Source organism: Pavona decussata, unplaced genomic scaffold (genome assembly GCF_977016875.1).
Source record: "Pavona decussata unplaced genomic scaffold, jaPavDecu1.1 SCAFFOLD_69, whole genome shotgun sequence".
Lineage (NCBI taxonomy): Eukaryota > Metazoa > Cnidaria > Anthozoa > Scleractinia > Agariciidae > Pavona > Pavona decussata.
Window position 1 is genome coordinate 286207 of NW_028145488.1, and position 142413 is coordinate 428619.

The 142413-nt window shown below is 39.6% G+C and overlaps 14 protein-coding genes and 1 non-coding gene across 20 annotated transcripts in view; 8 read left to right on the forward strand and 7 right to left on the reverse strand.

Moving 5' to 3' along the window:
• LOC146477630 (uncharacterized) overlaps window positions 1-2286 on the reverse strand; it is a 45254-nt gene extending 42968 nt beyond the window's left edge. The window contains exon 1 of the mRNA XM_085113104.1: window positions 2085-2286. The gene's annotated coding sequence lies outside the window, so the exon portion shown is untranslated. The remainder of the gene's footprint in view (window positions 1-2084) is intronic.
• Window positions 2287-5750: 3464 nt separating this feature from the next.
• Window positions 5751-7323, forward strand: LOC146477632 (uncharacterized protein KIAA1958 homolog). Its single transcript, XM_085113107.1, has one exon. It carries the CDS (start codon window positions 5867-5869, stop codon window positions 7130-7132), a length of 1266 nt encoding a protein of 421 aa, XP_084969233.1. The 5' UTR covers window positions 5751-5866; the 3' UTR covers window positions 7133-7323.
• Window positions 7324-9459: 2136 nt separating this feature from the next.
• LOC146477633 (dynein light chain 2A-like) lies at window positions 9460-11390 on the forward strand. The gene has a single exon (XM_085113111.1). The coding sequence runs from the start codon at window positions 9776-9778 to the stop codon at window positions 10361-10363; it is 588 nt and encodes a 195-aa protein (XP_084969237.1). The 5' UTR covers window positions 9460-9775; the 3' UTR covers window positions 10364-11390.
• Window positions 11391-15733: 4343 nt separating this feature from the next.
• On the reverse strand, window positions 15734-16287 carry LOC146477634 (protein CFDP2-like). Its single transcript, XM_085113086.1, has 2 exons — window positions 16094-16287; window positions 15734-16049 (listed from the first exon to the last, which is right to left on the reverse strand). Exons 1-2 carry the CDS (start codon window positions 16285-16287, stop codon window positions 15734-15736), a joined length of 510 nt encoding a protein of 169 aa, XP_084969212.1.
• A 4194-nt stretch (window positions 16288-20481) lies between these two features.
• LOC146477635 (uncharacterized) lies at window positions 20482-22260 on the reverse strand. Its single transcript, XM_085113110.1, has 2 exons — window positions 20705-22260; window positions 20482-20552 (listed from the first exon to the last, which is right to left on the reverse strand). Exon 1 carries the CDS (start codon window positions 22078-22080, stop codon window positions 21244-21246), a length of 837 nt encoding a protein of 278 aa, XP_084969236.1. The 5' UTR covers window positions 22081-22260; the 3' UTR covers window positions 20482-20552; window positions 20705-21243.
• Window positions 22261-23534: 1274 nt separating this feature from the next.
• On the forward strand, window positions 23535-25800 carry LOC146477636 (uncharacterized). The gene has a single exon (XM_085113015.1). The coding sequence runs from the start codon at window positions 23589-23591 to the stop codon at window positions 24885-24887; it is 1299 nt and encodes a 432-aa protein (XP_084969141.1). The 5' UTR covers window positions 23535-23588; the 3' UTR covers window positions 24888-25800.
• Window positions 25801-26720: 920 nt separating this feature from the next.
• On the reverse strand, window positions 26721-61969 carry LOC146477637 (microtubule-associated serine/threonine-protein kinase 3-like). 3 transcript variants are annotated; one of them, XM_085113102.1, is made up of 29 exons: window positions 61403-61969; window positions 57966-58199; window positions 56892-56914; window positions 54126-54238; window positions 52841-52931; window positions 52137-52227; window positions 51504-51536; window positions 49701-49747; window positions 49392-49466; window positions 48968-49043; window positions 47851-47880; window positions 46984-47064; window positions 46276-46380; window positions 45644-45742; window positions 44952-45098; window positions 43701-43789; window positions 43084-43171; window positions 41960-42138; window positions 39139-39219; window positions 38170-38240; window positions 37100-37327; window positions 35843-35947; window positions 35633-35752; window positions 34572-34989; window positions 33774-34051; window positions 32675-32910; window positions 31204-31278; window positions 30253-30745; window positions 26721-28848 (listed from the first exon to the last, which is right to left on the reverse strand). In XM_085113102.1, exons 1-29 carry the CDS (start codon window positions 61673-61675, stop codon window positions 28250-28252), a joined length of 4578 nt encoding a protein of 1525 aa, XP_084969228.1. In that variant the 5' UTR covers window positions 61676-61969; the 3' UTR covers window positions 26721-28249. The 3 variants fall into 3 exon arrangements, with proteins under 3 accessions (XP_084969228.1, XP_084969229.1, XP_084969226.1); XM_085113103.1 differs by having other exon boundaries at window positions 35843-35938; window positions 49701-49753; XM_085113100.1 differs by having other exon boundaries at window positions 49701-49753; window positions 61403-61968.
• Window positions 61970-62040: 71 nt separating this feature from the next.
• LOC146477638 (peptidylprolyl isomerase domain and WD repeat-containing protein 1-like) lies at window positions 62041-87067 on the forward strand. Its single transcript, XM_085113105.1, has 19 exons — window positions 62041-62198; window positions 64079-64181; window positions 65424-65524; window positions 65972-66067; window positions 66294-66381; window positions 68937-69039; window positions 69244-69387; window positions 69963-70037; window positions 70745-70825; window positions 71676-71769; window positions 73008-73061; window positions 74508-74551; window positions 74995-75069; window positions 77155-77273; window positions 78138-78204; window positions 81743-81828; window positions 83044-83156; window positions 83608-83759; window positions 84770-87067. The coding sequence occupies exons 1-19, from the start codon at window positions 62078-62080 to the stop codon at window positions 84914-84916; spliced, it is 1863 nt and encodes a 620-aa protein (XP_084969231.1). The 5' UTR covers window positions 62041-62077; the 3' UTR covers window positions 84917-87067.
• Trnaa-ggc (transfer RNA alanine (anticodon GGC)) lies at window positions 73967-74039 on the reverse strand. The gene has a single exon. It is a non-coding gene; the product is annotated as a tRNA-Ala (tRNA).
• A 6152-nt stretch (window positions 87068-93219) lies between the features above and the next one.
• Window positions 93220-114251, reverse strand: LOC146477640 (histone deacetylase 3-like). Its single transcript, XM_085113106.1, has 17 exons — window positions 114078-114251; window positions 112380-112462; window positions 111256-111332; window positions 107958-108026; window positions 107380-107461; window positions 106221-106277; window positions 105352-105407; window positions 104009-104066; window positions 102826-102901; window positions 101842-101922; window positions 101670-101743; window positions 100562-100626; window positions 98760-98849; window positions 97733-97791; window positions 96752-96831; window positions 95462-95616; window positions 93220-93658 (listed from the first exon to the last, which is right to left on the reverse strand). The coding sequence occupies exons 1-17, from the start codon at window positions 114133-114135 to the stop codon at window positions 93592-93594; spliced, it is 1287 nt and encodes a 428-aa protein (XP_084969232.1). The 5' UTR covers window positions 114136-114251; the 3' UTR covers window positions 93220-93591.
• A 26-nt stretch (window positions 114252-114277) lies between these two features.
• Window positions 114278-116460, forward strand: LOC146477641 (recQ-mediated genome instability protein 2-like). Its single transcript, XM_085113112.1, has 3 exons — window positions 114278-114330; window positions 115221-115493; window positions 116123-116460. Exons 2-3 carry the CDS (start codon window positions 115232-115234, stop codon window positions 116299-116301), a joined length of 441 nt encoding a protein of 146 aa, XP_084969238.1. The 5' UTR covers window positions 114278-114330; window positions 115221-115231; the 3' UTR covers window positions 116302-116460.
• Window positions 116461-117932: 1472 nt separating this feature from the next.
• On the forward strand, window positions 117933-119374 carry LOC146477642 (cyclic GMP-AMP synthase-like receptor). Its single transcript, XM_085113016.1, has one exon. It carries the CDS (start codon window positions 118036-118038, stop codon window positions 119191-119193), a length of 1158 nt encoding a protein of 385 aa, XP_084969142.1. The 5' UTR covers window positions 117933-118035; the 3' UTR covers window positions 119194-119374.
• A 3403-nt stretch (window positions 119375-122777) lies between these two features.
• On the forward strand, window positions 122778-125087 carry LOC146477643 (dynein light chain Tctex-type 5-B-like). The gene has a single exon (XM_085113136.1). The coding sequence runs from the start codon at window positions 123505-123507 to the stop codon at window positions 124033-124035; it is 531 nt and encodes a 176-aa protein (XP_084969262.1). The 5' UTR covers window positions 122778-123504; the 3' UTR covers window positions 124036-125087.
• Window positions 125088-126248: 1161 nt separating this feature from the next.
• LOC146477644 (uncharacterized) overlaps window positions 126249-142413 on the reverse strand; it is a 36094-nt gene continuing 19929 nt past the window's right edge. For all 4 annotated transcript variants that reach the window (XM_085113127.1, XM_085113126.1, XM_085113125.1 and 1 more), the window contains 7 exons: window positions 142005-142413; window positions 141121-141215; window positions 140440-140599; window positions 139174-139240; window positions 138327-138601; window positions 127878-128052; window positions 126249-127656 (listed from right to left, as the gene is read on the reverse strand). The exon at window positions 142005-142413 is cut by the window's right edge and continues 37 nt beyond it. In XM_085113127.1, the coding sequence (XP_084969253.1) occupies window positions 127436-127656; window positions 127878-128052; window positions 138327-138601; window positions 139174-139240; window positions 140440-140599; window positions 141121-141215; window positions 142005-142413 (1402 nt within the window). In that variant the 3' untranslated portion in view covers window positions 126249-127435. The remainder of the gene's footprint in view (window positions 127657-127877; window positions 128053-138326; window positions 138602-139173; window positions 139241-140439; window positions 140600-141120; window positions 141216-142004) is intronic.
• On the forward strand, window positions 130452-135356 carry LOC146477645 (uncharacterized). The gene has a single exon (XM_085113113.1). The coding sequence runs from the start codon at window positions 131402-131404 to the stop codon at window positions 133457-133459; it is 2058 nt and encodes a 685-aa protein (XP_084969239.1). The 5' UTR covers window positions 130452-131401; the 3' UTR covers window positions 133460-135356.

Consider the following 142413-nt stretch of genomic DNA (forward strand, 5'->3'; position numbering starts at 1 on the left):
GGAATTTTGTTCTGAAAACGTCATGACAGGGTGACTCACGCGCTATTTATATTTCCTATGATGCTCTGCATGATTTATTTCTGTTGTACGCTTTGCAGATTTTTAAAGCTATCCTCACTTCGCAATTGAAATATTGCGTTACGGTACTCGAGAAAATACCAGGAATTTTGTTCTGAAAACGTCATGACAGGGTGACTCATGTGCTATTTATATTTCCTATTTATCTATTCGCACACTGGAAATAGCTTTCGATAAACGTCATGACCCAGGACATATTACACACTGTATCTGACTCACCTAACCCTTTTGCTGCGGGCCATACTCGTCGCGATAATCTTCATCACTTTCTCCGTCAAATTCATTGCCAAAAATGTCTTACGGATCAGCAGAATCGTTCCAAAGCCTCTCTAGAACATCGTCAGCTGTGTATCCACTCATTGTTTGTAAGTTTCAAGCGAAAAAAGGATGAAGTAATCACAAAATTCACCCAAAAACCACACGTGGAAATCCAAGATGGCCGATAATTTGCAGTTGACAAGAAAAACAAATCTTGTAGGTTTTTTGGTCATGTTTCTGTTACCAAATGTACGAGTCTTTACCAGGCCCTCATAAGTTTATTTATATGCAGTTTGATTGTTTTTACTATGTGCCGTATTATTCATACAAGCACTGTAACTTAGGACGTACTGAGTACGTCCTCATAGCATATGAGTAATCTGATACAGGACGTACTCAGTACGTTCCTTGTGGCAGTGAAAGGGTTAAGCTGGACAGAAGACAGTATTATTGTGGAAGACAAAAATTAAAGACTGTAGACAAAAAGCCTTGAATTCCTAAATGAACACGAAAACTTTAAGTGGAAATTGACAAACAAACCTTTATTTTTTTTTATGGAGTAGATTTCTGTTTAGGCATCAGTTCGACAAAGCCTGCAGCAGAGGTCATGTTTTAAGCCTACGCCTGTCCATATTGCAGAACACGATCTGGCCTGAGTCAATGCCAATTTCTTCGCTGCGAGCTGTCCATTTTCCACCGTTTTAACTGACGAGTGCTTCTTAGAAGTTATTCTTTCAATTTACTGCTTCAAAAGGGTTAATTTTCTTTTTGAAAACCACACATTTGAATCTAAGACATTACAACAATATGGCCACGTCAATAAAGAAGCCTTTTCAGTTCCACCGAGAGATCACTGGGACGTGACGAGCACTATAGTAATTAACTCCAGTAAATACACTAAGATATTGTATTCTGATTGGACCGTTTTTGTTTAAGACAATAAGGACAATAGCAGACAAAAATATCCCCTCCAGGAGAAAACTGAATTTGATAAATGCAAAACGAGTTAATAATTGAAAGATGCAGATTTCAGGCTACCATGAAAAAAAAAAATATGACGACGAAGATGTCGAGCCCATTTTAAGACACGCGCTGCCCTCAGGGCATCACGCGTAATAATTCTAACAAGGATTGTGATTGGCTTATTTTAGCGTGCCTTATCAGAGTACAGATGCACGCTGACGCCACATCTGTTCGTTCCGAAAATTAAGTTCGTTTTGAAAATGAGGGTGAATGCAGGGGGAAATAGAAGAATTTTTCATAAAACAAATTCACAAAACATCATAAAACAAATAGAGAAGCCTCGACTGTGCTCTGTTCTGTTGTAAAGCACTTAGGAAGTGGCTAAAGCACTCAAGAAGTAGGGAGAAACACTCGACTACGTCTCGTGTTTCCCCCTACACTTCTTTCGTACTCTAGCCGCTTCCTGCGCGTGTTTTACAACAGAATTAACAGAGCACAGTCGAGGCTTCTTTATTTGTTAATTCAACGCTAACCTCATTTAAGTATCAGAGCCACGCAGACACGTCGATCAAGTTAAACTTAACCCAGAGAAGCAAATAATAGCAACATAAAACGTGTTCGTTATCAAGTCAATAGTAAGTTTAGATCATCAATTTCAAGCAACAATCAGACCCATCTTCATTCATAGATTAAAGTGGATATTGAATCGACGGTTGTTTGAAAGTTAAAAACGAGGCTAAAGAAAGCAAACTATACACGCTATATCCATTTTGTCGTACGCCTACCTTCGACAAATGCACCAAACGATCAGCTTCACGATCCACGGAGAAAGTTTGCCCACAGTTAAGCTCCATGAAGTTGATGCGCTCGCTACATGTTAACAATCTCGGTAAAAAAAAAAAAGGTTTTCTCACCCCATGATTGCAATATTAATAGCAAAAGTACGAGTAAATTATGTTTTAACACGAGAAGGTAGAGGAAAACCTTCTTCGCTTCCTCCTTCTCGGAATGCACGCTTTGAAGGAAGGTTTTTTTCCCAGATTGAGCTTCGTTTTCCAAATATGGAAGTGATCTGATTTGCAGGATTGGAAAGTCACGACAATGGACTTACGAAAAAAGGAAAGTGGAATTCTCGTGCCTTTCGTACTTGTTGTCATAAATTCGGTTTGTAATAGTTACTTCGTGAAAGAGATTTCCTTTCAATTCTTTTGTTTATTGGACATAATTCTTAAGATTCACATGTATCCTTAAAATATGTATTCTGTCCCATCGCTGAAAACGCAGAAAATCCGAAGCCCCGGCAAATTGATAACAATAAAAGAAAAACAAAAGGTACGGGCAAATCCTGACTCATTGAGTGCTTTCCTTTCTTGGGTATTTCAACTTCTTGATACATTTTCAGCTTGTAAAGTAACTCTGATATGTAAAGTGAAACAAATCTTCCGTCTTGTTCTGATAACGTCACTTGCACCCAAGCCTCTGATCTCGTGCGCCAGTAAATACCACTTATTAACCTCGTCCGTTCGGTCATTACAGGGAAATCTCAGACCGAGGCCTTGATGTATTGACCGAGCGATAGCAAGGTCAATACATCAAGGCCGAGGTCTGAGATTTCCCTGTGATGACCGAACGGACGAGGTTGATAAGTTATTTATTATGTGGCCTTTTTAGCGCTATTCTTAAAAACACCGGAAGTAATTTTTCACATCCGCTTGCGCGCGCAAGAGGTCGTTCACTGAACCGAAACGAACCTGGCGATGCGATCGAAACCACAAGACACAGTTTCTTTGACAATGAGACAATTTTTGTCTCTACTAGTATATTTGGTTTATTTGTTTACATTGGCGCTTTTCGCTTCTGTCAAACGTATTTTTCGTAAGAACCTGTTTCCGTTGGCGTTTTCCTACGTCGGTGCAACGTATATTTAGCTCTATTCGTTTACGTTGGCGCATTGTCGTCTGTGCAACGTATATTTGGTTATTAGTTTACGTTGGCGTTTTTCGCGTCTGTGCAACGCATATTTCCTAAAAACTTGCTTTACGTTGGCGTTTACAACGTCTGTGCAACGTATATTTGGTTATTAGTTTACGTTGGCGCTTTTCGCGTCTGTGCAAGGAATATTTCGTAAGAATTTGTTTACGTTGGCGTTTTTTCGTTACAACGTCTGTGCAACGTATATTTGGTCTTTCGATTTGCGTTGGCGCTTTTTTTACGTCTTTGCAACGTCTGCTACATATATCCAGTAAATCCGTTCTTGTTTACTATTTTGCGGTTGTGCAACGTATATTTGGCTAGTTTATTTTCGTTAGCGTTTTTTAGCCCTGTGCAATGTGTGATTTAATTAGTTCCTAGTCATTTACGTTGGCGCTTCCTGCGTCTGTGCAACGTATATTCCATTTAAATTTATTTCCGTGAGCTTTTCATATCCCCTTTCTATGTGCAATTCAATTAGTAGTTGTTGTGTGCTATACGTATATTTGGTTTTAATTAGTTTTCTTGGGCTTTTTGTTGCGTTATTTTTTGGTTTAAACTTGTTTACGTTGGCACTTTTAGCGTCGGTCCAACGCTCTTTTCGCTGGTATTTTCATTGCGCACATTTTAGTAGGCTTTTGTTTTTCCCCCGGGGGCGTTTGATGCGCACACCACCATGGCCGCCCTTGAACATTTAGTAGACACTGCCAGAGAGAATGCTGATGCCGACATCTTGCGCTACAACGCTATCCTTAGGGACTGGGCAATAATTATCAGGAGGGGGGGGGGCTGAAAAACCAGAGTTATCTAGCAAAAACATAGACAGTACCCCCCCTCCAAAACTAAAAAATTAGTTCTAAGCCCCCCTCTGTTATGTTAAAAATAACGTCGCACCCCCCCCCCCCTCCCCCACCAACACACACACACACACTCACTCCTCGCCGCCACCATTACCATAGATGCCTTTAAGTACATACCTTTTATATTGTCATGCTACTGTAAGCGTACGCTTACTTGTTGGATGTCGTCGTCTGGAACAAATAATACCTCATATGAGTGTTGAACAAAGCCATCCGTTTCGGAGTCATCTGAATCCAACTCAGAGTTGTTTTCGGAAGTGCTTGTGTGAGAATCAGAGTCGCATTCGGAATCACTGGATAGGAGTTCTGTGTCACTGTCATTGGCACTAATTCTTTCGTTGTTTCGTGTTCCAGTTTGCGAGAATTCAAGAGCACGTGCTATCAGCACGGCTTGGTTTCCAGATACAGGAAGATTGTTCTGCTCAAGGTAGATCTTAATTTGTCTTGCTGTGAGGGATTTGACTTCATTTTCTTCTTTCCAGTTAATGTCTGGAAGGGTATTGCGCTCAGCTTCCCTTTTTTGAGCTTTCAATGCAATAAACTCACGGTGTTGAACAAAACGTTTGAGAGTGATTTCATCAACCATCAACTTCTCACACACCTCCTGCAGTTCGTTGGCGCTGGAAGAGGTTAACATACCAGAATCGACTAACTTCTTGACTTGCACACTTGGAAGTTGTCGATCGATTTCTTCACTCAGACTGGTCACATTGGATGGAATATACCCGCGTGGTAAGGCTGCTGTGTCACTAAGATCAGGAACGGGAAACCAATTTGCAGGGACACCAGCTGTCCACCCTTCCTTTTCACACGAATTACATGTGGGCTCACAAGCAAACTTCAGGTATTCTAAGAAGTATTGCCCTTGTCGTACATGACCGTCCTTAAGCTTCTGAAGCTTCAAGCACATAGCATTTCCGCACATCTTTTTACGTTTATCAGCAGATGCCTTTCTCCACTGAACGAGATATTTGGCAAGAAACTGTATGATCTTCTCTTCTCTGTTTAACTTTATTTACATTTCGAATAAAACTTAAGGCCCCCACTCTGTCAAAATGAGTGATTTTACTTTGAGCCCCCCTATCTTGGCAGCAATTTTAGGTAATGCCCCCCCCCCCTCTCGTTTTTCAGCCCCCCCTCCTGATAATTATTGCACAGTCCCTTAGACAAACCAGAGGTCTTGCTGAGAATCCAGTGCTTCAACGAGTCCTTCTTAAACTCCTGGGTTCAAAGGAAGAAATCGCCATCGCTAAGGAGATTGACAAAGCTACAAAAAGTTACCCTCCCACCCCCCTGCTGCGCGGTTTTCAATCAAGAGCCCAACACAGCTTTTTTTTTTTCATTTTTTTTATTAAATTAATCAAAAACACATAGTTACTTACATTGTTCCTACCCTATTTACAATACGACGTTTACTCTACTTACAATAAAATACAATGCAATACAATACTTACACGTTACCATGCAAAACTAACATACGGTCTACAAAGGATGCGCTTACGCTACAATACAATGCAATAACTTACACTATTATCAGTTCTTACTTACTTCTTTGTTTTATTCCTATTACTTATAATTACAGCGTTACAAATTAGTATATCGCAATAACCAACAACACTACACATAACCTATTATTATACAATGCTGATGCTATCTCAATTTTGATTGGCTAAAAGCACCCCGCTAATTCTAGATGGCGCTGTGTCATCGCGTCACATCTACAGACACTGGCGTTTATGCATGTAGGTATGACGCGTTTTTGCAGACAATGGTTTTCGTCACCTGACAAGCTAGCCGGCGGTTTGAGCAAGATTGTCATGGCGGAGTCCGCTCCAAGATTCGCGTCAGTCTCAGAAGCGGATTTAGGACGCCTTGTTGACGACAAGGACGCAAAGAACACCAAACGAGCTACCAAGACAGCTCTTAGAGTTTTACAGCAGTATTTGAAGGAGAAGAAAGTTCCCGAACCGCAAACCAAAGATGGCATCAGTAACGTTCTCAAACTATTTTATGCTGAAGCTAGAAAAGTCGATGGAACTTCTTATTCCAAAAGCACTCTCAACAGCCTGAGATTTGGACTGGGCAGACACTTCAAGGCGACTCTTGGCTTCGATATAATAAACGATCCAGCATTTGCCGAGGCAAACAAAGTTTTTGGCGCCAAGTGCGTTGAACTAAAACGACAAGGGCTCGCCAAAGTCGAACACACGCCACCGATCTGCGAAGAAGATCTTAAAAAGCTGTACGAAAGCGATGTTTTTAACCAAAACAGCCCGGAAACGCTTCAAAACAAAGTTTTTTTCGAGGTTATGTTGTACTTTTGTCGCCGAGGAAGGCAAAATCTTCGTGAACTCAAAAAAGCTGATTTTTCATTCAGCACGGATGGCAAAGGTGCAAAATATGTGTGCAAAACAACAGATGAACTCACAAAGAACCGACGAGAAAATGATGAAGGATTTGAAGGAGGCGTGATGTTCGAGAAACCAGGACCACACTGTCCTGTGGCTTCATTTGAACGGTACATACAGCACCTGAATCCCTCAAACGAATTTTTGTTTCAGCGGCCGAAGAAAAACGCCGGCATATCTGATCAAGTGTGGTACGATAACATGGTTGTCGGAGAGCGTTTGCTCGGTGAAAAAATGAAAAGGATCTCTCGAGAAGCCAAACTTTCAAAGTGTTACACCAATCACTCGATCAGGGCAACGGCGGTTACAATCCTGGACAAGTCCGGGTTCGAAGCAAGGCATATCATGGCGGTGAGCGGGCACAGAAATGAATCCAGCATTCGGAGCTATAGCAGGTTTGACATTTCAACCAAGAGAAAAATGTCGGAAACCCTGACGACAGAGTGCGAGGTGAGAGGTGAGGAAGTGGCTATTAATCCGCACCAGTTATCTCCTGTTATTAGCCTTTCTCAAGAGGAATTTATTGTACAGAACTCTCATTCAGAGATAACGAAAAATTTTAATTTCTTCAACTGTAATGTCAACATTCATTAAACGCAAATCGGGAACATTTTTCATAAGACCGTACAACTTAACTTTAGAATTTTGTTCAAAAGTTTCAGTTCGATTCAGTTTTTCCTGAAACGTTTTCAGATGTTTTAAGCTTAAATCCTTTCTGTAAACCTTTTGAATTCCGCTTTACACGTTATTCACGGCTGTCATTAATAAAGATGTTTACACTGAAACGTGTCATTGCGTGGCTTACTTTGTTGTTGTTCTGTGAAATGTCTCAACGCTTGTACATTTATAATTGTATAATAAAACAATTATTGGATTCGGTTTTCGCATGATAGCGAAATTATCAAGGCCTCGGTTTGTGTTATCCGCCTCAGCCTTCGGCTTCGGCAGATAACACAAACCTCGGCCTTGATAATTCTCGCTATCATGCTCAACCTCATCCAATAATTGCTTATTATTAATTACTTACAATTGCAATACACATTTTGAAACGATCAATAAGTAAAGTAATCAAAAGCAATTCTAAAAAAAAAATACATTACTGACAATTACAATTAAGAAAACGCTGCAGCCATATTTTATATAGAGATTACTTCATGGAAAGCGCGTACGTACGGGATTTTCACACGAGTTGGTGAAGTATCTGAAATCGAACGAGTGAGCGCAGCGAACGAGTGGGATTTCTGATACAAAACCAACGAGTGTGAAAATCCCGTACAAAACGCTTTCCATGATGTAATTTGTTTATTTAATACATACTGAGATTTTTTTTATTTATCCAGCTTTAATTGGAGTAAAATATGTACAAAACTCCTGTATTAAATTCTCTTCGAAACGCTTTTTCACACAGCAAAATTTGATGTGAAAATCTCAGTATATATGAAATAATATTTTATAATACAGTACTTATATATACAAAGCAGTTTGTGTTTTTTTTTTCTTGAATTAAGGGCAGTGAAAGCGGAGCAAATGTACCCAAAGTCAAAAAACAGGCAAAATGTACAGTGGATCGAGACACACTGATAACTAAAAAAAACAAGGCTTTCTAACAAAAAGTGTTCAAAAATCCCCACACAGCTTTACAAGAGCCCAGCCATGCAGCTTTCCCAGTGGCCGCGCTAATGGCATTATTTGTTTTGCATGCGGCCGTCCTGGGCACATCGCCAAAAATTGTAGAACTAAAAAGGGATGTTAATGTTCAGCTGTTTCGTTTGTTCTAGCATGTGACTCTTGGAAAGATAAGCCAAGAAACGTTGTTTGTTTCGTTGGGAGCCCAAAGCTTTATTTTTCTTTGTTTTGTTTTGTTTTCCTCCCCATTTTGTAGTTCCTTTTTTCCCTCCTCACATCAGAGTCGCAGCCAGGCGGGTTTCTCTTATTTTAATCCGTTTCCTGGTCTTCGAACCGGATTCCTGGCTCGGCTCGGCTGTGGGTACCCCCTCCATTGCGTTCCCTCCTCGCCTGCATCTATCTCCTTGTTCCCCCTAGGTTTCCGAGCCCTCGGTTTTTTCTGCCAGGATCATTAAAGCCGCTAGCCATCCTTCCTCAGAGTTTTGGTGTAATTGGGAGGGAAAGACTCACAGCTGGGCCGGGCCACTATGCTCACTCACGGAAAAGCCGCGACGTGCTTTTTGTCACTTCTTTAAACCACGTGTTTTTGGTTTGTTCATTTCCTATTGGCCCTTCAAGTCCCTGGGGTCCTCATAAGGCTTTTTATACGCCTTGTTTGGCATATTTCGCCCTCTTTTCGCAAGTCCACTCTTAGTTTTGGGTTTGTCCAGTTTTTCCCCTCCCACCTCCCCTTCAGCGACGCTGGAAAACCCTCAGCTTACTCTGCGCGTTAAGCAAAATTTTTCGCCCATAACTTATGTTCATTAAGGCACAGAGTGGCGCCTTCCATATACGGCTATGGCACTAAGATTGCTTAACTGAAACTCGTTCCGTCCGGAGCATAACCATTCCAAAATAGGCCATTTTCATGAAGGCGTCATTTTAATACAACTACCAGAATTCATTTCGTTTTCTTTTCCAAATTCAAGTTTTGTAATCCCAGTGGAGGGCAAAGAACAGTAGCCCTAATTAGCATGAGAAAACAAAAACCAGAAGGATTCTGGTAGTTGTAGTAAAAAGACGCCAAAGTGAAATTGTCCTATTGAAATCCTGCCTCCTTGGCGTCAACTTCACTTCAAACGTTTTGTTTATTTCTTGGTTTATTTATTTATTTATTTATTTATTTATTTATTTATTTCATCATTTGTTTTTATGACTGATTTGGCGAATTTCTCGCGCGCTTATTGACTAATTTTTCAGATTGTCAAAGTAGGACTTTGAAAGCGTCCTCGGAACTGACGCTATCGGCGAAACCTGCAAGATCTTGGAGGGTAAAGTATTAAATAGCGTAGAGTAGAGTGTAGCGTGATTTGGCCTTTTCATCCACTCTACCTGCATCGTAGGTCACGCAAATGAGCTTTGGGAATGCGCACCATGGAAACAATTATTGTTTGTGGAAAGATTTGTATCATTGCTGCTAATTTGCTTCTTAAGCACTGAATCGCTCAAGTGAACACTAACATCGTGTGAGAAAACACGGAACACCCCAATCGCATCAGTGTGGCCAAGAACCAGTTGCCCTTGCCAAAACATTGCTTTGGTCTTGGGTAAACATTTGAAGAGGTTCTCAGAATGACCGAGATTGGTTCCCGAAGTAGAAGCCAAAGCTTGAGAAGTTCAGAAGGAACAACCGAGAATCAGGGAAGAATTTCGCAAGATAGTCAACAACAACGCCGTGTGTCAATAGACAGTGGTAAGAGCAGTACATCCAAGCGAATGTCACTTTCAAGACGCATCTCAGCCGCTACGTTTTTCTCCAATTTAAAGAAGCCCACAGACGCCAAAGATCAGGCTCATGATAGGAAGAATCGCTTTGAAAACACATACCGCTTGGAGCCCAAGAATCGCTTCCCAGAAGGGAAAGTGCGAACTGTGATCAAAGACGCACTGGAGACATTAAAATCTCACCAATACAGCGCAACTCATTCACCTTTTTTGGCAAAGTTGTTGAGCTCTCGACTGCTGGAAAACGTGAAACAGTTGAATATTGAGCGCTACAAAGTAGTCTGTGTGGTTACTATTGGCTCTAAGGAGTCACAAGGCTTGAGAATCGCCAGCCGGTGCTTATGGAACGACAAGTTTGATACTTCAGTTAGTGCTTGCTTGGAGGGCGAGCGTTTCTTTGCCGTAGGCACCGTGTATGGCGTCTATTTTGAATAATATTGAGTTGCGTTTACAGGAAAATTAAAACCACTTGGTGTTTTTACAGACAATACCGCTATGTATGTGAACGAAAATTCAAAAAAGGACAAGTGTAGGCGAGTGCTTCAAGAATATACTTTAACCCCCAGCAGTTATAAACTGGAAAATGTTGCGTGTTTTTACATATTTTAACAAGTTTAATCAGGCAAGTTAGGAGCAGTGAATGATGACCTTATCAACTGGTTCTGCTCGACAGGGTTCACGAGTTAAAACCCGAGTCAACACAATTTGAAACCTCATTGAAGTTATTTAACTATGTTTGAAAGCCAGGACTGATATATTCTCGGCTGGAGTGCAGCATTGTGCGATTAAAAACGCAAATTGGCCCATATGATTTTCACCAAGGCTATTACAAAGATGTTTAACAAAATTTAACACCTTTTGACTGTGAACTATAATAGTCCTATTTTAAGCCTGTAAATGCGTTTGAAAATCGCTACAAATTCATTTTACTATCGAAGCCGCATCATATAGGAAGTGAATAGTGTTTATTGTGTAGTGTTAATGAAAGAGCTAATTAATTTACTATTCGTGTAATCTGCTCTTTTGATATCAGTTCACTTTTAAAAACATCCTTGAAAGGGTGAACCAGAGAAATAGCCAGTTATAATTTTTTAGACAACACACTGACAATGTGGGATTGGATTTCAATAAAAGACCATTAGAGCCTACTAAGTATCATTACACTAAGATGTCGGAGAAGACAATTTAATGTGACTAATAATTAACATGAAGATGCATTGACGACAAAAATCGTTATCTTTAATAATCTGTAAGTAAACATATTAAGATGCTGTCAAAGTTAACTCTTCGGTTGAGTTATTAAAAACAATTATTCTTACTTATCAATGTTGTTTTTAACAAACTCTGACGCACTTAATTATTATCTTATTTTTTATACTTGCTAGCCAGCAATGAAATAGATCTTAAGACTAGCGAGCGACTTAAAAATAGACTATAGATATAATGAAGATTTTTTTCGTTAGTTTTCGAGGAGTTTATAATATTGAGTTGCCTCAACATTGGGCTTACTTAATTAAATTTCACACACGAATCGTCATAAATCACTCTGTGATAAAGATGTAAATACTTTTAAAAGAGCAATGGAGTCAACGGACTATGTAATTTTAAATGCAGTATCAGGATCTTGTTGAAACATATAAACGACACAACAACCGCCAGCTGGTTGAATGACTCCAGTCTAAATATTGTAAGTATATAATGCAAATAGATCATTCATGGTGGAAGAGTGATCCATTATACCACAAAACGCAACTCAAAGATATTGCAAAAAAATTTTCAGCCGTCATTCGCTTAAATTTTGCACGTCACTTTACAAGGCGGTGTGTTAGAAGGTCTGATTTGCATTCAGTGATCGAACGGTTTGACCTGTTTGAGCTAAACCAATAAATCTAGAATGAAAAATAATGGAATTTTCAGACAAACAGGGATTATATCAATTTGAACAGAGTCGGTCTGATCATGCGACCCTCTTCAGTTGCAAGGACAATGTATATAAGGCAACGACTCAATTATACGTTCCAGGTCAGATATTTTCTAAGAGCTTCTTGTGGACCTATTTTAATTGGTACAGAGAGACAAAAATTGTTCTTCCCAGTTTTGGAAAAAATAATTCGGAAATACGGTAAACAATATACAAACGGGACAAGATTAATCATCGTTATTAACCGGAAAGCAAGATAAGCTTCTAAGAAAATCGTGGATCGGTGGCTCTATAAATAGGTGAAGTTTATGTTTCAAGTAGCTTGTGTGGTAGGCGTAAGCGGGGGAGCGGGAGGGGAGGGTGTAGTGTTCAAGCATATTTTCGTAACTTATTGTTCAATCAGGATAAAGCTATTATTGTAATTGTTCATTTATACGTAAGCGAGGTGCGAGTTAACGGACGAGTAGTTCACTGGTTGTCATGTCACGTTCCGCGTGAGCGTACTGATTTAAGATGCTGGCCGGACGGTTTTAAAATTTTGAGAACTTATACCGGGGTTCTACAGTTGGCGAAGAGGATGAGAGATGTAGATTTCACCTAGGATTTCGTTGAGGAGACGCCGGCGAGCGGAGAGACAAGTGGAGCGAGCGAATCAAGCGGTTTTGTAAGCGTTACTGTATCTTCAGATGTTAGATGTTTAGAAGCATGTAACCCAAAGGTAGTCTCCCTTGCAGCCGTTCTGTCTCGTTACGCAACGCTGTGGGGAGAAGCGCTGCATGACGAAACAGAACGGCTGAGGCTACCCCAAAGGCGACCCAAACGGTCTAAGTCAACGATGGAAACGGTGGAGACGGGTGTTCAATTTGTACGTAACGGGAAAAGGAGTTACGAAAGGCACACAGAAGCGGGCTCTCTTATTACACGTAGCGGGAATGGATGCACAAGAAATTTATTTCACATTGCCTGGCGAAGACGCAAGCGCTTGTTTTGAGGATACACTTAAAGTACTTTATGACTACTTTATCCCAAAAGCAAACGTTCTTTTCCAGACACATTTGTTAAGACAGATTGCACAGGAAATGGATGAAATCATTGATCAGTTCGTTCGCAGGCTTCGACAACGGAGCGGCTACCTGATATTCGGGGATAACAAGGACGACCCGGAGCGTAACCATTCATGTAGCAAGAGCTTCAATTAGAAAATTAATTCTAAACAAAAGCACTCGTTTCGAAAATTAAACTTAAAAGTGTTTGTACACTAATTAATTGTACATTCGTTAAGCATTGTCTGGACATTCTTAGAGACAATTGTCCCATTCCCATTTTTTTCCCAGTGACTCAAATCCCATTTGCCCACGGCAAAAGTTTGTCAATTCCCAATTCCCATTTTACCCTTTCAGGACCCTCTCAATAATATCAATATTTAGAGCTAACTCATGGTTTATCAAGGTGGCCCTAGGGAGTCGAATTGAAATTGAGATTAATAAAACACGCAACACTCGGTTCCAACTTGACTTGACATATTCCCTGCTACTCCCAGTGGAGCATGGGTCCATGGAAACTGCAGCCCGCCATCTCGATCTGTTATGGGCTAGCTTTTCAAGCTCCCTCCAGGTGTAGCCTGCCTTGCCCACCTCATCATCTACTGTTCTCCTCCAACTGTTCCTGGGGCGACCTCGACTTCTCTTACCCTGTGGGTTACATCTCAGTGCATGCCTGGTTATATTGCTTGTTGGTTTTCTGAGGGTGTGCCCGATCCAACCCCACCTGCGCCTACTTATCTGGGTGTCGATTCTCTCCTGATCAGCTCGTTCCCACAGTTCTTCTTTCCTTATGACCTCTGGCCAGTGGATGCCCATGATGGACCTCAGGCATCTGTTGACAAAGGACTGCAGTTTTCTGGAGGTTTCTTTTGTTGCCCTCCATGTCTCTGAACCATACAGCAGGGCAGGCTTCACGTTGGTGTTGAATATCCTTAACTTGGTCTTTCTGGATATCACCTTTGATCTCCATACAGGTCCCAGTATTGCAAAAGCAGTTCCTGCCTTCCCAATCCTTGCCACTATGTCCCGATCAGACCCACCATCCTTGCTGATGTTGCTGCCAAGGTATGTGAAGTCCTCCACTTCATCGATTGCTTCCCCATCCAGCTTGATCTTATCTACATTCCTGGTCTTAACCCTCATCACCTTTGTCTTGGATTTGCTGATCCTAAGGCCCGTCTTCGCTGAGATCTTTGCAAGCCGCGTTGGCTTGCATGCCCTGATAATTATGGGAGAGGAGGGCAATGTCATCGGCGAAGTCCAGATCTTCCAGACGGGTTGTGAGGGTTTACTGTATGCCATCACGATTTGCCTCTGTCATGCACCGCATTATCCAGTCGATGGATAGCAGAAACAAAAAGGGCGACAACAGGCATCCCTGGCGCACTCCTGGTAGCATTTCAAACAGCTCAGAAAGTACTCCATTGTGGATAACTCTACAGGTGCATTTCTCATAGCTCTTCTGTATGAGAAGGATATATTTCTCAGGGATGCCATAGTGACGTAACAGTTTCCACAACACAACCCCATCAATGCCGTCAAAGGCCTTCTCATAATCCACAAATGTCACAAACACGGGAGAGTTCCACTCAAGAGACTGCTCCACAATGATCCTTAAGGTGGCTATGTGATCCGTACATGACCTGTCCTTCCGGAACCCAGCCTTTTCATCTCGCAGACGGTCATCCACCTCTGCTTTCAGTCTCTCCAGGATTATCCTGTTCAACACTTTTCCAACAGTTGATAACAGCATGATGCCTCTCCAGTTCTGGCACTCCTTCAGATCTCCCTTCTTCGGGAGCTTGATCAAATAGCCTTCTTTCCAGTCATCTGGTATTTCATTTGTTTCCGAGATCTTACCAAAGAGGTTTTAAAACATCTCAGCCGAGGTTTCCATGTCTGCCTTGATGGCTTCTGGTGGTATGCCATCTGGACCAGCTGCCGTTCCATTCTTCAGATGTCTGATGGCTCTCTTGACCTCCTCTTTACTTGGTCTGCTCTCATCAACCTCCAAAAGTGTGTTGGCAGGTGTTATGTCTGGAATCTCGCTCGGCGGTGGTCTCTTCAGGAGTTCCCTGAAGTGGTCTGCCCACCTTTTACGCTGCTCCTCCTGGTCTGTGAGCAATTCTCCACTCTTGGCTCTGACAGGTCTGTCCGGGATCTTTTTAGCACCTGCCAGTGTTCTTGTGATGGAATAGAGCTCTTTCATGTCACCCTTGCTTGCTGCTTCGTCCGCCTGTTTTGCGAGACTGTCTACAAAGTTCCGTCTGTCTTTTCTAATGCTTCGTTTGACCTCGTTGTTGGCTTCGGAGTACTTGACCTGAGCGTCTGCTTTCCTGACTCTCGTCTTGTTATGATTCAACACCTCCTTCGCCTTTTTCCTGACTTCATTCTTGTTCAGTGTATCCACACTTGCATAAGCCCTGTGCTGTTTGGACTTCCTTCCCAGAGTCTCCTCACGCGTCTCCCTTCATGCGTCTTTTATGCCCCGCCACAATTTGTTAACTACTGGTTGGTCCTTCCCATCGCTCAGGTGTTCCTCGTTTTCCTGCAGACTTGCTAGCACCTCGTACTTGTTGGAGACGGTGAGCTGGAACCTCTTCTTTGTCTCCTCCACCTTCAGCATCTCGATGTTGTATTTGTAACTGGTCTTCTTTCGGCCGGTGTTGAAGTTCTTCTGTTTCAACCGGCATCTGCCCATGAGAATGTGATGATCTGAAGCTACGTCTGCCCCCTCTTTACTCTGACATCCAACAGCGACCTTCTGAACCTCGAACAGATGTGGTCAATCTGGTTCTCAGACCAGTTATCTGGAGAAACCCAAGTCGCCTTGTGGACCTTTCAGTGTGGGAAAACACTTCCTCCGATAACAAGCATGTTAAAGGAACAAAAGTCAGCAAACAGCTCTCCGTTGTCACTCATTTCACCAAGACCATGCTTCCCCATGACTGCCTCAAAGCCTGTATTGTTGCTCCCCACCTTAGCAATGAAATCTCCAAGGAGCAGTATCAGGTCCTTCCTGGCTACTCCATCTATAACCCCCTGTAGCCTCGCATAGAACTCCGACTTTACTTCGTCATCCACATCGTTGGTTGTGGCATAGCAGTGGATAAAGGGAGCTTTGCCAACCTTAGTGTAGAACCTAGCTGTGATAATCCTGGATGATATTGGGTTCCAGCCTATGAGAGACTTGGCACTTACGGCGTCAGCATAAATCCAACTCCCTCTGTATGGGAAGCATTTGCACTGTCATGGCCAGAGTAGAGGACGGTCTGTCCAGTCGACAGTTGTATGCACCCAGACTCGAGCCACTTTGTCTCGCAGAGGCCCAAGATTGACAGGTTGTATGCGGTCATCTCCGCAGCAATATGTGTGCTCTTGCCTGCTTCGTACATAGTCCCGACGTTCCATGTACCGAACAGTGTGGTTGCCTTGGGAGTAAGTAGGGGGGTCGGCATCACGGCTTCCTTTCAGCTATCCTTGTGATGCGTCATACGGGTCCCCGAGGAGACCCCTTCTCCTCCCAAGACAGATTTGACTTTGCGCGTGTTTCCTATGGTTTCTGTAATCACTTTGTATCCACTTAGTGGGTGATTGGCCCACCAAGCTTCACCAGAGCCCCATTGGCCAGGCTTTTTAGGGTTCTTAGCAGGCCTTCATGACTACCGTAGCGGCCCGGAGGAACCAGTCCCCCGCCATACGTCACCCTGCACAGCAATCCCCTACTTACCTGAAAGGTTGTCTCAGAAAGTTTACGGGAAATTGAACGGAATCTTTTTTCCCATACGTTTCCTCTATAAATTCAAAATACAAACGGTCAAACGAAAGGCTGGTATAAATTCAACAAGAAACAGTGAAATTTTACCAAAAACAATTAAAAAATACGAAGAATAGCTATTTCCAGGCAAATGCCAACGAAAGATTAACTGAAGGTCAAATACAGTAAAATAAGGCATGATTCAATGTAAAATATCTATTGTTATCTGGAGAAAACCAATTTTCAAGTAATATATCAAACACGAGACGCATAGTTGACGGACAGACTAGTTTCCTGAGAAACAGTCCGAAGCAGAACCGGCCTGCTCTTACCAATTTTAAAACGAGAAAAAAAAACAGCGTTTGATCTGCACTAGATCATTTCTATATTAAAGCATAAATAGAAAGGAAAACGATTGAACTTTTATCCCATCGATTAGAGTATTCACCGTTAATAAAACACTTATTGCATCGCTTCCCAACACCAACGACAAATAAACTCGAAAAAACCAAAGGCAAAATAACACAAGTGTGATTTTGAACAATGTTCGTATTTTTATTTTTTAACATTATCACAAAACACAAAAAGTTTTTAAGTTCTATTCGGTCTATTGTTGTCAATATGTTAAAATCTTTTAATTTGCTAATTATCTGTATCAGTCAGTCAAAGCTTAAAAAAATGTCTAACTAACTAAATAGAAGTCATACAACGCTAATGAAACTTTCGCGACAAGCAGATAAAAATATAATTAGTATATATCACACAAGTGAATAGTACTTTTCGCGCGCGCTGATTGGCTAGCTCGGAGGTGCTAAGTCAAGTACTATTCACCTCCGAGCAGCCGAAGAGAAACAAGATGGCTTCCCGTTTCGCCACGGTTACTTAAGAGGAAATTATTTTGACAAACGAGGCGACTTTAAAAAAACATAATTGGCAGCAAAGTTTGGTTTGACGGCATTAAATGGTAACTTATTTAATCTTTTCAACCTCATATTCTAAGGCGAAAAGTGAAAATACAATCCCTTGTTTACGAAAACTGCCGAGCACTAAAATTACAATGAAACATCCAATATTTTTCAGCATGGTTTCAACAACAAGACGAATTCCACAGAAAAATTGAGGAAATGACACCGTTGGAACGAAACAACTGTCTCCAAAAGTTTTTTGTCTGAAAGAAAGCGAGACAGAACTTTCTACAATAAGAAATCGCTTACCCCGAGGCGTGCGAGATATTAAAATTTCATACCATTTGTAGGTATATTGTCAGAAGTAAAATATTTTTTGGTCCACTAGCTATTCAGCTTGTGTGGTATTCGCAGCTCGGTAAATATTTATCACTATTCACCTCCACTTCGATGAAAAACTGTTAATTATTCTCAGGCCTGAAAGGTACACGTCAACTGGCATAAATTATTGTATTGGCAAACCTGTGCTTTATAAAGAACTGACGATTTCATCATGGGTCCTGCTTTTCTACTTTTAATAGCAGTGTTGGATTTAGTAGGAATCTTCTTTGGTACACAAATGATGTTGAGCTGCTTTCAAGACAAGGCAAAGTGTCCTCTGTTTCAAGAATACAGGCGTATAGTCGCTTGCCAATTTGTTTATCAAGCCACAATTCTTGCAGCGAACACCGTAGATGCGTGGAACGGCCTCGAAAATTTTGCACACGAAAAATCACCTTGTGGTGTAATCAACCTTGCAAGAATCTCGGCAACTTTCTTCATGATCTGCAATTGCGTGGCGATGTATGTGATTCACTACCATCGTGCTGTTCTGAATGTGAAACGAGCGCTTTCTCCTAATCAAGTCATGGCCGCAGCTTTAACGGCGGGGTTTGCTATATCTGCAGCCTGGTTATGCTTCAAGTGTTTATTGCAAGACTGTGCATGTTACGCAGTTATCAAACACTGTGTTTGGTGGCTGTTGTTTGCTGCTGTGGTGTCTGTGGCTTGGTGGAAGCTCAGGTATTACAGCTATGAAGAAGAACGTGTCAGTGTCACCTCAAACGCGGCTCCTTCGGCTGGGAAAGCATGGCGGCGTTGGGTTTGTTGTGACAAGAAAGCTGTGTTCGTTGCGGCGAGTCATTTAGTCATGCTGGTTTTATTATGCCTTTTTTGTTATCAAAAACACGAAGAAACTTTAAAGCTACATGAGGGAGCTCTTTATTTGCTTGCATTAAACTTTGTCGTAGGAATAGTATTTCCTGTATGCTTCAGGGAATTGATAAAGTCGAACTACGAGGAACAAGACTGTCAGGAAACATTGGTGCATCCAGAATGCTGAACATTTGTACGTCACATCCTGCGCGTCCACACGAGAAGCGAAAGTCTTCGTACACAATGTTAACGCTTATCGGTAGCGGGTTTACCGCGCGATGTGACTTCCTGTTAGCATACATATAAATGTGGCCGCGTTTACATGGCAACGGAACTATATGACAATTATTTTTAGTTTGTATTGAGTGGTGTCATCACGACTTCCTGAAACTCATAAAAGGATACAGCTAAATGAAACAAATAGCAAAGAATATTCGTGAGTAGTGAATCAGTGATGTTGTCGGCGCTGCAAAATACCCAGTCCAATAGAGATCAAAATGACACATATTTAAACAGCTCGAATATTGCTTTGCGGCGCATTGGTTTACAATGTTGTCTATATTTAAAACTGAAATTAAAACTAAAAAAAATACTATGAGTTGAAAGGGTCTGGATCGCTTTAGGCAGGTTAAAAGTAAAACTGGGAAAAACGACAACAGTTTTGTCTTTTGAAAACATGTCTCGATACCTCTTATCTTTAAGAGCATTATATTAAGTACATACAAATGTTAATGAGAACCTAAAAACCTGTATGTAACGGAATAAATAAAGAACGTGTGAGAATGTTTGACTATCAGTAGAGTTTTAAATTAACATGGTGTACGAATTGTTGGTTAATTTAACGTAGGTTGTTGATAATGAATAGCTTCTTTTATCTTGAGCTGAAAATTTGGTGGAAGTATGATCTAGAATATTAAAACAATTTTATGAACACAAACCAGCTATGGCATTGCTTAGAATCATGTAATTGTTTCAATACGTGAGTGGCCCCATCTGTGGCTAAGATTAAGAGCTCACGAACGCGTGTGGAAAAGTGCTCTGAGGTGGTTTCGCCGACATAACAGGCAGCAGTCCACAGACAAAAATTTGTATACAACACATGAACGGATCCCGCCTAAGATAAGGTCTTTTACGCCAAACATATTGCTGATCTCAGTAAAGAGGACGAAAAAACTAATAATAAGGAAGCTTTAACCACACCTTCACTAACTGTTAATTTACACAGTCCTTCAGGGAAAGTGTATTCAGGTGGTTTAACTCTATGAATAACTCCAACTGTCTCCCTTCATTGAAAGAATCTTTATTTGGTTTATCTGAAAATTCACGTTACAATATCCACCTTGCAGCAAAATTAAACTACACTGTTATTTATGAGATTCTACATCTATTCTTGTAAACTTCACAACAAAGCGTTTACTCTCTCGGACTTTGCCAACCAAATAGAAATTAAATACTAACTAGAAAAATTCCGAAATTGTTAAACATTATTTAGAAGCTTTTATAATGATTAAGATACTGTTAATTAAATTTAGTCAGTAATATAATCAGGCCGTTTCTTGTACATGTTGTAAGATGCAATTCGTCTGATTCCCTTTCTCCTAATTATGCACTTTCTGTAACTTATATTAGTGTGATTGAATAAATAAAATTACAAAAACAAAGAAGTTCTGGGTATGCTAATTCATCGCGTATAACTACATGTTTGTATGTAATTATATACACTTAATGTATGGTCCCGAGGGAAACAGTTAGTTTTGTTTTCCCGAGAGTCCTGATGAACATCAGGACTCGAATGAAAACAAAACTAACTAGTTTCCCGAGGGACCATACATTAAGTGCTTTGTTATATATTTAGACTTTCCCTTCAACAATCACAGCAAAACAAACAAACAACTGAGAGAGCAGCAACTGCGGAATTGTATCCTGGTCGGGATACATTTGTATTTGATCAGGGACACGTGACCAAGAATCGACCCATCACAGTGCTCGTTTCGTTGAGTGAAAGTCTTGGTATGTGACAACAGAGCATATACCGTATAGCATAAATTCAAAGATTTACATGCATTGCACAACGAAAAAGAGTTTACACGAAATAGCCCCAAAACTCCTTTGATCTTACTCGTGCCGTCGAACATGGCCCGCATTGTGTTGTGGGACTGTTTCATTATGTTTCAGGTACCTCCCATCAAGCCTAGCGCTCCTGTTTTCCCGCTCTTTTAGGAAATACGTTGGCGCATGGAGACGAGGCTGGTCCTTATGATTACGCTATTGAAATAAGTAAAGAAGAGTCCTTGAGAATGATGTATTATTCAAAGTGGCACAGGCGTACTCGGAAAAAAGAAATCCGAGTGCTCCTATCAGAAGTCAAACTTAAGACCTATCGATTGCTAGTTCGGATGCTTTACCACTCCTACAAGAGTCCTTTAAATAAGAGTTTTCCGAGTATTGTAGTGTTTGTACGCGAAGCGGTACGCATCTGATATGGCTAGGTTACATTATTCGCAATATATACCATACACTACACCGAACGCATATATGTCCGCTCTTTCAAACACATACTGAGCATAGCAATCAAACCTAGAATCCCAAGCGAAAGTGCTCGCCATTCGAACACTCTGCCCTGTCTTCTGACCAATAGAGACAACACTAATAATTTTATACCTTGAAAACTGCAACGATTTTACCTGCTCCTTGATCGAGTCCGCGATCATTTTGCTCATGTATTGACAAAACTCTCGATCGTAACTGCTCGCGATCAAGCGTTCTTCGAACGCTTTCTTAATGATCTCAGTAACCTTCCAGTGCTCGAACTTCTTTTGCGGCTCCATGTGGTAGGTATTATATGTTTCTGGTTCTATAAACAGACGTTGAACTCCACTTGAAATGGTTTTCGATGGCTTAGTCGCCGTGGTAAGCCGTCTTCGTCGAGGTGATGCGTTTTCCAGTTCGGAATCTGAGATGTTGTCCCCGAACGCACTTGAAGCGGTTGTCGTTGACCGTCTCCCTCGTTGGCTTCCTCCGGGGTCTGAACGATTAGCGTTCTGCATTTCCAATTGTGCTGGATGAAGTTCATGCTCACTTGACATAGTTGTTGTCGTGTTTGAACGTCTTCTTCTATCCCTTCCTCCCAGTCTTGACTGTAATGAGTTTTCCAGCGGGCTTGCCGCTGGGTCGTCAATAAATGTTATCGCAAAGCCACCTTGGTCAAGTCTTTTTTGTCGATCCGCAAAGTGACTGGTAGAGAGTTCTTTGATCTTCTGGGCCGCGCCCCGTGCAATCACCACTGTATGAATACCTGGTGGCCCCAACTTAGGTATTGCATGAGAAGACATGCTGATTATACGGTATCGCCTGATCTAGATAAGTGTATTGTATTTGGAGATGGCACTGAGTCGCGATCAGCTGAAGCAATCGTACAGCATCACACCTGTAAGTTAACGTTTTGTTGACGGTTTGTCGAGTAATAAGAAGCCCATTGTCGACTTAGAGTGTAAGTTGCAAAACACTTTTCTTCTGTTTGAGTTGTTATTTCGTCAAGACCAGGGATGAATCGACGCCGAAATTTGCATTTGTTTAAGGGTCATTCTCTCGGGTCAAATTCAAAACTACCGACGACTCGCTGATTTGTTGCAAGAAGACAGCTTTTTAAGATAAAGTAAATAAGGCTAGACGGATACCTAAAATTGGGGCATCAAGATTTCTACATATCTGAACACGCGGCGAATAATTCTGTAGCAAACCAAGGCTTTACAGGTATCAGATTAGCCAGAATGGCTTTTGACGCTAGGTATCAGCTACTTTTAAGGCGGACAGAATTTCGAGAGAGTTTCCAAGTCTGTTCTTTAATTTTACTTTCTCTTAACTACACAATAAACCATTGCTTAACCTAAAGTAAGTCAAACCATTTAAGGAAAATGGGTCAGTCCTTTTCCTCTAAGCATAAAAGAGAAAACAGAGTTTGATTACCTTTACAGCACCGTCTGAAAACGTTTATTAAATTAGCTCATTGCGTGAAGTAAGATAAAAATAACGTCAACAAGGTTTTAACAAAGTCAACAACTTTTATTAAAATCTTGACTGGATGGTGTGTTTCACGCATCAGATGGAAACAGACTGGACAGCAAGCTCGGCATCGAAAGATCTTGAGCCCTATAAGAGCTTTACAAAGATGATCTCCAGTACTTTTGTTTGCTTTCTGCTTTTTTTTTTTTTCAAGAGAGATTAATAACATTACTCATGGTAATTATACAATAGTTACTTAAATACAGATTTCTATTGACTAAAAATATTGACTGTCGTCAAGAAACATCTCTCCCGATAACTTAATTTGCCATTCAGAACTCCCTTAGCGCTATCAGCTGTCCCGCGATATCAATTATTATAGACTGCTTGGGATATACGACAGATGAATACGATTTTCATGGAAAGTCGAATTGGGTTGAAACATAGTTCATGACCCGTAACATGTAGTTAGTACTTAGAAGAAAATGGCTTACGATCACACTGCGTGTAAAATTGAAGTTCACTAAATATTGAGGATCAAGAACAACAAAACTCTCATTCAGGTTTATTGTCATTCGGTTATTGCTCAAAATATTACTTTTGTAACGCTGTCATGTATGTATAGCACAATTGAACTTCTACTACTTGCGTTATGTTGCAAATTACTTGAAACTGAGAGCACTGCTAAAGTCGCTGATCAAACTTACGTTTCTCCTTAATGACAACTGCTATGGTTACCGAGGAAGCCGACATTTATCTTTCAAAGATGGGTATCACTGCGGAGTTCAGTATTGCTTTGTTACAAAGTTGTCAAACGCGTGTGTTGTAACAAAAAATCATGAGCAGAGATCAACGAAAAATCTCAAGATCCTTTGAGGAACGTAACATTCTTGCGTCTACAACGCGCGTGTCGCAAATTTCACAAACAGACAACGAACTCAAGCAGAAATTAGAGGCAATCGACACCTCTTACAAATTGTCAAACAAAAGGATTAGTAACGAAACACGCGAACTGAGAGGGATTCTGCACAGCCTGCAGAAAGAGCTAAAAGTCTCTAAGGGAGCTCGCGGGGAGTACATTCCATCCATATTTGAACAGCGTCAAGCTCGCTCTCGACGTATCACTGTTAGTTCTGTCCCCTCTGAAGACAGAAAGGAGGTTGGTGTTGAGAAAAGTCAACAAGGATACAGCAAGGAGAGAGAACACGATGGAAACCCAAGGCGAAGAAGCGGCAGTTTCCCTCCTTCTACTCATGCGCATGATGCAAAGACGATCAAAAATGCTGGTTCAGATGATGTTGATGTACGCAACGAGATCATACAAGAGGAAGAAAACGATGTTTTTGAAGAGCATGAGGGCCATGAAAGGGATGTCGTTTTACACGAGAAAACAAAAAGTCAGAAAACGCAGGAAATACTGTCTGATTTTAATGCTGATCGGACTAATCCCCAAACGCAAAGTAGAAAGCAATTTTTGGGGAATGAACGCAGTGAGCACGGGACAAATCGCCGCGTAAGTCAAGCGGGCAGTCAAATAATATTTGGACGTCATTCTGCTGAACAAAAACAACAACAGTGTGATGGAAGAAAATATTCATCAACCGAAAGTGCACAGTCTTTTTCTAAGGCATTTCGTGGTAGGTTTGTAGCCAGCCAAGACACAACTTTATCAAGTTCATTTCGTAAAACTTCTCGAACGCAGCGAAGCTCAGAAAGCGCAAGAGAAGTCGGATTAAATCGGCAGCGACCGAGCATTGTCGAAGAATATTGTTCAGTCCCGAACCAACGAAAGGTTAGCCTTAATGTCTCTCAGTATCCGTGGCAGAGAAAACGGAGTATCGGCAATCGAGGAGACAGTCCGTCAAGTGGACTGCAAGGGCGCCTTGACGCACATGAACCCGAAAAGTCTTTCGACGGACTGTCGGAGAACTTCGGAGGGCGAAAAGTGAGCGTTGCTAACGGAAGGGTTCGACGAATCTCGAGAGCGACAGGGCTCCCACCTTTGAAAGAGGAACAAAAAACCTCTCAGATGGTACAAGAAACGCCGACGGAAAATTGGCGGGATTTAGCGAAGTGTAGATATTTGAGGAAAGAAGAGAATGAACTTAGCATAGATGATGTATTTGACAAGAAGTAGTCGAGATAAGGTGAACTAAACAATAAGTGGACCCTACTCTACGTTATCGTTACATCTTTAGCGTTTAACCTGTGAATATGACACTCTCCTTAAGCTAATCGCTTGTAGTTTGTGGTCTTTTAATCATTATCTCTTTGACCACGGCGAATGCGGGGAAAAGCAACTGCGCGATAGATTAAACTCAACTTAACGTAGAGTCAGGCGTATGCATTCACGTGCATTGTACCTTAATAGTGCCAATGATAAGTTGAACTCGGATGTTCAAGTTTTTATATTGAAATAAAATTTTCACAGTCCATCAAGAGCGCCAGCGCGTTCCTTGTCTCGCTTCTCCATTAATTAAAGACAATAATGGCTTTGGACAATGGAAATTAAGAGGTATTAACTCCAGAATATGAAGGTTTAAGTTTGAACTAACATCTATAAATATCTTTCTGTTAACTTATTAGCATGATTATGTCAAACGTTCACATTCACTATGTACAGTGATGTCAAAACGGAGTTTTTTTGAACAAATAATCTTGACACCTGATAAAGAATTAGTTTCACAAAGAACAACAAAACCGCAATTGAATCTACAAACGCCCCCACTCTGGCTGCGCATGCGTCGGTCATAATCAGACATATCATAAAAGCTCAATCTCGTCCCCAGAGCCCGCTTTTCTTTTGGTCAGCACCCGTTCCGCTGAACAAGGGACACAAAGCCCCCGGGGGGGAGGGGAGTCCCATATATAAAAGTGACGGGGCTGATCGTTGTACCTTTTAGGGGTTAATTCCTGGTTTGGTACCCCCCTTAGGGCGCTAAAATCTAAGATTACTTCCGTTAAAGGTATGGTGGTACCTTTTAGGGTACTGAGCTGTAAAATATGAGAGAAAGCAAATGTCAGTCAACTGATTTTAAAACTCTTAGCGGCAAAAATTGTTCAGACCACGCAGTAAAACAGAATTCTGGTACGTTATAGCGGTTCTTTTAAAAATTTCCGACGATCGCCCCCGTGACTTTTATAGGAGAGTCCCCCCTCCCCCCCAGGCTTTTAAGGTGCTGCCCGGGCAAGGTGCAAAGCTTTTTGCTGACATCTTTTGTTACGGAGACGAGACAATTTTGTATACCGTACGTCATCAAATTAGCACTTGAGCGCTTATGTTACTAATATTGCAAAAAATAAAAGTCCATCTGGTCACAATTTGAGAAAAATCAAATACACGAATATCCTGAATTTGAAATAATTCATCTACTCTGACAGGTATGTTTTGAAGTCAGCTGGTAATACAGCACGATGATTGGTTCAAATTCCGTTAACCCGGATTGAAATCAACAAACCAGGTCCCGCTGAAAAAGATTCGAGGGTTAAGCCTGGTTTACACGTACGACGCAAGCATAAGCACAAGGATGTTTACACGTGCGATAAGCATAAGCCTAAGGTGACATACGCAAGCGCAGAAGCATAAAAATTTGGCGCAATCGCGCGGCCGGGCCCGCCTTCTGGTTTGATTCAAACATGGTGGCCTGACTAACTAGAATGTACGCTGACAACTTGTCACTGTTTTTCATTTTCCTTTCCTTGCGCTTGTCCTTATGCTTGCGTCGTCTCGGTTTACACGTACGACGCAACGACGCAAGCACAAGCACAAGCCAAGAGAATGGAAATCGTTCCATTCTCTTGCGCTTGCGTCGTACGTGTAAAACGGGACGACGCAAGCATAAGCACAAGGCGCTTATGCTTGCGTCGCACCGGTTTGCACGTAGGTTTCTTATGCTTATGCTTATGCTTGCGTCGTACGTGTAAACCAGGCTTTAGTACTACTAAAATATTAAAAAAAAAATTAAGAGAATTACGACAGACATACTTTTATTTGTTGTTGGTTTTTAGGTTACTTAGGTGGAGCAAGAACTGCTCACACACTTTGGAATCGATCCAGTTGTTTGAATTCTGCACTGAAACGTTACTACAAAACATGAGAGAAATCCAGCATCTCTCGCTTACAAATTTACGTGTTTCAGTTTCCCTCACTTCACAATCACACACACACAAACGGCACACTTTATGCATAACTGTGGAGTTGTACTATTGAGTTACCAAAGAATACTTGACTATTTTTTATGCCCTTTCCAAGATGGCAGACGATCAACGTTTTTACTAAAAAGAAAGAAACTGTTCAAAACACTTCACAAAATAAGAACATTCAAACCCATTCCCTTATGGATTTCTTAAATTTACACTATCGAGATGTTAGCCTTTTCAGGAAGCCCTTTTTTTACGTGAACATCGTGGCATTTCTTCATTATAAGAAAGAAGGTCGTCCCGATAAATTTCGAAAAATATTCGCCCGGACAAGAATTGTGGTCTGTTGCTGAGGCCATACAGCGAACAATGCTTAACCCTTTAAGCCCTAACGGTGATCAGCATCAAATTTCTCCTTGTAATGACAATGCTTTTTCAACCCCTGAAGTTATGAAATTTAAGGATATGATCACCCAAGACGAATTTCCTTCATATTTAAATAACTTCTCCCCAGTACTTTTATAAGAAAAGTATGGGAATAAGATAGGAGAATTTGTTCTTCGATGTTAGGGGCTAAAGGGTTAATCTTAAATGCAAGAAGTTTTATTTCAGGTATCCGTTGTTGAAGGTTATAAAAACGTTAAACGTCCGCTATCTTTTAGTGGGCAAAGACTTGTAGCCGCGCTTCCCTAGCCTGCGAGAGCCTGGAACAGGCTAACACTTTCCACTCCGCCAGGCCTATGTGCCGAAACCTTGGCTAACCCCGTCAGAAATAGTGCTGCTTGCTCGGCAACAAAATACATAACAACCATTTGTCAAAGGTTATACGTTTCTGGTTCGAAGTCCGATCACTTCGTTAGAGATAAATTGGCCATGATCACTGTTTGATGAACGAAGGTTGTTTAAAATCCCCCAAACCAGATTGGAGAGCGTTACAGACCATCACTGTTAACGGGAAAAGAAATTGCTTATCTATGATCAACCGTCATCATTCTACTATTTACAAATGGTCATTGATTTACAGATATTTACAACAGTTCTTTCTAGCCTGGCGAAGTACATGCAACGGTGACTGCCACAACAACGTTGGGAGACCTGTTCATTTCAAGGTTTGTTACATAAGGGCCGGTAAATCGGAGCGCGTTAATATAAGCATTACGGATTCGGTGTTTTTACATGCCTTTACAGAATAGAGTTAGGCTTGGGGTTCAAGATGCACCAGCTGACAATTTTAACCAACATGTCTCTGCGCTGGTTAAGTACCTTCAGGCAACTCAAAATAGTTGTCACCACACGTCTCTCTCTCCTTTGGAGATAGCAAAGTCTACGACACTTCTTACTGTAAACGGGGAACCCCAGTCACAATTTTGTATCATGGTCCGTTTTCTCTAATTTCTCCTCTGTGCCTTCCCTTTGTTCACTTTTGAGGGCCAAGAAAGACTTGGGCGCCTCTTCCGAATGCCTCCGGAGTTCACACTTAAGCTCCAGTTTATTCTGACTCTTTGTTTCATTCAAGCTAGTGCTCCGCGCACGGGTTTCTTGTTCAAGAACGCAACGCACTCCCTGATACAAATCATGTTTACGATGTCGGCCCTTAATTTCAAAACTGTCCTGCCTAGCCAAAGGATTCCTTTCCTCTCTTGAAGTCTTTCTGGCGATCTTTTTATCTTGTTTACCGAGGTGAAAATGTTCCGGCGACAACGCACGTCTTAACAGCGGTGATCCAGGTCTGGGAGAGGTCTGAGGAGTAATACTTGCTAAGTGTGGCGACGCAGGGGACCCCCGTAAGGTCAGAGGAGAAGTGCTGCGGGGTTGATGCGAGTGGCCGTGAGGATGAGAGGGGGATACTGAGGTAGGCGAAGGTGTCCTGGCTAGGGGGGACACGGGCACATGCGTCGAGGACTTTCGCCTTGGTGAGCGAACCGCTCTTAACTTTGGTATAAGACCTTGTAGAGATCCTGAAAGAAATTACATCCAAATTGAGCTACATGTAACCTGGTAAAAGTCCAAGAGCCTCCACAGACGAAGAAAATTATTTTTAATTGAATCAACGACTACTGGTGTTCGGAAATACGTTTCCACATACGAAAGGTTTAGTTGTCGATAACCTGTATGTTTTGAGGGAGCCTGGAACTTGTCTGCAATGCGCATGTGTACATCGTGCAAAAAATGGCTAAATAGACTGTAGTAATCGATGACTTACTCACAGACAAGAGAAAGTTGTCGATAACAAAACTCCCGCGTTGTTCTCGGCAACAAAGTAGTTTTCCTTTTGAAAAGGAAAACTTTTCTCTGTTGTCGACGACTTTATTTTACTTGTGAAGGAAAGTTTTGCTTTTCTCATTTAATAAAGGCTTGCTGCGACAGCGACATGATATTTCAGTTCTTTCGTTCATTGTTCGTAGTCACGCGCTATGACGTGGACAGATGTCTAAATTTGGGCCCATCCGAAATCGGCTACCACGTGCATTTGGTAGGCCACTCGGCTCGCGCTGGTTGTTCTACTTTTTGCTGTGCTACACCATGCTGACGAGAGCCAACCAGCTCGAAACAGCTGTCCACGGTTGCCGCATTCTGTTGATTCTCGGTTTGGTCTCTATCATGTCGCTGTCGTGTTAAGTTTTCTACGCAGTCCGATCAGCCTTGCAGAAATTTGTGTCATGTATTTTACACCATTTGTAGTCGATATCTTGATTCACACGCGAGATGTTGTCATCGATAAGTTTTCGTTATCGACAACTAAAAAGTTTTCGATAATACCTTGCCTCTGTCTGTGGAGGCCCTAAGAGGTTCTTCTTCAGACCCAAAACTTCAAGGTTAGAGTATCAAATCCCAGTTGCAGCTTTGTATTAATTAACAGGAACCTATGGGCGTTTGTTATAAGACCATTCCAAACGCAATACTCACTCCTTTACTTCCTACACATGACCGAAAGAGTGAGAACTGACCCAATATCCAGCTAATCTGTGTTTCCTACAAACAACACGACCACAATCTTACCAGAAATTTGAATGCGGTTGTTTTCCTGGGAGGGAGGGAAGGGTGTGTGATTACACTAGGAATACACCTCCCCCTCCCCTCCCCACCCACCACCACAACAACAATCACCCAAACTCAAGCACCTGCTATCTCAACAATAAACCTTTCATTTGGATAGTGTTGTATTAGTAAAGAGATCACCTCTATGATTGAGAAATCGCGTTTGGTTTATAAATTCGACAGACTAGTGATTATTCACTAGGCACGTTTGTTGTAGGGTTCGACTACTTCGCCCAAATTTCTTTCATTTTTTAAATTGATACACCTTTCCATTTGAAAGCTGGCTCACAGGAGCCCCTATTTGTTTCCAAAATGAGGCTCACCTGGTCGACCTAAGCCGTGCGCACTCGGCGAACTCGGCGACGAAGCCGGACTGCTACTGACGGACGACGAAGACTGATCCGAAAGCGCCCGAAAATCAAATGAAGGTGATACGAGTTTTGGCGAAGCAGGCCGCACTGCCCTCCCTTCCGGTGACGATACCATTCGTTTTAACGAGCTAGTCCGCCGAAGATTCGTCCCTGGAGAGAGTGAGTGACTTGTTCTCCGCCCGATTCGTTTCCAGAAAGGTTTCTGTTTTGCCTGTTTGTCGCCTGTTTCCGGCCCTGGAGATGGTGGCACATTAGGAGACGCAGCCGCTCTCCTTCCTCGTCTCGTGGGAATCTTTTTTCGAATTTGTTTACTCGCGGAAAGAACACGCTTTCGTCCTCCTCTTTTGATGGATGTTTTGGCGAGTTCTGTGGCGCTAAGTTTGACCTTTGCTCCGCCGCTCAGGATGAGTTCAATGACTTGCCGGTGACTGAGTCCCATAACAGACTGAAAAGAACCACACAAAACACAAGAGTTAAGAATGCTAGAAGCAACTGCAAAATAGTGGAGACACCCTCGACAAAATGAGCAGTTTCATCATAAAACGCGATACAGTTAAAAATATCCCAAAAATTTCCAAAGATAAGCCCCCGCGCCAAGTTTGAATCCAAGAAACCTCTGATGTTAAAATCCTTTCGATAACTACTCCCTCCCCCCGTCCCCCCCCCCCCCACGAATATAGGCCTCGTTAAGTCGTGAACCCAAGTATTTTGAAACACTAAATTCCCCCTCAACAAGCTCAAAGGGAGTTTTGTAGGAATAATATAACAGTTTTGCAGCATCTTTTTAATTCCTATTTTTATTTATTTATTATAATTTTTTTTCCGACCGGGATGGACAAGGTTTAGAAGGAATCTTGGCCAGCAATAAGGAGCAAGTATAACAAATTATTCCGTTATTCATACCTCATCATTGACGTGTGTGAGCAAGTCTCCTGGTCTGAGGCCAGACTCAAACGCCGCGCTGCCGTGATCCACATTCTACAGAAAAAATAGTCAAACATTACAAATCACAAAACAAAAGTATCTACGTGTGGCAAAATTTTGAAACGTGCGATGCTTTTCGAGCTTAAATACACTTAACAGAGTCGAATGAACATCAATGGCCCGTTATCTAAGTCTAACTTTGACCGTGGTTTAAGCGCTTTTCAATTGAGTGTCGCAAGTAATGTTGCATCTGCTTTGGTTTTACCTTACTGCGCTTTGTGATTGGTTGTCAATCTTCGCGCCACTTCCTCAACCAATGAAAAACAAAACCAAACCCAACGGTGACTCGCTCGTGCGCGTTTTCCCGCGCTTGGCATCGGTGACATGCATTTTGCTTCGAACTCTGATTGGTCCATTGCGTTGTAAAGGTTTGTTGTGATTGGCCAGGGTAACTGCTTTTGCTTTTTGAGATTTTGCTGCATGTTGGTCAAAACTGCTCAAACATTTGACTAAGAACCTCTACTATTCCGGCTCGGTTTTCACTGTCACGCCATTGAAAAAAAAAATCGAAACCATTCCATGAATGAAGTCAAGAAATTGACATAGTATAGAGGATAAATAAATAAGGCATCTGTCCAAGTGTCAGGTCTCTGCGGCATTCCGTACTCGAGTTATTTGACAAAATATTCCACATAAATTTATAGACCTTAGTATGGAGACGCCATGTTTGTGTCCCTCTGAGGGTCACAAACATGGCGGCCGGAAAAAGGAAAAAACATCTGGAGTTCACTTTTGCCAGAAAAGAGGTTTGTTTGCCATTGTGAAATTTCGAATGTTTAGATTAATATTTCTCCTCAAACTTGAATTGTTTAGAATGCTGAAAATCACTTGAAGAGTCATTTTTAAGATACGAAAAGGCTCTGTCACGGCCGTCCTCCTGATGTCACGCACGGTGAAAACTCGGAAATTGAAACTGTTCTATTTTCAAAAAGAAGCGCGACATCGAGCTAAGAAATTGTGAACAGGCATATTTTTAGGTAATCTTTCCTTGAATGAAGGTAAAAATTTTGTAGGCCTCCCAGTTTTGAATTCTAGAATTTGGTGACGTCACGTGAAAACCAAGAATAACATGAAATGGCTCTTAGAGTATCGGGAGGAAGATATGACACGATTTCTCAGAGCAAGAATAAAAGATACATAGGAGGAACTTGAAAAAGATGGTTGCAACCCATTTCCATCCTAGCTAATCGCAGACTAAGATGAATGATACAAGTTTCTGTGCACTAGTACGGTTGTTGTTAACAAAACTGAACCATTATTTTGACGTTTACATTCATGCAAATATGTTTTTTGGCTATTAAAAGTGACCCTAAAAATAGGTGACACTGCCCCTTTAATAACGAGGTGATATTTTGCATAAAGGAATATAACAAATAAAGCTGAAACTAACCAATACTAGGTGATGCACTCTGTAATAGTTTGTATCACCGAAGTACACTCGAATGGCCTGCAAAGTGAAGCCATACCCACGAGGACCTTTTTCGATGATGATTGGTGGACGAAGGCTGAGTGACAGCGTCTTGGCTCTTCTACGGCTGCTGGGGGACCGGGGCGGAGTCAGAGAACGCGGAGAACCGGGAGGGCTTCTGATATGGTGTCGCAATGCACGGAATTCATCGTCAGACACTGGGGACAGATAGAGATTGTAATAGAAGTGAGGCCAAAATACTGAAGAAGGATAATAGGACATTTGCGAGTCGTTGTGAACCTCATTATGAAAGCGAAGCTAACTGCATTGCTTTCATACGAAAATGAGTTTTGTTCACACATGAACGAAAACTTATTTTTGCACTTAGCCTCGTTTTCATAATGAAGTTCTAAGCAACTAGGACGTGGCCTATTAAAGGGATTATGCCGTGGTGGTTTTCCCAACAAAACTGCACTAAAACTATATACATACAAACCTAATTTATTATCAAACCCCTCCAGGGGATTTTCAGAGATAATAAGCTAACTACAAATAACAATAAACAGACAACAATAAAACTACGGGCAGAGCAAAAACTATTTACATGGACTACAGTTAACAACTGTCTTGAAATGAAACGCCTTATAAATTATCCTATAAAATCATGGATCAGCTGATGTCTCTTTTAAACGGTGGCAGAATTTAAGAGAATTATCTAACGAGTTCCAGATTTTAATAGTTCTGTATGAAAAAAAGGTTCTCTGTCAACTGGATGTTTGGAGAACATCTTGCTCACACATGAAATGACAATAACTGAATTTTTAAAGAAATTCCACTCGTTGAAAAATGTTACCAGCATCCCCGCAATCCCGAGGCCTACGATCCTACAATACTGGCCTATGCCCCTATATCCCAAAAGTTTGAACCCCTACCCTACCCCTATAACAAATAATCCTGTATATCTCGTTCTTTCACGACTAGCCTGAGTATCAGGCTTTTAGGGGGGGGGGGAGGGGGGAGGGAGAGGGTAGAGAGGAAGGGGAAAGGGAAGGCCTGATACTCAGGCTATATCACGACTTACGAGACAATTCCAGCTTGGGCACATCAGCCAACAATTTTTCAGCCATCTCGCCCGGGAAGGAACGAGTGCGTTGGACGCGTTGCCTGTCCTCAGTCTCCACAGTGAGGCTGGCCGGGCTGGACGCGGAGGGTTTGGACGGACTTTCCTCGTCAGCTGACAGCGCCAGCATCGGGATAGGGACTGGGGACAAGTCTGAGTAGGCTTTCTTTCGTAATCGTACCGTGGGGGGTGTGATAGGGGACTCCGGGCTTAGACCAAGCTCCACAGGAGTCAAAGACCTGAAGAAAAGAGACACAAGATGAGCATTAAAACCTGTTCATAAATACACCAATGAATGTTGTACCGTTAGTACTAATGACACAAATGATGGATCAGAGAATTGAAGAGAAAAAAGCAACTGAAGAGGAAGAGCTCGATCTCGGCGGGAATCGAGCCCCCGACCTCCGGAATTGATCACCGTTTCTCTACCGTTGCCTCATGTGGTCCACACGTACAAATAAAACCTTTCCAAATAACAAAACCGGCAAAGCTGGGGTTGCGTTGTATAGAGCGTATGCTGTTAATAAACCGAACAGCCACAAGATTTCTCAGTCATTTTAGCTACATTTGAAAAAAGATATTCTGCAAACGTGGAGTGGGGAGTTCAAAACTTAAATTTTTAGATCACAGAAGTGTAGTGTTGTTAATTATTAAGGTCGAAAATGACCAATTTCAAACAAAAAAGATACAGCTCTTCAAACACGGACAAACCCTTGTTCAAATTAAACATGACAAATTGACAGGCTGTGTTATACTCACTCGCTTGTTGAGTTGCCTCTGCTGCGCAATTGATCTGCACCGATACCGCTGTCACTCCGTTGCCTTCGGAAATCCTCGTCGCTCTCTCGGCTCTCCGACCGACGACATGGATTTCGTTCCTTCAACCCCCTTCTTCGGACAGTTGGAGGGGAGTTTTCCGAGCTCTGATCACTGCGCGGAGTGGACACCTCCTCACTCGAGTCTTTGCCGTCAGAAGCTTTCTTTCCTTCCTTTGGGGACACAGGGGAGGAGGGACCCGGGGAAGGTACCGGGGAGGGAATGGGCGATGCACAGATACGGGAATATCGGGGGGAACACGTGGAGAAATTACTGAACTCGCTGGAGAAGTTGCTGAATTCTTCATCGTCCTCTTCATCGTCGTCTGTTTCAAGCTCGTGGTTGTAGCGGTCTTGGCGGCCTGTTAAACAGCGGCACATCGTCGTGAACATAACGTTATGATGTCTGAACACAAACACAGCTAATAAAATATTATTGGAGGATAGCGTGCCCCTTTCAAAATTGGTTGGCTTTGAGCAGCTTCAAGCCAATTGTTAATGTGTTTGCCTTCACAGTTTCAAGTTAACGGAATAAACCCTTTGCAGCCAACGGCCAAATGGTACAAAATCCACCATGCTGCAAAGCAAGCTACTCACTGGGACATCCAGAACAAAGTGACTTCATCAAGTCAAACTTGAATGTCCTTTGTTTTGGATGTCCCAGTGCGTCGCTTACTCTCCAGCATGAAGGATTCTGTACCATGTGGCCGTGGGCTGCAAAGGGCCCGTCTGTCCTATACCTCATATAAACATTGAACGTTTTATCTCCGAGAAGATTTTTGTGAAAAACACACAAAGAAAGAAAAAAAAAAAAGAAAGAAAGAAACTGAAGTCTAATATTCTTCACCTGGTCTAAGTCTGTTATGCAAGTTACGCCTATGACGGCAAGTAATTCATGGTAAGGTACCATATAGTCACCCACATAACCGTAACCCTAACCCTCCATATAGTCACCCTTACCTTACCATGACTTCTATGCCCTTATGACCTTCTGTAGTCACTTACTGTCAAAATAACTTGTGTCATCCTCCCCATCCAACCGAGGAATAAACTCTGCTTTCTGTCTCAGTAGCGCCGTCCAGTCCAACCCAGCAAAGAATTGATGTTCCTTTACCTCGTGTGCACCTGAGGAGAGAACGAAACAATAACATCAAAAACGCCTGATCCTTGCCCAAATGAGGAGAAAACACATTAAGGTCCTTTAGGTGCACTTACCAGCGGTCCCCAGACGTACAATAGGATCCTGCTCCAGCAATCTGGTGACCAGGTCCCGCGCGTCATCTGGTGGAGCCTCGTCTTCACTGGGCCATTCTATGATACCTGCGATGAGAGAAACAAGCCACATTAGGTATACACATAGAAAGAGGAAAATCGTATTAAAGTACATGAACACACAATTGACCCACAGGAAGAGCTAATTATTGAAACAAACAGTTTTTTCAAGGTGTTTTTCAAGGCAACGCAAATTTTCATTTCAGATTACCATCCTGTTGTTCAACAAACACTCGTCTTTTAACTTTCAATTATTTTGTTGCATTTCAGTGTTTATTGTTTGTCACGGGGTTAAATGCAATAAAAGACAAAAATTAAGCAATACAAAAATGCGTTCTATGTTTACATAGAGGTGAAAGTTCAGGAGAACCGAAAATGATACGGAAACGTGCACCAAGTGTTTCTGCAAGGTCTGGAGATCATTAAAAATTTTCACCAGTGTTACAATTATTTTGAGGAAACCAAAAGGGAAAATGTTCGATTTGTATTACAAAAGTCCGTTTACGACGCTGTAAAGCGCATTTGATCACTCTGTCATAGAAATAGAAATTACTCTATATTAATGCATAATTATTATCATCACTGTCATCATCATCATTATCGTATCGTCGTCGTCGCCGTCGGCATCATCGTCATTAGGGAGTTTAATAAACGAGGACAGCAACGGTAACGAGAACGTCATTTAAAAATATAACTTCTCGTTTTTGTAACTCTTTCGCAATTATTTAAATTTGTTTAACTTGGAAAATGCTGGCGAACTCTCCAGGAACTAAATTTGTATGAACGACGTCAAAGTAAGGAAAACTAAAGAAGATTTTGCGTCATACGCCCCCGTTCTCGAGAAAACCTAAAATTTGGTCATTTCACGTTGTTGTTTTGCAGAGGACGGCAAAGAAATGTACCAAAATGTAAAACCCACGTGCAAAGCGATTGTTTTTGCTCTTTAAGCCCGCTGTTTTGTGGCGTTCTCGTTACCGTTGCCGTCCTCGTTTCTTAAACTCCCTATTGTCGTCGTCGTCGACGCCGTCGTAATCGTCATCGTCGTCGTCGTCATCGTCAACGTCGTCATGGTCATCATGGTCAACATCATCATCACCATCACCATCGTCATCGTAATCATCAAAAGGACAGCCAATTCCCAATGATCACAAAGAGTTATGAACTTTAATACACTATAAGACATCTAAATCGTTTACTTACCACTCAACGTATCGGCAAAAAGTTCTTCAGGCGTATCACCATAGAAAGGAGGTACACCAATGAGGAACTCATACAGAATAATTCCCAACGACCACCAGTCGACAGGCTTCCCATAGCCTTGCCTAAGGATCACCTCAGGCGCCAGGTAATCTGGGGTACCAAACACCTGCTGGTCTGTGAACTGCTTTGTTTCCTGCGCCAAAGAATGCTCATACATATGGGTGGTACCTTGGGGCAAGCAAAAATTAATAAATGAATAACAATGAGAATGATGTATTATTCAAAATGACACAGGTATACTCGAAAAAAAGAAATCCGAGTGCTCCTATCAGGAGTAGGACCTTCTGATTACTAGTTCGGATGCTCTACCACTGAGCTACATGTGACTCGTTGGAACTAAGGCCATTGAACAAGGTTCAAGTGACCAACATCCTGCCTACTGCTAGGATTTGAATGTCAATGTACGGCGTATGTGCAATGGGATAAATGTGATGGCATATTTTAAGCTTGGTGAATGAATGAAAATTATGTATTATTCAAAGTGACACAAGCAACAGAAGCAACATTGTACCAAAGAAAGCGCAAGGCATCAGTGGCCAATCAAAACACTCCGGATGCCACCATTCTCATTGTCACTTCGTCTTGGTCTCATTAGGGAACTTAAGCAACCACGATGGCGACGGCAACGACAACGCCACAAAACAATCGCTCTGCACGTGCGTTATATGTTTTTGTACAATGCTTTGCTGCCATCCAGCAAAACAACAACGTGAAATGACCAAATTGGAGGTTTTGTGGAGAACGGGAGCACACAAAGGTGAATTTTTCATCCTCCTTCCTTACTTGAACGCCGTTCCTATCAATATAATTCCCGGATACCCACATAGTACAAATTGAACAAATTGAAATACACGCGAAGTTGTAGAAGTAACGCAAAGTTTTATTTTCATGTGACGTTTTTGTTGCCGTTGCCGTCGTCGTTACTTAAGTTCCCTATTAAGGATATAATAAGCTTAGGATAAAGTAAGCCTTTACTATTAATATTCCTTGAAAAGAAGAGAAACACTTACTGTTGATGAGTCCAACTTTTGACAAACCAAAATCAGTCAGTTTAATGTGCCCCATAGATGTAATCAACAGACTGCAAGCCAAAGAAAGTATCAGAAACTGTACATTTACTGTAAGTTTGGACATGCTCTGGGATTATGAGCCCTCCTTCACCAACTTTCATCGTCATTCCTAGTCATTCTTCTAATAGACACTTCTCCAAAATGGCGGCCGAAAATTCAAATAAGTTAAAATTAAAAACGTATACCAGCACTAGAAAGAGCACTTTTACTTTAGTAACCCTGCAAAGTTTCAGCATATCAGGTGTAATATCAGCTGTGAAAATGTAAGTTGAAAAATGAAAAATTTACAGACGTTTGTATGACTGGGGATATGATGCATACCACCAGTCACAAACGTCTGTAAATTTGTCAACTTTTCTTACTGTACCTTTTATGTTTTTAGCTCATATCAATTTTTTTCCCTTTTTGGTTTTGATCACTTTTGGTTCAATTTCGGCGCTTTCCTGAAGTTTTGGGGAAATTCTGAAATCCAAGATGGTAGATCCAAGATGGCTGCCATTTTGCAATCCTGACGTAATTACGACGTCATAGCCGTCATCATTCCCCGTTGCGGACCTTAAAGGACACACCTTTGGACGTACCATCTATCCTCCAAGTCTCGTGTTATAGCTTTTACACTTGCGAAATTATGGAGAGGAAACGGAATCCCCCCCCCCCTCCCCCCATACATACCAGAAGACAAAAAAAGCCCCGTCTAGATAGGGTGAAGTACGATCCCAAACCACTTGACAATGAGGATGACTTGTATGTCATCAACGGCAATTAATTTCTGGCCATGAACGCTTATCTAGACTATCACAATCAGCATATTTATTTTATGACAGCCACAATGTGCTCTGAACGTCTGTAACTGAAATATTAACTCCCAGTAATACCTCTTAAAAATGAGACAATGATTCTGAAACTCACTTGTCAGGCTTGACATCACGGTGTATGATTCCATAGCTGTGTAAATACTCAACAGCAAGCAGTGTCTCCGCTATGTATGACCTGATGAAAAACATTGATTAACACTTAACTGCTTAATGAATGGGAGCTAGTACTGTTGTTGTGCCATTCTCCGTTGAGTGATCCAGATTATCCTTAGCTGCACAGACAATTAGTTTGCTGTGTTAAAACTTTCGCTGTAACTCCCTGAACATTAGCCTCCCACGCAGTCGTTTTTAGGGGACTCGTATTACCTCCTCCCCACAAACGCCTGCTTACCCAAGCGCCACATTCCTTTCCGCCGCTAAGCCAATCACAGTGAACCTTCTAAAATCTGGAAGGTTGACCTTGACCTCAGAACGCCTCTCGCAGGAACAGTGAAAAATATCACAACGGAGACAGAACTTGACCGAGCTTACGTGAACTTTTAGCACCGTGTGCCCTACGTTCAAAATTTCTCGTGTAAATGCCTATTAACTGACTGCAATAAAAATTTTCGTGACGGGAAATAGCGATATTTTCGTCAATTTGCCGACTGGTTACGCAAAGTCGCTTTAATATTTATCAAGCTTTGCCTTCAATCTTGTCGACCTTGTCGGTGTGGCGGAAACCGAAATATTACCCGATATGTCGGTAAACTTTAAAGATTTTGCAAATGAAACTCGCTTTGCTGTTGCAATTTGTTCGGGGGCATGTGCGACATTTTCCACAAGGACCACAAGTTGATCGGCTCTTTGTCGTTTAACTTTCCGTTAAATAGTCTTTAATGGACCGATAAATACTGCAGATCTCCCCTTGATACCTTCTACATTCTTCTTTGCTTTCTCGAATCGAGTTCGTCTGTCGTAGCACTTCGTACAAACAAACAAATCTGCTCCAGAGTTTCCTCACCCGTAAGAGGCGATATCTTCACCGATTGTCAACTCGATCAGGCGGGGAAGATCGATTACACTTTCCCGAAGATTTTGACACTCCAAGCAGTGTCAAAACGTCGCACAAGAAGCGCTTGTATTCACATTCGATATTTGTTTTGGTGTTTCAGCCATGACCAGCCATTCCAGAAGTGAAAAAATATATATATTCCAACTTAACTCCCGCATCTCTCAAGACTGTAACAGAGACTGTAAACACTGTACAAAGCTCGCGGGAAACGGAAGCGACCATTGCAACCAGCAATTTGATTTGATGTCATTAAACAATGCCTCGATGGTAATTGGCTAGGGTGCTTGGGGAGTAAACAATGGGAAAGGAATGTGGCGCTTGGGTAAGCAGGCGTTTGTGGGGAAGAGGTAATACGATTCCCCTAAAAACGACTGCGTGGGAGGCTACCTGAACATAAGCAAAGCTGCAAGTACAGCTAACACATAGCCATCTCACAATGCCTGCAAAAAGTTGGTCAAAATCCCATCTTTGGCAAGACAGTAAACACTTTTAGATTCTGATGATTATTGCTTCGAAAGCGAACAAAACTTTGAAATTCTCACCGTTCATTCTTTGAAACAAGAATAGGCCATTGCTGTGAACCTCATTATGAAAGCGAGGCAAACGCTTTTCATATGCAAATTAGTTCTGTCCGCATATTAATTAAAACTAATTTTCATAATAAAAACTTTGCAATTAGCATCGCTTTCATAATGAGATTCACAGCAACTCGGAAATGGCCTGTTCAACTTCAGGAAATTTCACCTACATTTAACATTTAAAGCGAGTTGGAATAATTACGACGCTTGAAATTATATCTTCGCGTTACTTGCACTTCTTCGCGATTATTCCAATTCATTCAACTTGTACAATGTGGCCGACCTAATATGGAACAGAATTGGTAGGAACGGCATCCAAGTTGAGACAGAGAATGAACAATTTACCGTCATGTGCTCACGTTCTCCACAAAACCTTAAATTTAGTAACTTCACGTTGTTGTTTTGCAAAGGAAGGCGAAGAAATGTACCAAAATTTATAACGGACGTGAAGTGCATTGCTTTCCTCGTTAAATGTTATTGTTTTATGACGTTCTCGTTGCCATCTTCGTCGTATCTGCTTCAACTCCCTTATGCGTCAAACACAGCAGCCAATGGGCCTTTAACTTATACAGTGATAACAAAAGGCAATGTAATGCCAAACTTGGCTATTTCCTTTGCCACTAACTATACCTGGCCTTACAAAATATTTAGTTCTTTAGCGTAATCAAAATGTTTTTCGACTTTTACTGTAACTCATAAGTTTTGTATTATTTTGTTTACGTTTGCAAGTGGTATTGTAAATAAAGTTAGTAGTGAAGGTAACCCGTATTGTAAGTAATCTAAGCAATTGTATGTTTGAAGCGATACGTATTGAATTATAGGTAGACTATTGTATTGTCAGTACTGTATACCTGTATTGAAAGTAATGTACGTATTGTATCGTAAGTAGAAGATTGTATTGTTAGTAGTGTAAGTAGCCCGTATTTTCAAAAACTCATTAACAATTCATAAGCCCATTGACCTATCAAATGGTTGATAAAACCCGATCAAACCTCCTCCTTATTAGTATGCGATGTTTAATGGTTTTTTCCTATGCTAATTTCCAACGTTGACAAAAGCATCATTTTTATGAACTCTCTTAACACACGCCTTTCCAGGAATGATTTTGAAGCCGTTCAAAAAACTCACAGAACGTATTTTATCGGGTCTAAAACCACTCGGCTGCGCCTCGTGGTTTTAAATCCCGATAAAACACTGCTGCTCGTGTTTTAAACACTACATAACTTGAGTAATGTAAGCATTGTGGTTTGCAAATTAAAAAACAAAAACAACAACAACTATACCTGGCCAAATCCATGGGAAGAGGACCCATATTCTTGAGCAGCGAGGCACAGTCCCCTCCCTCAACATACTCCATCACCATACATAAATGCTTCTTTGTCTCAAAACTGCACCACATTCCAACCACAAACGGATTCTCAGCAAATGTCAAGATGTCCCTTTCGGCGAACACTTGCTGCACCTTAGGGAAAGGTCAACCAAATATCAGACCGTTAGACCAGTTAAGTGAGTTCTTTGTTGAGATCAATCTTTATGTCCATAATAATAATAATAATAATAATAATAATAATAATAATGGTTTATTAACAGATCCACTGGGTGGCTCTTCCCTGTTAAATTACAATAATTACAATTACAAAATAAATCAAATTAAATTAAATTAAGTTATTTACAAATTATACAGCAGAAACAGGATTAACGGAAACCAATTACAGTAAAACTAACTAATGGCTTTGTACTCTGTTTCTTAAAAAATTCCTTGAGAGTCTTAAAAAGGTTCTGTTCCATTACTTCTAATCTCTTCAGGGAGACCTACAGACAGACAGGCAGACAGACAGACCTGTCCTGTCCTGTCCAGAGTACAAATCCTTTATCTTGATGCCCAGGTTGTTATTGGGCTTGACATGTTGCTCTGTGTGTTTTGGAGGGTCTCTGATTGTTGACCTCATCAAAAACTAACTTTTCACAAAAACTGCCATGATGCAGCTTTCCTCTCCAAATATAATTGGTTAATTGGCTGATAGCAGGCCTACCCCTACATACATGTACACATACAATGTGTGTAGTTGTAATATCTGCTTAAAATGATCGTTTTCCAGCCCAGCTTGTTCAAGGCTGCTGCCTAAAAGGAACCCGGTAGCCTGGGACGCCCACGAAAATACTTTGGGTGCCTAGGTTTTTTGCAGCAGCAACTAACACTTCACATGTTGAGCTCCTAACTTCTCCGCTTTTGCCCTTGTGGGCTCCTTGACATTTTCTCGTGTAAATGTCGACTTTAATTAATTTGCTTACGCAGCACCAGCAGTCTTCTTGTATGTGTTGTGGTTTAACCTTTTTTTATTTAAAAATTTTCAAACTAGTTTAATTGTTATTTTCCTTTCCTTTCCCTGTTGTCAGCAGACTCTACCTGATTTCTGTGAAGCATCAGTTGTTTATTCATCTTCTTCATAGCGAACCGCATCTGTGTTTGCTTGTGTCTCACCAAATAAACAGCACTGAAATGAGATCATAAAGGACAATCAATCAACTTTATCACAAACCACAAACACAAGTATTCAGAACATGTCAGTTGCAAAACTTTATACTTTAGTGTAAATGTTTCTAGTCCGTGGCACCAAATGTGTACAAGAGTATTCCATGCAATAAGACTAATACTTCAAATGTTGTTTTCTGTTTTTTGATCTGTTATCATTCTTAGATGTTTAACTAAATGTACTCTTATTCGAATTTGTTTAAGTCGCAGAAAAGTTTAGGACACAGAACCTTATCTCTAGAATTTGAGGTGCTGTTGGCTTTCTGAAAATCTTAACTTTTTTACCCCCTACGTTAACAATATTTTTCATCCCCTTAAATAGAAAAGGTTTTATAATTTTTTTCAAAGTCACTAAGATTCACGGAGACAAAACACCAGATAAAAGGTCAGCTTTTGTTCACGATTCAATACAAATTTCTGATTTTCTGATATTCACCAAAAAAAATTAATGTACTTTGAGATACGAAAAAAACTATCTTCTGCCTTCTCACCCATAAGCTCCATTGCTAATAAGCTTTATGTATTCAAAATCATCTTCAGTTGGTTTTTCAAACACCGCAGGCGTGGTACTGTCATCTCTCTGAGGAAAAGAAATAACGAGTTACATCAATAAATTATAGTCAGCAGATGAGCTGCTCTTGACCAAGGTAAATTTGAGGAAAATGTTTAAGTATTACGTAACCCTAAACTATTACTTTGATGTTGCTGATCGTTGTTTAATAATTAATGTTGTTGTCTTGCAATGAAGTCATAAGTCTTTATGTCAGAGTATTTTCAATATCATACATGTAATTATCTTCTTCAAGGTGAATAATAATTAAGGGATGATCTTTAAAACGTCTACAACAACAGCCTTCACATGTGAATGTCCAAAGCTTGGTGACTGCTTGATAAAGGAAAAATCTATCTACAGTGCATCCCTGCCAGACTAGTCAAGGGAACTAATTGTTTATTTTTTTTTTTGTTTTTTTTTTTTGTTTTTTTTCACCAAAATTCACAAATCATTTCCTAATCAATATTGCAAGCAGACAAGACACACCCCAGATTTGGAATACATGTACATATATAACAAATCGACGGCAGTTTTCTCTGGTCTATACTCTTATAGACCATAAAATGACGTCAAAAAATGTTCAAAACTCAAGTGGAAAAGTTTTGGACATTTTATGGCGTCATTTTATGGTCTATAAGAGTATAGACCATAGAAAATTGCCGTCAATTTGTTTTTTACAATAACATGGAAAACGGACGAGTGGAATTGGCTATTTTTTTTCGTTGAGAAAGCCCGCTCTACATCTGATGTCATTTTTATTGTCTGTACTCTTATAGACAATAGCTACGAGCCAATCAGCGTATGGGAATTTGGACAGTTATTGTTACATATACCAGGTAAAAAAAAGTATGATGCATACCCAGTTTTTTACAGTTATGCTGCATTTTACATGTAGTAGGGATAGAAAAAGAAGCCAAAATTTCCATGTCAGTTACCCTCCTGAGTCTCGTCTCGAGAGACAAGACTCGCGTCTCTCAATAGGAGACACTCATCTCTCGAAACGAAACTCTCGTCTCTCGAGAAACAAGACGTGACTGCTTACTTACTCTTGAGCGGTACTGTAACATGAAAATAACTAATCAACAACATACACTGTTCATGTATTGTGTTGAGGCTGTTGGGATCTCTCGATCTGGTGCTTGCTTACAATGCAATGGAAATAAACAAATAAATAACATGCACATTTCACCTCTGGTGACTTTGGTCCAGGCTCCTCTGCTTGTACAAGTCCAAGTTTGACTTTAACATAACTGGTGATGTCGGTTTTATCGGGAACCTTCTCAAGAACTCTACCTTCTTCCTCTAGCTGATTATAAAAATCCTCAGGGCTAAATTCCTGTAAATAAATTTATATTTAAAATTGAGTAACTGGTTCCTAATATTAATTTCTAGACTTCCTGTCAGGTACTCTTGTCAGTCAGTAAGTAGTCAATCAGACAGCTAACCAACAAGCAAGTCAGTCACTTAGTTGGCCAGCCAGTCAGTCACCAATCGGCCAGTCAGTCAGTTATCCATTAAGTCTGCCAGCCAGTCAGTCCATCAGTCAGTCAGTCTGCCCATCTGTCCATCCCCCGGCCACCTGGCTGGCCAGTCAGTCAGTCAGTCAGTAACAAATGTGCCATCCAGTCAGCCAGCTTGTCAAACTGTTTGTCTATGAAAAGTCTGTCAGCCAGAGTCAGTAACATTTATTGCTAGCCAGCCAGTCAGTCTGACTAACAATTTTATTTCCAAAGTCTCTCTTTTTGCCATTCCTGGAGCACCCTAGAGGAAAGGAAATAAGGGACCCTGGGATTTAGGTTGAATTACTAAGCCAGTAATTGTCCTTATTCCCTTATGATATATAGGAACTCAACTGACGATTATTAGTTTTGTTCAACTTACAAGACATTCCAAGAGCCGTGCAGGCCTGGACATGATCATCAGCAGCTTCCTAACAATCTTCTTAACAGGTGAAATATCCAAATCTGTTTTCTGGTGAGCCTACAGTTGAACAAACGTATGAATCAACGAAATGAAGGTAGTGAAATGCAACTAACATCCGCACAATTTATTCCTGACTTCACACTCAACACCAAAACCAGCAAAACAAGAACACTTATAAATTACAACCTTAGAAGGCAGTGCTTAGAAATTAAATGATGATTAAAGCAACAAGTTAGAAATAGGGAATGATGTATTGTTCAGTAAGTGACACAGGTATACTCGGAAAAAAATCCGAGTGCTCCTATCAGGAGTCGAACCTAAGACCCTCCAATAACTAGTCCGGATGCTCTACCACTGAGCTACAGGAGACTCATGGGAGCTAAGGCCATTAAACTAGGTTCATGGGACAAACATCCTGGATACTGGTAGGATTGGAATGTCATGTGTGGCATATGCACGATGGAATAAATGTGATGGAATATTCCATCACATTTATTCCAAGTTAGAAATATTTTCCACTTTAAGAAGGCTTTTATTTGAGCATTCCCCTTTTACTAACCAACCAGCTCTTGGCTGCATTTGATTCTCACCTCAAACAGCAGTCTATCAAGCCTTTCGGACAGGTCATAGAAATACAGACTGGTCAAAGCACCATCCTGGGACTGTTTCAGAAGATCACGAGCTGCTTCGATAATCTGTACATCAACAAACAAATAAAAATGGCTGTTAATATTAATGTACAAAGTACAATGAATTATTTGACATTAAACTATTTGACAGTATTAAAAAATTGGTCCTTAGCTAGCATCTTCTAAAAACTCTCTTTGAAATAACATGTTAGACTTGCTTTACAAGGTTCATGTGTACATTGCATGCGAATTTGAACCACGATATTTACAGTTTTTAGGGCTTTGCGCGTGACGTGAACAGTAGTAACTTACATGTACTTTTGAGCAGTACTATAGGGCAATGAATTTCAAGATTCTTAAGACTAATGAATTCCTTGAAACTTATTTCAAATTTGGTATTTTTTCCATTTGAATGTCAAAAAGTGGCAGTAATTGTGGAGAAGATTCAACCTTCTATATTTCTTTTTTAATAAAATGGGGCGAATATTTGAGCAGGGGTGAAGATTAAGAAAATATAACTAGAAGCATATGATTTTGATCTTTGAAATGACTAACCATAAAACATTTCTTTCTTAGTCACAAAGTGTACAGAAACATACAGGTAACAAGGTGCTGGTCTCAAGTCAGCTAGCAATTTTTAGAACACAACAAAATTATATGGGAGCAAACCTGATTCCAAACAAAGTTCAAAACTCCATCACAGTAGCTATGATTGAGAGTTTTTTCTTCTGAGAATTCTTGTACTAACTCCTAAAAATACACAGACAATGCTGACATTTAACAATGGTCTTGTTAGAACTATTGTTTATTATACAGTGTGTACTTTTGATTAAGCTGTATCCTTTGGAAAAGCACTCAGGTTTTTAATTTTCTCTGTGTAAGAAAAAAGTTCACTTTCTATACACTCTATATAACTGACTTCTTAGTGCATAACTACATTTACAAATTTCCCAACTGTTCTTCTCTTTTACAACCTGTTCTTAGTTTTAGACTTGCTATTGGCCCCGGGGAAGGGGGGGGGGGGGTGGACTCCCATATGAAACAGATGGGGATGCTCGTCATCTCGCTTAGGGGTGTAAATTTTGGATTTTGATCTTGCTTAGGGTGTTCCGGGCAAAGCGCCAATATTTTAAGCCGCCAAGGTCTCGTTTAGGGTTCCGTGAAGAAACACAGAATTACGCGAAGAGAAACAGAAGTCAAATTTTCTTTTTAACTTGTTTTGTTTACCGCATTAGGGGTCAAAATTTCCTTAAGCCATGCCCAGATTGGTCTCCTTTAGGGGTCACAAAAAGCTTGAGCCACGCCCAGATGGTCTCCTTTAGGGGTTAAATTCAAAATTTCCGACGAGCATCCCCGTCTGTTCCATATGGGAGTCCCCCCCCCCCCCCCCCCCGGGCTATTTGCCATGTACTGTTCTGAATTTTTTTTCTGGCTACAAGATACATGTAGCTACATGTATTCACATTCGTGCAGACATTCATGTAAACAAAGCAATACCACTTTAATTTACTATTAACAACAGTTATAAGTTCTTACATTCAAGTTCTCCTCCATCTGGGTGATAGCCTGCCAATAACCAAAACAAAATCATCAAGAGAGCAGTTTTCAATAGACCATTTCTGAGTTGCTTTGAACCTCATTATGAAAGCGAGGCTAAGTGCACAGTTTTTGTTATAAAAATTAGTTTTCATTCATATGCAAACAAAACTAATTTTCATACAAAAAGTTTTGCACTTAGCCTCGCTTTCATAGCGAGGTTCACAGCAACTTGGAAATGGCTTATTGAGTGTCGTAAAACCAAAACCAAATGAAAGTAATTATTTGGCCAATCAGCACATAACAATGAACCAACAAGAATTCAAAGCAAATACATGTATGTGGCATAAAGCACAGGAAAACTGACTTGCGTTCAAGGTAAGATTGGTTTTTGATTTGTCCCTCATTGGTTCAGAATGTAGCACGAGTTTTGTCAACCAATCACAGAGCACAGTAAAGCAAAACCAAAGCAAAGGCAAGATTACTTTTGACACTCAATTGAAAACTGCTCTAAATTGCAGTTATGTGCAAAATGCATTTGGTAATACATGATCCCATGTTATAATAAAATAATCATCAAAAGTATGCTACCTTTCAGTTACTAGTCACTATAAAAATACCAGACTGATACACAATGATCATTGTAAAGAATCCTACAGAAAGTACTGTAATAAGGCTGCCCAGAAAATGTTTTCAATCAAACCACAGGTTTAACTAGTAGTATAAAGCACTTAATAATATGCATTAGGTACATAACAGTGGGAACAGTTTTTATCATGGCTCTAGAGCTTGAAGACCATTATTTTTAATGAATCTGAAACCATGTTTAAATAGTAAGAGTTCATAATCGTCATCATTGTCATCATTTCAAAGTCATATCAATTATATTGAAAACTGTGATTACTTCCTTTCCATAAATTAATAAACAATCAGATGTTCTGAAAACAGACCTCCAAACCTTTCACAAGTGTCGATCTTTCATGACTCAGTTATTGGTTCTAGCCTTTGTTTTTCCTTTTCTTTTCTTTTTTCCTCAAAGAATTGTCCTCATGAATTCAGGCTTTAGTTTAAAGCTGTTGATGTAACTTGCAATGCACTAATAATAAAAATTTCTTACCCTTGGAAATCTTTCTCTGTAAAGGTTATTTAACAACTGAAGTTCATCCTCTGGGATAACCACTGATCTTCCAGGACTGTAGGGAGAAAAATAATAATTTAATTACCGAAACTCACAATCATTAAATGGATGTAGACAAGTACTGGGGTCAAAGTCAGGCAATGAATTTTATGTCTTGGCTGTGTAAGTATTATGGCCTTGATCAATCTCGTCAGTCATTACACAGGGTGACTTTTTAATACCAGCCAAATTGAAATACTTTGTCGCAAAACCTGGCCTCAAAACCACCAACTCTCCAATCTTCCGACTGTTCAATCAAAAGTTCAATGTACTTCTCAAGCCTCCATGGATATTAACGTAGACATAGCCTTTACTTGAGTTTGGCTCAACTGCAGTGTGAGTTTGTGTAGCAAGCTTTTCTTACCTTAGGCTTCTTGACCTCTGTCTTGGCTTGGGTGACTTACGACCTCCACTGTCATCATCTTGATCACTTTCAGCGCTGAAGAGAGAGCAAAAATAACAGTTCAAGAACCAGGTTTTCTTACTTAAGTGCCCATCCTCAAATATGCGCTCCCATGGTGCCATAAAGGTGAAACAGTAGGCTAGTAAACAAACTATCTGCTAGTAAACGAACAAGCCTTGGCATAATGACCAGTGGAACTAATTGTCATACTTCTTTTTAAGAGCTACATGTACATGTACTGAAGTCTGTGATACAAATTTATGCTGTTACCTGAAATGTTGCCCATAGTTATACTCATCATTGTAAGGCAACCCAATCTGCAACTGTAATCACAACAAGATGATTATTACATAAATAATTAAAAGCACACTGAATGTTACTTTTTAAACCATGCTTAACATAATTATATATATAAAAGAAACATTTTTCTCTGTACCACTATACGTGTATTACTTCATGTCTGCACTACTATACATTACTGAACCTAGACTGGGTGTAGATGGAAAATGTGGGTTAATTTAAAGAGGATGAGTTGACCAGGTCTACACGGTTTTTCAGCAGGAAAAATCAAGAAAAGTCAAGTCTTCTGGTTTCTGGAAGTTGCTTTCTTTGGCTTCCACCTTTTAACATGTATTTCTATCCTTGCTAGCAAGTGTTGGGTCCATTTTGTAAGCCTAATGGAAGCTAGGGACAGAATGACCATCAATTTTAAAATCTGCCAGCTGGGCCCTAATCCACACCTCTCTCTCTTACAGTTGTATCTCTTGTCCAACCCAGCTCCACTCCCCTTAACCCAAGTTCTCACTTGGCCCTGCTAGCAGTACATTGAACATCATTATTTGTCAATTAACAGTCTATTCAATGGAAAATGATCATCCTTTCACAAGGTTCGCACACTTTTTCAGGAACAATTTTCCAGTTTTTCTAATTTTTCCAGGGATCACAAAGTTTTTTCCAGGACCCATAATGCACATAAATTAAGAATTTTTAAGTTGTTAGATGTTTCCATCTGGCTGGTCCTCAATGTCTTTCAAGAAAACTTAATTACTTGAGTTCAGAGATTTCCAGGATTTTTTCAGACCCTCATAACATTTTTGAAGGACTCTCTAGTCGTGGAAAATACTTCTGTCAAGTACTTTCCTGGAACCTAACGAACCCTGTTTCACCTTGGGCAATGTTTTATTTGTTTAATATTAACTTTATTTTATTAATTTTTGTTTTTGTAATAGCAAAAGAAAGAGAGAAAAAAACATAGAATTGAGAACTGCTTTTACACTGTACATACAGTGTTTTCAGCAAATTTTCACCTGGAACTGATAATTGCCCATGCACTAGAAACAACAAGATGCCTGCTATACTGGCATTAGGCATGATGCTGGGGCTGATTCATTTATTCCAACTGTATGCTTCGCCGATTGATAAAACTATCCTTGCTAATGGAATAGTTTGAGTCACGAAGATCGCGTTACGTTGTTTCCCTTGTGTTACGCGATTCAGACTATCACCGAAAATTTGTGAAATTCCATCACGATAACATAAGCTTCTCAATGACCTCTTTTCAGTCTCGTGTCGTGGTCTAAGACTGTCAAACAAAGCACGATTCCTTCACCAGGAATTCACCAATTTCCATCATTTTACATGTCAGGTGCTTCGTAGAAGTTATTCTTTCGATTCACCGCTTCAAAATGGTGAAATTTCCGTTTGAAAACGGCACACTTGAGTCCACAACATGTCAACAATATGGCGCAACAATTTAATCTGTTTTTAATAAATATATCAAATGATGTGTTGACGTCAGACAGGTAGGGGTGAGTGGGTCCCCTCCCTCGCGATATAAGCGACAAGAATGGATTTTGATTGGCCTGCTGTTGTTGAAGACAATCAGAACAATACATCCCGAGTAGGAGAGGGGAGAGTTTAATGAATAAATTAATGTACACATTTGTGGCTACGACGAAGAAAAAAAAAAAAGAAATCGACCCGTTTTTAGACACGGTATGCCCCCTCAGGGCATCCCGCGTAATTAACTTACACTGTAACTCTTATTAAGAAAACAACAGCAAGAAACTGTACCTGATGAAGTTTTTCTTGTGATGATGCCAAGGACTAAAACAAAAAAAGTAAAATAATACAATTTTATTGGACAAGTATATAATTCTTTAGTGCCACTCACCACTAAAGTTAATATCAAATTAATAATTATTATTATTATTACAACTGTAGTAATAAGATTTTTAATTGGGACATCATCTTACAGTCAACTAGTCTATTCTAACCTAGTTACATGTGGTTAACAACTGATCTTCAATACATGTATCTCATCCTGAACTAATGTCTTTTAGTAATGTATACAAAATGATTGGGGCCTCATGTTACATCTGACTGGGAAGGAGTTGGTAAATCACATAGTTATTACATAAAAAATTAGTTATACGTTTCTGAAGCCACTTGTCCCTCATATATAACATGAATGCATTCTATGTTGTTCAGACATTATTTATTAACTGTCTTGGCAATACAAATCCTTTTTTATAAAAGTGAGAGATCAAAAATCAAATGAGAGTTTCGCGTCTAAATCAGGGCAAAAGCTGGATATCTGATTGATAGACCTTAATATTTTTCTTTGGGCTCTTAGTTTACAAATTTATTGCTATTTAAATAAATTAGTTTACAATTTAAATCTTAGTTCAAATTCTCAAGACTCACAGAGTAAGATGACGAGCAAGGAGTGTGTGTTCCATATCCAGAAGATGACGTCAGTGAAGCTACTGACCAGCGCCGACCCCCAACATCAGCTCTGTAGGAAGACAAACGATTACACTGAAACTCACACTCACGCACAGGTAAACCACACAGTTAGATCTTCATGCTTTTAGTTCAAATATCATTGATATTTGAACACTATTTTCCATACAATTTATGTATTACAGTTAATTAAAAATTTGCAAGTAATTTGTTTAAACATCAAGCAATGCATCTTCAATGATCAATCCTTTTATTCTCATGGCCCATACACTGTACATTTGAGCTACATGTAGTACCCGTATAAGTGATATTGTACAGGGAAATTACATCCTCTTGCTGCTGGTTGAAGGCTTATTATCTTCTACAGCATCAGGCAACTATGGGCGTTACTCAATACTAACCCCAACCCCAACCCTAGATGGGCTGCTAGTTCACCACAACGTTACCATTTTGTCAGGTTAAATACATACATTCTAAGTGATGTGTGATATAGTAATTTTAAGTACAGCTGTAAACCCAAAATTAATCCTGCTTTGAAGATGTGGGACCTGGCATACAGAGAGCTTGTACCTTGACCTTTACTCGGAAAGGTTAAAGGCATGTACTATTATAACTACCGGTATTATAAGTTCTAATCATGACATCAACCATTGCCAATTTCTTACCTCCTAACATTTGAAAAGGCAAAATGAGCTCCCGCTGACGTGCAGTTTGAGGAGGAGTGAAAGCTGGGACTGCCAACTGGGCTGTCAGTACCTTGGAAAAGAATGATCAAATGAATACACATTTATTAATACATGTAACTTAACAAAACATAAATTAACAGACTTATCTGAGTTTAGATCATGACAGTAACATCAACAGTGCTAATAGAACAATTTGAAATTATTGTTCAGAGATAAATGAATACTTTGCAAGTGGGTCATATCCACTCCCGTCCAAGGGAAATGGCAAATTTTTCTAAATCGCTAACTATGAACTGGGAGACCACATGTGATATACCATTTAAAAGGTATTTTCTGGGGTGTGCTATAAATCACACCAACAGAGATGGAGGAGGTCACATATTAGAGTGAGAAAAGTCCAAAACAAAAGAAGAAAAACATTGAAAATTTTCCTATTCGTTGTACATATTGGGTTTCCCCCTAAACTATAGCTTAATGTACAGCTCTCAGTGCATTGCTTGTTGTAAGATATCAACTGGACCCTTAACGTACAAAGGAAAAAAAATCCAAAAGCTTGAGGGGTGGTAAATCAAGTCTCATATAGGAGGGGGGGGCATGATTTTATGCCTTCAATTTATAGATCTTTCAAAGATCTTTTGGTTGTGCAAATTTCACACAAACTGACCAAATACTGAGCTCATAATTGCGTCTTGTGCCATATGGTACTCTTGGTTGGGAAAGGGTTAAGTAAAAATTATCACCCAGGCAGTTCTTGAGGCACATGTGTGATACAGCATTACATGTAAATCTAAAGTCAAAAGCCTTTACTTGAAAAATTTAAGACTGGAGAACATTCTGCAGTTGAAGCTGACAAGGACATTACAAGAAGACTTGTCAGAATTTAAACATGGTGCCAGAAAGTACTAACTAAAGATGTCAACATCTTTACACACACTTTCAGAAAAAAACATTTGAAGGATCATCGACACAACAACCTAATAAAAGTTATTTGGCTAAAACATACATGCATTGGATATTTTAAAAATCTGTTCCTCAAACGTCAAAGTTTCCCTTAAGCTCTCCTCTCAGAAACACATATTGGCTTCTAAGACCAGGTAATACAATATCCACACAATTTATTTTGTAGCAAAAAGATTATTGGGTGTACATGGAAATCTTATGATTGGGGGGGGGAGGGGGTGAGGGGTGCACAAAATAGATGATGCAAGTTAACTAGAATACTATACATGTATTATCCTTGTACACGAATACATGAAGCACACACCTTGTGAAAATGGTGAGGAAAAAGGTGAATAAGGACGGCTGGAGCCTACTGGAGGCATAGCGCTTGTCGTAGTAAAACTTCTACCAGCCTTCCGTGTTCCAGCATTGAAGGAGCTGAGAATAATGAAAAAATTAAAATTATTTAATTATTGATATATTGTATATGTATTCTTTTTCTAATGGTCTGGATAAAAGCAGTGAGGAAATTAATTTTAAGAAAAACACAACACTCCTGAGTTTTACAGACATATTTCAGCAGTTGCCTATGCCATCTTCAGTGTGAAATTTGTTGTTCATTTCACACTGAAGATGGCAGAGGCAACTGCCGAAACATGTCTGTAAAACTCAGGAGTGTCGTGTTTTTCCTATTCTTTTCTCTGTCTGTGACAAAGATACGCTTGGCATTTTTTTTTATTGGTTAGGATAACTACATGTAATTACAGTGGAACCCCAATTTTACGATCATCGATCTAACGATATTCCCGATTTAACAATCAACATTCTGTGTCCCGGCAACAGTTATTTATAAATCGGGAGTTTGTTTACAACAACATCCCGATTTAACGATATGATTTTGCTGTCCCCTTGCCATGTCGTAAAATCAAGATTCCACTGTAGTTACTTTTCTGGATCAAATTAATCTAGGTTAGAACAAACTGACAGAGGTTCAAAACAAACTGACCTAAAAACAAATTAACCTACATGTACAATGTACCAATTTTCATTCCTTCAAAAGAAATTCATGAATTTAAAGATATTACTAAGCTAAAAGTTTTTATTATAAACATTCTCAAAATGGAGGCTTAAATTATTCCTGGATATGCTGAATTTTTTTTAGTCAGATAATGAAATATAGAACTTGTAGATCTTATCAAAAGCACATCCACTGGTTGATTAAACTGGCTATGTACATGCATGCAGGAAGTACACCTCTAGCACATGAACAAGCAATCACAAATTAAAACTATTCAAGCACTGACAGTGAGAAAAATTCCACGTGAATTGGCTTTGTTTTCTCAAATTATAAAACAATTCATTGCATACGAGAGAACCAACTCAGAGTAATCTACAGCATACAAACATTTTTGTTCAGTTAATTTACACAATGTAATCTGTATAGACTGAATGTAATTCTGTAAAAGACCCACCATATGTTCCAGCTAAATACTGTATATAGGTTTTGAATTACAACTATGTAATACAGTGTACCTTTTAATATACATACATGTATTGTAGTCACTATTTTTTTCATGTCACAATATCAATACATGTATCTACCAACTTTGGATCTTCACTTTAAAATATTTTTAGGCGTCAGAACGAATAGGAGCTGTGACAGCAGCCAAATTATGCCACATTATTTTAGTTGAAATAAATTCACTTTTCCGCATGGCATTTAAATGTATCATGGTGAACATTTAACAAGAACAGCAATAGCATTTTCACAGCAACACCTGTTCACAATCTTCAAATTTCCAAGCTTAGAAAAGAATCCAATTTTCAAAGGTTTTAAATTGTCAATAATACTACCACAAACCTTCTGATGTTGATGTTCATGGTGTCAAAAGTTTAAAAATTTGAATAGAAAAAAAAAGACCTGAAATTGTCCTTATTAGGCAATACAGGTGCAAGATAGTAGTCTCTCAAAAAGTCACCAAAGCAGATGGACTGCTAGAAGAAAATATCATCATCGAGACTCTCCAACGAATATTCCTTTAAGTATATTGATTTGTGCACATATAGGTTGTTATCATGTAGATGTTTGACTCTGATTCAAATTAGCATACGACACTACACCTGACAACTGATAAATATGGTTAATTTTACAGGAAAACTACCATTTCAAAGAGTCTAAAATGTAAAAAATGTGAAAAGGTGAAAACAAAAATTACAATAATATTGTCAAGAAGTTGAAATAGAGTAACTATACTAACAGTAATTCAAGCTTTTATGGCAAAATAATTTCACTGTGGAGAACACTGAAAGTGGCCCCTAATGTAGTTTCATATTATACAGTCATATATATGCATACAGCTTACATTATATTAGACTTACTAATAATCTCCAGACTGGAGGCGAGTTTTTAATGTCAAAATTGATTGTCAAAATACCCCACATGTAGAACGTACAGTATGCAATGTTCAGTAATCAAAGAAATATCATGTTACAAGTACAGTACTGTATGTACTTTACTGTGGGTTCATGTTTTTTCTTACTGCAACAATTAGTGATAAAATAAATTTAAACGAAAGTTAAGCACAGTAACAGACCTATTATTAATAAATAACCGATAAATGGACTACATTTTACAGCAGTTTAATGTACATGGTTACAACAAATGAGTATGCTTTATATAATTATGTACTAGGTGAATTTTTTAAAATGGGTCCGCTCAACTCAAGTCAAGCTTGCTTGAGAGTGGTGCAGATTGTTTTTAGGCATTGTCTACAAAGTAGCCAATGTAAAAACATAAGGTACAAGTGTAGTCATTTTTCCCTTTCCTCTCTATTCTTTCTCCTTTCTTTCCCATCTCTCTAAACCTTCTCCCAGGCCAAAACAATCTGTATTTTGGCATCATTCCATAGATTATAAGTGCTCTAGTTTTGATCAGACACCTTTTCAATAAAATAATACTCAGCTAGATATACCAGCAGCTTTCGCCTCAGTTTACAGAAAAGACTGTGGCTTCACAACAATGTTGGATGAAATATTTACCTGCTAAATTCGTGTCTATTACTAAGAAAACAATAATGGATCGACTTCCTACCTGGGCCTCCGACTGATGTCACTCTGAAAATTAAACAAAATAAAATGCCAATCAAATTACTGCAGATCGTGATAAAATCCCACTAAAGTCATTAAGCTTTGATAAATCCATCCCCACAAGTAAAGTAGTGTCTTTGAGTCACTTTCAAATTCAGAATAGCTAATGACCTCTACAGTATTTTGTTACAGTTGCTGAAAATAACAGCTGCAAGTTAGCATCTACGACAGTCCAGTGACAGCACAATCAGGTTACCAGCTGATATCCACGACAGAAGTACATTTGCAACTAACATTGAAATACGTTGCCATTAAACAAATGTACAATTGTATACAGTGCCTGTACATACAAGTTAATATTAAAATTTATTTAAATTCACTCCAGGTGGTTTTCATTACTAAATGATCTTGATATTGATATGTCTCCTGATAAAATAATTGAAAGCAGCCTCAGTAGACAAAAAGGATGCATAGAATCCAAATTTGTTCAAATTAGCTTAAAATGGCTTGCATAGGTCATATTATTTAGAAACATAGTTTTGTACTTATTAATTATAATATTTTAATTTTGATTTGCTCTGTTCAAACCAAAAAAAAGGTACATTACCATGCACCAGTGATGACAATAACTACAAAAAATGTTTAATATTGCTAATTAATGCACAAATTAACATATTAAGATCAAATGCACAGTATTACTAATAATCTAATGGATAGATTTCAGGCCTAATCAGTCATCATGCCAAACAAGAGCTGGGCGGAGGAGGCAAAAGAATAGCTCTGCTCATTCCTAACAAAAGTCTCCCCACCTAATTATTATTCTTGCACCTACATGTAGCAATTTCCTTTGCATTGCTCATCACTTGATAGATTGCCTGGAAAAAACCCTAAAAGACTCCTGATAAATTGCTAGATTCTCCTTCTAAATTGCCTTGTATTTGCTCGTGACACAAAAGGAGAATTTGACCTTACATCAAAAGTCACTTAGGAGCTTATTCCATGCACCCTTTCAATAATTACTTTTGTTTTGGTTTTGTGACACTCAATCAAAAACTGCTCCAACAAGTTGTTCACTTACACAGCTTCCAGTGAGGTTAGGTTCTGAGCTTCCCAGTGAAGGATTTGCTCTCATGCGCACCAAATTAGATGACTCATCAAGTCTTTGTGATGGGAAACCAAAACTCTCCCTCCTCTTAGCTCTTCCGTCTCCAAATTCATCTGAATACCTTGAACGACCGAGCTTGAAATTTCGCGGCAAGGAGGAGAAAACTTCTGAATTTAAATCAGTACTGTTGTCTAGTTCTGAGTCAGACTGCAATAAAAATAAAAATTTATGTGAACATTTGCAACTTGAATTTAGGTTTAACTTATCTCCCAAGAGTTCTTCCAAACCTGATTAGCTAGCACCCCCAACCAGTTTTTGCTTGCCTAATGCCTTTCAACTTTTTGTTGAAATTAATGAGCACTCATCTGTCAAGGGTATATGAACTCAATTACCTCTCCATGTGGACGCAAGTCCCAACGTGCAAATGCCACTCTTTTTCCTTTACAAATTTTTGAGTATTCATTTTGTTTTAATTTAGGTCTTAATCCAGGGGCGGTGCCTCGCATGGGATGTTCGTCCTGTTGCACCTGCCCCTTTTGAGTCTTGCTTCTTTCTTTTTAATTTACATTATTTATTTACATTATATATTATAAGTGGAGCACCCAATAAAGCTGTTAAAAATTTTTTTAAAAAATTTAAGGATAATTACACTGTATCATGACAGCTTATACACTGCAGACCTGTTTTGTTCACAGGATTAGTGCTTATCAGGCTTTAAACAACTTGACCCTGGTTATTGTATAATCCATCGACAGGATTAACACAGTGTAGGTGTAAAACCAGGATATCAGACTTTGAATTTTGGGGTTTAACCGTTTGATCCCTAATACAAAAAAAAAATTATCTTGTCTTGTCCCCATACTTTTGTTATGAAAGAACAGGGGAGAAAATATTAAATACTCTCCTTGGGTGATCTTAATTCTCATGACCTTAGGGGTTGAATAAGCATTGATATTACAAGGAGAAATTTGATGCTGATCACTGTTAGGGCTTAAAGGGTTTAACAGACATTCCCATGTACATGAACATGCAGGTGCACGTAAGAAACTGCAGATGAGATTACCAATTCCTAGACACATTTTTTTACAATGTAATACACACATTGTTTAGCGAGGGACAAGTTTAGATCTCCAAACTGAGAATCTTTTTTGGTACTATGATTGCAATTTTTCAATTTTTTATTTATTTATTTATTTATTTATTTATTTATTTATTTATGTATTTCTTCCTTTCTTTCTTTCTTTCTTTCTTTATTTATGTATTTATTTATGTACTTATTTATTTATTTATTTATTTATTTATTTATTTATTTATTTATTCATTCACCACAACATACATTCATAGAAAGTTACAGTGAATAATAGACTAAGATCTTACATAAGTTTACAGTGAATAATAATAGAAAAAGAAGAAGTAAGAAGTGGCGAGGAGACCTCCAGAAACCCCCGGGCTTGTACTGAGAGGTCTCCTCGGAGATATATATGTTAGGACTGTAAGACTAGTAAAGACATTGTATTTAGATTTTTTAACATACGGTGGTAAGACTATAAAGACATAAGAGAGTCGGACGTTTCATACAATTAACTAAGGAAACCAAGAAGCTTTCTTTTGAAGTTGGATAGACTAGGGAAAGACGTAATTGATAATGGCAAAGCATTCCATACTTTTGGCCCTCTAAAGAGTACAGTAAATTGCTTGATATTAGTTCGGCAGGTGTGAGGTCAAAAATGAGCTGAGGTTCTACTTTATGGACAAACCCATACCTCCCAAAAATTTTATAAGTTACAGTGTACATTGTTTGAACTAGTAGCCTTGCAACCAATTTCTTGCCCACCCAATCGAGTTGATGTTGTTTACCATGAAAAGGCCTATCTTTCTACGATGAAACAAAATTTTGTATGATGTTGTGAACGTACAAAAGAGAATTTTCATCTCTGCACTACTCAGGATTACTTACATTGTACAATAGTTTTAATAATGTTTTTGCAAAGAAATCTGTTAGCTTTTTAGCTCCTGTGAACAACTTTTTTGAGGAACAAAAGCTTTGTTTTTGTCAACAATAGCCAACTCAATATTTGCATTGTCTAGTCTGGCGTCAGAAAATTGAGCATTTATGTAAATTTGAAGACTGAAAAAAAAAGTAGATCAATAAAGTCCCAAATTTAGGAAGTCTTTAATTTATCAAGCATTTCTCTTTATCTTGGGAATAAATTCATAATATTTAAAATAGAACAACTAGCAACCAAATTTTCTAAAATAATAATTATTCAAAATTTTAATTAATACTGCCGCTAAATCGCGCTAATGTGCAACTGTAATTTGCATGATAAATAACTCTGCTCGCTTCAACCTAATCTAGTCTGTATTATGTGCGAATATACGCCACATAAACCTGACAATTGCAAGCTCTTTGTTTAATCCATCCGAAAAATTTCCCACCTTTAACTACCATCGCAAAACCCTTCTTCACACGAAAGAGCTTTTTCTGATTATTTATAGCGGGTTGTTTACAACCGTAGTGGCAACAACTCTTTCGCGGTTGAATAGATTTCTAGAGTTGTACGGCCACTTAAAAATGTACATGAAATAGGGAGCGCGATCGATCGACAGTTCAACATTTTTTAATACATACTCCAAAAATGCGTGATCCGAATAACAGGGCAACTAGGTGGTTTCAATAAATAGACGATAACAAAGACGTATTCTGGTCTAGCACGAAGCACACCTATTAACGCGCGGAAATAGACGAAAGAACCAAAAGGAAATAGCCAGCCAAAAATAGAACCAGAGGCGATCAACCGCTGTTTTATAATTCTGCCAAATTTCATACGAAAAAGACAGATCTATTCAGCAAAACTATATTTGCTCATGATAAAATAGTTGCGGGAAAATGTGTTTGATCTTTATGCGTGAAGAAATACTTAGATCTGGCCAGATAACATTTAGGATTTAAGAGGTGAAATATTGACCAAAGACAATTAAGCCCACCAACGTAAACATTCATGGGGATAAATCAAATAAACGTGAAACACGCTTCAATAAACTGCCGAATTTAAGCCAAAAACAAACCGAATTTTGAATGATTAAAAAAGATTAGGATATCAGGCGAAAGATGTTTTGCAAAAATTATATTTTCGGAGATAATTTGGTGTCTTGAGTTTCCTACCGTGTTGTCTGCCTAGGAAACATAAAAATGTATTCATAACAAGGCAAACAAAACCAATAAACCTTTTCAAAAATTGAAAATATTTGTGAAAAACAATTGTAGCTAAAATGAAAGACTTCAGTAAATTACCTGACGTACTGTAGGTGTTTTGTCCGAACATGAAATTCGGCCGGAAATAATTTGCCAAAAACGCCGCATCGATTGCGTACAGCAAGCTTACAGTCCAGGAGCTTACGTTGCTTACCTCGTCCGCTGAAAATTCTTCGCGTAATTTCACAATGGAGTGCATCAAAAGTTCTCTTTCCTTGTCATCTTTAACGTTGTAATCATGTTCCAAATCGTCTTCGGTGAGCGCTTGAAAATAGCCGATAGATACATCGTCTGGAAACAAAGCGATCAAGTGTCCCAGAGATTCTTTCTCCAAAAACGCACGGAGCGACAAGTCTCTGTCTTCGCTGGTTGTGCTACCCTCGCTTTCCGTACGATAGGCTGCTGTAGAGCTATCAAGCCCCTCCATAGTGCTTCTATGATCTCCTTAAAACTCTTTCATTTTTACTGTCGTCCAAGCGAAGCTACACCTTATTCAAAACCATGGCCGTGTTGCCTCACACATAACACGACTCGCACACGAGACGTCCCCCATCAGTTTCTTTTCCCAATGAACATATTCCGCAAGGCGTTAAAACGACACATGTCATGAAAAAATGAATCCTTTTGGTAACGACAACAGCACTCGATAAAGGCAGGAAAGTGAAATTACTCTTACAGTCCTTCTCGTGAACCGAGAATTTTTGTCAGTCATTGATTAACGTGGAAAAGGTGTAAAATATGATGATTTCCCCAGGGAGTTCGAACATGTCCGCGCACATGTTACAGAGATAAGATCACTGACCAGCAAGGATTTCATTACTGTTTCAAAATGGCGGACGTAGGTACAAGAAAACGTGCTTTGAACGCGAATAATAACGCCGATGAAGAAGATGATGATGAGGTGATTGGTCCTATGCCCGCTCCTCCACCTAAACCGAAAAAGAAACGAGGTAAGTTTCTTTAGGAAAAATTGATTCAAGGAACAAAATCACGCCAGAGAAAATGGGGTATTGAAAAGCAAGTAGTTTGTGACGTGCATTTGCACTGTTTGGGACAAATTTTAATAACACTACAGGTAGACTCTTGACTATATTGGATCTATATAATGCAAAAGATTACGACAGTTGTGACGATAGCTGGAACAGACGTGTGAGACCTCAGCAAATTACCATTCTCGGAATAAATTAAACTTCTTGGCTCAAGAGAAGCTTTTCAGTGCTCAGATCACTATATATAAACCAAGTTGATGGCGACAGGTTTGATTTCAGTATACACAGTTCCCTTATTTCTTTTACAGCCAACTTGAAGTTGGAAGGCTTGAACATTACATTTATATTCAGGGCAATCAGGGGTTTCATTAGATTTTGAACAGGCAGGTGACAGGTTGATGCATCTGGGCAGGAAAGGTAACTTGGGTATTTTGCAATTATTACAGCGGTTACCAATAGCATGCGACCTATCGCCTTCAAAAGACTCCGATAAAGTTGCGTTTTTGTGGACGTCAATCATAGAAAAGCCGTTGAAATCATTTTGAATTCTGAGAACATTTTAAGGCAACAGAACCAAGAAATTGACAGTTTTATCCGTTGATGGGTGATAAACTTAATGAAAATTGATTTCCAAGCCAGGTTATCCAAAAAAAAATGGGCATTGTTTAGACGAAGCCATATTTTTTTTATGAAACATTTGAAATCGCTACACCTGATAATTAAATCAGCAATGCGTGCAAGCGAGAAAATTATCACGTGCAGTGAAATTGAAATTTTTAATTCAAAAATACCTTTTATTTGCACTTGATCTGGCTCGAGAATCAATTTAAATAAAGTTTACCTTCTCTTAGGGAGGTAAAATTCTTAGTTTCTTGCCGGGTTACCTTGGAATCCTGTCAGAATTCAAAATAATTTCAACGGCTTTTCTTTGATTGACGTCCACCAAAACGCAACTTTATCCGACTCTTTTGAATGCCGTAGGTCGCGTGTTATTGGTAACTGCTGTAATATTTAATAAGGGCACACTGGATACAATCTATTATAGATAGCCAGTGAGGTAGGTAACACTGAGTTGGCTATAGCACAGTTATCCCATATCCAGGAAGTGCAAGTGGAATACCTGTTGTATTAGAAATATAAAAAAAAAAATTTCTAGATCTTGATGATTCTATTTTGCAAGAAAGACCAGAAGACCATTATTCCTTTTGCATGGTATACTGTAATGGCTGATATTTCACGATCGCTAAACCAATAAAAACACTGACAAATGCATTATCCAATGCAAGTACTCTGATCCAGTTTTTTGATAAGTTCTTTTTATATGTATGTAAAAGGACAGTCGAGATGTTAAAATCAGCTGGGCAAAGTCATGCTAACAGTCAGATGGTCAATTTGCATGCTGCTTATGAGTTTACCTGTAAACTGCAACATCAAAATGCAAATTCTCCTGAAAACACTGTTTCCATACATTTCCTACATTACTTGTTGGGAGAATTTGTTTGAACATCAAGACATTTTCTCTTCAGTGATCATTGCACATGTCATGCATCCACTATTAAGCAAAGCTGTTAAAATTTTACTGGGTGAAAAGGACAATGTGCAGTTCCAGAAAATATCCATACTCCCCCCATGGAAGGCTTTTTTTTGCACCCCCTCCCCCCAGGAAATTCCAGTTTAAGTTCATAAAATTTTGGCTTTTAGGACATCCTCCCCCTCCCCAAAGGGATTTCCGATGACCTTCCTTGGGGTGGGTATGGATTTTTTTCTGGAACTGCACAATTTCAGGTACCATGGTAAGAAGGACAGTTAACATAACTTGTTGCTTTCAATCTTCATTCTAGTTTTAGAGTTTGAGAAAGTCTACCTGGGAAATATCCCATCAGCTGAGTCCTATGAGAAGAGTTTCATGCACAGAGATGTGATTTCACACATTCTTGTTACTGTGTAAGTTTCTCATATCGGTATTAAATTTTATTGAAGATTGAATGGCTTGATTGAAACTATAAATAAATAATCAAAATTACCAGTGCTGCAGAGTAGTTCAGAGTGCGCAGTGGTTCCCACCCCTTGCATAGGAGTAAGAGCTAGTGGTAAACCTTTGGCTCTTGTTTTCATTGTTATCTTTAAAGTTGGACATTGAGCTCTCTGTTATTGTTATTGTCACCAGCTTCCACTATTCTTCTCCTCTCATTGAACCAGCTCACTTGGATGTTTACAAAGTGTTTAAATCAAATTTGTTGTCTTAGTGCTGTTCAACATTCTACATGTACAGTACAATCCTGTTTACTAAAAACAGACACAAAATATACCTGATTTTACAGTTTCTAGTGTGGTCAGATTAAGCTCCCAGAAGAAGTTTGTTGGACTTGATCCTCCTGAGCGTTGGAGCCCCCCCCCCCCTTCCCCCCTCTCCCCTCCCCTTTCCTCCCACGTTGTCCCCAATCTCAATCTCAATCTCAAATCTTTATTTTAAAATAGTAAAAATCCATCAAGTTTTGGTAAAATATAAAATACAACTGTATAACAATATTTAATAACAATAAACACATATCTAAAAAGTCTTACTCATAATTACACTAAACTACACCTGTTTTCCATGAATGCCGTGTATCTAACTTAATTAACTAAAATGATGGTTTGACAATTGCTTGAAAGGATTTAGAGATTTCAATTGCCTAAGACTGCAGGGTAGACTGTTGCAGAGAGTTGCACCTCTATAACTAAAGAGTCCCCTAAGACAAAGGGTGGCGTACTGCACTCAGTAAACATAGAGGATACAGTACCGCTCGAAACTATGGGACCATTTGCACGCGGTAAAACCTCGTCTTTGCCGAACGTGGTTGTCGCGAATTCACCGCGGTGGGACAAGTAAGTAAGTAAGTAGTCAGGAACCAGATCATTAAGAGCTTTGAACACCATTAAAGTTACTTGAATTTGACGCTGGGCAATCAGGTCTTTCAACCAAGTTGTTGTAACAAGTACCCAGCGTCAGCATCATAGGAGGAGGAGGTCAAAATGCGAGCAGCACGATTGCAAGATTGCCCCGTGGGCAATATTCATGATAATCACTGGAATGGTTCACCATGGCAACAATGCTCGAAATCAGCGTTACATGGGGAAAGCTAACAGGATTACTGGATGTTACATTGTTATGATAACCATCAAACATTAATTTTATGTTCACAGAACAGAATTTCTCATCACAGCAAGTTGTGATGGCCATGTCAAGTTTTGGAAAAAGCAAGAAGAGGGAATAGAATTTGTAAAGCACTTCAAAGCACATCTAGGTGAGAGAGTTCTCAAACTACAGTATGTCTCCTATACCTTGCAATTACAGACACCTGGTACTGGATTTAAGGTTTTATTTATTTAAGATTTAAAAGTCATGTACACTCCAAACACTTTTTGAATACAAAAGTCTATTACATTTATTAACAAGCAGAAGGATACATTTCTGGCCCACTTCATGCATGTTTTTATGCTGTGTACTACATATAATTTAACCTATACACTGTATTTGCCAGGCCTACCTCAAAATTTTATTAAGATTACTTACCATGATATAGGAGGATGCTCAACTTTCTTTGTTTTTAGCTCCTATTGTGTACATGCCCATATCTAATCCTTATATTGTACTGGCATCTTTAAAGCTTGATGACAGCTCTGGCCATGGCTCGAATGTTGTGACAGATAAATGTCCTTGTTCACTGACTTCTATTCATTTAATAATGCAGGAGTTATTCACTGTATTGCTGCAAGTGTTGATGGACAGATCATGTGCTCCACAGCTGAAGATAAATCACTCAAAGTCTTTGATGTTGTTAATTTTGGTGAGATTGGAAATCCTTTTCAACCCTCTCAATAATGCCACCCAGTAGCTGGTGATTTTTTAACAATAATTCAAACTGGTTTTGTATGTTTGAAAATCTTTAATTAGTAACTCAGTGTCTGACAGGTATGGACTTCTCCTAAAGTTGACAAAGTTGACCATTATGTTACCCACATAATTTTTATATTGAAAAGTCTGAAGTACTTTGATATATGGTTGCTTGCTAGATATGATAAACATGTTGAGATTAGAATATGTTCCTGGACAGTGTGAATGGATTTTTCCTCCTGGAGCAGCAGTAGCTGCTGTAGCATGGTAAGTAATCCTTATTAACAGTGTATTATCCAGAAAATATGCATGCCTTCCCCATGGAAGGAATTCTTAGTGCCTTGTTGTCTTTTGTCAGCATTTTTTGACTGCTTCATAATGCCTCCTTTCTTGTGTCTTCACATCCCCAATATGTAATCTTCAAACCCAGTCTTGTCTCCCTGCACCCTCAACATGTCATCATGGTTCCCACGCTTGTTTTGTAATATTCACAGTGTCTTATCTTGAGAAATAATCTTGCATCACCACATCCCTTATGCTTTTCCCCACTTTTTCAAAGTTCCATCCTGGATGCCAACCTTATGTTCACAGAGCTAATTTCTCATCTTGGTCTCAATGCTGTGTTCCCAAATCTCCAACATCTCATGCTAGTTCCCAATCGTGTCTCCCCAAATCGCAATGTCTCATTGTGGTTCCCAATCCTTTGTCTCACATCCCCAGTTCATCTTTCTGGTCCCCAGTCTTGTGTCCCACATCCCCAATGCCTGCATCCTGAATCCCAGGCTTGTCACCCCACATTCCAGATGCATCCTTGTGACCCCACATGTTCAGTGCTTCTTCCTCAACACCTATCTTGGTCCTTACTGTATACTACAACTTACAATACATTTTCAAAAAGCAGCACCTGATTATGATAACTGCAGACACCCAGAATGGATGAATGTTACATGATTTTACATGCAGTCAGCACAATTTTACTTGTGACCCCACATCCCCGATGCCTCATCCTGGATCCTAGTCTTGTCACCCCACATCCCAGATGTCTCATCCTGAATCCCAATCTTGTGACTCTAAATCCTCAATGTTTCTTTATGAGCACCAATCATTTGACCCCACACCCCAAATGCCTCATCATGAATCCCAATCTTGTGACTCCAAATTCTCAATGTTTCTTTATGAGCACCAATCATGTGACCGCACATTCCTAATGCCTGATCCTGAATCCCAATCATTTGTAACCATATCCCCAATGCCTTATCCTGAATCCCAATCATTTGACCCCACATCTCCAATGTCTCATTCTGAATCCCAATCTTGTCACTCCACATCCTCAATGTTTCTTTATGAGCACTAATCATTTGACCCCACACCCCAAATGCCTCATCATGAATCCCAATCTTGTGACTCCAAATCCTCAATGTTTCTTTATGAGCACCAATCATTTGACCCCACACCCCAAATGCCTCATCATGAATCCCAATCTTGTGACTCCAAATCCTCAATGTTTCTTTATGAGCACCAATCATTTGACCCCACACCCCAAATGCCTCATCATGAATCCCAATCTTGTGACTCCAAATCCTCAATGTTTCTTTATGAGCACCAATCATTTGACCCCACACCCCAAATGCCTCATCATGAATCCCAATCTTGTGACTCCAAATCTTCAATGTTTCTTTAAATGAGCACCAATCATGTGACCGCACATCCCTAATGCCTCATCATGAATCCCAGTCGTGTGACTGCACATCCCCAATGCCTCATCCTGAAACCCAGTCTTGTCATCTCACATCCCCAATGCCTCATCCTGAATCCTAATCTTGTCACCTAACATCCTCGATGCTTCTGCCTCATCACCAATCTTGTGTCCCCACAACTGCAATGCCTCATGCTGAATCCCAATCTTGTCACCTAACATCCTCGATGCTTCTGCCTCAACACCAATCTTGTGTCCCCACATCTGCAATGCCTCATGCTGAATCCCAATCTTGTCACCCCACATCCTTCATGCTTCTTTCTCGGCATCACTATTGTCACCTCACATCCCAAATGCCTCATCCTGTGTCTCAATTTTGTCCCCACACCCTCAATGGTTTTTACTGGACACCATTCCTGGGTCCCCCTGCCACTCCTCCAATATCCCCAATGCCTGTTCCTGAATGCCAATCTGCTGTATCCACATCCCCAGCGCTTTATCCTGATTATCATTTTTGTGTCCCCACAGGCCCAATGCCTCACCCCAGGACCCAATCCATGTTCCAACAGTTCCACTGCCTTGTCATTGGAACTAATGTTGCATTACCAGTGTGTCACTTTGGTTCTTACTTGTGTCACCATTATAATTTTTTGTAGTCTCTCATAATTTCCAAACTCTGTGCTCCCAGAAACCCAGTGCTCAAATTACCTTGGATCTCACTTGCCACATTCTCAGTTTCTCATCCTGGGTCATAATCTGGTATCTCAACATCCCTAATATCTCATTGTGGGTCCCAGGCTCATGAAGCCATAATTATTCCCCACATTCCTATTTCATCCTGGATCCCAATCTCACTTCCCACATCCTCAGATTCCCATCCTGGGGCATAATTTGGCATCTCAAGATTCGTCACTATAATTTCATCCCTAGATCATCTCCTATGTTTACTCCTAGTTCTCGAATGTTCCATCTATATTTGATCTTGTTTCCTAATTTTGTGCTCGTAGTGTCCCATCTTGGGGTTCTTACTGTTTGTCCCTAGATACTCAGTGGGTCAACCTTCATTCCCACCTCAATGTACTTTACCCCAATCTCACATCTATGGTTGGTTGCGTTTTTGTTGTAGCTCAGAGAAGGAGACAGGAATGATTTACATCTATGATGGAAGAGGGACAAGCACACCTCTCCACACACTGAATCTCCACACTAAACCTGTTACATTTATCAAGGTACTTCTATGCTTTTACTTTGACAAAAAATATAATCATGTGTTAGAAAATTGGTTGAATCGCCAAATGAACAATCCACTTTGTTGGTTTTTAAGATCATTTTCAATTATTAATTTAATGTTTTGGAAGAAAATGTGACAAGTTTACTGGTAGAATGTGGTTATTTAAGTTACGCAAAGACACATACTGCATTTTGTCTTATAGTACAATGCCATTTATGATATTGCTGTATCAGCTGATGAGGCAGGCATGTTGGAGTATTGGTCTGGTATCAAACATGATCTTGCCTTTCCCAAGAATGTTGACTTTGAGTACAAAACTGATACAGACCTCTTTGAATTTATTATGGTGAGTGAATTTTTAATGACACCACAGAGAGCTTGTTAGATTTTGTTGTGGACCAGAGATGTTGTGTGATATGTAGATCAGGAAATTTTTGTAGAGGCCACTAGCCTGACAGAAGGCTGCAGAGGAATTGCATTTGGTAAATTTGACAGAGTAACATGTAAGAGAAATGCTTGGAATAGGGCAATATGCTGGCTGTGGGAAAAGGACTTCATCATTTAGTGTGTATTATCTTATTTCATTGAATAATTGCCCTGTGCAACTATCCTTTTTTCAAGATGCGAAAGGGTGCGCGACCGGCCAGCTGTTATTTCCATGTTTCCTTAATATGGAGTTACAGAATAGGCTTGTGGTACTTTCAGAGTTAATCATAAGAATAAGGAAGAAGGAAAATGGTCAAAAGTGTTTTTCAATTGAGTGTCAAAAGAAATTTTGCATTTGCTGAACAGTATTGCTTTACTGCACTCCATGATTGGTTGCCAAGGTGTGTGCCATTTTCTCAACCAATGGGAAGCCAAACCAAAAGCAATCATGACTTGCTGACAGTGGTTTGACTTAAGATTTTGAACTTGTTTCAGTGCAAGACAGTGCCAATGTCCTTAACATTTTCACCTGATGGAAAATTATTTGTTACACTGGCAACAGATAGGAAGGTAAGATACTAAAAAAAATCATTTATTTATTTTATTTTTTCTTATATTGTGATCACCCCACAATGCACACAAACAAAAAGAGAGAAAAGCCTTTTTTTAAAACCTAATTTTAGCTGCAAGAACTTGTATACCTGCAAGTTAATGAAATGGCAGGACTTAAAAGGTAATTATGTGAGCTTGGGAAATCTTTAATTTACTCCCATTCAATTTGCCACTCTTAATCTCCAGTTATGTGCAAGCTTGTTGAAAGCAAATGCAAAATCCATGTAATGCACATTTCTTCCATCGGTCTGGAAGAAAAGCACTTACAACATCATAGAAAACCTTTTCTTTCCCATTGTGCGATGTTGTTTGAAAGCTCTGAAGATTAATTATTAGACATCTTTTCGGTGAGAAGGCAGTACATTACATATTAAATAATTTTATATATGGATTTAAATATTCTAGTTAAAGTGAATCAACCATTTGTCAAAAATTGTCAGACCTGTGCTTTTAATTTATTAAATAAATAAATTATTTAGTTGTTTGTCTGACAATAAAACATTTTGATGTCTACATGTACTTCTCTTTTTTTCCAAACCTATTTTGAAAGAACAGCATACAGTGCATTTAGAGGTGTTTGGTCGGTCTTATTTGCTCTAAGTACTGGCCAGCTCATGCGCACAGCCCGTGTGACTTTCCCCTTTACACTGTTTCACCACTTGTAGGTCAGAGTGTTTAGATTTTTGACTGGAAAGAAGACTAGAGTATTTGATGAGTCACTACAAATCTTCAGCGAGATGCAACAGGTACTACGGGCTTACTTGTATTAATTATATATGATGAATTTTACAAGGACAGTTTAAAAATTTGATGCTATTTAGGCATGCCAATAGTGACTATCAATTGGGCCAATTTGACCCAATCTGTCAAAAAGAATATGTCTTTAGAAAATGGGCAAAATGTGGCCTGATTTATATGCAAATCTGTGAAAGTGCTGCAGATTTTTTGAGGTCGATTTTCACCTGGCACTACAACAACAGAAGAAGAGAGGGCAAATTCTAACAGGTAAATAGGCCATTTCCGAGTTGCTGTGAACCTCACTAAGAATGCGAGGCGAAGTGCAAATCTTTTCATATGATAATTAGTTTTGTTTGCATATGAATGAAAACTAATTTTCATAACAAAAACGTTGCACGTAGCCTCGTTTTCATAAGGAGGTTCAAAGCAACTTGGAAATGGCCTATTGGCCTGTGCAATTGAAGCTACTAATTGGGGCGACAGATCAGTACAACTGTACGTGTTAATTAGCCCGTAAACACCCCCCCCCCCCCCCGCCAAAAAAAAAAAAGCAAAAGCCAGTGGTGTGGACAAAAAATAACCTTTCATCCACTGAGATACCATTCAAGTCTTAGTATGATGATGGTGATGATGAAGATGATGATGATGATGATGATGATGATGATGATGATGATGATGATGATGATGATGATGATGATGATGATGATGATGATGATGCCAGTAACAATGAGCATTATGGAGATGATGACAATGATGATTATGATGATGCCAATGCATCATTTGAAAATAAAACCCTCACAGTGTATAGTTAGATTTTATTAACTTGACTACTATGGTTTGGCTTCTTTCTTTTTTCAGCAAAAGCAGCAGCTGCCTGATATGGAGTTTGGTAGACGAATGGCGATAGAACGGGATTTAGAGAAAACTGATACCTTGAGGTTCTCCAATGTAGGTAATGACATGAAATGCTGTGCTTGTATTGATAAACTTAATGGTTTAAGGCCCATTTAAACGGTTTCAACATTTGACCAACATTCGTTCAACAAAAGTTGAACGGCTGTTGATCAAATGTTGAAAACGAAAACTGAACGGAGTGTTCAAACGGTTTCAACGCCATTCAACATTTTCAAGAACAAAGAAAGTGTTGAATTGATGCTGAATGAAAGCTTTTAAAAACCGATTTAAATTTGATTCAACATGTACCTTCAACAAACTTTCAACATTTTTTACGCTTTCAGCAATGTTGAACGACCTGTTCAAACGCCCCCAACATTTGGTTCAACAACTGTGTTGAACGCATGTTGAAGCAAATGTTGAAACCGTTTAAACAGGCCTTAAGAGTGTTTAAGAAGGCCTAATTGTAAGTTTCTTTTCGTTTTCATGTTTTCTTTTCCTTCCCATTCATTCCTCTCGTTTCTTTTCTTTTCCTTTCCCGTGCTTCTCTTGTCTTTTTCTTTCTTTCGTTCTTTCTTTCTTCCTTTCCTTTTCGTATTAAATACTCCTTCTACTCCTTAGAGTTTTGCCATTTTCATTTTGTAACACGTAGCGTTTACATATTTTATTGTTTTTAATTGCTTTAAAATATTCCCATTTTCAAAATTTTCAGCTATATATGCTAATTTTCAATCGCTTTCGTATAGCTTGAAAGTGACCTCAGAGGGGTCGAAACCTTGTTCCTTTTTATCGCTAGTTTTTATCGTTAAATGCCTATCGAAAGAAACTCCTTATAAGCATAATTAACACCTCTGTTCAAACTCATAACATGCAAAAAAAAAATGTTAAAGTAATCTGTTAACCCACAGAGCTCAACAGACCTCTTGAAGCTCATTTCAAATGTGTCGGTGCATTCCAGGTCGAATTGGAAATTGCAAGTGTTGGGATTTGTGGAGGGAAGAAAATTGTAGAACTGGGAGAAAAGACAAAGACAAAACGTTTGTTTTATCGCAATCAGGGCTCATAAAAGCACTATTAAGCCCCCTGGGGGCTTATCTAATTTCAGGCCTTATTTATGGGGGGGTTTATGATTATTAGACAGGAGGGAAGGAGGGGGCTTATGTCATATAATGCCAAAATTTTTGACGATCACCCCCGTCACTTTTATATGGGAGCCCCCCCCCCCCCCTGTCCATGTACCCATGTACGGGTAACGACCTGTTATTCACATTAATTTTGTTTGATTTCTCCAACAAGTATTTGATGAAAGTGGACATTTTCTGCTATACGCTACAATGCTGGGTATTAAAGGTGTGTTTCTTAGTACTTTGTGTGAAATTATATCTAATTTAAGACAAGCAAAGTAGTGGCAATACATCCAGCTCATTGGCTTGTTGCTTGTGGAGGTGAACCAACTTAAAGTATTGATACTGCTCTTCTTACTGTACCTTTCAATAACATGCGGACTCTGAAGCTCAAGATTCTACCAACCGTTAAGGCGCTGTTACACTAAGCAATTGTTCTTACAACTCGTCTCGCAACTTCGTTGTGACACAAGTTGCACGAATCGTTGCCTAGTGTAACATGCTCTAAAATGAACATGTCTCGCAATTTTGTTGTTGCCGTAATCGTTGCGAGAAGTCGGTTCTACTTCTCGCAATGGTAACTGCACCATAAACGTTGCGAGACATGTTCGGGCAACTTGTGTCACAACGGCGCAACGAAATTGCGAGACAAGTTGCAAGAAAAATTCCCTGGGAGCTAAGGGCATTAACCTCAGTAGTAGAGCATCCGAACTAGTAATCGGAAGGTCTTAGGTTCGACTCCTGATAGGAGCACTCGGAATTTCTTTTTCCGAGTTTGCCTGTGTCATTACTGAATAATACATCATTCTCATTGAATTTCTGTCGAGGAACACGGAGACGTTATTTAGTTTCTGGGTCCAGACCAGTGAGTTATCGGAGTTTCAAGAAATGCGCCCCAGGCCTCAAATCACCAACCATTAAATCTGATATCCACGGCTCTAACCATTTCACCCCCATGTCCTGCATGTATTAGAATTTTGTTGTTGTTGCTGTTGTTTTATAAAAGTTATTTAAACACAAAGCCTGATGCTGGCAGGAAACTCCAAGGGGTTTAGTCATGGAATAGAAGAAAGATTCTCGCAGTTACTATGCAACTTAAGCGGTTGCGAAAAGATAACCTGAAAAAAATTCAGGCTTGAATGGGATTCGAACCCATGACCTCTGCGATGCCGGTGCAGTGCTCTACCAACTGAGCTATCAAGCCAACCGGCATTGCAGAGGTCATGGGTTCGAATCCCGTTCAAGCCTGAATTTTTTTTCAGGTTTTCTTTTCGCAACCGCTTAAGTTGCATAGTAACTGCGAGAATCTTTCTTCTATTTCACCTTTCATCCGCAGTTCAAAATATATGTTTCATATATTTACATTTATGTAGTCATTACTAGACTTGCCTCAAGTCGGCTTCTTATATGCCGAAAAGAGTGACAAACGAGCGACTTTCAGAAGGTCGAAGTCATTAAATATTTAATCCTTCAGGGAACCAAACAAACAAAACAAATGTACCCGTACTAGTCTATTCAAATATTAACAGGGAGGAAATGATGTGCAAAGCAGAAAAGCCGGAAAAGGTGGAAGCAGAAGTTGAAGTTTACGCTAAGAATTTGTTGTTTTATGAACAGACGATAGCAGTATGATCGGGATTGTTACAAATAAGTTCATTATTTTGTCTTCTAGTTATCAATCTACACACCAACAGATGTGTAAGAACAATAGGCAAGGTAAGAGTGACAAGTTACAGTGTTTTGGTACGAATAGTCTTCCCAGCCCTGTGATGCACAATGCAGAAGGCGACTGGGATATTACTATACCCCCTGGCCCCCTCCCCGAAAAAAAAAACTAGTTGCACTGCTAGTCCATTCCTTATGGCCTTCATTCTTTTGGAGACTACAAAAATTGGAATTCCTGACGATATCACGTTGTTTTTAACACTATATGAATTCAAGACTAATAAACAGCAATTTATGTATAGAGTGTATTTTAACAAAAACATATTTTTTGAACCTCTTTTTGTTACATTGTTATATTTTGTTTTACTCGAAGGCACTTTTCTGTTAATGTCAGTACTACATGCCTCGTTGGCTATCTATCATCTTATATCCAAAGCATGCTTGTTTAACATCCTTTTGTATTGTTTTTTACACGCTATTTGCATTCTTTCTAGATGGAAAATGTGCGCTTCACTCAATTAGCGCTTCACCAAGGCAAGGGAAAGAAAGCTAAGGCCGCCGTTACTATGGTAAGCATTCTCCAATAGACTCTAAGTCCTAAAGGTTTTTTTCGTGAGAGGGTCCATATAAGCGGTTTTCAGTTCAATGTCGAAAGTAATAAGCGTGCCCTTTCGTTTGTTTTACTATGCTCCGTGATTGGTTAGAAAAATCCGCGCCACTTTCTCAGCCAATGAGAATTGAAACCAAAACTAATCACAACTTACTCGCATGCGTTTTCTCGCGCTTGGCGCCGGTTACACGTTTTTGCTTCCAATTCTGATTGGTTCATTGCGCTGTCTACGTCTGTGATTGGCCAGAGTAAATACTTCGGGTTTAGTTTTACGACACTCGAAGGGAAACGGCCAGTCATTTTTAGCAATACCTACGTACGAGCGGCAAAGCATCGCCAGCAATGTTCAATGCACTTTTATAAACTTTCTACTGAATTCATTGCTTCATTCTCGATATTTAGAGAACAGAGCTCTTGAGCCAGGGCGCAATGTTTGCAGAACCCCAATCTCCCAAGCGCTCTATTCAAGATGTTGCATAAAATAACTTCGGCGAAAATACCTGGTAAATTTACAACAATTTCTGAATATATTAATCATTATCCCAGATATATAGTCCAAAATAGACTACAGTATAAGAGGGTTCAGAAAAGCTGTGCTGGGGATCTTTCTTTGTTTTTATTGTTTGTGAAGAGGCCCTCTTGAACCTCGTTAGATGTCTGCTGGTCTGTTATCTCAAACTTTCAGTAGTCTCTATGCTCTCCTTGTTTACATAGCGCACACTGAATTCAGTGAGGAGCGAAAACCGCAAGCCATGAGAAACTTGTTAATTTGCAACAGTTAAACAGTTGTGATGTGAGGACAAGAAGACAAGTGCTCCCAGCACACTGTAATCTAAGGTCTCCTTATCCATTTTCGAAAGCCATACAGGTTGACCCTTCCTATAAATTCTTGCACACTAAACCTGATATGCTCAAGGCTTTGCAGTGTCTTGATTGCAACTGCAGTGTGCTACACTAAAGACTGTTGCACAACATTGTCCTTTTACACTCGTCGCTAGCTGGACAAGTGTTGCAGCCAACACAGTTTTTTTTTAAGGACCTTCACTGTATTAAATTCACTTGAAAAAGTTTTTTTTCGCAGCTGCTTTACCTTAACCATTTCACTCGCAATGTTATTTTCCTTTAATTATCAACTCTGTTGATAAACGAAACGTTCCTTTCTACTCCCCACCGATGCAGCACCAGTTTTTTTTCCGAATGGCAATACCCTCCACTGACCATCTAAACAGACAATTGTCTTACAACTGTGTAATCGTTAACAAAGAAAACGTGCTTGCCAATGAAAAGACCCACAGTTGGCTTCCTCACAAACAACTATACCAATACCCTGCGAAAAGTGTACGTTCATTTCACGAATCATAATTATTCGTACAATACTGAGCGGAGTTTGATAATAATTGCTGCAAGTGATGGCAGTTGGGCGTAGCGTAAGTGGTGATAAATTGAAATTGCAAGCACAATTATCGCTGAGATTGCCAATTTACCGCACAACAACAAAATTTAAAACGCATGTGAACTTTTCTTCTCTCTTTCTTTAGAAGCGGAAGGTATAAAATGAAGAACTTTAGGTTGATTTTTTTGGTTTTATCAAAAGTGCAACAAATAATAATTTAATTTAAAAATCAACCTAAACTTCAACAAATGCACCCACTTTATTGTGTCAAAGACCCGCAAAGCACCGACTTCAGTGGTGAATTTTGTTCGAGCGGTTTTCATTTGAGTGTCGTGAAACCAAAACCAGGCTAATTACTTTGACCAATCACAACAAAGGTAAACGGCGCAATGAAACAATCACAATTTGAAGCAAACACGTGTAACCGGCGCCAAGCGCGGGAAAAAACGTGCGTGCAAGTCACGATTAGTTTAGGTTTTACTTCTCATTGGTTAATAAAATGACAAAAGTTATGCTAACCAATCATTGAGCGTTGTAAGGAAAAACCAATGCAAACGTGAAGTTACTTTCGACACTCAATTAAAAACCGCTCTATAGGTCTGATGTTAGTGTTAATAGCTTGACGATAATTGTGTGATTACCTTCGGACAGGAAATGGAAGCATCAGAAAACCCTTCCCTTCAAAGTGAAGGCCCTGACCCAATGCTATTCTGCACAGCATCCAAGAAAAACAGGTTTTACGTTTTTTCCACGAGGCAGCCTGATCTAAGGTGAGTTGTAGTATTAGAGTCAATCCACGTCACGCGTGACCGGTATTTTTGAAATTTGCACAGAGTTTTGAAATTCACATGTCAGTTTTGAACATCGCCAACGAGATTTCCGTGTTCCTGTAGAAATTTCCCTAGCTTATTGACGGTATGAAGCTATGAATTTTTCTTTACATTACAGCATTAGGTATTTCAAGTATTTTGAATCTCTTTTTACAGTTAATGCGTCTTTTTTGAACGGGAGTTTTCAACGTTCCATTCAAATGCCCTGGCATTACAAAGAGGAATTCTAATGTTCATTTCATTCTCGGAAATACTGGTCACGCGTGACGTGGGTTGACTGTACAAGATAAAGTTGTATTTTAGGTTTATTTTATGTAACCCGTGCAGGCTTGTCTTTTTCCGGTTTTGTCAATTCTATCTACCAATGCACCGTTATTGAATAAACTTACACCTTTGGCTCGTGTATAATATACTGGTCTTTATGTAATGTTTAAAAAACGAGCAGGAGTGTTTTATCGGGTTTAAAACCACGAAGCGCAACCGAGTGGTCCACTAAAACATGTGCTGTGAGTTATTTGAACCGCTTCAAAAACGTTCCTGGAAAAGCGTGTGTCAATAGAGTTCATAACAATTATGCTTTTGTGAACGTTGGAAATTAGCATACGAGAAAAACACCGCATACTAATGAGGAGTGTTTTATCAGCCGATAAAACACCGCATAAAAATAAGGAGGAGGTTTATCGATATAAAGTCACTGCACATGATGTATTATCGACCATTTGTTAGGTCATTGGGCTTATGAATTATTAATGAGTTTTTGAAGATAGTGTTAGTAAACATTTGGCCTTTTTTTTTTCATTTTAGTGGTGATAGTGACCGTGATGTGTTTAACGAGAAGCCATCCAGAGAAGAAATTCTCGCAGCTACTCAAGTAAGTCGCTTTTTTTCCTTCATTTTTTTTTTTTTTTGTTTGGTTTTGTTTTGTTTTTTTGTTTTTTTTTTTGTTTGTTTTTTTGGGGGTGCTCCCTTTCTTTTTCTTCCTCTTGCTTCTTTGACCACTGTGCAATTCAAGCTACACAACATGGGGTGTGCAATGCGCTTCGCTAAATCTTGATCCTCTTTTTATAAAAAAAAAAACATACGTCATTTTCTATCATTTTCATAGTGTCATAGTTCCTTTAAAAACCTACCAAATTGAGGTAACAGCATGGCAATTTCAATCCTAAATGACTCAAAACCATGCGCTGCTTGGGACCCGCACATTTCAGTAAAGATAATAGTGGGTGACGACTCCCCCCTCCACCCTCCTTCTTTAGATTGCTCCACAAGCAATCAGATTACAGTCAACCCAGATCACGCGTAAACGATATTTTTGAAATTTGAACGGAGTTTTGAAATTTACATGTCAGTTTTGAAAATCGCCAACGAGATTTCAGAGTTCCCGTATAAATTTCCCTAGCTTATTGACGGTATGAAGCTGTGAATTTTTCTTTACATTGCAAAATTGAATATTTCAAGATTCACATTTGTTTCCCAAGTATTTTGAATCTTTTTTTCAGTTAATGCGTCTTTTTCGGAACGATGTCCGGAGAAATGTCCAACATTCCATTCACACGTCGGACATTACAAAGAGAAATTCGAATGTTCATTTCATTCTTGGAAATACTGTTCACGCGTGACCTGGGTTGACTGTAAATGCTTGTAAGACTTGTCATTCACCTCTTATCTGAGTCCTTTCGCCCTGTGCACAATAGACTGGTTTCAACTTAGTGTTAGCGAAAGTAATCCCTTTACTAACGCTTCGTGATTGACTAAAAAAACCTCCCGCCGCTCTCTCAACACACTAGAAGTCAAACTATCAAAGCCAATCATGACTTACTAGGACGCGTTTTCCCGCGCTTGGCGCCATTTACAAACAGTCGCGCTGATGTACGACTGATTGGTATTTTATGTTTTCTTTTTAGTTAGATTGATTAGAAATGGTCTTTGTTTTAGGACACTCAATATGTAAAGCCTGGTTTACACGTACGACGCAAGCATAAGCATCGCATAAGGATGTTTACACGTGCGATAAGCATAAGCTCAAGGTGACATACGCAAGCGGAAAAGCATAAAAATCTGGCACAATCGCGCGGCCGGACTGCCTTTTGGCGCGAGATTTGATTCAAACATGGCGGACTAGAATGTACGCTGACAACTTGTCACTGTTTTTCAGTTTCCTTTCCTTGCACTTGTGTTTATTCTTGCGTCGTCCCGGTTTACATGTAGGACACAACGACGCAAGCACAAGAGAATGGAAATCGTTCCATTCTCTTGTGCTTGCGTTGCGTCGTAAGTGCAAACCAGGACGACGCAAGCATAAGCACAAGCGCAAGCACAAGGCGCTTATGCTTCCGTCGCACCAGTTTACACGTAGGTTTCTTGTGCTAAAGCCTGATTTACACGTACGACGCAAGCATAAGCATAAGCGCAAGGAAAGGAAACTGAGAAACAGTGAGAAGTTGTCAGCGTACAATCTAGTTACTCGTGCGTTGCCATTTTCCGCCATGTTGGAATCAAATCTCGCGCCAAAAGGCAGCCCGGCTGCGCGATTGCGCAAAATTTGTTTGCTTCTGCGCTTGCGTATGTCACGTTATGCTTATGCTTATCGCACGCGTAAACATCCTTGTGCTTGTGCTTGTGCTTATTTTTATGCTTGCGTCGTACGTGTAAACCAGGCTTAAACGGCTTGGAAAGGTGTCTTGGACCTAACCTTATTTTTCATTGCACACTAAACCTGATATGCTCAAGGTTTTCCCGTGCCTTGATTGCAACTGAAGTGTGCGACACTAAAAGCTGATGCACAGCATTGTTCTTTTTCATTCATTGTGAGCTGGACAAGTTTTGTAGCAAACATTTTTTGTAACAAAAAATGAGTGGTCAAATCATTGCACAAAGCTTCATTGAAAGCCTATCATTAAAAGTCCTTGTCACGTTATCTTACTGGGCTTGAGTTGGCTATTTAAAAACGTTTCTCGTGCATACTTTGTTTGTTAATGGAACTGGTCATAACAAGTTTGTTCGAAGAGGACCCACCTTGTCTGGGGTAGGGGGGGGGGGGGGGCCACCGAAGACACCACCTACCTCGTGAACATTACGGACAAAATGTTATTGCCTTTAAAATTTGAATTGACACAGAAATATTCAGCTAGCAAAAGTCAGCATTGCTAGATAAACAAGAAAAGTGAGGTTAGAATCTCATCGTTAGTTTTTACCGCTGGATACAGGGGGGGCTATGCAATAAAGACACCATCTTTTGAGGTTGAGGAAGGCGGGTGCAGGCAGAGACCACCATTTATTTTGGGGTTTGGTGGGTCCTGTTTGAGTATAGTAGTTTTGACCACTTCCCTGCCAACATGAATCACAAGAAGCCAACAGCTGCTCCCTTAATTAATCATGAGGTCACCTCGAAAAGTACCATAATATTCAGCAAGTAGGATAAACCTCAACAATTTTGCATTTCTTTTGTCTTTGGTTCTTGACACAAAGGAAATCTTTCCTGCAGGCGATGCATTTCGTGAACACGTGGTTACTTCAACAGCTCGCAGAATATTATGGTATTTTTCAAAATGGCCTATTACAATTTCCTTGAATATGATTGGCTCAAAAACTGCTCTGTTTTGCACTAATTATCCTGCAAAGCTGTAATCGAATCGTTGACTGTAGTCTATCTATCTAACATTAATTTGCCTCCATCAGTCGGATAGTGTAATCGGACAATTCAATGAGCAAATTACATTAAAAACCCCACACTAAATCCACCAATCACAATTATAATTACAATTTTTATAGCAACAGTAACTTTGCAGGAAGAACTCTTCCGTCCGTGATGTCCAACTGTTTTTTACATTTTTTTGGAAATTGTCATGGTTATGATTAATTGGTAACAGGTCTTTGTGGCGTCTGCTACGGCCTGTAATCGTACGAGTGATTAGACAAATCGGACGACCGCGTGTTTTGTTAATCACTCGTATGACCGAATAGACTCCACTCAGTCCTATTACCATTATTTGAAGCATATGAACGGAACGACGTGTCGGTGTCATCTTGGCACCATTATCAAATAAAGAATGTAACAGAAAAGATAATTTGTACAGAAAGTAAAGGTGTGAAATATAATAAATTAATTGTGCCAAGATAACACCGAAACGTCGTTCCGTTTTTACGCTTATTTTTAGAGTCAACTGTATTTCTAAATTTAATCTTATTAGGATATGAAGTATCAACCCAGAAAAACGAACTACTTGAAGGACCTTATCATTTAGTCATTTATTTATTTATTTATTTGTTTGTTTGTTTGTTTGTTTGTTTGTTTGTTTATTTATTTATTTATTTATTTATTTATTTATTTATTTATTATCATATGTAAAGGGGAAAGGTAGTAGATTTGACGTAAGAGCATTTAAACTTTGTTTTTCCCACGCTTCCAGGGCTCTGAAGGAACCAAGAAACTCCCTGAAGAAGTTGTCATTCACACAACCATGGGTGACATCTGCATTAAACTGTTCTCCAAAGAGTAAGTTGGACTTTACTTAGGGAATTCTTCAATGAAACCTCCGCTATGGAATAAATTTACGTTAAACAGTTGGAAATACATGAGTCGTTTTAATATTTCTTTTGACAACATGGACGTTGCGTTTCAGGCTCTGTCAAAATGTGATCGTGATATATAATTATCACATGTGATCGCTTTAAAATTTCCGCCGTGTTGGGTTGTTGACATCATTTGAATCATCAGTTCTTGCACACAAAAAACTGACGTTTGCTTTCTGAAAATCGTGACCTTAAACATCTACAACGGCCAGCGCAACAGGAACGTAGGGAAAAACAGCTTTAATGAGCTAAAAAATACTGGCTTTGAACTTGCGTTATAAAGTTTGGTGCACGTCTTTGCGTCGCCTGGTCACCTCACGATGAACTAGTTGGAAAAACTGCGCAGTACTTCAGATAACGTGAATTTATCTTTTCAAGTGACGCTTTCGTCAGCGTTCCCGTCTTTGTTGCTTAAGTCCCTTTTAATAGCAGTAACCATTTTTGGTACACGAAAATGTTCTCTCCACTTGTTCAAAAAACACTGCAATTTAGAAGTTCATGTTTCCAAAAATGTGACGTCTTTTTTGAAAACAGTGGAAATTGCCATACATATTTACTTTAATAATAGGCCATTTCCAAGTTGCTGTAAACCTCATAATAATGGCGAGCTGGGTGCAAAGTTTTTCTAATGAAAACAAACTAATTTTCATGATAAAACCTTTGCACCTAGCCTCGCTTTTACAATGAGGTTCAAGAAACTCGGAATTGGCCCATTAATTTTGGCACTTCTTCCTAGAAACGTCTTGCCCTCGGAAAGGAATTTTTGCCCTGCTTCACCGCGAGATGACAATAGGCCATTTTACAGTTGTGTGCTTAGTGACCTGGCCTTGGATTGGAAGTGAGGCTGGGGGTGACCTTGTTTTGATATATACCTCACTGCTTTTAATAGGTAGATCATCCTGTTCTTATGCTAACTAGTCAAAACAAGGTCACCCCCAGCCTCACTTCCAATCCAAGGCCAGGTCACTAAGCACACTACTAAAAAATGGACTATTACAGATTATTACAATAACAGTATCGCCGCAAACAAACACTGGTCAGGTGTGTTCAGTATGCTCAGTGATAATATTCTCCTCTGAGGAGGCTAGTTCAGCTGATGAAGATGCCTGGATTAAGTAGCAAGTGTTGTTTTTCCTAGGTGTCCCAAGACAGTGGAAAACTTCTCAACGCACTGTACGAATGGCTACTACAACACACACATATTCCATCGAGTTATCCATGAGTTTATGATCCAGACAGGAGATCCTCTTGGTAAGATATTGTTGGTTGAAAGTAATAGAGCGGTTTCCAACTGAGTGTCGTAAAACCAAAACCAAAGTTATGTAATTACTCTGGCCAATCGCAACAGATGTAAACAACTCAACGAGCCAATCAGAATTCGAAGCCAATACATCTAACTGGCGTCAAGCGCGGGAAAACGCGTGCGGCCAAAACACGATTGGTTTGGTTTGGATTCCATTGGTTGAGAAAGTGGCGGGAGTTTTTCTAACCAATCACAGAGCGTAGTAATGCAAAACCAAAGCAAACGCGAACCTACTTTACTCTCAATTCAAAACCGCTCTATCAGTGTGTTCAACGCAATACCAATTAAAAAAACTCGACTTTCACTTAACGTCAGTCAAAATACACTGTGAGCATTGCTTGGATTGCCTCCCGATAGAAGCCAACATTCTAATTTACATTGTGTTGATTTTTTCTCTAGGGGATGGTACTGGAGGTGAATCCATCTGGGGAGGAGAGTTCGAAGATGAGTTTCATCGGAATTTAAGACATGATCGGCCCTTCACAGTCAGCATGGCTAATGCTGGGCCAAACACAAACGGGTCGCAGTTCTTTATCACAGTCGTGCCAACGGTAAGCTGTAAACGGTGGTATTTGACAATAAGATTGATGAGGGCGAAGCCCGGATCAACTGACACGCATAGAAATCGAGACCGAATAATTATTGCAAACTAAATTTTTCTTCAATTCGCGTTAATTGGAGTCTCGCTCACTAAATGGTGCCCACTTTTGTTACTCCGCATACGTTTGGCGCATCTCGAGATACTCGGGTTTCCTATTGGTGGTGCCTACTAATACAGGGATATTTTTGCGCGGTTGTGCGGAGAAAGCAGAACTTAGCAAGCTCTCTTGGTATCCAAAAAGAAAATTGGGGGTAACCTACATTTTTCAGAGATAATAAAGCTTCAATTTGGAATAAAACGCCAAACATTGCTTTGTATTTTACTGCTTTTCAGAGTAATTATTGCATAATTATCTCTAAAAACAAAAATGCGTGGTTATCCCCAATTTTCTTTGTGGATTCCAAGAGCCCTCGCTAAGGTCTTCTTTTCCCACATAGTCATAAACTGTGCAAAAATACTTCGGCATTAGTAGGCACCGTCCTTAAGATCCCTGAACAAGAGAGCAACTTTTGAAAGAGGGGGCGGCCAGGGTGTCAGGAGGTAGGTTACACCAGGGATGGAAAATTGGGGACTGTAAACAGTCTAGTCTCTGCTTAATAAACAAAATAATAAATTTTCTGCATGTAATAAGATAGTTTAAAGTAATGTCCTCTCTTGTTTTAGACCCAATAAAACAGGTGCTGCGAGTTTTTTGAACGGCTTCAAAAACATTCCTGGAAAAGCTTGTGTCAAGAGAGTTCATAACAATGATGTTTTTGTGAACGTTGGAAATTACTATACGAGAAAAACATTAAACACCGCATACTATTAAGGAGGAGGTTTTATCGGGTTTTAAAACCACTGCACGTCATGTTTTATCGACCATTTGATAGGTCAATGGACTTTTGAATTATTTATTGATGAGTTTTTGAAGGTTATATTTCAGTTTGTGATGGTTCTTGTTTCGTCTGTTTCTCTCAGCCTTGGTTGGACAACAAGCACACGGTTTTTGGACGTGTTACCAAGGGAATGGACGTGGTGCAAAATATCAGCAAAGCCAAAACAAACCCTAAAGATGATAAACCATACGAAGATATCAAGATAATAAGCATAACTCTTAAAGAATGATACTTTAACTACAGTACAAATGTAAGCCCTCCCTGGGTAGAAATCCCCCGTCCCAAATATCCCCCGACCCCCACCAAATCGCTTACGATAAAATCCCTCCGATAATCCGTAAGCCGTCGTGAATATGTTTGGGTTAGATATTTAACACGTACCCTCCCCCCAAAAAAATCGCCGACGATAAAAAGCCTCCCATAATATATTAGCCCTCGTGATTATGTTTGTAATAGATGTTTACCACGGACCCGCACTAAAAAGGTCCTTGGCCAGGCCAAGTCGTGAATCATTTCACTATAGACACCGAGTTGTTAAGTTCGCATAGCACGTGCAGCAACATGTAATACAATATTGAGAGAATAAATTTGAAATTGATGTTCGAGTTTTTATCGCGAAAACTGCTAAAGCCGGATTTGCTCAGAAAAGGAAGAGGTGTTTCGGCTGAAGTTGAAGTGTTTTTCGTCAAAAATCTTCTTTTGAACCTTAGACTATAACTTTAAAAGACGAAATAATATTTATTTCTTAGAAAACGGATTCACAGTTTACTGTATTCTTTGCCTTCATCACTAATCACACGTTGAACAGCGGGGAAAAGGTGACAAAGGTGGAAGAAACTATCCTTTTTATAGTGCGGGTCCTTGTTTAAAAGGTTAGATTAGTGTTTCTAGATGTTTTTATTGTCAAACCCGCGCATAATTCCCTCTAGTAAATAAGCTCTACCCGGAAACAAGCCAAAAAGCTCATTTGATCGACAGGGCGTATTCAGTCGAACCTGTATTAAGCGGCACCGTATCAAGCGGTCACTTTCTATTATTAGAAGCGGTCAGTTGTCAAAGTCCCGGAAATTATTTCCCTTAATTACTGCAATTTTTTACCCCTATTAAACGGTCGCGGACACCTTTACTAAGTCTCAACGAGCTGTTCTATTGTCTTGACCTGTTTTAAACGGTCGCTTTGTAAAAAGGAAACCACTCAAATATTTATAGCCCCGTTTTCATATGTCGGGAAAATCCCAGACGAGCGGGGATTTCAGTTTTCCGAATCGGAAAAATCGGGAGTGTTTCTATTTTCACAACGTGTCCCAGATTTCTGCGATAGTTGGCGATCATTCCTCAAATTTGTACTTTCGAGCACGGCGATGACAGTTTTAGCTCGTTACCAATCGTCTTCCGACAAATGCAAATGGCGTCTGTCGCCGATGAATACCTCAAACGTCCCGATATCTCGGCAAAATCTGGGACGGTCGGGAAACAGTGAAATCTGCGATCGTCTGGGATTTTTCCGACATATGAAAACTGGGCTTTATAGTAACGAGTAACCTGCCAGCTAATTGAATTTCTAACTTCTTGCAGTACTGACTCTAGGATCTTATTCGACTGTATAAGTAATTTTACGGTATTGGTAAAATAGCGCTTCAGGAATTACCAAGAGGATTCTTGAAAATTAGCAACATTACAGGTACCATCGAATGGGGCTGAATGAAAAGGGGATGATTGAGGGGAGTAGGGGGGGACAACTTGGTTATACAAGTACCCCGGGGGTCAAAATACGCAAACATGCTGTAATATAAATAGGTTAACAGAACTGTATGATATGTTTAGTACTACTAGCTTGTTTATAGCGATACAATTAGCGTCTCAGGATAATGCAGGAATTGCTACATTTATAAATGGGTTGGAATTCAGAGTCTCAGCTGGGCGCCTGGTGTGATCATCCGGAGGAGAGAAGTAGATTGAGAAGTCGAAGTAGAGAATAACTTGCTCACAACTTAAACAAAAATCATCCGAGTTATCACCAGTACAGGTTATTTATTACTATAGTTACTGGCCTGGGCCTCATCACAGGGCACCCAGACAAACTGTGAGTCTCATAGACCTTTATCACACGGCGGCCATGTTACGGCAAGCCTCGCACTGAATTCGCGTCTGGCCGAGGCTTGCCTTGCGAAAACAAAGCTTTTTGTTCCCCCGAGACTCAACATGGCCGCCGAGTAATAATAGTGATGATCAATCTGACATCGTAGACCTAAAAACATGATCTCCACTGTAACATTTGTACAGCTTAGGTTTTTATTTACGTCCGAGAAACGCGTTTTTACCTGTCGTTCTCGTGTGCTGTAACTAGGTCTTTTACTGAATAAACAGATAATTTCTTAAATCTCCTTGTAGACGACTCAATTGATTGTAATGTTTGATCAGATCAATAGAATCCATCTGGCAGCCATATTTGATCTCGAAAACGTGTAGCGAAGACAAAATTAAAGGGACATAGTCACTTTTGTGACCGCGCTGACCTGGACACTAGTTTTGTCAGTTCGAAAAACGTCCACCTCAACCTGAAATCAAAAGTACGCGTCGAATACATCTAGAAATCCGCTTCAATCTTCCCTGTGTTTTATTGGATTTTCAATCTTTTACTGAAAACCTGTTTCTGAGTATGCTTTTGCTCATCCTATGATATTATTTTATCATATTTGGTTAAAAACAGTATGGATCGCGCCTCCAACGGAACATGAAAAGAAGAGGTGGGAAACGTGAAGGCACTCGGTGGAAGAAATCGCCTGCGTCGACTAAAATAACAAGAGAAATCAATCAAAAACATTGGCGAGCAAATCACCATGATATATATTTGGAAAATCGCATTTTCTCAACCTGGCGAAAGGTTCCTGCGGAGGGAATCTTGATCGTTTCCAAACTTGAAAATTTCTGCAAAGTTTCCAAGAGCTTAAAAAGATTCTTACTATTTGTATCCACCATTCTAATACAGGAAGACGTCTAAACACTGCCATTTTTATCCAAATCTCTAGAACAAAGGAAGGACAACTAAAATTTGCCCCTTCGGGCGCCATATTTGTTTATGATATTTGTTCGTGGGTGTGTACGAAGAATCTGGTTACTAGTAACCTTGTTCCCAGAGGCTGCGTTCCTTTTCCAAACGCGCGGGGGCTCTGGGGATGAGATTGGGGTACAAAGCGCAAAGATCTTTCCGGCAACAATAGATAAATTTTCTTTATCGTACGCATTTCAAACTTTACACAGATACATTAATATTTTCCACAAGACAAATATTTGTGGAGAGCTTAATTTTTTCATCCACAAGTATTTTATGCTCTCGAACGTCATCGAAAATCAGCACTGTGATCTCGCACGATCAACAAGAGCAGCTGGGTCAAAACAATTTCCGCTGACGCGTAAACAGTTTGGTTAATATGCACTTAAGATATACACATTAAACTCCAGAAAGGATGAGGAACTTGCATGTATATAAATGCTGTTAAAGAAGAATTGTGGAGCTCCGCTTTTAGGCTTGGCTAAATATATATATTAATCAAATAAAAGCTTTCAATTATAGATTACTATCGTATGAGTATAACCTGACACTCATGGGTATGCACAACAAAATTCTTACCCTCGTTTTATACCCGCCCCTGTCTTTGTAGTTTGCCGTTTTTCTGGCCTTCAGCTAGAGATTTTACTGAATACCTTATTGTTACCTCATCGCCTGTCAGTTTGTACTTTTCAATAAAAAGCGGCCATGAGCAATGGCCAAACGTTTATTGCAGAAAGAGTTATTGACTTAATGCTTGTTTGAAGCGCGGCTATACCAATAGACTGCAAGCAGTCGTCCTTTTTTGTCTCAGATCACGTGCGCAAAGTGACGATAAAATTATGCAAATTAAGGACGGTGCCTACTAATACCGAAGTATTTTTGTGCGGTTTATGACTATGTGGGAAAAGCAGATCTTAGCAAGGCTTACTGGAATCCAAAAAGAAAATTGCGGGTAACCATGCATTTTTCAGAGATAATTAAGCAACAATTTTGCTAAAAAGCGCCAAAATATGAAGTAAGGTACCGGATTTTTTTTTAAATTGAAGCTTGATTATCTCTGAAAAATGCATGGTTACCCCCAATTTTCTTTTGAGATACCAAAAGCATTTGGTGAGTTCTGCTTTCTCCATGTAGTTTTAAAGCGCGCAAAAATATTCCTGTATTAGTAGGCACCACCCATAGGAAACCCGAGTATCTTTTGATGCGCAGAACGTATGCGCAGTAACAATAGTAGACACCGTCCTTAAAAGAGGGAATGTGGAGGGATTGGGGAGAGTTCCTTCCCTCCATGCTCGCGTTTCTCGAGGCTCGCGTCTTGATCGCTCGTCACATCCATCGCGCACGTTCTTCGGAACTTAGGTGAAGAAGGAGACTGCTCGCATTCTTCTCTGGCAAACAAGCTTCACTGTTGGCATCGAATCGATGTCAGAGAGGAGAAATATGCTTACTTACGGTAACAAGAATTGGGGGGGGGGGGTTCCTAAGAGACCTTTGTTTTACTCTAGTGAAAATAAATTATCTATCATCAAGTGAAATAATGTTATCGGTCCATAGGAGACTTAGAGGTGCCTGCTTTTGACATTGTTTGGCAGTAGAGTCCGCATTGGAAGTGAACCTGCAGAGATAATTTATTCGCCTTCTATTCCCGCCATCAATTTCATGGTCCAAAAAGATCTCGTGAAAATTTCTTATGGTAAAAGCAATTTCCCGCAGAACTTTAATTACTTCAATTAAAAAAAATTTCTATGTAAGGAAAGGTAGAAGAGCATAAAAGAGAGAGGGTGTTTGCTTTGTACTATCTTCTTGCAGCGACAGCAAAGGAAACTCATTGGAATCAAAGAAGCCAAGATTGTCTCAGTTTGCCGTTCAAAACTTTTGTATGAACAAAACAACGAGAGTTACCAGCGATATCTAAATAGGGAACTTAAGCAACGAAACGTCACTTGAAAATATAACTTAATTCTAATTGTACTACTTCGCAGTTATTTCAACTCACTCAACTTGTAGATAAACAGCGAACTACCAAGGAGGTAAACTGGCAGGCGTGGCGTTCAAGTTAAGAAAGAGAATGAATAATTCACCGTCATGTGCCCACCTTCTCACATTTCATGAGTGTAAATGGACTTTAAGAAACATGACGGTAAACGAAAATTTCACTTGAAAATATAAGTTCGTTTTACTTGTACTACTTTGGGATCATTCCAATTCGTTCAACTTGTACAATGTGGCCGAACTATCCAGTAACAGAACAGGCGGGAAAGGCATTCAAGTTGAGACAGCGGAATGACAAATTTACCGTCGTGTGCTCACGTTCTCTACAAATCCTTGAATTTGATCATTTTACGTTGTTGTTTTGCCGAGGACGGCAAAGAAATGTACCAAAATTTTTAACGCACTTGCAAGGCCATTGTTTTTCTCAGTGTTTTTCCCTCCATGCTCGCGTTTCTCGAGGTTCGCGTCTTGGTCGCTCGCCACATTAATCGCGCGCGTTTTACGAAACTTAGGTGAAGAAGGAGACTGCTCGCATTCCTCTCTGGCAAACAAGCTTCACTGTTGGCATCGAATCGATGTCAGAGAGGAGAAATATGCTTACTTACGGTAACAAGAATGTGCGTGTGTTTCCTAAAAGACCTTTGTTTTACCCAAATGAAAATAAATTATCTATCATCAAGTAAAATGATGTTATCGGTCCATAGGAGACTTAGGGCTGCCTGGTTTTGACATCTACTGTTTGGCAGTAGAACCCGCAGAGATAATTTATTCGCCTTCTATTCCCGCCATCAATTTCATGGTCCAAAAAGATCTCGCGAAAGTTTCTTATTGTAAAAGCAATTTCCCGTGGAACTTTAATTACTTCAATTAAAAAGTTTTCTATGTAAGAAAAGTACCATGGATACCAGAAGAGCATAAAACAGAGAGGGTGTTTGCTTTGTACTATCTTCTTGCAACGATAGCAGAGGAACCTCATTCAGGAATCAAAGAAGCCGAGATTGTCTTAATTTGCCGTTCAAAACTTCTCAGAGGTGAGATTAACTTTAGTATGAACAAAATAACGATGCTGGACTTACCTTTTATTCATTCCAATGAAAGTTTTCAAATAGAAATTCCTCTACTTTGCTTGATCTTATTAATAGGTTAAAGGAGATCCACGAAGAATCGTGGTACCCTGTTTCCTCGAATAGAAGTGTCCTCTTCCTCATTTTCTTGTGGAGAATACAAGACCCAGATACCTCTTGCAATAACTACGAATTGTGAGTGCTCTCGCACTATTTGCGATGTCGGCAGACCAATTTAAGTAGCTGGGCCCTTAGACGCTCCTGTTCTCTAGAAACGTGCTGGTTTCGAGGACGAAACAGTTCCACTCCGAAACACATGGTAGCTAGCGCCTCGCCTTATTTTGTTTTCTAAATTTCTTCCTTGACTTCCGTTGACTTTCGCTGGATTACTCAGTTAGTTTTGCCTTGCTGTAAGTCGTGACCACGTTTTATCTCGCTTGCCCGCCGAACCTTTCAAAATGTAGAAATGAGATAAACTAAAATTTCTTACGCCTTACGCCTTACGAGCGATATCATATTGCGAGGGTACTTATTTTCTCTCATATTTAAGCGCCAAGTTTGTCCATTTGGGTTTACCAAAAAACCACTATTCCACTAATCAAGGCATTTTTAACAGCGCGACTCAAAATATCAATCGAGACAACTTCACCATTTGACATCCAAACCGAGTATCTTTCATTTCTCAAACGCCAAACGCAAATCTGTACATAGAGGAGTGATTCGGTAGTTTCTAAGTCAGTCTCTTCGGATGGCTCTGATAGTTAACAATTATTCACCGAAGTGGAGGTGTATAGAGATGGATATTTACCGAGCCGCGAAGAGGCGAGGTAAATATCTATCACTTTCACCAATACTGAGGTGAATAATTGCTTTAGTATATACCACACAAGCTGAATAACTAGCGGACCAAAATATTATTTTATTTCTGACAATATACCGACAAATGGTATGAAATTTTAAAATCTCGCGCTCCGCGCGGTAAGGGATTTCTTATTTTAGAAAGTTCCGTCTCGCTTTCTTGCAGACAAATAAAACTTTTGGAGAAACTTTTTAGTTCCTACAGTGTCATTTCTTCAATTTTTCTGTGAAATTCGTCTTGTTGTTGAAACCATGCTGAAAAATATTAGATGTTTCATTGTTTTCATTGTAATTTTAGTACTCGGAAGTTTTCGTATACAAGGGATTATATTTTCATTTTTCGGCTTAGAATATGAGGTTGAAAAGATTAAATAACTTACCATTTAGTGCCGTCAAACCAAACTTTGTTGTCATTTTTTTATCTTTTTTTTAACAGCCGCCTCGTTTATCGAAATAGTTTTCTCTTACGTAACTGTGGCGAACGGGAAGCCATCTTGTTTCTCTTCGGCTGCTCGGAGGTGAATAGTACTTGGCTAAACACCTCCGAGCTAGCCAATCAGCGCGCACGAAAAGTACTATTCACTTGTGTGGTATATACTAATATCTATTATCTTCGACCTGTTGAACGCACTTTAGAAAATTCTAATTCCACATCCGAGAAGTCGGAAATGGAACTAAAAGATTTATCGTAACAGCTGAGGCCAAAATTAAAACAAATGTAAGCTGTTGCAAAGGCCCACTTCGTTGGAACAAGCCAAACTGCAGACCAAGCTTAAGATTGAGGAACCCTTCTTGGCCAAGAGACATCCTCTCTTGTTCTTGACCCAAACTAATCGGGGCACCTAACCGGGATCATTTCGGTGGATATCTGTTGGAAAGGCCTTAAACGTCTAATGCTACTCTACGTCACATTACATGGTTATGTTCAATTGTCCACAGCTAAGATTCTGTATTTTCTAATTCATAATTCAAGTGTCCACTGTTATCTGCAGTTTTGAGTTGTTTATAATTAGGTTTTTTGTGGGGCAGAAAAGAAAAAAAATTGTCTGTCATTGTACTTGTTTATGTAGAATTATCGTTTATAATGAAGCTGATAACTTTCTCTAGGGGACATGTTTTGTTTTAGTGTAAAATGCCATGCGGATTCAGCGCTGAGTTGAAACTTTTCCGAACTTCCGTTGCGAGACAAGTTTCACGAAAAGTAGAACCGCTTTCTACTTTTGCAACGGCTCGCAACGGTCGCAGTGGTGAAAAAACAAGAGTTTCACCGTGTAACACCACTTCGTGTAACTGGTCTCGTTCTCCGTTACACACAAGTTTCAGCTAAAAGTTTCAACGTCTAACGGCGGCTTAAGGTAGAATTAAGAATTTCTTGAGTGCAAAATTCCTTAACTTTCCCGTCACAACGGCAACCCGTTTTAGTTTACATTCTATCTTCCCGGCACAGCATGATGGCCCCCAAATTTCAAGTTGCAAACCACTTCTGTTCGGCCTTGTTATTAGTATCATTTGTAAATTTAATTTAGCAAAGTAACATTTAGCAAATGTTACCTTGGGACAACGAAATTTAGCAATAAAGAACGTCACTTTACTTACAATGCTTAGATGTTACATACCACAACTAAGTCTAAAAACACAACTATAAATTCGCGTAGGAAGCCACAGGCAGTTTGTAAAAATCTAATCTGAATACAGTTTTACAAGAGCTGTAGCGAAGCCCTTACGGAGTGCTTTGCTCATACGACACTTCACGACGCTCTCATGAAGGTACATGAACTTAAGCGTTTGCATCATAGACTTGGCGAACATTCTTTGGTCTCTTGAAGCAGAACTCTGCTCGTCACTTGAGAGATGCTGGGTTGCGCTTGCTTGATAGTCCACCTTGACAAATGGCTTGTCGGTGCTTTAGAGCGCAACTTTTTCGTTCATGCAGTATGACTACACTTCCACATACGCCTCTTCCTTGTCCACGTCATGTTCGCCATCATAAAACTCCCCTTCAAATCTGTAACAAGAGAGAATTTTCACCGTCAGAGCAAGACATACTATAGCTATGACAAGGAAACAAGCCTGCAAAATCGGCCAGTAATCATTAGGACACTTGACAGTTTGAAAGTCTGCATTGTTTTCTTCTCAAGCCGTACATTCAAAGAAGCCGGTCATTTAAAAACTAGCAAAACAAAAATGAAAGCTTTTCAACAACTGACATTCTTCGAAGGGAAACACATGTTCAAGATTGTATAGAGCGTTTTTATTCACGTGACTACTGGCTATATTGGTTTACTGAAACAAAAGAAAGTATTTGCATAAAAATAGAGTTCAATTCCCAGAGGTTTTAGTTTGGGCCATTTCTTTGTTTTGAGACACCAACATTGCCGTTGTGACGTCATGTGAAAACACTCTATTCGCCAAGCTAAGCAGTCGATTCCAATCCCGCTCTCAGCTAACCTCCCTTGCAAGCGATCTTTTGGCTTGTCACGTAATATTTCGCCCTGGGGAGTAAAGATTGCGTGACGAACCAAAAGAGTGGCCGAGGCTACATACAGCATCGTGTCGTATTGTTCGCATTCCATTCATAGAGTAGTAGTTGTACAACACTTATCAGCACTGAGACAAACGTACCATCCCCATGGTATGGCCAATACCGTACGCATGCGCACAACCATATCACCCGGGCAGTGGCAGCCATGGACAGCTGTTTCGCCCTTATCGGGGCTCATCAGCATGGCATAGCCGTCGGGTTAAGGAGCGGGAGTAAACCCGCGTATCGGCGACCCTTCACTGCCGAGGGGAGTGCATAGCACTCCTTTACGCGCCAGCTCCACCGTAGGCAAGTGGTAGCTGTTAGTTGGGAACCGCAAAACATTTCTCCCACGGCAATGCGTATGGAGATGGGATCGCTTACAGACCTGTGTGCTAAAATTAAATTGTAAACAGCACTGTGCGCATGCGTACGGTATTGGCCATACCACGGGGATGGTACGTGTGTCTCAGTGCTGATACGTGTTGTTTACAATTTATTTTGAGCCCACAGGTCTGTAAGTGATCCATCTCCATACGCATTGCCGTGGGAGAACTGTTTAGCGGTTCCCAACCAACAGCTACCACTTGCCTACGGTGGAGCTGGCGCTTAAACCAGTGCTATGCACTCGCCTAGGCAGTAAAGGGTCACCGATACGCGGGTCTACTCCCGCTCCTTGACCCGACGGCTATGCCATGCTGATGAGCCCCAATAAGGGCGAAACACCTGTCCATGGCTACCACTGCCCAGGTGATATGGTTGTGGGCATGCGTACGGTATTGGCCACAAAACGGGGATGGTACGTGTGTCTCAGTACTGATAAGTGTTGTTTAGTAGTTGTACCCCTTGTAAGTTGCTTGAAGCTGTTAACCTTGTGCCTTTTTGGGCGAATTGCAGCCTGTATGCGAATTTACCATTGAAGTGCTATGGTTTTCAGTTTGACAAGAGATGCTTGAGAGTTTTGAATACTCCCCCACCCCTGGTTCCCTCATCTCCCCTCCCTTCTGAACCTACTCTCCTCCCTTTCCGTCCACTTCCTCCCTTCCATTCCCTCCTATCCAATCCCCTTACCTCCTACCCCATCTCCTCTCCCCCTTACTCCCCCACCATGCCAACCCTTCTCTCCCTGCTCTGTTATCCCTTCCTCTCTCGTCTTTTCCCGCCCTGTCATATCCCACTTCTATCCCTTCCCATCCACGTCACAGGTATTTCATCCCCTCACCTCCCGTCCCACCCAGTATCCCTCGCACCCTTCCCCCCTCCCCCCCACGACCTCTTCTCTCTTACCTTGAGTCATCTTCGTGCCTTCCGTCCGGCTCTTCCTGGTCTTCCATGGCCTCCAGGCACATGAAATCCGGGGGAACCTCCTGCATCTGAACACTGGGGGCCCCCGTTAAGCATTTGACATTCTCAATCACAGTGTGCTTGATGTGGTCCAGGTACTTCATATAGAGGCAGACAAAAAGGAACAACGATAAAAAAAAATGACTTGCGACAGTTAGTCAAGTTATAAAAGGCGGAATAGAAAACACGCCATCCTTGTGGAGCGGAATTTACTTTTTGTGCTCAGTTTTAGGATAGGATAGGATAGGATAGGTTAGGATAGGATAGGATAGGATAGGTTAACTTTATTTAAACGCGGTATTTCCATCAGCTACTTAACTATCTATCTATCTAACTAGGATTGTAAAAAGTTAAAAAAATAACAAGAAAACAATAAATGCTGCTTTTCTTTGAGGCCTTGTTTAAAATCTTACTTATGACTGTGGCGTCTCAATTTAGTCTTAAAATCATTCAAGGAAGTTGCTTGCCGTAATGCTATTGGTAAACTGTTCCACAACTGAGCTCCACTGTCTAAGAAACTTTTCTTCAAATAATCAGTGCGCGGTTGTGGAAGAGTTAGCGTGTTTTCAGTATTCCTTTAAATGATAAGAATTCAAATTATCGCGAAAAACAAAGCTTGATCTTAAATATTCTGGTGTCATCCAATTTAAAGTTTTGATACATCATAACTGACTTTTTATCCAATCTTTGATGACAGAGTTTTCGCCACCCTTTGTTGAAGCTACAACGGGTGTAGACAAACGTTTATCGAGACATTTCCTTATCTTAAAATACCGTTTATCTAACATGTCTGTTACCTGAGCTGCATTAACATATCAATCACTCACTTGAGTGGATTGTTAAGAACAGCGGAGTTTCCATTGCTCGCTTGGGGTTCTCACATTGAAAGCAAAGCGCAATAATCAAATATTTATTCAACACATTGTAGCACTGCCCAAATATGGTCATGATGTACTGAATATTCGTTTTCCGCAGTCAACAGATATCTTGCGATATACGTAATTTCGTGTGTCGGGAAGAAAACTGGCAAAATAAAGATCGTCTCCAGCTTTCTGCAATAAAACTGTCCTTCGTTATCAATGTGTTGAATAATAAAACTTAGAAGCCTCGTCGGTTAAGTATCAGGCGGTATTCCGCGCGATTTCGCAGGATAATTGTTTAAGGGATTGCCAAGAAGAGCAGAAGAACCTCAAACAAGCTTCGTGGTGACTGTTGAACAGTTGACACGCCTACCTGCTTGGTGTTTTGATTCTCTATCCTGGCTGCGATCTCTGGATGCAAAGAGAAGTCTGGGGCGAAATACTCCAAGTAATCTGATATGGATTTAAAGAAACGTTAGCTGTGAGCCATTAAATAAGTTGGCAGTTCTCAGTTCGCTACCTACAATGCTTGTCAGAGGTTTCAGCGCACTTGAATTTTATGTCCACCAATTAACAATTATTGGACAAGGTTGACCAAAATATCGTGATTTGTCAGTGGCGAACAGATCAGTTACTTGCCGAAGACGAAGGCTCAGGCAAACAATTGATCTGCGAGACACTGACAAATCACGATATTTTGCGATAACCGAGTTCACTAATTTTTACCATTCAATTACCGAGTTTGTTTTTTATAGCTTTGATCAACTAAAAAGATGCCAATCACTCTCTGACAGTTCAGGGAAGCGATCAGCCATTTTCACACAAGAGCATGGTTTCAATTACGCATGGGCAGAAAATTATTTGCAGCAAAACACAGTTGGACAGTATTGCACATGAGGAGACCATTATTTGTTAGCAGTTATTTGCAGGTCACGTGGCTTGCTCTCGGCCAATGAAAAGGAGGGAAAAAATGCATCGAATGACAATGAAATTTGTTTTCATCTTTCCTCTCCTCCTCTATGCAATGCTAGTGTTTTTCTATCCAACTGAGACATATTTCACAAACGGTTCTGGGAGGAGAGGAGGTAGAGAAAATAGAAAAATAACTTCTTACTTTCAAGAACTTTGTGCTTTCGTTAAACTTTATTAATTTTCCCATACACGTTCCGCCAGCATCGCAACTTTGTCCAAAAAATATATATCTCGTTTTCCATGCAGTTTAATTTTCCTGACAGTAAAGCGTTCTTTGCCTGGTGAAAAACAGGGCTTTCAATTACTTTTTAATGGAAAAGATGACTTTTCTCCGTAACGCAATTCAACAAAACCACAGCTACAATAAATGAAGCGTCAGTACCGTTGTAAGGAATTTCACTGGAAATTTCCTGGTCCACCAGAAGGGATGTCTCGTAGGCCCTGGAACAAAAAAAAAATTCAAAACCTCATTAATAATTCATAAGCCCATTGACCTATCAAATTTTCGAAAATACATCACGTGCAGTGACTTTATATCGATAAACCTCCTCCTTATTCCAGGTAATATGCGGTGTTTTATCAGCTGATAAAACACTCCTCGTTAGTATGAGGTGTTTTTCTCGTACTGACACACGCTTTTCCAGGAATGTTTTTGAAGCCGTTCAAAAAACTCGCAGCACGTGTTTTATCGGGTTTACACCACTCGGCTGCGTCTCGTAGTTTTAAACCCGATAAAACACTCCTGCTCGTTTTTTAAACATTACATAAAAACACATCAAACATTACTAGATTGTTATCTTTTTTTATTAAGAATAAGTTTTCAAGCCCAGGCTGAAAATTCTTATTTTTCTGACGATTTTAGGCTGAAAATATTCTTGTGAATATTCTTAGATTATAGCGTATGACATTTCCGTTTTAGAATGTATTGGGGTATCATTTACAAGTGTTTGGTGTCCAGGCCCCAGTCGTTCAAAGGGCGGATAATTTTATCCGGGTTCGACTGCGGTCGGAGAACGTCTTTGTAGTCACACTCGTGACGAAAAAGATGGACAACACCTCAAAAACGTGTTAGTTCCTGAGTTACACTGTGGAGTTGGTTGTATAGATTAGGCCATTTCCGAGTTGCTGTGAACCTCATTATGAAAGCGAAGCTAAGCGCAAAACTTTTATTATTTTATTATGAAAATTAGTTTTCATTCATATGCGAACAGAACTAATTTTAATAATCAAAAGCTTGACACTTAGCCTCGCTTCCATAATGAGGTTCACAGCAACTCGGAAATGGCCTATTGGCACGAAATGACTCTCCTAACAGGAAACTGACACAACTTACAAACAAGTAGTCAACGATTTTGGCATACAAATGTGTAGCAGCTCTTTAGAGCTTACTGCGCACTATAGCCGCTTACCAGCATCGTGCAACATTCTTGATAGTATATCCTCCACCACCAAGAACCAACATAGGGAGATTGAACGTCTTGGCAAATTGCACACACTCTCTGCCAAAAACACAAGAGAAAAACCTTGCATTTCAACTTTAACTAGCCTCCAACGCAGTCATTTTTAAGGGGTGGGAAGGAGGTAATGATAGTCCCCTGAACACGACTGCGTGGGAGGCTAAACTTAAAGGTAAGTTATCTTTATTTATACCCGGTTAAAATTCATCAGGTCTAAAAAAGTACTCTGTCACGGTGATTTTGCCGTATTTTGGTCAAAGCTGCTCAAATGTTTGACAAAGAACCTATTTTTCTAAAATGAAATTGCTGTTAGAGCGCCAGGAAGAAAATTTTAACGGATTTCAACGAGGAAGAACAAACCATGGTCAGTTTTTTAGCGATTTCTCTACAATACACAGGAAGAACTTGAAAAATCTGGCCAATTTTTTCGAGTTGCAATCCATTTCCATCCAAGCCATGAGCAGCCAAACATAACTATTACTAGTTTCTGTGCTCTAGTGGGGTTATTGATAACAAAACTGAACCATTATTTTGACGATTCCATCGATTCAAATACGTTTTCGGCTGTTCAAAGCGACACAAAAAATAGGTCCCTTTCAACACTGCGTCCGGAATTTGTAAAACGCATTACATCGTTGGGCTTTCGCAGAGGTACCTTTTCCAGTGCACCCCCTATAGATGCCAGGTTATTTTTAACTAAATAAGCCCTCTTCTTTCAAGTGACATTTGCTGAGCATAAAGAATTAGCGTTATAGTGTGAAACATTGAGCATAATCTGCACAACACCAACAACGAGCTAATCAGAATTCGAGGCAAATACATGTAACTGGTGTCAAGCGCGGGAAAACGCGTGCGGCGAAAACACGATTGGTTTTGGTTTGGATTCCCATTGGTTGAGAAAGTGGCGCGAGTTTTGTTAACCAATCACAGAGCGTAGCAATGCAAAACCAAACCAAACGCGAAATTACTTTCGACAATAAATTGAAAACCGCTCTTGCAGTAATTGTGAAAGTTATCGTAATTCCACCAGCCCGGGGTCTCTAAGTTATAAACTTATTAATTTAACTGTCTCTACAGTCAACTCTCGCCTTGCGGACACCTCGCTATTACGGACACCTCCATAATGCGGACAGGAGCTAAATCCCCGGCAAAAATACTGTACAGACGTTCGACTGAAATAAATTCCCGCTATTAAAGACACTAATAAACTCGCGGTCCCGAGGGTGTCCGCAATAAAGGGAGTTGACTGTCTTTATCTATTTTCACCTCAAACAGTCCTTCTCTGGGCTACACTCACCAAGATGTCGATGATCATAATTTACGTACTTAGAACTAACTGACGACACTAAGAATGAATGAATAATTTCGATTCTAAAATATTAAAACTAACGGAACCAAGTGTGACGTATCATTCCAACCTGGGTCCGGTTGTTCGAAAGCCGATTAAACGCTAATCCCCGATTAAAAATTAACCGAGGTTCTCTTCTCGCTCGTTCAAAGCGATTTCAAAAGCTAATTTCAAGATAATGGTAAAGGAAAGTCAAAGACAAAACTAAGGGACAAAAATCTTTTAGAAGAATCTTTATTGATTAGCAATTAAACTTGAATCAAAATTCGGGCTTTGACTAGCTGGGCCAAGGTGGTTAATTCTAATACGGTGACAAAAGCTACGACAGCACTGATTATGTTCAATGGCTTCCAGCATTTTTCATGGCATGATGCAAATACAGCAAGGAGAGAAATATCCAGCTTACCCGTGGCCTTTGATACTCAGGTTAAAACAGCCAAGTCTGTCACAGCCAAGAGAGTCCGCCCCACACTGTCAAAATAGAAGTAATGATGAAGCTTAAGAGCGGTTTCCAATTGAGTGTCGTAAAACCAAACCAAAGAAATTACTCTGACCAAAAGCAACAGATGTAAACAACACAACGAGCCAATCAGAATTCATAGCAAATACATGCAACTGGTGCCAAGCGCGGGAAAAAGCGTGCGGCGAAAAACCCGATTGGTTTTGGTTTAGATTCCCATTGGTTGAGAAAGTGGCGCGAGTTTTGTTAACCAATCAAAGAGCGTAGTAATGCAAAACCAAACCAAACGCGGAATTACTTACGCGATACTCAATGGAAAACCACTGTAATTTTAAAAGCAACATGTGGGGGAGGGGAAACTCTCCTACATAAGCTATTGTATTTTAGGTATGTGCGGCACCAAAAGCTATGGTTTTTGAGCCATTTTAGTCTGAAAGTTTGAAAACAGGTATGGATTTTACAGAAATGGGTATGGATTCTGAAAACCAGGTCTGAACAACAACAATTTATTTTACAAATACAGATATAAGTTGCTTGTCCCGCTGAAAAAGGGTACCGGAAAATTACATTCATAAGACAGTTATGCACTCAGCACTTCAATCGGCCATTTCCGAGTTGCTGTGAACCTCATTATGAAAGCGAGGCTATTCTGTTATGAAAATTAGTATGAAAATTAGTTGTCATTCATACGCAAACAAAGCTAACTTTCATATGAAAAGCTTTCCACTTAGCCTTGTTTTCATACAATGTAATTAGGCTCACAACAACTTGAAAATGGCCTATTGTCTCAGACTCACCACCACCTGCTTTGGAATACAAACTCTTACTGCAAGAAGAGTTTGGAGTATGCAGGATGTTTGTCCCATGAACCTAGTTTAACGGCCTTAGCTCCCACGAGTCTCCTGTAGCTCAGTGGTAGAACATCCGAATTAGTATTCGGAAGGTCTTAGGTTCGACTCCTGATAGGAGCACTCAGATTTTCTTTTTCCGAGTTTGCCTATGTCACTCACTGAATAATACATCATTCTCAAGAAGAGTTTAGTTTACACTGTACCTGTAAAACAATACAGCTAGGCTGATAATGACTCACAACAGTCTGCATTATGGGCTTGAAGAGGCAGGCATAACCTGAAAACAAAGTTAGACAGTTTTGTAAGACATTTCCTTGGCATTGTTCATAACAGCGTCTGACAAAGCATTTGTGAATTCATAAGTTCTGGACCAACCTTGATCATCAATTCCATCTCTCAAGGGTACATTGAGTGAGTAGTACCTTCCATTTTCCACTCCCAATTCAAACATGTCCCCTGCAAAGCAAAACCTCTCACATTAAAATGAGTTTTCACTGGGCAAAATGCACTATCTGTACCTTACTATGTGATATTACAGGCATTATTTTGAAATGCAAGCGCAAAGTGAACGGGATTAAATGTCAATCAGTATACTGAAAGGAAACTCCCCCCCCCCCCCCCGCAAATGATAGGAACTCTAGAGGGGGAGGGGGCATTTGGCAACCTTTTGGTCAAGATCAGGGATATTGCTAAGACCCAGCTACCAGCGAATTTCGCTATCTGAAAGTGATCTTAAGGAAACTCTCCCCACCCCCAAATGATAGGAACTCTAGAGGGGGAGGGGGCATTTGGCACCCTTTTGGTCAAGATCAGGGATATTGCTAAGACCCAGCTACCAGCGAATTTTGCCGTCTGAGAGTGATCTTATTACCGGCTGACATTTCAACAGAACACAAATACTTCAGGCCAATTTTAAAGGTGCACAGTCCAAAAGAGCTGGCTGGGATCATTAACCCTTTAACCCCTTATATCAAAGGATAAATTCTCCTTACTTGTTCCCATATTTTTCTTATAAAAAATACTGGGGAGAAGTTATTACGAAAATTCACCTTGAGTGATCATATCCTTAATTCTCATGACCTCAGGGATTGAATAGGTATTGATAATTACAAGGAGAAATTTGAAGCTGATCTTTGTTAGGGCTTAAAGGGTTAATGAGCCTGCTGGGGTTTTTCTTAGCTACATGTATCCAGTACAAGATTGTAGCTGCACCATGCTCATTTTTCTTTCCTGTGACTTTCAACATTATGTGTTTTCTGTAGTCCACCATCAGTGGGCTAAGGTGATATCATTAGCTGTCCCATTTGCATTCAATTTATCACAAATCCACACTAAAATTTTATGCTTATAATGTCTCACCAGTTCCTGGGAAGAAGTGGTTGCCATATTTGTGAAATGACAGAGTCATGACACGATCAGTTAAATAAAATGCTTCCTGCAATAAAAATGTCAAATGCATAAATGTTAAATGTTTCGATTGAAACTATTTTGAATCTGACCTGAGAATGGTAAAAAATTTGATCTTATAAAAACTTTTTAAAACTAAATTGTTTTGAAATAGTTTTACACAATTTATGGTTTTTATATGCCACCAATCCCCAGGGATGCTGCCATAGGTTAATAAACCTGTGGGAAATGTACCGTATATGCTCGTTAACAAAATGTTTAGGTCATTTTCAACATATCGAAAAAAGAAAAACGGGATCACCAGACAAAAACACTTCTGGATAAACAAGTGCTCCAAAATGAGCAACTGTTGTTAAGAAATTATTGCACCTTTCATGTGGACTGAGAACTTTCAAATGCAGCTAACAATGTCTCACTGCCAGAGACAGAAAAGAAATATCACATATTCCAACTTGTAAGAGTGAAAATAATTGGGTCAAATCCTTGAAATCAGATTTTGGTCAAGTTACGTCCTGTAACTTGACCAAAAACTGTAGCTGGGAGTTTGAGTTAACAGGATTTTGTGTATACAAAACTCTTTAAATTTGGTTATCCTTTAAACCCTTTCCTGCCTGAGGGACATGTCGAATTTTTCTAAATCGCTAACTATGAACTGGGAGACCACATGTGATATACCATTTAAAAGGTATTTTCTGGGGTGTGCTATAAATCACACCAACAGAGATGGAAGAGGTCACATATTAGAGTGAGAAAAGTCCAAAACGAAAGAAAAAAAAACATTGAAAATTTTCTTATTCGTTGTACATGTACATACTGGGTATCCCCCTAAACTATAGCTTAATGTACAGCTCTCAGTCTATTGCTTGTTGTAAGATATCAACTGGACCCTTAACGTAAAAAGGAAAAAAAATCCAAAAGTTTGAGGGGTGGTAAATCAAGTCTCATATAGGAGGGGGGCATGATTTTATGCCTTCAATTTATAGATCTTTCAAAGATCTTTTGGATGTGCAAATTTCACACAAATTGACCAAATACTGAGCTCATTATTGCGTCTTGTGCCATATGGCACTCTTGGGCAGGAAAGGGTTAATAAAAAGCCCAGTAAAATAAGCAAATCTGCACATAACAAAGTTACCTGAACTCCATCACCATGGTGAATATCAATGTCAACATACAGTACACGGGACTGATATCTGAAATAAAACACACAGTCTTAGATGACTAATAATCATGGCAACATGAAATAAGTACAAGAAGAGAGAGTGACATCTGAAATATTTAAAACATCGCAGTGGAGTTAAGATAACTGGCCTGGGATTTGTATCAGTTTGGAATTCAGGACCCGATTGTTCAAAGAATGGATAACTCAATCCAGTGGATAAATCACTATCCAGCAGACAAAATGTAATCCAACCAAATACATGTAATAAAATTTTATCTGCTGGATATAGTTACAGGTGTATTCGCTGTTTGAACAACTGGGGCCTGGGCCTGGTTGTTCAAAGCCCGATTAAGCTAATCCTAGGTTAATGTGAACTTTGATTCAAGTTTTATTACTAATCAATGATGACTCTACAAAAAGATTTTTGTTGCTCAGTTTTGACATAGACTTTTCTTTACCGTTAGCTTAAAATCAGCTTTTAGAAACATTTTTAATGACAGAGCGAGAACAAACCCTTGGTTAATTTTTAATTTGGGTTTAGCTTTAATCGGCTTTTGAACAACCGAGCCCTGGGTTGTACATTTAGCTTAAGGTGATTCCGCTGAAAAAGAAAGAGTATTTAAAATTTTCTAAGACTTGGTCCAGTTCATGACTATGTTATAAGCATTACAAAAAAGCAATAAAAAATGGGGGTCACCGTGCTCGTTTTTGTGCAACCTGGGTGGCTAATATAGTAAATAGATGACCCACGGTTTATATTGGGAACGCTAGCAATCAGAAATAGGGAACTATCATTTCTACAAAAATTAATTTCTTGCATTAAAATATCGAAGCAATTAAACAAAATTTACTTTAATCTTACACAACAAACTATTTTCATTGAACTGGAATTAAGATTATGAAAGAAATTAAAGATTTTGCTGCGTGTGCACGTAAGCAGCACTACCTAAATAGGTGCTTTTTAAAGCATTCAAATAAAAATATCTCAAAGTAGAGTATTAAACTTTTCTTTAAATCGCGATATATAGTGGTCAACCAAAGGACATTTAAATTGATGCATTAAAAAATGGGGGTCACCGTGCTCGTTTAGAAGAAAAGGACCATTTATTTTACTGCCAAGCTTAACCTCAAGGAAATCCCGTAATGTTGTGCGCACGCGCTCGTGCGCGCGCTAAATGACGCGAAAAATTATGCGCAGCAAGGATGCGCAATGCAATTCGATGGAATCACCTTAAGCAATGATGTAGGTTATAGAATTTCTTTATACTAATTATTACAAATCTATTTTCTTTTAACAAAGAAACCACATGACTTACTTTAGTAGTTCTAATATTGCAACCACGATGTCATTCACGTAACAGAATCCAGATGCCTGGTGAAAGATAAGAAGATCTACAGCTGTAGCCAGTCAGCTTTCTGGGGAAATTGTCATTTCACACAACAACTGCACAATGTTTTGATCTAAGACAATGCATTAGGCTAATAGTAGCCAGATATATAAGATTAGTATAAATCTACTAGCGTTCTATTACGAATGCCGTTCTCTGATTGGCTACGCTACTCGCTATCTATTCTGTGATAGATAGTGAGTAGCGGTTTTCAACAAGATGGTGACCACTTCCTTGCTGTTTTGAAGTTTCTGCGATGAGGATATAGATAATTTACTTGTTTAGTTTTGAACGAATAGTAGATTTATACTAAAACAATAAAATTATTCGCTCTCAATTTCTATGCATGATAGTCATGCGATAGAAATCTCAAGCTCATAATCTAATTGTTAAATATAATTTTTGAAAATTTAAGGTGGCTCTTAACCCTTTCCAACAACTTTTTTTTACAAACTTTGCAAAACTTGCATATCTGAACATGCTGATCGCAGTTTAAAAATTTAAGGTGGCTCTGAAACCCTTCCAACATTTTTTTAAGCTCTGCAAAAGTTGTATCTGAACATAGTGATCACAGTTCCATAATAAAAAGGAGGTCACCAAGCTTGTTTTTGAGTTATAACTACTAAAGCTAGCTAAAATAAGGGGTGTTTTAAACAGGTTATACTGTTACTATTAACCTACGTGTATTATGTCAGGAAAATGACCATAACTTTCAGTTAATTTTTCACATTTGTACAGTACTTGTACAGGTGTATTTACATGTATAAACCTTAGCGCGTTGGTGTATGTTAACTCACCTCACATTTCTTTGCATGGTGTAGACCACCAGCCCAGTTGACTGCAATGTCACAAACCTGTAAACAAAAAAAATTGTTTCATAAACTACAGCTGCTAATCAAGCAGTTCAGTTTAGAGTGTGAGATTCCAATTGAGTGCATGCATAAAAAAAAAACATTTTTATTTAACATACATGTACTGTACATGTAATGGGAAATTCAGCGTACATGTTTATTACATGCATGTCATGTGAGTTTAAACCCGAATCTAAACACAGTCTTGTTGTACCTCTCTACTTGTTTTAAGCAACATTTGAATCCTATAGTCATATGATAGAATGAAAATGAACGGGAGACAATTAATTTTACTGATGGGAAGTAGGAACAGGTGTATGAAATAATTTATCATGCATGTATATAAGAACTGCAGAAATTGAAAGATTTTAAATTACTACAATGTCGTTGAAAGGTGATCACGGTTATATGTAAATGGAAGCAGTTGCAAAAAGAAAGCCTGAAAAAAATTCAGGCTTCAACGGGATTTGAACCAATGGCCTCTATGATACTGATGCAGTGCTCTAACAACTGAGAGCTGTTCATTTGGGAGGTATAGTTGATGATTTTGTACAGCTGCAAGTTTGTAATATTTTATAGATGTGACAGATTAATGAAGTTATGTGAAATGTGAAGCTGAACTGCAGGTGAATAATTTACTCAACTACATCTCTCAGTTACTATGCGTGGTGTGATTGGTCAATTTTGCAGGCCATATTTCACTGTACGGCCTGCTAAATTTAAAAGTTTTCATTTCCCACGTGCCTGATTAACCTCAGAGATATAATAAATATCTAACTAACCTCATTTTCTCGGTCCGTGCTGTAAGTTTTTTCCCCGTTGATTTATGGCCCACGCAAAATAAATTAATGGGAAAAAAACTTGGTCTGTAACTCACAGTATGGACCTCGAACTTGGTCAGTAAGAGGTATTTATTTATATGAAAGACAATAATATAAATTATTATGAAAGATGTAAGCTATACTCACTGACTCGCATTTTGAAGTTAAAAGTATTCAATGTTTTAGCTAGGATAATGCTGAATTGAATCTGTTAGACTGTAATTTCATGAAAACAGGCTTCTACATGCATAGTTACACCCTCAGTACTTTCTTGCAGTACATACCCCTTGATTCAGTCTCACAGCACCTTCCAATGATGCACCAGTGTAAATAGAACAGAAGTCAAACAGGCCAGAGAACACAGGGCTAAAACAAAATAGCAACAAAGAATCCATAGACACTTGAACAGAAGTCGTGAACTTTACAATGGGCAGGTAGATAAGGTAAGTGAAGTTGCTGGAATATGTTGGAAGTCTCGAAGATTTTGGAGGGCCTTTCTTGAAATCTTGACTTTCTCAGTCTCTTATTGGCCAACAGTGTGTCAGGACTTTGAGCAGAAAAAGCACTTTTATGTGCTTGTGGTTCATGACCTACAGTGTTTATTAAGAACTTAATAAAGTAGGAAATATTCTATTTGAAACTAAATTTAAGATTTTATGTACTTCCTTGAAGTGAACTGTTGAATTTCACTCATTCAAATGGTTGTGGATGGTTGTGAACACTGAAGTCAATCTATAGCTGGTTTGAAATGTCAATTGTTTGCCCTGCAATGATGGATTGAAATCCCTTTCAAGTGAAGTTTCTCAACTCCATCATTTAAATAGGGTTAGATCTTCAGATTTTGCACATCAAACTCACTCACCAGTCTTCTCCAACATTAAAATTGTTTGCCAATTTGTTTTGTCCCACTGTTGCATTTTGTGGTGTCACCCTGAAAAACAATAAAGATAATAGAATTTACCTGTAATCTCAGAAACACTGTTTCTAGACAGAAAATGTGCATACCTGTACATGTGTATTGATGGCAATCTTTCCAGCTGTTGTTTAGGATAATGTGCAGTTCCAGAAAAAATCCATACCCATCCAATGGAAGGTCATTGATTGAAATTCCTAGGGGGAGTTTGGTCTTAAAAGTCAAAGTTTGAGAAGCAAAGTTCATGTATGAAGCTAAACTGGAATTTCTTGGGGGAATGGGAGGTGCAAAACAAAAAAACCTTCCATGGGGGAGTATGGATATTTTCTGGAACTGAACAATGCTATAAAGAAAATTAATTTTTATTCTGTGATTAGTTTCTCTACTCACTATTAGTATCAACAAATAAAATAAATTACCCACATGTAGCTTACAGTGCATAAAGTGCTCCAAATTCACCAGAGCCTACTGTGTATGGTGAATTTTGAGCACTTAAAGAATATCATTTAAAGTGCACCTAACAGTAGATTTTTTTATTCGACGAAATAAATCTACTTTCCTTCTAAAGTGTTCCAGCGAAAAAATTTTTTGATTTGGTTGAATCCTCGATTTTCGGTGCTTCAGCGAAGGTTTGAAAATCGTGCCATTTTTGTTGTGCAGCCGTACTTTGGCGGGGAATGGATCGAGCTGCTCTGTGAAGTCACGCCAGGGACGATTAGGATCGTTCGCTTTCCAGTCTTTCTACTCATGTTTTGCAATTACATGACTTAATATGCCTTCCCGATGTGTTGTTGGAGGCTGTGGTAACAAACCAAATCTAGAAAAGGGGAAAGGTCTCCATTTACTACCATATTATGGTGACGATCGTCCCGTTCGCTTGAAGAGACAGAAACGATGGGTGGATTTTGCAAAACTCAAGCGTGCGAAGTGGGAACCGACGGAATATTCTCACATTTGCTCCGCTAATTTTGAGAAGGACTGTTTCACAAGACTGGTCCACACTAGGGGTGATTTACCTGGCCAAGTAAAACCATCCTGGCCACATTTAATAAAAGATGAGATGGGATTCACTGTCTGGCCAACAATTCATGCCATTGGAGCCCCAGTCGATGTGCCTCAGTCTGACCGAAGCAATAGGAAGGTGAGAAAATCTTGTATATACAATGCATATTTTCCAATGTTGTGAAACCAATTTCTTCCCTTCATTCGATCCTTTTGTCTTACTTTCGTTTCTATAGGTCTTAAGACACTTATAGTGTTTAGAAAAAGATGTATTGCTGATGGGCTATATATTAAAAAAAAAAAACGTTTTGAAGCTTCAAAACATCAGAGGAAATGTCGCTGCAGGCGAATTTTTCAAAAGCGCTTAAAGACTTCATAACTTTGAAATTATTTTGGCTTCAATTCGCTTGGCAGAGTAAAAAGAAAGCATCCAGCAATTAACTAAATTGTTCTAGTATTCAGATCAAACAGTGTTAGCGAAGTACAATCGGAATTATAACAGAAATCGCCGAGCGCGTTGTTTGTGTCCGCGCCTCGCTAAGGCAAAATTAATTCAGAAGAAACATAATTATCACACGCGAAAATTCATATCTCTGCGAATTCGTGTTCAAATGGTTTCATTTTGGTCTCTTTCGAAAGCTTAAGACATGCACTGGATAGAAAAAGGAACATTCCTGATGCGATGTATAAAAGAAAACTGCTTTTCACCTTGTAAACACGAGAGGAAATGTCACAACGGGCGAATTTTTCGAAAGCGCTTAGGGGCTTCGTAACTTTGAAGTATTATTTTGACTTCAATTCCTTTCGCCGAGTAAAAAGAAATCACCCGGTAAATAACTTAACTGTTCTAGTATACAGATCAAACAGTCTTAGCGAAGTAGAATCGAAATTGTAAAAGAAATCACAGAGCGTGCTTTTTGTGTCTGTCCCTCGCGAACGCAAAATTAATTCACAACAAACAGAACTATCACACTCGAAAATTCATATCTGTGAATTTGCGTCCAAATAGTTTCATTTTGGTCTCTTGCAGTATTTAAAAAAGGATGTATTGCTGATGTGCAGTACTAAGAAAAAACGTTTTTAAGCTCCAAAACATCAGAGGAAATGTCGCTGTGGGCGAATTTTCAACAAGCGCTGAAGCTTAATACTTCATAACTTCGAAAAATTATTTTGACTTCCACTCGTTTCGCACAGTAAAATTAAGGCATCCAGCAATTTACTGAAATGTTCTAGTATAGAGATCGAACAGTGTTAGCGAAGTAGAATGGAAATTGTAAAAGAAATTGCCAAGCGCGCTGTTTGTGTCCGCACCTGGCGGATGCAAAATTTATTCACAACAAACAGAACTATCACACTCGAAAATTCATATATCTGTGAATTCCTGTCCAAATGGTTTCATTTTGGTCTCTTTCGAAAGCTTAACACTTGTAGTGTTTAGAAAAAGAAGTATTGCTGATGAACCAATATAAAGTGTTTCGTATCTGGCTGTTCATTCCAGGTCGGCACGAGGCTCATCCGTATTAAAACAGGTCTTCTTCGAGGTCGCTGTTATCAAATGAGTTTGCGCTTGCTGAAGCTTCTTGTCGATAAGCGTCCATTTTGATTTCGAAGATGTAATTCATTTCGGAGTCATCCGGTTCTTCTAAATCCTCCTCGATCTCCTCAGAATCTTTGAACTCCTCGGGCTCCTTGGACGCTTCTGATAACCGTAAAGAAGAAGACGAACACGTTCTGAAACGGACTATGTGGAGTAAATCCCAAAGAAATAAACCGAAAAAGAGACGTAATCGATATCGCGTGGTCCCTGGCGTGACGTCATATCCAGCGCTCGTCCCAGGCTTCCTAAAACACGGTAGTGCAACAACACAGTCCCAACTTCAAGAGGGCATAGAAAGACGAGGATTCAACCAATTCAAAAAAATTTTTCGCTGGAACAGTTTAGAAAGAAAGTAGATTTATTTCGCCGAATAAAAAGATCTGCTGTTAGGTGCACTTTAAGCTACGTCTACAAAGTGACTTTCTTTGTTTTAAATAACATTAATGTTAGCAGTGTTTGTAAGTGCAAAATAATTTTATATTGCCAACTGATATTCTTCAGTTGAGAGAGTTTATGCTAATAATGAAAAACAAAGCCATAAATTATAAGGAAATAACTGAAAACTTTGACACGCTAAGCTACGTACATTTATTTACACGTTATGGTACTTCTAATAGCCTGATTGACTAGACTTAAGAGTAATCCTACCTTCTAAGAAACTCTATATAATCACTTGAATGAAATCTACACATGTCATGGTATGTTGCCCTGTAAGGCTTGTACACCTGCACAAATAAACAAATAAATAAACAAACAAATAATAAATAAAAACAATCAAACCTGTGTCAAGTGACCATGCTAGGGGAAAGGGCAATGTGATTACTTAAAAGTTGTTGAACAGTAAATGACATTTTTCCAGAAAACAGTACGAGACACGATTGAAGCTTTCGTTTTATTTTAATTAAGATGCATAGAGGCTACATGTATTAGAAACAATATGATCAGACAAAAGCAATCAATGTTAACAACAATCAAAGAAACAGAGTACAAACTGTGTTTGTAGGATGGTGCAATACAGTGAAATCCCGCTTTAAAGACAAAGGACACTCATTATTAGGGACAGTTTTTTTGGACCCACTCCATACATTTTCCTTAAAATTAACCCACTTTATAAGGACACCCTGTAATATGGACACTTCTTCTGGTCCCAACGTAACTGCTAATGCTTGTTTATAAGAAAGAAGGTTTCTAATAATGCAGAATTGAGTAGTCATGATGATGCAATATGTTAAACACTGTGTGGCTGTTCAGCATAGCTATAATAAAGCAACATAAAATCACTTGAATGTTGTTATGAATGAAGGTCAGAGAGTTTGTTTCTAAAGAAACTGCTGTGTCAGTGGTGGAGTAGCTGAAACAAATGTCTGGTTTATCTAAGTTGATAAGGTACTTTGGCCACTGTAAAGAGATTTGAATGCTTATGTTTCAAGCATGAGCCAGGGCTTTGTCAGAGTATACACTGTACATGTATACATGTACATCATGAAGGTCACACCACTTTGCGACATGAGAGCAGTAGCAAGAGTGTGAAGACCTTTCTCCTTTCCCCTCCTACTCCTATTGATGGTTTGCATGTGACATCATGCTGCCATGTTGGTGTACAGGAGCAATAAGATATTCTTTTGTTTTGTACATCAACATGGCAGCAATGCAATTTACCACCTATTCTTTGTTTGTATGAATTTATTCTGTGCTTTGACTTGTCAATCAAAAGGCCTAGAAAAGACAACTAAACTGTATAAATTACATCTCTACATGTACAACTTAATTACCTCCATTTTCCTGTGAAGATCATAGTTAAAAACCAGGTTATGTGTTAAGGTGAGTCTGTGAGGTTTCATTGGGTGATTGGGGCCTAAGAAAATAAAAACAATTTATTTTTTTTAAAGTAAGTCTAGCAGTAAGGTGAAAAGGAAATTAATGGAAATGTTTTCATACACACTATACACAGTTTGCTAAGTTGTAAGCCCTGGAATATCCAAGCTGACCCTCCAATTAAGCATCGTATTTCTGTCATTCTCCTTGAGTGTCTTACCATTTCACTACAAAAACTCTTTTTCTTTTCTACAATTTATTCTACTCCAAGCCTGAGTGAATTTTTCCCACAGATGACATCCTGTTGTTCAAGGTTCCCCAGTCCCTTCCTTTTATATTTGTATTTGTTTTAAATATTGACATATATAATATTATTAATCATTCTTGAATATTACATTTACATTTACATTCAATTTCATTGGTGAGGTCATTAGACATCACACCAATGTTGAAAATGATACAAAAAGCTAAAAATAATGACGATATAAGTTAAATTAAATATGAGTTTAAAATATCGATAAAAAAATAAATAAAATATGAAAATAATTGAAATACATAGATCATTCATTAAAATACTTGGAAATCTTGGTCTTAAATGTCTCTAAAGAATCACTTTCAACAATGTCTTTTGGTAGTTTGTTCCACATCCTCAGGGTGCATGGGAAAAAGGAAAAAAAATATACATCTTTTGCGGCATTCATATTTAAGAATTTATAATCATGACTAAAATGGGTTTTGGCACCACAGTTTGTATGCGGGCATAGATAACTATTTTGATCAATATCAACAATTTTAATATTGCAACCCCCTTCACATGGGGATCAGTAAAATCAGAAGTTCAGTCAAATGCAAGGTCTTACAATTCTTAATGTTTAATTGAATCTTTCAATGAAATAATTATTGCTTTTAGCATTGCTAGTTCTGCAGTGAGGGGTTGGTACACACACAATTGAAGATGGTAGCAGCAAGTTAATGTGAAGTAAACACAATGGCAGTAAAAACACTAATAAACAAAAAAAAACAAGAAAGAAAAAATAAACAGACAATAAAATAATTTACTGTGCGCTTATGTTTATTTACATACTTTTTCTTTATTTTGTTTTGTATAACAAAAATAAATAAATATTATCTAAATTAAATGCTATTCGGGAAAGGAATACTGGTAATACCAGTGTGAAACTCGACAACAGATACAGAGTGTACAATTGATGAATTCAGGGCATTCTTGGTTGCCTTAGTTCAACAGATAAGGAAAGCTTTGAGCATAAACTGTAGAGTGTGTGAAAAGCTTGCAGTTTTGCGGCAGTATGTTGAGTAGTTCACTTGTAAATCTCTAGGATAATCTGAACATAACGACTGAAACATTCACCAGTATATAGCCAGCTGCTGTCATTTCATGCAGCTGCTAATTCTTGAATCGCAATCTATAAGCTTATATTGTAGGGCAAATTTGTGAAAATCAAAGGTTTAAATATATCTAATGCTTACATTCAGGCACAGAGTTAGATGTTCAATAAGTCTTAACAAAATTTAGGAACTCTTTCTACCATAACAATAGAGTTCTTAAGTCATTAGATTAATATAAAATCAGAGGACATTGACATGCTTTGAATCGTGTTCATTAGAAAGCTTATTAACCCCGAACAAAAACTCACCATAGTGAAAATTGCCAACATCCTCGTCGTAAAAATAAGCCACTCGTTTCTTAGACATCGCAGCTCTGTCGCTAATCTTGATTTCAGGTCAATCATAGTTCATAAAGTCCCCAAACATTGTCGAAACTACTACCACTACTGATGTCCGCCATGTTGTTTGCGTGACGTCAGCAACAAAATAGTACCCAGGCCTCAAGACGGTATGATTCAAAATGGCGGGAGGATTTGACTAGTATTTTGTAACTTGGATTAGGTAAGTCCTGCTGTAAACTTATGGAATATGAAGCGATGGAACCGTGATTACGAGTTGAAGAGTGTTTTAAAAAAGAGAATCTGATGTCTGATTATTTCCAAATTCCAATTCGATCTGAAGAGTGTCCCCAAATATAAAAATTGCTCTGAGCTAAAGCTTAAATATTACATTGTCACTGCACGTCTGTACTAGCGCTTGAGCTAAAGTTATTTAAGCTCAATGTTTTCATTTATTGATTTATTAATGTATATTTATGGTAGAAACATGTTCTGCGTGTGTTCAGACCTCAGTTTATTGGGGATTTTTTCAGCTCTGAACATGTGCATACTCCTCACGGCTTTCGGCGAGCACTTCGTAAATCTTATGTGCCCGCATGTATAAAATGTACATCAGGGTTTTCGGTAGCATTTTTAACGTACCGGATTCAGAGGTCAAAAGAGCGGACTTCCGACTTGAGCGCCAAAGGCGCGAACGTTGAGTGCTAGCGACACGAACTTCTAGGGGGTCCTTGGGCATGCACCCTCGGGACATTTTTAAAATTGGACTTGGTTAACCGGGAAGGTCTTTTAAGACATTAAAAAATGCTCACGAAAAGTGAAATATTTGATTTGGCAATTATAATTAACAGTAAAGAAAAGTTCTATCCATCACTGAGGCATTTTCTCCGGATGAATTCTATGCACTGATAGTGTCACCGAAAGTGTCTGCAGATGAGCACTATCACATCACATGACCATGCAATCAAAAAATAATAACATGCGGTTAAAAAATTTAGCATTAAAAACTATAACTACAGCTGCTGTATAAATAAAATTTGCTGGTGTGACTATTAACGTAACATAAATATTAATTATGCTATTACCAATAATAATAACATAATCCTCTTGCAGCAAAACTGCTTATGTCACAGAAACAGCCCCTCACACTTAACTCTCCAGCCAGGAAATTCTTTGTCAGTCAGTTACTTGGCTCATCGTTGCAGCAGGATGGAGGAATTGTTCACAAGGAATTGTATAATAATGAAGTAATCAATCAAGTCTGGGTGCAAGGGATTGTGGTGCTTGTTTCAGCAGAAGGAAACAGCCTGCTTCTTGATGATGGAACAGGGATAATTCAGGCATCTGGTGTAAAGAAGATCATAAAAGATCTATTCATCCATAAAGGTACTGGTATACTATTCATGATTGCATCAAATTGTAATTGAAGGGGAGCACAGATCAGAATAAGGTCGTAAGTGAATTTTGATGGAAGGTTAACTTCTCCTTTTGTTTCACAAGTGAATACAAGGAAATTTGGGAGGAGAATCTAGCAACGTATCAGAAGTCACTATTACTAAGGGCTTTTTTTCAGGCATCTCTTCAATTTTAAATGTGCCATTTCGTGTGCTGTATAAGAATACTAGCCTTAATTTGTAGTTTGTATTCTTTTAATCAAGCAGTCGGAGATTATTATTGTGTTATAATAATATTAAAGGGCTGAGAGCATAATTACCACCTTATGCCGATTTTAGTTAAAACAAGTTTTCAAGTTGTTTTGCTTGGAAGTGCCTAATGCTAATGTGTCACAGAATACAGTAGGTGATGCAGTATTGTATGTTGTCTACCTTCTTCTATCCCAAAGTGGGTATTTTCTCCAGGTTCTTGTTCTCTGTCAACTCCCCCCCCCCCCCCCCATGGCATCACATATGTGTATCCTCCCATAAGAAAGCACCAACAAAATATTAAACATGGATTGACTACCCTTCCTGTTAAATTTTTGTGGCCGTTGACTTTCTTTCATTTTCTGATGTTAGGAATGTATTTGATGGTTGCTGGGCAACTGAGGTCAATTGGTAGTCCAGGTGAAACCCAGTACCCCAGCATTAGAGTGCTCAAGATTGCTGACCTCAGCAATAATCCTCACAGTGAGGCATTATGGATGATGGAAGTTATTGATGCACAATCAAGAATCAAGGACATGAAAAGATGTTAAAAGATAAAATATTTGCGTTTTGACAAGTACGTGCCCAGCCTTGATTAAACATTAGCAGCTCCCATTTTTATGATAATACAAAACCCAAATACTATACCAGGATTATTTTCAAATTAATAATAAATTAAAACTGCAGTTTTGCAGTCTTCTCCCTATTGACCTGGGGTATCAGTGTTTAAAAACAAAGGGGGCCTGTAAGTCAATTCTCAGTAATCCTGTTCATTGAAGATATCAGATTACGTTATAGATACAATTAAATGAGTCTCATAATCAAATTTTATGTTACTTTTATCTCTTCCGTATATTTCTTGCATACTTTCAGATACTTTTAATTACAGTCACGCAATACAAGTCACAAAATATATTATTTTGAACTTTAAACTCTATACAAAAATGGCTGACATTTTACTATAATCATTTTGTTTGCATTCAAATTAGCCCTAAATACCACGTTCTGTGGTTTAAAAATCAAAAGAATTTTTTACCTTGAACGAGGCAAGTAGGGTCTAATGTATCAGTCAATTCCAAGCACGATCATCCCCCCCCCCCCGGCAACCCCCGGGCATTTGACCCCTGTTCGGCTCCACATAGTGGGGCATTTGACGCGAATAGAAACCCGACCCATCGGGCATTTGACCCGTCGAAAAAATGCTGGTCAGCGGTCGCATAAATTGTCGGAATGCTTTATTCACAGCCAGAATTTACTCGTATATTTTGCGTCAAACAGTTTTTAATGTAGTAAGCCATTTAATACTACCATAGAGAAGCGTTCCAACAAATATATCTGAGATTTTTTTGGGCATGGCGGGGTTACATATTGCCCTTCGCTTCTCATTTTCAGTGGTATGTCCATGTTCCCTCAAGCTTCGTTCTCCCTTTGCTCGGCGTTCGAAGCTCGACTTGTTGGCATGTCTAGGTTTCATAACATAGTGTTTTTAATCATTGTTCTTGTTATCACACGTATTTGCAAACTTCATGTACATTTAATATAGAACTTTACCACATTTGATATAAAAGAAAAGCGAGTATCGGTACATATATCGTTAAACTCTCTGTTAGTTGAGTTTCATATGTGATGTTATGCATTATCTTTAATAATAAATTGTTTTAAATTTATTAATGTATGAATTTCGTTGATTTTTATATAAACAGAGCTAGCGAATACAAAAAAAAAAACAACACGATGACTTTTCAGCCCCAACCAGTGGGGCATTTGACCTAGAAATCGGCCCATATGGAGGGGAATTTGATCAGGCATTTTTAAAAAAGTCAAATGCCCGGGGGTTTGCCCGGGGGGGGGGGGGGGGATGATCGTTTTTGGAATTGACCCAGACATAATTTAAATGTCGGCCATTTTTGGCATTTGGAAGGTCTTTTCCTTATAATTTTCTGCGTACTTTACAGAGAAACGAAAGAAGGTGGTCACTTTCCACCAAACCTACACTTCTCTATGTTTGATCGCCAAAATCTTTTCTCACATACCAGCACTTTAGTTCGCCGAGGTTTGGTGGTAAAAGTCTTAGTTGAGTTATCCGAGAGATTTATCCCCACGGGAGAAAAGGAGATTCTTCCCTATCCGGGGACTGGGGGACACTCGCCGTACTCCAGTTCTGAGCCCGCAGTAATTCTAGTCCAGCGCCCGTTTTTAACGAGAAAACCGGAAGCGATCGAAACTCTGCAAAACAGTTAATTCTACGTCAAGTAACCGTGTGATTGAATGTCTGTTATTATAAAATGAAGCGCCTTAAGAAAGAAGAATTAAATAGTTTATACAAAGAGGCGGAGTTTGACAGGGAACACAGCGAAGTGAAGGAAATCGAAACAAGGATTCGAAGTTTTGTCGACGAAATTGCCGAGTACATCGGTCGTCAGGATCCACTTTTCAAGAACTTTGTAATCCCAAGCGGAAGCTTCTATGAAGACCTGAAAGTTGAAGGACCAGATGAGTTCGACTTCATGATTTGCTTGGAAAAACTATCCAAGCCTGGCGTGTGTGTTTCAAAGGATATTCCCTTGAGACCAGTCCCCGATCCCGGGTATGTTCATGTTCAAGTTGCCGACGAAGTTACTCGCCACCGATTCAAAGACTACATTTCCAAGCGCGAAAACCTCAAACCCGATGTTCTTTTAAACAGATTTCGAATCCTCATCGAGGAGGCTGTGTATGAGAGAAAGCTAACTGCCCGGGATAAGATAGGTACAAATATTGATGTTGAGCTCAGGAAGATTCCTGTCACGGTCAAGGTCATGTGGAACGGCACAAAGTACCCTAACTATGAAATAGCCATTGATTTAACTCTCTGTATTAAAATGTCTGGATGGCCGACTGCTTCGGATATACGAGAACGAGTGGCCAGAGGTCATCCTGGATATGAAATGTTCCGAGAAGCGGTCCGAGCCGGGCATCATCTTGTAGCCTCAACCATTGGCGAGTCTGGCAAGCCTCGACCTTGCTGGCGTTTGTCGTTTTCAATTCCTGAAGGCATTGTTCTCAAGGGTATCTTCAAGAACCCAAAACTCGTTTGCAATGTGGCTCTTAAGGTTCTTAAGGTTTTACGAAAGAAGAACGAGGATAAATTATGCCTCTTCGAGCAACCTGACGACCCTGATGTTTCCTACAATTTGACTTGGGCGTTTCATTCATACGTGCTCAAGACAATGTTTCTACATGAATGGACGGAATTTCCAGAAGATTCTTACTGGACCAAAGATCAGCTTGGAAAACGAGTAAAAGGCATTTTACAGAGAATTCGAAACAGCGTGATTGGCAAAGACATTCGGAGTTTCTGGGTTCCAAAATACAAGCTTTTTAATTTTCGAGCAAGAAAGCCAACCCAAACTAACCCATGTGTGAATAACATTTCACGACTCCTAGACAAGCTTGAATTGTAATTGGCAGAAACTAATGTTATCGTCCGTCTTTAAGCAAGTGCAAGGTGAACTGGATCGTTCCTGTAGTTTCTAATTGTTGCTACGTAAACATGAGGAAGGTGTCCTCTTGGCGACCCCGAGCAATTTACTTCCCAGCATCGTTTCCGGGTATTCGTGGACTCATCCCCATGCCCCAGTCGTCTTAAGGACGGTGCCTACTAATACCGAGGTTATTTTTGCGCGGTTTGTGACTATGCGTGAAAAGCAGATCTTAGCTAGGTCTATTGTAACCACGCATTTTTTAGAGATAGTTAAGCAACAATTATTCTAAAAAACAGTAAAATACAAAGCAATAAATGGCATTTTATTTCCAAATTGAAACTTTATTATCTCTGAAAAACGCATGGTTACCCCCAATTTTGTTTTTGGATACTAAGAGCACTTGCTAAGTTCTGCTTTCTCTGCATAGTTTTAAACCGTGCAAAAATATCCCTGTTTTGGTAAACACCACCCATAGGAAACTGGTAGCCACGCATTTTTTAGAGATAATTAAGCAACAATTATTCTAAAAAACAGTAAAATACGAAGCAATAAATGGCATTTTATTTCCAAATTGAAACTTTATTATCTCTGAAAAACGCATGGTTACCCCCAATTTTGGTTTTGGATACTAAGAGCACTTGCTAAGTTCTGCTTTCTCCGCATAGTTTTAAACCATGCAAAAATATCCCTGTTTTGGTAGGCACCACCCATAGGAAACTCGAGTATCTCGAGATGCGCAGAACGTATGCGCAGTAACAAAAGTAGGCACCATCCTTTAGGTGTGGTTCTACATGAAAGCCGTTTTCACGCCGCTTAAAATCGGTTTAACCGAAATATCTCGTTCGCGTTTCAAGCAATACTAAAACCCTATGCTCATTACACAAATCAATGTTTTGGGGTGTTTTGTAAATTTTTGGGTGATTTTTAGGTATATTTGGGAGGAGATAGTTTTTCTCAAAAGAGCAGTAAAATTAAGAGAAATAAGAAATATTAAAGATTTAGTGAAGTTTTAACATTAGAATTTGTAGTTAATAATTAATAGACGGATACCAAGTTAGTCCACTAGCAACCTGGGGTGCTCTTGCATGGGTATCCACTGTCTGTTAGTGTTCCAAAAATCATTTTCTTTCCTCCATGAAAATTCCATCCAAATTCATGTTTACCCCCACCTCAATGTCTTCGCGAGGGCTGATGGAAAGAAGGAAGCGAGGGATATGGGAGACAGAGACAGAGCCTCTCCCATCTCCATCTTCCCATCACCTCACCCGCTTGTTATGTAGTGAACAAGAGGGAGTGCAGGGAATCTCTCCCCTTTCCTTCTTCCCACCACCCCCCTCCCTACCCACTTGTTATGTAATGAAGAAGAGGGGATGGCTCGTGGAGAGAGTCTCTCCCCTTTCCTTCTCCGTCAAACACCTCCCCCCCCCCTCCTTTCCTCGCCGCTTCTCGAGCACGCCCGTCTGGTTTAAGGCACAAGAGAGAGGACTGGAGGCTAGTGAGGGGTTTCGGACGTAACCTTCGGTAGCTTGCTTTGCATGTGCTGTCCAGTACTTTGATGAGCTGTTTGATCTTTCTTATGTTTTTACCTTTTTTATCAGTGAACCACACAAACTAATTAAGTAGAGGATAGCAGAATAAATAGTTAAATTCCCCTGTAGCTCATAACCCAGGCAATGAACTCTATCATTTCCCGCCTTTTTTTTTTTTTTTACTTTTTCACCTGCATGTATATAGTTTATAAACCTTTATTTATAAATGCTATGTTATATATTAACCACTAACTAATAACAACAATTGATACTTTATTTCTCATTTCCTTAAAACATATTTAATATTTTATATGAATATTTAGTTAACTTAAAGTTTTAAAGTTATTTTAAAATAAGACGAACTAAATATAAATATGTAATGTGGAAATGCCTAGTGCCTAAGTAAACCATATAGTTTTCTAGTTAGACACTAGTCTTGTTTAGTTACATTTTAAATGTAGACGTCTGCATACAAACATACTCAGCACACACAGTCACACACGACGCACACACTATATGACACTTGTTGAAATAAAAAAATTAGAAGAATTCAACTGGCTTTAGACGTTAAATTTGCTTCGATAGTAAGTACTGTTCAACTTTTCTTGGGAAAGTAGAAAGACTGAGATCTTTGATATCTTGTGATAGTTTTTGCCAGTGGTCAACTGCTAGAGCCGAGAACGTTGTTTTTCCAATATTAGTCCTGAAACGTGCTTTATAGAAGTTATCTTTTGAAGCATATCTAGTATTATATGTGTGAACTTCACTGGCGTAACGAAAGTGGTTATCGATGATGCTAGGGAGCTACTTATGTTTACGTTCAAATTCAAAGTTTTAGAACCATTTTTTTTTCTCTCATTGTAACTCTGGTGGCCCTGAGCAAGACTAGTGGTATTTGTTGAAATATTCGCCCAATTAAAATTGCCCTTCGCCTTAGTGTCAGCCTGCAATCAGTTCGGTTTATTTACTTAACTAACACGTTAAGTGACGCCTGGGACATGCACTCAGCTCTAAGGGTTCGGTGCTGACGAAAAGTATCCAAAACAGTTACCACATTGCCTTCTAAGAATCAGCAGCGTAGCAGATTTTTAAGATTGTGAGTGCTATCCCTTTAACATGCGACTGAAAATGATTTTGGTATCACCCGCACAACGGTCTGATAGTTTAAAATATGACAAAAAAATAAAGATCTCTAAACTTCAGTTATAACCAGAGATATAATCCAGCGTTAGAAAACTGCTTTTCGGTCTCAGGAAAGCTGAAAACAGCGTTTCAGAGTTAATGATTTCCTTGGGAGCATGCCCCGGGCCTGCGTCCTCTGTCATTCTTCTTGAGAGTAAGAGGAGTAAGAGGAGAGTTTCGCTAACAGATGAATCACGCATCTACATTTGGTCGCGCAATTTAAATTCGAGTCGGTTCTACACTTTCCAGCCCTGTCCTGCACGAGAAAATGGATTCACAAGCATTCTGGGGTTTCGAATGTAATTTTGACCTTTTCAATATCTCACGACTTTCGATAAAATCCTCACTGAGCCAAGGAGTCCCTATTTTTTATCTTATTTATTTATTCATTTATTTGTCTTTTTTTTTTTTTTTTTTTTTTTGTCTTTTTCAGTGAAAATTACGCGGCACGCGTGCACTGAGGCAGGAAGGAGAGTTTCCATTCTTTAATAAATACCAGTTTTTATGCCAACTTGAAGAATTCAGTAATAACTCTCCGGGTATTTCAGTAAAAACACCGCCCAAAAAAATTGCCGAGACGTGGTTCCAGCGCCTTGTTCTAGTCGCGATTATAACTTCCTAAAAATGTGACTGACAAACAAGAACACATTGACAGACAATTTGGTAGATGATATGGCCAGGTAACCATTTGTATTTTAATTTCTACCTGTCTTTTTGTCTTCTTATTGATGGCAATTCTACTGAGACTGGGCCGTAGACGTCGAAAATAAAACAAATAGGAATTAAACATTGTTGAATTGAACTGAGATGAGAATGTTGTATTATTCAATAAGTGACACAGGCATACTCGGAAGTTCGGTGCTCTACCACTGAGCTACAAGGGCTACGTCCATTAAACTAGGTGCATGGGACAAACATCCTGTATACTGCTAGGATTGGAATGTCTTATGTGGCATATGCGCAATGGAATAAATGTGATGGAATATTTTAAGCCTGGTGAATAAATGAGAATGATGTATTATTCAATAAGTGACACAGGCATACTCGGAAAATACTGAGATGTTTCAAGGGGAAGTTTCAGTTCAACCACTTTTTCTAGTTTCAAAAACCAGGTCAACTTGTTTGAAAAATAGAGCAAGAAATATTCGTACTGAGTGACTCAGCCATGTTTTCACAGAGGATCGCTGTGCGGATCTGTTATATCGAAGGAACAAAGTATTTAAACTTTTAAAAGCAAGATTTAACGTATCTGCCATGAACCGAGGTTCGAGTCCTCGTCGACAAATAGTACGTTATATCTTGCTTTTATACGCTTACCAGCTTCCCCAATGTCCTCTTGAAAATATTATAAGTATCATTTTCTTTAAATTACTTTATTTCAGTCGTGGAATTCTTTTTCCGAAAGCTTTCTATAGTTGCCAAGAAATCATGTCTCAGGTATAGAGCAAACACCTGCGTGCATGCAAGTTGCGTTACTATTGGTCACTGATTCCACTTATGGCATGATACATATCATTTTTCACTTTTAAGTCTCTGATTCCAAACGCGACAGGACTGCGTTCTTTGTGAACAATTTATCATGGATGACCGTGTAACTCGTGCCAGAAGCAGTTCAAGCGCCTCGAGTTTGTTCTTCCCAACACCGAAAGTCCCACCGCAAAAGGGGAGTTTCGTCATGACGTATTTTTCTTGCCCAGTTGATTCTGTAGATCAAACATCATCGACTCAGTCCGCCGCCAGACCGCGAGGGGCAACGGTGATTACAGAAAATACGTACAAGATGGAACCAGACAAGTGCTTCAGTGTGTCTGAAGTGAGAGCTATTATCCTTCAACATCTTCAGGCGCTTGAATCGCAAAAGTACGACGCGAAGTTGTGTAGAGAGCTGGCCAAAGGGATGTCCAATTCTATTATGAGTGACTTGAAGATGCTCGGCTATTCACGGTTCAAGTTTGTCTGTTCCGTGACAATTGGACAGAACAGAGGACAGGGTGTGAGAATTGCGAGTCGATCAGTATGGGACACTGATTGTGATACATTTGTCTCTGAAAGCTTTAAGAATGACACTCTGTTCGCGGTTGGAGTGGTGTTTGGGGTTTACAAGGAATAGGAACTAAAGCCGGCTTTTGGGAATTATTTTCATGGGAACCTTTTATCAGTGTTTTGTGCCATCGCTCAAGAATTCTACAAAAGACTGCTTGGCAATCCAACAATCCAACGACGCTCATTTGCTCCGCAAAGCTGTGAAAACATTTACACGTTAAGTGTTGGCGAAGTGTTGGTCAAATATCAAGGTACTTTGTCGCATACCTGAAGTTCCGGTCGAGTTCCGTCAAAAATCTTTAGCACGAACAATACAAGAATTAGATTTTCATTGCTGAAAAAACCGACTGATGTAGATAGTTTCTTTCAATTAATACTTCACTTCCAGTGCTATATTGTTTGTTTTTTATTATCACTCTCTTCAAATAGGTCAAAAAAGCTTTTATGTTTTGTGTTTATATGAGCTTAGAGTTTACAAATAGCTGTAACTAGGTAACGTGGTTGAAATGTCACAAAGGCGAAGGAAATTTGAAATTGAAATTGTTCACAGTTCCAAGTCACGCGACGTAATGATCCGAGAAATGGAATTAAAAATGTGTGCTCGAATCTTTATATAACCTTACAAGGCCCTGATTTTAGGGCTTTTATTTGATAAAAAATTGACTTCCCACGTTGTTGTGACCTGCAAGCAAGGGTTTTGAGGAAGTCTTTAACAGTACAGTTGAATCTTCTCGGTAACTGTCAAAGCAAGCACATGGTGTTATTTTATTTTATTCTTGATCATTAATTTTAATTGTTTGTTTCTAAGACATTAGCAACTGTACTGCTGTCTGCGGGCATTTAGTAATGTACAACACTTATTTAAAAGAAATTATAATAAATATCACACTTTCAAAATAAAAGTACTTTGTTCATCAAATGAAAATCAAGATGAATGCTTTGTGGTACGAATGCTAATTTCCACCTACTAACAGCTACTAACTGTAACGCAGTGTTGAGGTCACCAATCAATTTATTCGGCTGCTCTGATGGAATCACGAGCGAGAATCACTCAGACTTAGTCCATCGCAAATAACGCCTTTTAAAGAATCTGCGTCTCCCCACAGCAGTGAATTTGATGTAAGCTATAATAATAATAATAATAATAATAATAATAATAATAATAATAATAATAATAATAATAATATGTAATAATAATAATAATATTTAATACTTATATTGCGCTTTTTTCTAATAAAAAGTAATGAAATAATATATAATAATAATAATAATAATATTTAAAACTTATATTGCGCTTTTTTCTATAAAAGTACTCAAAAGCGCATTACAATATTATTAATAACTAAATTAAAAACCAGTAAAATTACCCGATAAAATTACAATATTTAAAAATAAATAAATAAATAATCATCTAAAAGCCTTCTTAAATAAATATGTTTTAACAGAACGTTTAAAAGAGTCGATTGATGTTTCCTGTCTTATTGGCAGAGGAAGACTGTTCCATAAAAAGGGGGCAGCCATCGATAACGCGCGATCTCCCAATGTCTTCTTTGTTCTTAGCCGAGGTCTTTCTAACAATATACCATTATTGTTACGGCGTAGTTGGTAACATGAGTCCGGAATCTAAGATCAGTATTGGACAAACATGCGCCAGTCCGGGCTCGCCACCTGAAGTCTCACTCACGTCCTCCATGGTTTAATGATGAAATAGTGAAGGCGAGAGGTGAAAGACGGAGTGCTGAAAGGTAATGGCGGGCTAGTAAGCTATACATTTAATTTTGAAACAAGGGACGTAAATTCTTACTGTATGCGTTTTTCACTTGTTTCAGCCATGTCAATGTCAACCAATTCTGTGTTCTTTATCTGTTATCTCGTTTGTTTTGTTTTGTTCGCTTCGCGTTCTTTTCAAAAGAGCTGGGCACTTAGTATAGACAGACTATCATACTTCAGACACAAGTAATGTTATACTCTTGTGTATATTCCCTCTCCTCCTCCCTCCCCCTTCCTTTTTCTTTTAGCCTAATGCCCAGCCCGTAGGTCGCACTTTCTACTCTCCCCAATCTTCCTCTGCTTGTAACATCCAAGATGGCGGCTATAGCGCTCAACCAAAATAATACGCCCTCGTTGAAGGCTGTTTTGCCTTGGACCAGTTTGTTTTGCGTTTCTGAGAAGCCGCATATAAACAGTACGTAGCACGAGAGCCCCCTGAGAGAGATGTAGGAGCTGTTTACTGTATAGCAAATGCTAGTGGACATTATATTTATTCGTCTGTTTGCTTGACAATAGGCCATCTACAGTTGTGTGCTAAGTGACCTGGCCTTGCATTGGAAGCAAGGCTGGGGGTGACCTTGTTTCTATACAAACTTCACTGCTATTCATATGTAAATGAAAACTAGTTAACATAAGAACAGTATGATGTACATATGAAAAGCAGTGAGAGTTGTATCAAAACAAAAGGTCACCCCCAGCCTTGCTTACAATCCAAAGCCAGGACACTTAACACACAACTGTAAAATGGGCTATTGATGTTGAAGGATTTCAGCAACTTAACTTCAAACGTCAATAACTGTTCAGTCAATCAATCAATCAAAGGTCTTTATTATGTTTCAAGCAAAAATACATGCTAAAACTGAGAAACACTTACAGTAAAAATAATCAAAAGTTCATCAAATCGCCACTTCATATTTAAAAAAAAAGTCTATTGATAAAACTATCCAACTAACAAACATTCGATACCAAACATTCGATACCGTCGATTCTGGGTTTCCTTGAAAAGTATCGATTTGGGTGAGAAACATCAGTTGTTTCGACACCTTTCGATACTCTTGACATGACTACTTGGAACAAAAAAGTGGTGTGTGTACTCGAAGAAATTATCTGATTTTGAATGAAGCATATTTTGTAATCCTAAGTCTTTCAATGTTTTCTTGTGCAATAGCAACATTTTACTTGTTTATAGCCTGGGCACTATCTTGAGTGATGACGTCACAATACAAAGCAAAGGGCATGACGTCACAACATCGAAATCGATATTGAAAAATGCTAAATATCGATAAGTATCCTTCTGTTATCGGATCGATTTGAAGGACTAGTATCGACCCACCCTTACAGACTTAGACACTGGAAGCGAGCACTTAGGGAGGGTGGGTGCTGATCGCAAAGAGAGTGCTTCACTTGTTTTCCTGCCTTTTCAGCCTTGCTTTCTCCCCCAGGGGCGGGACAGAAACGTTTCTGATTTCGCTGTTAGTCCGCTGTCTACGGCAGTGGCCGAGTGGTTCGTGAACAAGCGTTCGTAGCAAACCAAAAGTTCGGCGCATATATGGTGGCTATGAAAAACTAACTTTTTAGCTCGATCTTCACTAAAATAAGTAACCTATGCTTATCCCAAACCTTTCATGGCCTCGAACTCCTCATTTCCCTGTTGGTAATGCAGCCACGCTTTGGAGTGAACATGCGTACAGAATCTACTAAACCCAGGTTCCGTTTAATGAATGAGTTGGAACCTCTCCGTTCATCGTCTCTGCAATGAGACTCTTTGTCTCATTTATTTTCAATCGTTCAAGCTGCTTGCGATGTCTCAGTCGCATTTGTAAATATATTAATGAAAATCGTTGATAAAATTCTTCCACCATTTGTTGTAACTCTAGTCTTGTCTTCGTGTATTCTTTTCTTTCTCTTCTTCTTATTGCTGTGAACGAAAAGGAAAGTGTTCAATACAAAAATACGGCATCCGTTCGATAACCTGGATCAGGTTAACTTGATGGATTGATGGAAAGATGGACAGATGGATGGGATGCATGGATCAGTGAAGAAAAAAGGGACGAACGATGAAATGAACAAACGAACGAGCGAGCGAAAGAAAGAAAGAATGAACGAACGAATCGGAATGAATGAATCAACAAGACACACCTTGTAACTGGTATCGCCGTTTTTGCTGCCTTTTATACCATGAATGATACACTAGTCCGATCACCGCAGCCAGACTCAGCATAGAGAATAGAATAGACACAGTCGTGTTAAAAACTGGCGTACTTGGATCCAGGAGAGGCATTTGTTTTGTCTCAATCCGTCTGTGCGTGGTCACCTTGACAAAAAAGAGAGAAAATTAGTTTTTCTTAGGCTTAGTTCAGGTTCAGTACCGTCTAATGCGCCATGCCAAGTGGTACGAAGTTTTTTGATAGCCAGATGAATCGTCTAAATTACGACTTTTTCTACAGATTTCAATTCAGCATGGCACCCTGGAACCCCCTTTGAAGATCAGTAATGGCGGAAGAAAAACTTTTAAATAAAGTTCCTGTGGTCGAAATACATCAACCAAAGAAAAATAGAGATATAAACCCGTTCTTTAGGCCTTATGTCTTATCCTCAGTAAATATAAAAATTGTCCGCCCGAAAAAGCCACAGAAAAGCATGTTTTGCGATACGTTTTGTTCTCTGAATGCGGCATTGTTCTAAAAGGAGATTCACTTCAAACTAAATAGTTCAAGCCTTGTTGAGTTTCACGCGCAATTACGTACAATCCGCCTGAGAATTCCCACCACAAAAGCGGTAAGTCAACGATACACGTTTCTGATATGCCTGTCAATCTTGACGAGATAGTCAATTTGTTGGAAGGCCTACACCCGAGAATGATGCAGTTTACCAGTTTGGTGTATGACTATCAGCAGATCGAACAGCTATCAGAACTTGACAGGGCGTGGAATGTACATTGAACTTTCTTGTTTAAGTTGAAACGATTATGCCCTCGAAATGATGTATATAGCTTGAAAAGCTGCTGTAAAAACAAGTTGTGATTGCCTAAAATGGGTCTCAAAATGTAGGAAATGAGGTTTCTGGGAACCTAGATTTTCAAAAATTTCGGGGGGAACATGCCCCCGGACCCCCCTAGTAAGAGCGCCTCCGGCGCTCAGCAGGATTTGGGGCTCAACGAACATTCCTATCGAACCTTAGCTACGCGCCTGCAGAGCTTATTGAAAATACAAGCGAAAACGTATTAGATACGGCAAATGTAAAAGGTGCATGTAGGGCGTCTGAACCCAGCCTTAGCCTCCAATACAATCGGTTCTTTGGATTCGTAATTGTGGTGAAACTCCAATCCTTTTCCACGAAGCGGTTCGTAAGGATTCAGTAAGCCCGGCTGCAAGAGCAGGGGCCTTTTTCGGCTTTCCAGACGGAAAAGGTGTTATCCACACTAGGCAAGGTTACTTTTTATTGTTCTCAGTACGCTGTCGGAAAATTCACAACTCGGTCCCTTTCCTCGCAAAAGAAGACTCCGCTTAAGTTATTCAAGATGACCGCCGCTTGCAGAACAACAAATGTTTTTATTCGTATTATATTCACAATTGAATATGAGGCAACAAGTGCCGTTTGAGCTCTTTTTCATTTTCCGATTGCCTCCTTCCTCCCTCTCGACGACACTCTTTTCACATAACAGCATAGACAACCGAAGGACCAAAGTTGATCCTAAGAAAGAACAAAATCACAAAAATGCGCGAACGTCCCTGAATGGCCGCAAGCGATGAGAAGAGGGGGTATATTCACAAGCTGATATAATTTCCCAGAATCCTTAGGCGCTTTAGCCAAACAGAGTCTCACCTGGCGACCAACCGTTTGTTAAAGAGCCGAAGGATTCTGGAAACGCCATTGATACAATGTTAAACGTAGCAGTTTAACTTCTCAGAGCTAGTCAATCGATTTTAAAAGGACTTGGTAGTAATAAATAAGTAGACCTCATCAGCGCAATTTTAAACCTCACTTTACACGGATTGTTGTTTGACATCGGCAGTAAAGCTGTCTTGTAGTTGGTTTTGTCGCAATTTTCTGCAAAATGCCTCATTTTGTCAATTCTGACGAAACAAAAAAACATTCCTGCTTCAATTCTTTAAGAAATTAAGAACAGTCAACCTCAGTTTAAACAAAAGACGTCCTTATTTAAGACCAGTAATAGTAGTCTAAATTGAGTAGGCCATTTAGTAATAGCATGCACGCAAACTGAAGAGCAAATAAGTCCATCTTTTTTTTTTATTCGAGATAGAAGCTTCAGAGGGTAGTTGGCATGAAGTCACTCAACTTGGGCCTTCTAACCTAAACTTTAACAAATTTAACATGTTTAAAACTCAACGAGACTTATCAGCTGTGTAAAATGGAAAAACACCTTGAATTTAAGATGAACCGTGTATGCACTTTAATCAAAACTTTAATTCCCGTACTTACAAGCAAATAATTACAACTGGTGACAAAACCTTGAAGTTTGGAAGTGTATATCTGTGCTTTTTCTGACATTCCCCCAGGGTACTCCCCTATATAGGCTATAAAGGTATTTGCGGCACCAAAGGGTAACGTTTTTTGAGCCGTTTTTGTCTGAAATAAGGTATAGCTTTTAACCATTTTGCTTTGGAATAGCCGTAAAGATTTTAACCATTTTTGTCCGAAAAAGGGTATCGATTTTACAGAATCGTTAGGGATTGCAGAGACCAGGGGCGCTTTCCATTTAACCAAAATTTTCGGTTTAATTAGTTGAAATGTGAATGGTGCGTGCGGATTAAACGGAAATTTTCTGTAACAGACAGACGACCTTTGGAAGTCCCAAAGTATTCGAACAGAAATTACCGTTCCATTTGTACAAATGGTATCTTAAAATTTTCTAGTGCTCCCAAAATTTGGCCTTTACTCGATTTGCTCGCAAAAAGTAAACAAGTGCTCGCTTGCTCGTGCTCGCAAAATTTTCGCAGCTGCTCGCATGCTCGGATTGCTCGAAATTACGTAAATCGCGCTTTGTAGGTTTTTTTTGGTACAAAAATAAATGTATCTCTCCGTTACAGCCAGATTCATTGGAATTCAGTACTAAGTTCAGTTGAAGGCAAGGACAATAACATAAGTTAACGAAATTTTATACATGCCATAACCAGGATAGCGATAACATGTAAAAGTGGCGCATTCTAATAAAAACAACGTCTAAAGCTTTGCTGCTAGCGGAAAATTTACGAAGTGCTCGTGCTCGCAATAAAAACAGTGCTCGCATGCTCGCGAATGTTCGCAAAGACAATTCGAAACCCTTTATTTGTGTCGTTGTTTTGTTGCCCTATTACAGAACATGTGACGGTTCTCTAGGGAATAGTCTGTTTTAGGATTGGTCATATTTATGCATGCATTCTTTGCATTCAAGACGCTAAAGGATCGATTCTCCTGAGAATATCACCTGGTTTGTAAAGGGCACATAGAAAGAACGAGGTCTGTTTAGTCACGCAACTCTGTTTTGTTTCTATTGTTTGTTTGTCGCACCTCGATTGTTTTTCAGCCAATCTTGTGAGCCGTTGTAAGAGCTGCGTAAAACAATGACCTCATCTCCGCATGAATTGGTGTCATGCATTCGATATTAGTACAAACTGTTGTTTGACATTGGTGTGCAGCAATTTTCTTGACTTCGCGTCATTATGGGTCTCCGCGTATCAAAACAGCGTTATAGGGCTAACGGCCAACACATAGCTACGCACAAGTCTACGGATTCATTACCGACGAACGAGCAAGTTTCTCAACCACAGATATCGGCCCAAGTTCAGGAATTTGTTCACGCTAAAGAAAGAACTGAGGCGATTACATTGCCAGCCAACATAAATTCGCAAGCTCTACACGGTGGTAATCGTAAAAGTTTAAGATACAAGCTAAACCCTTCTGAGCTAGCTGCTAGTCTTCAAACGATGTTTGATTGGATTGAAGCGCTACGAAACTTTGACCACTGTCAATCCGCCGATGCATATTCTAGTCTGAGTGAAGTCGTCGACGGTTTGTATGACATGAGCTTTGATGCCGTCAAGTCTGCTGGGGCTTCTGGAGGTGAGCGATTCACCACACTTGTCGATTTTATCGTCGATATCGAAGGTGCATCAGTTTTGTACAGCTTCGCGCAGAATTGTTTTGAAGATTACTACGAGTTCAATGATAAACGAATGGAGGACTTGGCTTGTTTTGATTGGTTGTCAAACGCCTTGGGAACAACACAAAACCCTTTCTTTGATTGTCTGGGAATTATTTTAGGAACAATGCAAAACTTTTCAGATTTTCACCACGGCTTTTCTTCGGCGTGTGCAAAGGTAGGCGTGGTTTCAATGTGTCTCGAAAACATCCAACGAATTGATGCTGAAAATGTTAACTGGGAAAACGGAAATAAAGACTCGGAGCCAGTTGAAATAATAGGCTGTTGTGTTGGAATTTTACACAACATATCCCAACGACTAAGAGACCGTGAGTTATTTGCCTATAGTGAGGAAACTTTGCTTCGCTTTGCCAACGTAAAAATGCCAAGAATAGCTGCTTCATCCTTGCTTTGCCTGGCCTACCTAGTCGTTGAAGAAACCAATCATCTTATTTTAGCTGACGAGTACGTGCTTAGTTTTATTATTAAAATATTAAATGAAGCGTGGCAAACAAAATATCGCCGATCAAACGGATATTCTGCAAAGGAACTTGCAGAAGGACTGAGCCATCTCGCGATTAATGACACGAACAAGACGGTTCTGGGACATAAAGGAGCGGTGCGTGTTTTGATGGCTGTGCTCAGAACGTCTAGAGAACGTGAAGAAAAGGCAAGTGCATTGAGAGCCTTGTGGATGTTAGCTTTTGATGACAACAACAAGGAAGCCATTAGACAAGAGGCGGGAGCTTTGAAGATGTTGCGTCAGTTGCAGTACAGTAAAGATCCAGAAGTTCAAAAGGCAGCCGCGGGAGCATTATGGGAGCTGGAAGTGAAGACATCGAGAAATATGGAGAAGGGGGAAGCAACCCGTAATCACGTGATGATCAGCTACCAATGGGATAACCAGGAAGTGTTGATAGAAGTGAAAAATAGGCTTCAAGCGAGTGGATACAGAGTGTGGATGGACCTGGAGCAGATGGGTGGCTCTACACTAGAGGCAATGGCAAAGGCTGTAGAGAATTCTGCTGTTGTTCTGGTCTGTGTGTCACAGAAATACAAAGAAAGTCCTAACTGCCGATCAGAGGCCGAGTATGCGTATCAGCTGAGAAAGGACGTCATTCCTTTGATGATGCAACCTAAGTACAAAGCAGATGGCTGGTTGGGAATGCTTCTGGGAACAAAGCTGTGGTTCGACTTTCGTAGTAAGCCGGCCATTGAAGATGGTATGACAAAGCTGGTCAAAGAGTTAAAAGGAAGAGGGAAAGATGATGACGTGACAGACGGACCAGTGGAGTCCGAGATTCGTCCAGCTTCAGCAGATGCTGTTGCCGCCCCAGCTGCTGCCGTGTCTGGCTGGACAAATGAAGACGTGAAACAATGGCTGAAAGAAATTGGATTAGGAAAAGTTTGCACTGAAGATATTTCGGAAATGAATGGGCAGACGCTGATTGACCTGCAACAACTTCGTGGAGAATGTCCAGAATACTTCTACAGGTGTTTAGAGCAGAGCTTGAGGATGACAAACATGTTTGACGTATTCAAGTTCAGAATGGAGCTAGACAAGCTGTTTGGAAAGTGAATAGCATAAAGAAAAAACATTTAATTCAAATGTGGCCAAACACAATCGCTGGTTCAGTGTTAGTTGGTTTGGAACCAGGCGGATTGCATTACGGTTGATGGCGGGTTAAGATCCCGATCATACCAAAACACTCAGAGGATTAGATTTAAAAGTACCAAGGAAGAAGATGCTGGCATGGCCAAGAGATCTGCAAATTGTTAAACCTTCACGTCGCTCCAGTGGCAACAAGGAACTAGTGGACCCGCTACAAATGGGGACGTTAAAACACTGGGGGGCATTAGAAACCTTGGCAGTCATCACTCACCGTGTCATGCATTTATGCATTCGTTCGTGGGTTGGGTAGGTGAGACGAGATTAGCATGAGACTAATGGTCGCTGCTGGAGGCTCCTTCAAAAGGTGGGAGGTACAAATCTGATCTCACAACCGCAAAAACACTAAAAGACATCATTGAACAGTGGCGTGATTGGTTCTGAGTAGAAATACAGCAAAAACTAAGATTGACAAACCACAAATGAGCCAAGTCAAAATGATCGGCTTCGGAGCATGATTTAGAGTGATCTTGAATACTGATTAAAGAACGTTGCAGTAAAGCTAAAAAAAACTTGAACAGGAAGTTCCGGTATCAAAGGGGCCTGGCCAGGCCAATCTCACCTTCAGTTGTCAATCAACTACCAGAGCGTAGGCAACTAGCAAACAACATGTCTTTTTCTTCGGCTTTTACTGATAGAATTGGCTTAGTTTTCAGAATAGCCCTTGTTAAACAAATAAGAACTTGATATCTTATATTGCTGTAGTGATATTACAAAATTTTGAGGCATATTTTTCAGAGGACGCTTGAGTCAACAACTTTCCACGACTGAACGGCGTCTTAATTTGCATCTTACGCCCATAAAGGTGTGAAATGAAGGAGGGGCTTGCCCTTTTATAGCGGAACTTCTTGTTTAACAATTAACATTTTCGTGAATACGAAACATATAATTGAACTGCTGGTGGCAGATTAAATTGAAGAAAGACCCTCGCAGCTTTTTACGCTACTTAAGTAGACGCGAAAAGAAAGCCTAAAAAAATTCAGGATTGAACGGGATTCGAACCCATGACCTCTGTGATACCGGTGCAGTGCTCTACCAACTGAACTATCAAGCCAACTAGGAGCTGGTCATATTTGTGAGTTCGTAATATACCCATGAAGGATGAATAAATTAATGTTAATATATGAAATATTTGAACTGCGGGTGGCAGATTAAGTAGAAGAAAGACCCTTGCAGTTATTTACGCAGTTTAAGCAGTTGCGAAAAAAAAGCCTTGTTTTCGAATCCCGTCCAATCCTGCTTTTTTTTTTTTTTTTTTTTTTTTTTTTGATTCCCCTTGATAAGAAAAAACTATTAACATCGAACACTTGTTTTGACCTCTGTGGCGTCCGTGATGTTTGGGGCGCTGAAGTCATCTTTGCGGTGGCTATGACCAAAGTCACAAAAAGAAATTATTAGAGGTAGACTTCCTTCCTGTGATGTGTTGATTTTGTATGTTCATATTTGGTTTCCATTTTTTCCTGATTATAATTCCATTGCATTTTTTATGTTCCATATAAAATTTTCGTAACGCAAAAAGTACTTCTTATTTTTATTAAGAAAATGTAAGAGAAAGCTAGTGATTAAAGTCGTAAGTTTACATTTAAAATTTTTTATGAAACCTACAACCAGTATACACAACTGGCACAATACTGCGCGCGCAAAATTTCGCCGACACAAATTATAGCGTGTGCCAAGCCCGCCCATTTCCACACTTCGAAATTGCTATTAATATTTTACAATTATTTAGCGACGAACGTCTGGTGCAAGTTTAATGTTGGTGAAATATTCATTATGATTAAGCTAAAAAACCTTTCCTTGTTCTCTACCAGCGATATACCACTCCTATGTAATTTTCTACATTTGCTGGGTATTTACTGTATCTGCCATAATGTCCGTCTACATCGTGGAAAAGTCATTTCTTGAAATAAGCGAATCAGAACACGAAAGTCCGCCTTTACTGTTTCTTTCCATCCTGGTTTTCACAGGGGACAGTTCATCAGTAACTAAGCGCTTTTTACTACCCATCAGTTGTAGTGAATTAAAACTTGGGTAATGTTATCATAACTTCGACTGACAAAGAGTCTACAAAGAAAGACGACAAATACAGATATGCTAAATTTACAGATTCTCAAACAGAACTGTCTGTAATGAGCGATGGGCACCTGCACGTTCGGGATCAATACCACATCTCCTAAATACTAAATTTTCAACATTGCTTAAAGCCTTCTAGTCCGCCCGTCAGAATGTTTGTAGTTCTAGAAGGTCCACTGTTTTCACATCAGCCTTCCCTGCATCAATTTTGTTAAGGCGCAAAATGTTCGCGCATGAGACGCAAGTGACATGGGGTAAACAATTCTTCAGCGCTTGTCGATAGTTTGTACTGAACGTAAATAATACTACGGGATTAACAGTAGTACTAACAAAAGGAATGAAGTAGTAGACAACCATAAAAAACATTTCGAATGAGTCTCCTTTGACACTCTTAAGGAATAATAAAAGACATGAAACGGAGAAGTACGCCGTCCAACAGATGAAAAAGGAAACATTGATCGAAAGTACCGTCTTCAAGAGTCGTTCGTTCCTTTCACGTCTTCTTGAACGGACATGTCTGTTTCCTTCAATCACCGGATTTGCTCTCCTGGAGGATTTGATGATTCGGTAACTGAGAATGGAAATAATGACGAGAGGTACACAGTAAAGTAGCACAAAACCCACCATGAAGTAAATGGTCCTTGGCACCCTGTTTATGTTCATGTCCGTCTGACAGAGATATGGTCTCAGTGCTTTCGTTGCCGTTCGTGAAAAGTGGAACAGTGGGTAAATAATTCCCATTGATAAAACCCACGTTAGCAGAATGAAAACCGCCCTGATCTTTCTTGTTATTATAGCTACTTTCATGGGAAACACAGTAGCAACAAATCTGTCCACAGTTATGAGCACAAGGCTTATAATCGATACTGAATAGGATACGTACGATGAGTAAATTTTAAACTTGCAATCAAATGAAGACAATGAGTGTTGAAAAATCGAATGGCTGCTCTTTGTAAACAATGCCATATTAGTTGCCACCGAAAGTAGGTCGGAGATTGCCATGCTGGTGATGTAGTAGTTGGTGCTGATACGGAGGTTCAGTGTTTTGAGAAAGGTGATTATTAGAAGAACATTGCCTGTTACAGACACCAACGCGACAACGAGAAGGGCGACGAAGAAACCAGCCCTAAAGGTATATGGAACTTGCGTGGTGTTGTGAAGACCAAAAAACGCAGCCGAGTCGTTCATGATGGGATGTGAGCCTTCGACTGACCAAATGTGATTTCCGCTTACTTGGAGAATGGGATTCTTTGTCGCAATGTCTCGTCTTATAGTCCGCGTCTTCGGTCTTGGAGAGTTGTATTTCAAAGGAACTTTTTAAACGTTGTAATGCTTTTAAGTGAGCAGGAAGAAAAATGCAAATGAAACATGACATTGCTTCAATTAGTAGTTTTGAAGACAATAGCTCGGCGAATGGTTCCGCTATTTCTGTTTTGCTTGGAACCTCATTACGAAAGCGAGTTAGAAATTTGTCTGTAAATGAATGAAAACTAACTTTCATAATAAAACCATGCACGAAGCCCCGCCTTCATAATGACGTTCAAGACAACTCTTAAAGGGCCTATTGTCCACCCGGAACTCAATGATGACGGAAGCTGTAAGCATTGTCCTCAGCTTTAAATTAACGTTTAATTTTTTTTTTCTCATGAACTGCCTGAAGGGAAAAGTTTTCTGTTAAAACATCTGAACTTGAATACTGGCAACAATTCACTGCGGCTGGAATTTCATTTTGCCGGAAACTCTTGCATACGTAATTTCATGATTACTTCTTTTAAACGGTAACAAAAGATAAAGGGAACTTGACGACATCCAGAGCTCAGTTCAACCCTAATGTCCATTTACTTATCGGATAACTCATAATGTGTCCCATGTATTCACTTTATACTGGAAAAAAGAACACCTTTTCTTTTAAGAAAAGATGTTCTTTTTTAAAATATCTTTGTATAAAGAAACAGCATAAGACCAAAAAACATCGTTTTTCCAACCTTATCAATATACGAATTTTTTCGTGCCACAGTTCGTTGTAATTGAATGTCCAGAAACTGTGAGGAGTCTGGACACGAAACATTTGGATTCGTGAGGCTAGAATCGTTTGTGGAGTCGCAGGACTGTTGAAAAAAACAATGGCGACAAGGAGCAGCTGCGATGTGGACCTACATTTTAATGTGGAAAACTTCCAGAAGCTACTTTACGTAGAACACAGCAACTCCGTTACTTTTGTATAATGTCGCTATATTATTCCTCTTCGCCTTCGCCCCCTCCCCCCCCCCCCCCCCTTCTCCAAAAGACAAAACGATGCCAGCAGTTATAGCGCCTGAAGTTTGTGCCCAGCCTTCCCGCATGTAACATGAAGTACCTAAAATAGCCCAATTTCGATATATTAAAATTCAACCTGAAACAATAACATCACTTCGAGGCTCCGGGGAATAAATTGTAGAGTTTATAAGGGTTTATTCCCCGGAGCCTCGCAGTGATGTTTATTGTTTCAGGCTGAGCAAAGGACTTCAGGTGGCAAAGACTATTTAGCTTAAAAAATGACATGATCATCTTCTAGTAGAGTTGAGATAATTTTTTTAATAGTCTGTAGTTGTGGGGAATTGGACAGTGCAAAGTTAAGATGCCTCTCCAAAAAGGTAAAGCTCTACCGTTTTGAAGCTAACTTAGCAAACTCTACTTCATTATTGTATTTGAAATTGTGTGGTACCTTATTATTCTCTTGGTTTGTTTTCTGTAGTATATCGGTGACAACTCTCGCCTTATTTCCAACATAATCCCGAAAATGTCGCTCAAGTTTAGCTGCATTACCACTTATTACCACGCCAGTTGTAAACTCGTATGGCAATATTCGAGTTACTGTTATCCAAGACACATTGAACAAATCACTTCTGTAATGTGCTGTGTATAGATCCACTAGGATGCCATCAACTTCGCCTTGCCTAAGACCATCAACAAGCCTCTCTAGGGAGGGGAAGGTGCTACCTTTACAGAAAGGGATTGATAAAGAAAATGAAAATGTGGTTGAGATCAAAATTTTAAACTTTGAAAAATATGAAATATCACTGATTTCGGCCAGAGCGTATCGAGGGTAATAAATTTGTCGAGCCAAAGGCCCGAGCGGAGCTAAGCCGCGCGAATTCGAGCGAAAAATATATTTATATATATCGTTGAAGGTGTCCGTGCTGTTGCCTGGCAACAGTGCAAATGAACCACAAGAGGACGCACAAAGGACAAGACAGATTCGCCGAGCGAAGAAGAAGGAGACATCAGAAAACCACAGAGCAAAGACAAAAGACAACATCACTTCGAATAAACTGTCCACCCAGCCCTAGCTTCGCGAGGTTTTGCGAGTCACGTATTTCTAGTAGGAGCATGTTATGGTCTCTGCTACAAGCTTTCTTGTTCCCCGACGCTATTTAGCGTAAGGATGATTGACGGCAACAATGATCGGTTGTATGTCGCCGGTTAGGAGGCCTCAGCCAACACAGATGAAGATCAATGTTTAACTAGGTGTTAACCTCTTACTGTCACAACAATTGTTGTCGTGAACTTACTTCTGCCTGCTTTCGATATGTATCGGATGAGAATGTCATATTCTGGAAACTGAGCCAGCGAGCCGACCTGCGGAGAAACAACGCAAAAATTAGTGACGCCTTCCACTTGCGTATCCACAATCTCTTGTTCGTTACAGGGTCCAAGATCCGTAATAGTAATCGGAAGGTCTTTTAAAAATAGGTTCGACTCCTGATAGGAGCACTCGGATTTCCCTTTTCGAGTATCACTTTAAGTAATGCATCATTCTCATTCATTCACCAGGCTTAAAATCTACCACCACATTTGTTCCTTTGCGCATATGCCACACATTGACATTTAACTCCTAGCAGTATGCAGGATGTTTGACCCATGAACCTATAGTTTAATGACCTTAGCAGCCACGAGTCTCCTGTAGCTCAGTGGTAGAGCACCCGAACTAGTAATCGGAAGGTCTTAGGTTCGACTGATAGGAGTACTCGGATTTCCTTTTTTCCAAGTATGCCCTTGTCACTTTGAGTAATAAATCATTTTCGTTCATTCACCAGGCTTACAATATACCATCACTTTTATACCAATCTCTTGTTCATTCCAAAAATAGGGCCTAGCAATGTCATTTTCAGAGACTCCCATTGTTACTGGTAAACGGCTCGCTCTCAGATAGGCTAGCCTTTAATGCTGGGCAAGAGAAGGTACAATGAATGTTGTGCCCCTAGCACAAATGACACAAATAATGGATCGGAGAATTAACTCTGCAGCGTATGTTGTAGGACTTGTAGTGCTAAGTGAACCCATGAATTTTTAAATGAGCGTTAGCCGTTAGTAAGGAAATGGGAGACCACACGAAGCAAACAAAAAATATTTTCCATTTGCGGGAATTGAACCCACCATCTTCGGGTTTGATCACCATTGCTCTACCGACTGAACTAAGAGACCAGACACGAGCAAGTCGTGGGTGATCATGGTGGTAATTCACATTTCTATAGTTGTAATTTACATTTCCGCAATTACCACCATGATCACCAACGACTTGTTCGTGTCTGGCCCGGTGGCTCAGTTAGAAGAGCAATGGTGATCAAATCATATCAACATACACTGCAGAGTTAATTCTCTGATCCATCACAAGACAAGTTATCCTGGCCTTAAGACCCAGGAGGAGAGTATGGCATAATAAGCTGTTTTCTCTCATTTGCCTGGGCCAACTCGCGCGCGAGGAGAATCACTATAGCTTTGTTGCAGTAAAATAACGGCGGGAAACTGCAATTGCTAGGGAAATTGCAATAAGTTACCTTTTTACCGCGAGCCACATTTAAATGCTGGTCAAGAATCCGCACAGACATGGAGGATGTGAGAGAGCTAATGAGTAGAGAAGACAACACGATTCCAGTAAGGAACCACAAGATAGCGATGGATCGGCCTATAATTGTCTTGGGGAACCTATCGCCATACCTAGAAACACAAAACAAGGAAAAAGTGGACATCAGGTAACGGATCACGATACATGTTTTTTTAGTTTAATTCGTCTTTCGATAAAGATATGCACTCAAGACGAGACTTGGTCCATCGTCAAAAACCCCTTCATGTAAACTAACCATCTTCATCCAAAATCACCGGTGCTGTAAGGTCCTTGAGAATTCAACCCAGTTTAAATTGACCATGACTTATATCCCCAGATCTGGTCCTGTTAGATCATGTGTTATTATTTTTCCTGAGACCCAAACGTACATAGATCAACTCGGGTTGTACTTGCAACAAGTTTCCTCCTTTGAATGCTCAAAAAGTTTGTTCCATGATACAGACACACAGCTCTGCAACACGCCCCAACAGCCTTGTGTCCCGGTGTAATTGTCCCTATGGTTTGCAATCTGTAAAAACTTAAACTTTCAACCTTTTTTGATCAGACTGATCATGTTGCTTGGACAAAGCAGACGATGAAAGTTAAATTAGAAACGGCTTAAGTTTCGTCTTACCCCACGGTTGTCATGGTAACAAACGACCACCATATTCCTTCTACAACTCCTTTGTGAAAGTGTTGGAAGAAGTGCTTAGAATTGGACTTGAATTCCTAAAATGTAGAATACATATCGAATATTAAATCAAAGGTTAGAGCTATGGAATCAATTACACTGAACATGACTGCGTTCTGGCGCACGCTGGAAACGCTCATATTGATAATGAAAAACTTTAAAGAGCTCTTTCAGAAGTGGAGAATTTCGAAAACTTCTTCTTGTATGGGTAAGCAGGTGAAATGGGAGACGACTTTATCGTTTTGTTTTATACAGCTGGGGAAAAGCATCATAATGAATGCGCTTTCGACCTTTTTTGTGTGCGAGATAAAGGGAAACAAAGAATAGTATTCGTAGACAAAAGCTTTTCAGTAGTTTCCACCTTTGCGGCGACCAGATTAAAACAAGGAATATTGAAGACGACTTGGAGTGGAAGTATCCTTTGTTCGAAGCAAAGTGAGCCAGCCCACAAAACTGCTTATTTCCTCGGGTACACAAACACTGAAATACCGTGGAGTGTGTTTCAGAACTAGTTCAAAGCCCAACTAAACCCGATTAAGCAAATCCCTGGTTGATGTGAACTAATCAATGAAGATTCTTCAAAAATATTTTTGACTTGGACTTTTCTTTACCATTGGCTTAAAATTAGCTTTTAAAAATATTTTTTAACGAGCGAGATGAAAACCACGGTTAATTGAGTTTTTAACAGGGGATTAGTTTCAGTCGGCTTTCGAACAACCGGGCCAAGAATTTGTACTGAATCTTGACAAAAATAGGCAATTTTCATGGGAGGGCGGGGTTGGCGAGGGATAGCCCACACTGCCGTTGTTCAGCTTTTAGTTACTTACCACAAACCAGATGACGATGCCAGTCAATATTGCCATTACATAGCTAATTGCAAAAATAGGCCAGCATCCAAACACAGAATGACCCACATCCCGTGCGTATCCCATCGGCGTCTTCTTTCTTGTCATCACAGCAACACCAGGAACGGTTATAAGAGGAACATATGTGTAAGAGCCCCTGTATTTTGTCCTACCAATCGCCGACCTGACTGGGAAGCGGAAATCCACCGCCGCTTGGATGTCAGGCTCGAGGAGGCTTTTCGTTGTGTTCATCGTGTAAGTGATGTTCCATGTCTTGTAGCTAAAGCATGTACCGCATGAACTTTGGAGCATATGCGCCAGTATCTCTGGGATTAAACCACGTGGTTTTGAGGTTGAGTTGTCTTTGATTACGTAGGGGGGTTTTGGAATC

Coding starts and splice junctions, on each gene's coding strand:
- LOC146477641 (XM_085113112.1), top strand. CDS start 115,232: ATGTCACAGAAACAGCCCCTCACACTTAACTCTCCAGCCAGGAAATTC. Junction 115,494..116,122: donor AGATCTATTCATCCATAAAG/GTACTGGTATAC, acceptor TTCTGATGTTAG/GAATGTATTTGATGGTTGCT.
- LOC146477640 (XM_085113106.1), bottom strand. CDS start 114,135: ATGTCTAAGAAACGAGTGGCTTATTTTTACGACGAGGATGTTGGCAAT. Junction 96,832..97,732: donor CAGTGAAATTCCTTACAACG/GTACTGACGCTT, acceptor AATCCATATCAG/ATTACTTGGAGTATTTCGCC. Junction 95,617..96,751: donor AGAATCAAAACACCAAGCAG/GTAGGCGTGTCA, acceptor CTCTATATGAAG/TACCTGGACCACATCAAGCA.
- LOC146477632 (XM_085113107.1), top strand. CDS start 5,867: ATGCATGTAGGTATGACGCGTTTTTGCAGACAATGGTTTTCGTCACCT.
- LOC146477643 (XM_085113136.1), top strand. CDS start 123,505: ATGGATGACCGTGTAACTCGTGCCAGAAGCAGTTCAAGCGCCTCGAGT.
- LOC146477633 (XM_085113111.1), top strand. CDS start 9,776: ATGACCGAGATTGGTTCCCGAAGTAGAAGCCAAAGCTTGAGAAGTTCA.
- LOC146477645 (XM_085113113.1), top strand. CDS start 131,402: ATGGGTCTCCGCGTATCAAAACAGCGTTATAGGGCTAACGGCCAACAC.
- LOC146477636 (XM_085113015.1), top strand. CDS start 23,589: ATGAGCAGAGATCAACGAAAAATCTCAAGATCCTTTGAGGAACGTAAC.
- LOC146477635 (XM_085113110.1), bottom strand. CDS start 22,080: ATGTCTTCTCATGCAATACCTAAGTTGGGGCCACCAGGTATTCATACA.
- LOC146477642 (XM_085113016.1), top strand. CDS start 118,036: ATGAAGCGCCTTAAGAAAGAAGAATTAAATAGTTTATACAAAGAGGCG.
- LOC146477638 (XM_085113105.1), top strand. CDS start 62,078: ATGGCGGACGTAGGTACAAGAAAACGTGCTTTGAACGCGAATAATAAC. Junction 70,038..70,744: donor CACTGGCAACAGATAGGAAG/GTAAGATACTAA, acceptor CACCACTTGTAG/GTCAGAGTGTTTAGATTTTT. Junction 73,062..74,507: donor TACAATGCTGGGTATTAAAG/GTGTGTTTCTTA, acceptor TTTGTCTTCTAG/TTATCAATCTACACACCAAC.
- LOC146477634 (XM_085113086.1), bottom strand. CDS start 16,287: ATGTACGAAGCAGGCAAGAGCACACATATTGCTGCGGAGATGACCGCA. Junction 16,050..16,093: donor GTTGGATTTATGCTGACGCC/GTAAGTGCCAAG, acceptor AATATCATCCAG/GATTATCACAGCTAGGTTCT.
- LOC146477637 (XM_085113100.1), bottom strand. CDS start 61,675: ATGGAGGGGCTTGATAGCTCTACAGCAGCCTATCGTACGGAAAGCGAG. Junction 49,754..51,503: donor CACAAGAAAAACTTCATCAG/GTACAGTTTCTT, acceptor TTGTGATTACAG/TTGCAGATTGGGTTGCCTTA. Junction 35,948..37,099: donor TTTTGCCGATACGTTGAGTG/GTAAGTAAACGA, acceptor CTCTCATCGCAG/GTATCATAGAATGGCCCAGT.